Source organism: Mytilus californianus, unplaced genomic scaffold, assembly GCF_021869535.1.
Source record: "Mytilus californianus isolate M0D057914Y unplaced genomic scaffold, xbMytCali1.0.p SCAF_5, whole genome shotgun sequence".
NCBI classification, from domain to species: domain Eukaryota; kingdom Metazoa; phylum Mollusca; class Bivalvia; order Mytilida; family Mytilidae; genus Mytilus; species Mytilus californianus.
Window position 1 is genome coordinate 101,432,063 of NW_026262701.1, and position 119,331 is coordinate 101,551,393.

Sequence of the window (119,331 nt, forward strand, 5' to 3'; positions counted from 1 at the left end):
GTTAAGTTTGTTTCTTTGATACTATAAGCAATAGGTCAACTATATTTAATGCATAAATTGATTGTAAGGTGTACATGTCTGTCTGGCAAGGTTCATCTGACCTTGACCTCATTTTCATGGTTCATTGGTCAATGTTAAGTTTTCTTGGTTAAGACTGTTTCTTGGAAACTATAAGCAATAGGTCAACTATGTTTGGTTTATTGAATGATTGTAAGGTGTACATGTATTTCTTGTTTGGTTTATCTGACCATGTCCTCATTTTCTTGGATCATGTTAAGTTTATGTGTTACTTGTAGTAAAGCTTTATATTTAGGACTATCAACATAAAATCAATGGTTAGTAAAGAAGGCGAGACATTTCAGCGTGTGCGCTCTTGTATTATAATGACTGGTTAAAGTAGAGTATTCATGATTTTACACATATATAAATATGAGATAAAATGGTGTTTTTTCTCTACTGTAGAATGCCAACGGAACCTCATGCCAGACAAGAGTATGCTGTGTGGGGGAGATCGATTGTAAAGAATTATGGAAGTGGAAAGAAAAAATTTCAAGTCCTCCAGAACTTAGATATAACAGTTCAGCGTGGATGCATGTATGACTATTAATATTTTATTTAAGATCCAGTATTCCTCAGCTTCCTGTGCGAAATATTAGGGATAATTAAGAGAGTCCTCAGTACCATTGAAGTGTACAATGGTGGAGGGAGGTCATCTCATCGTAGGGTAGGGAGGTCAGTTGTAGTGAAGTGAGGTCATTCATTATCTTAATGAAATTATGTGGGTTTGTGAATATAAAAATAAGGAGATGTGGTATGATTACCAATGAGACAACTATCCATTAAAGTTTAAATGAAGTGGATGTAAGCAATATTAGGCAACCATACGGCCTTCAACAATGAGAAAAAGTCATCACTCTTTTATCATTGCCTTCGTTGTTTTGATCAGAACATTTTGAAATGTAACAAAGTAAACTTTGTGAATTACCTGTTTAAATCATGTTATAGAAATAGAAACACAAAAGAATACTGTTGCACAGAAGTACATGATAATATATCATGAAGTTGTTTTATACTATTCCCTTTTTGCATATCTGAAATATGTATTTAGAATTTGAATTATAAAGATAAAGCTATCTTCAAGCTTTGTGAGAAATATAGTTGCCTGATTCAAGATATGATCCTTTTCTCATTATCTTGGGGCATTATGTGCAATTGTTTCTCCATATGCGGTAATGGTAACGTTTTCTTCTGTAGCTCAGTCCATATCGTAAACTTGGATATGTATGATGGTTGGTTTCGAAGCTGAGACATTTTCACATATGTGGTTAAATTTTCGGGGTACGAAGTGTGATTCATTTTTCCGTAAATTAGCATACCCCGAAAATCTTTTCGTGATGCGGTTCTTCATGGTAAAAAGTCCCTTTTTTCACACAATAATTTCTTTGAAAATTTAATACTTTGAATACATATAATAACTCCATAGTTTTTACACATTTATTCTATGGTCCTATACTTTCCAGATCAACACAAATGGTTAAGCTCAGTCACTTGTTAAAAATAGAAACATGTCCAATATCACTACACAGAGATTTTTTGTTTACACACAACTTTTGTGTTCCTCAATTGGAGGCACATAAGGGATATTGACCCAGATGACAAAGACATCATACCATTATACGATCCAAATTTTTTTTTGCGGTATTATAAAAACTATTAAAAGACAAAAAGTTAGGCAAAATATTAATAAACTGTTATCACAGTGATATGTCTCGCCTTTTTGTAATTTTCATAATGCAAATGTTGAAATTAAAATAGCAATACTTTAACATGGTTATGCAAATATTCAAAGTCGATGAACCATGACTGAAGGTATAATGGCTAAACAATCTCCATGGAAATGAGATGTGCCAATGTTAATACAACTGCATACCAAATACCATTGACTTATTATAAGTCGTTCCCTTTTAACAAACCTCAACACAAACATTAATTTGTAAACTATGTAAAAGTTTCAAAGTCAATGAACCATGATGAGGGGGTGGGGCTATATAATCTCCATGGAAACGATACTTGCAAATGCCAATAAATTTGCATACCAATTATCATTTACTTAACATAAGCTGTTCATCTTAAACTTATCTAATCACAATCTAATACATGTAAACTAAGCAAAAGTTTCAAAGTCAATAGACCATGACTGAGGAGGGGGACAAATATTCTCCATGGAAATGAGATGTGCTAATGCTTAAACAACTGAATACCAATTAACATTGGCCTACCACTAATGGTTCCCCTTGAACTGACCTAATCACAAACTAATACATGTAAACTAAGCAAAATTTTCAAAGTCAATAGACCATGACTAAGGGAGCGGAGCAAAAATAATCTCCATGGAAATGAGATATGCCAATGCTAATACAACTGCATATCAAATATCATTTACCTACCACTTGTGGTTCACCATAAACTAGACTTAATCACAAACTAATACATTGTTGATGCCTGCGCCAGAAACAGCATACCTATGTCTCGCTTTTTGACTCCGTCAAGACGAGACAAAAATTAGAGAATGAGCAACAGAAATCCAGCCAAAAAACAGGGGTGATCCCAGGTGCTCCCAAAGGGTAAGTAGATTATGCTTCACTTGTGGCATTTGTCCTGTTGCTCATGTTAGAAACAAATTTGGTAATAAATATCACATAAGAGGACAGGATTGTTGTTAAAATTATGAAATTAAATCATAACCAATTTAATTAGAACTTTGCTTTCTTGAAGTGTATAAATGCAGATGGGTCAATATCCCTAATGCGCCTCCAATTGAGGAACACAAAAGTTGTGTGTTAACAAAAAATCTCTGTGTAGTGATATTGGACATGTTTCTATTTTTAACAAGTGACTGAGCTTAACCATTTGTGTTGATCTGGAAAGTATAGGACCATAGAATAAATGTGTAAAAACTATGGAGTTATTATATGTATTCAAAGTTTTAAATTTTCAAAGAAATTATTGTGTGAAAAAAGGGACTTTTTACCATGAAGAGCCACATCGCGAAAAGATTTTCGGGGTATGCTAATTTACGGAAAAATGAATCACACTTCGTACCCCGAAAATTTAACCACATATGTGAAAATGTCTCAGCTTCGAAACGAGCCATCACACATATCCAAGTTTACGATATGGACTGAGCTACAGAAGAAAACGTTACCATTACCGCCTATAGAGAAACAATTGTGCATATTGCCCCATCTGCGTCGTCTACGTCGTCCAAAGACACATTGGTTTCCGGACAATAACTTTAGTTTAAGTGAATGGATCTCTATGAAATTTTTTAAGAAGGTTCAATACCAGAAAAGAAAAGTTGGGATTGATTTTGGGGATGATGGTTCCAACCGTTTAGGAATTAGGGGCCCAAAAGGGGCCCAAAACAAACATTTTTCTAGTTACAGGATAATAACTTGTGAATAAGTATTTCTATTGCTCTGAAATTGTACAACAATGTTTAATACCACAAGTAGAAGGTTGGGATTCATATTAGGGGTTATGGGGCAAACAGTTTAGGAAATAAGGGCCTAAAAGGGGCCAAAAACAACAATTTTTGTAGTTTCCTGACAATAACTTGTGTGTAAGTTTATGGATCTCTCTGATATTGTACCATAAGGTTCCTTATCACCGTCTAAGTATATTTCTAGGATTTTGATTGGATAACGCACGTTGTTACAAAACCCATAGCCGCTGGGTGTTGCTAACCCATATACCCGGACGTTGCTATCCATTACCCCGGGGGACGTCACGCACTTTTTCCTTAGTTCCATGGTTGTTCTTTGTGAAATATAGAATTCTGTAGATTATTCATGATGTCTGTAACTAACGATGTTGTCTTATTTTGTTGATCATTTGCACCCATTTTAGTAAATGCATCACTTGGCTGCCACATTGTCTATGAATGGGACTACTGACCTAGCTATGCAAATGTCCCACGTTGGCGTCACACCGTCTTTGATGTAACTCTCACAACATTGAGCGCCAAATTCGACCCACTCCAGTTTCTCTGTACTACCTTTCTACCAAAGGTAGTACCCTACACCCCGTAAAAGATATGTCAAATTCCAAAATTTCAATAAAAGATTTTTAGAAAATGAAAAAAACGTTGCTTTCACGTTACACTTTATGGTCGAATTTCTCTAAAAATCGACAGATTTGGACTAAGAACGGGGGATAAATTCGTTATCTACGTTCATATCCGTAGATATGGATATTTTAACACCCTTCAGTACCCTGTACACCCTTCGGCTTCGCCTCAGGGTGTACTGGGATAATCAGGGTGTTAAAATATCCATATCTACGGATATGAACGTAGATAACTTATAATATCACAAAGGGAAGGCTGGGATTGAGTTTGGGGGTAATTGCCTCAAACATGTAGGAATAAGGGGCCAAAAACATGCATTATTCTAGTTTCAAAACAATAACTTGTGTTAGATGTGTATGGATCTCTCTGAAATTGTACTACAAGGTTCCATTCCATACTACAAAGGAAAGAATTGGATCGAGTCTTGGGGTAATGCTCCAAGGGGGGATCCATACTACAAAGGAAAGAATTGGAATCGAGTCTTGGGGTAATGCTCCAAGGGGGGATTCCAAAAGTCGAGGGGGAGGAGGGGGTTTCCAATTTTTTTAAGGAATTCATATTTTTTTCAAAAATTTTCAAATTTCAAATTTTGTAAAAGTTTCAAAAAGTAATCTTCAATTGCACAGTATTGCGCAATAGATCTTTTACCACATTTATTTTGTGTCAGAAACCTATATTATGTGAAAAATTTGATCACAATCAAAATTCAGACAATATCAAGCTTGAATATTATATTCAAATTTGCCCCAACTGTTCAGGGTTTGACCTCTGCGGTCGTATCAGGCTACACTCAGGGAAGCATTTTATTGTTTTATGCCATGATGTTGTCAGTTTCTCTTCGACTTATGATATTTGAAAGAAAAAAAAACAATTGCAGTTTTTGTATATAAGAGCTAGTAGTTGGAGGAACATCTTTAAAGGGGAAACAATTAGTAATTCTGATTTGGCTTTTCTAATCCTACATTCAGTCAGTGTACAAAGGTTTAAGTGTATCTAGCTCTGTAAAAGTCATATTTCCATCAGTAATAACATTTGTAAAGTAAATTGATAAAAAATCATAGTTTTATGGTAAATAAATAGATAATGATTCATAAATGAATACTTTTTTCAAGTTTTAAAACTTTTGAAATGTAAAATGCATCTTCTTTTTAGATATGGCTTGCTAGGTCCAAGTGGTTGTGGTAAAACTACATTGCTTCGATGCATTCTAGGTAAATTGCATTTGGATGGAGGTCATATGGTTGTCCTCGGCAACAGACCTGGTGCACCAGGACATGGAGTTCCAGGAAGTCTTGTTGGCTATATGCCACAGGTAAATCTGTTTATAAACAATCAGTTTTCTTTTTATTTAAAAGTTTTGATATAGAGGCTTAATTTTTGCCAATTGGAACAATACAGGCTTATTAGAACCTCTAGATTTTTATGAATCAAAAACTGAGTTCTATTAATAGAATTGTGTATTTAGAGCATGATAACATATACATGTGTAGGAAAAATATAAGAGACTGATGTCAGTTCTCATTGATTCATCAATCATTTTTTTATCATATTTCAGGAGACAGCACTGTTTAATGACTTGACTATCGGTGAAACGTTGAAGTACTTTGGGTATATCCATGGTATGTGTAAAGTACATATACAGAAAAGAACAGAATTTCTACTGAATTTTTTATCACTGCCAAAACAGAACAGACTAATCAATACTCTCAGGTATGAATAATGTATTGTAGTCTGTATTCTTCCTCCTAAGTTCCAAATTATCAACTACATTTTTCCACTTTGTGCTATTTTGTGATATTTTATATTAAAAATCATGCTTCTCACAGAATCCCGAAGATTATTTCAATGTATTGTTGTATAGGTTGTGCAGCCCTTTTGTAAATGTGTATGGTTTCTTTTTACTCCCTTTGGAGGGGGCATGGGCTTTTTTCTAAAGTAGTACATCAAATCTTAAAGTATTTGACAGGGTTAAATACTTGGAATCAGTATACAACATCATAATCCTGTACTGTTAATTCAGAAATTTGTGTGTAGATTTATTATAACAATTGTTGAACAATGAACAAAATAGCAAGTTTGTTATTGTGATTTCAGGAAATATTACATACAAATAATGTTATCAACATTTAAAGTGTGAGTTTTTATTTTTGCAAAGCCTGTCTGATCCCAATCTTTGCAATAGTATTAAAAAGCTTGCAATAATTTCTGAGTTTACAGTATAAATGCTTTGTTATTTACAGTGGTGGCCAGATGAGAAGAGTATCATTTGCAGTTGCTTTATTACAAGAACCAGAACTCCTGATTTTAGATGAACCCACTGTGGGTGTTGACCCACTTCTTAGAGAAAGGTTTGAATTGTTTTATATATATACTTTTAAAACCATATGTTGACCTCTAAAACTTTATATATCATTGCTTTTTTTTTAAGTTCATGCGTCATTTGCAATGGTTTTTATACGACCGCAAAAAAATTTTGTGGTCGTATATTGGTATGACGTTGGCGTCGTCGTCGTCGTCGTCCGGCGTCGTCGTCCGAATACATATTGGTTTTCGCACTCTAACTTTAGTTTAAGTGAATGGATCTTTTTGAAATTTGACCATAAGGTTAAATACCACAAAAGGAAGGTTGGGATTGATTTTGGGGGTTATGGTACCAACAGTTAAGGAATTAGGGGCCAAAAAGGGGCCAAAAGTGAGCATTTTCTAGTTTCCAGACAATAACTGTGGAACGGTGTATGGATCTCTCTGAAATTATACTACAAGTTTCCATACCACAAAGGGATGGTTAGGATTTGCTTTGGGGGGTTATGGCTCAAACCGTTTAGGAATTAGGGGCAAAAAAGGGGGAAAAACAAGGTTGTCCTGGTTAATGGACAAATACTTTAGTACAAAACATAATTTAAAGCAGTGTAAGGGAGATAAATCAAATACATCATTGAAATTATCTCCCTTACACTGCTTTTAAATTATGTATAAAGTAATGGTTAATGAACAATAAAGATTATCTAAAACAGTGTAAGGGAGGTAATCCAAATACAACGTTTTGGTTACTTCCCTTAGTCTGCTTTTAAATTATGTTTAAAGAAATGCATATTTATAAAGGAAGACCAGTAAAAATATCTGCAAATGTTTTCATCTTTTTTTTTTACAAAAAAATCCATATGAAAGATTTGACACTATATTTTTATTAATTCTATTATAAAATAGATTAAGTTAGCACTATGGTAAATTTAAATGGGTAATTATGGTTGCCAACTCCATTGGAAATTTGAATTGAGATTATGACCATATCTTGAGGGAAAGAATTTTTTTGGGGGAAAAAGGGGGGGGGGGGGGATAAAAAGAAATTGTGGGGGGCCAATTTTTTCTCATTTCAGATTTCAGAAATTTAAAAGAATTATTCTTCAAATATTATTTTTTGTTCAAATTTCAAATATTGAAAAATTTCAAGAAGTAATCTTTAATTGCACAGTATGGCGCATTAGATTTGTAAAATCTTTGATCACATTTATTTATTTGTTATGCCGAATCTAACAGTGTATTTAGATTTTTAATTTTGGGTCCAGTTTTCAAATTGGTCTACATTAATGTCCAAAGGGTCCAAAATTAAACTTTGTTTGATTTTAGCAAAAATTGAATATATGAGGTTCTTTGATATGCTGAATCTAAACATGTATTTAGATTTTTGATTTTTGGCCCAGTTTTCAAGTTGGTCCAAATTGGGGTCCAAAATTAAACTTTGTTTGATTTCAACAAAAATTGAATATATGGGGTTCTTTGATATGCTGAATCTAACCATGTATTTAGATTTTTTATTTGTGGACCCCGTTATCTAATTGGTTCATATTGAGGTCAAAAGGGTCCAAAATTAAACTTTGTTTGATTTCATCAAAAATTGAATTATTGGGGTTCTTTGATATTCCAAATCTAACCGTGTATTTAGGTTCTTAATTTTGGGTCCTGTTTTTTAAATTGGTCTACATTGAGGTCCAAAGGGTCCAAAATTAAACTTAGTTTGATTTTAACAAAAATTGAATTCTTGGGGTTCTTTGATTTGCTGAATCTAAACATGTGTTTAGATTTTTGATTATGGGCCCAGTTTTCAAGTTGGTCCAAGATAGGGGCCAGTATTTAAACTTTGTTTGATTTCAACAAAAATTGAATATATGGGGTTCTTTGATATGCTGAATCTAAACATGTATTTAGATTTTTGATTATGGGCCCAGTTTTCAAGTTGGTCCAAATTGGGGTCCAAAATTAAACTTTGTATGATTTCAACAAAAATTGAATATATGATGTTCTTTGATATGCTGAATCTAACCATGTATTTAGATTTTTTATTTGTAGGCCCCGCTATCAAATTGGTTCATATTGAGGTCAAAAGGGTCCAAAATTAAACTTTGTTTGATTTCATCGAAAATTGAATTATTGGGGTTCTTTGATATGCCAAATCTAACCGTGTTTTTAGATTTTTAATTTGGGTCCCGTTTTTTAAATTGGTCTTCATTGAGGTCCAAAGGGTCCAAAATTAAACTTAGTTTGATTTTAACAAAAATTGAATTCTTGGGGTTCTTTGATATGCTGAATCTAAACATGTATTTAGATTTTTGATTATGGGCCCAGTTTTCAAGTTGGTCCAAGTTGGGGTCCAAAATTAAACTTTTTTTGATTTCAACAAAAATTGAATATATGGGGTTCTTTGATATGCTGAATCTAACCATGAATTTAGAATTTTTATTTGTGGGCCCCGCTATCAAATTGGTTCATATTGAGGTCAAAAGGGTCCAAAATTAAACTTTGTTTGATTTCATCAAAAATTGAATTATTGGGGTTCTTTGATATTCCAAATCTAACCGTGTATTTAGATTTTTAATTTTAAGTCCCGTTTTTTAAATTGGTCTACATTAAGGTCCAAAGGGTCCAAAATTAAACTTAGTTTGATTTTAGCAAAAATTGAATTCTTGGGGTTCTTTGATATGCTGAATCTAAACATGTGTTTAGATTTTTGATTATGGGCCCAGTTTTCAAGTTTGTCCAAGTTGGGGTCCAAAATTAAACTTTGTTTGATTTTAACAAAAATTGAATATATGGTGTTCTTTGATATGCTGAATCTAACCATGTATTTTGATTTTGGACATTGGACCATAATAGGTAAATTAAAAAAATTCAAGTTCTTAGACCACATTCTTTCTGTGTCAGAAACCTATGCTGTGTCAAATATTTAATAACAATCCAAATTCAGAGCTGTATCAAGCTTGAATGTTGTGTCCATACTTGCCCCAACTGGTCAGGGTTCGACCTCTGTGGTCGTATCAAGCTGCGCCCCAGCGAAGCATTTTATTTGACATGCATGCGTGAGTATTATTTTGATTGTTTATAAAATCTAATTAATAAAACGTCCTTTTGAGATACATTGGATAGGAAATTGTATTTACATGAATAATTTTCTCGATGTATAAAAGGCACAAATGATGTCATTAGCATCAATCCAAAAAGATACAAAGTGTTGAATTCTTTCTTTTCCATGAAATAGAAACAAAATTCATGCTTAGTTTGAAAGTTGGCTTTCTAGGAGATTCTGCATGATTAGGTGTGTAATATGGTAGCCTGTTTGAAATAAGTAAAACTTCAGATAAAAATATAAATATTTATCATATACTTAGCATTAATATGATAGCTTTTGCATATGTGTAATGAACGGAAGTACACAAGCCATAATTTCCCACCCGGGCTGATAACCCATATCAGAGGCGTCTCGTGCAAAAAACCCATAACAGTGGCTCTCATGCAAGTTACTTCCGGTATTTCCGGTATCGTATGTTTACTTTTACATTGTGGCGTCAGATATTTTCTATTATGACGTCAAAATTTTACGGGAACTTTTGTGATGTCCAGTAATGGCGGACAAATAGCGATAAGGTTTATTGGATCCAGTGGTAAATCTGTTTGTACAGAACCAGCTGTTATTGAAAAACAGATGTTAACATGGCTAAATTCAATGATATAGATTTTCAAAATGATGCTAGTTTACAATTAGTACTTGCTAACAAATGCCATTGACAATTATGAATCATTTCATATAGTACAACATGTAGTAATAATGATCATAAAACTGTAAATACTTCCTCCATGCTTCCAAATTTTTAATGTTTCAAAATGCCTCTATAGGAAATGGTACCATAATATATATGGAGGTAGTGATGCTATTGTTGGACAATTGTAGTGTATTTGTTGGATTCATGATTTAACTTCTTTAAAAAGTTTTTGACTGTTTTAGTTATTTCATTTGTTTATTTGCCTTACATAAAACTATTGTCGGAAGTATATGATAAAGAGATTAATACATGGCCTTTTCCATATCGGCCCGGGTATCATCCCTCAACCCATATCAGCACCTCGACTACGTCTCGGGCTGATATGGGGGTCTCGGGATGATACCCGGGCCGATATGGAAAAGACCATGTATTAATCTCTATATAATACTGACCTCAATGCTCATAACACATGTTTCTAGTATAACCATCAAGTATGTTCCAGACCAAAAAGTTCAGGAAGTTATATTTTGGAACATCCATGTCGAACTATTTTCAGCAAAACCTGAGGGAGTATGGTAGTTAATCTATAGTAATTACCAGGTCATAAAGACCTAAGTTTACTTACATATTGTGAAACCAGAATCAAAGCACTTTATACTAAGCTATTTAAGACCATTTGTTGAAAATGTGAATTTGTAAACCAGATTTAAGTTTGATGTTTGTATATTTATTAATCCCATGAATGTGACTATAAATATAATATAAATGTGAACTTAGTGTAAAGGTTTACTTACATGCAGTTAGAACAACTACAAATTAGAAATTGCAGTTTTTTCAAAGTATATTTGGGCATTTTTCAATCATAATTGATTAAGAGAAATTAAAGATTGCTTATTAACAATAACAAAATATCTGTTCTGTTTTAGAATATGGGAACATTTAATCAATATTTCCAAAGACAGTGAACATGAAACAACAATAATTATAACAACACATTACATTGAGGAGGCACGACAAGCAAATATGGTATGTTTATATTAATGCTGTTGCTAAAATCTAATTCCTCCATAATGGTCATTTTCAGTTTGATATAACACTCCTTAGATAAATTTTGCATACACCTATATCACACCCACAACTCTTTTGTTTTAGAATGAAATCACTGCATTTTAGCAATACACACAAATATAAATGTAATTCAGGCTATTTTTTTCGTGGCAACATAAGATAAGATAGCCTACGAGTCTAGAAAAATGTGAAATTCATTAAAACCCATTTTCTGCTAATTTTACAAAAGTGTTGTGTTTTCATTAGTATTTACCCTGTTTTGTGTATTTGTGTATTTCATAGTATGTGCCTTGTGTATTCCTGATTATCAAGCACAGCTATTGTAGTTTTATTTCTATTTCTAGGTAGGCTTAATGAGAAATGGTAAATTATTGGCTGAGGACAATCCACAGAAACTGGTGGATGCATTTAAAATCAATGTAAGATTAACCTGTTACTATACCTGAAAGATCCTGGTACATATGTTTTTACATATATTGAAAAATCATTGAAATAATTTCTATACATATTTTTGTAATTGTCATGCAAAAGGTGATATAAATTAATTTTCAGTGTAAATTCACAGAAAATTGAATGTTTAGTCTAAGACAAAATTTTTTACACAATGAAATAATTTTTATCAATATTTTTTGTTTGATTGTTATTGAGTATAATTTTCACTGAATTGTTGAATAAACAGGTAGTTTCAATTAATTATTTGTTTGAATAATAAAAATGGAAACATCTAAATACACAGGTTGGATATGAATCATATAGAGTAATATAGAAATAGTAATTTTTGTCTCGCCTTGACGGAGTCAAAAAGCGAGACATAGATATGCTGTTTCCGGCGGGGATGGCAGAGGCGATGGCAGCAGCGGTGTCAACAATGTATTAGTTTGTGATTAGGTCTAGTTCATGGTGAACCACTAATGGTAGGTCAATGATATTTGGTATGCAGTTGTATTAGCATTGGCACATCTCATTACCATGGAGATTATTTGGCCCCGCCCCCTCAGTCAAGGTCTATTGACTTTGAAACTTTTCATAGTTTACATGTATTAGTTTGTGATTAGGTCAATTTATGGGGAACCACTAGTGGTAGGTCAATGATATTTGGTATGCAGTTGTATAAGCATTGGCATATCTCATTTCCATGGAGATTATTTGGCTCCGCCCCCTTAGTCATGGTCTGTAGACTTTGAAAATTTTGCTAAGTTAACATGTATTAGTTTGTAATTAGGTCAGTTCAAGGGGAACCATTAGTGGTAGGCCAATGTTAATTGGTGTTCAGTTGTATAAGCATTAGCACATCTCATTTCCATGGAGAATATTTGGCCCCGCCCCCTCAGTCATGATCTATTGACTTTGAAACTTTTGCTTAGTTTACATGTATTAGTTAGTGATTAGATAAGTTTAAGATGAACTGCTAATGTTAAGTCAATGATATTTGGTATGCAAATGTATTGGCATTTGCAAGGATCGTTTCCATGGAGTTTATATAGCCCCAGCCCTGATCATGGTTCATTGACTTTGAAACTTTTACATAGTTTACAAGTTAATGTTTGTGTTTAGGTTTGTTTAAAGGGAACGACTTATAATAAGTCAATGGCATTTAGTATGCAGTTGTTTTAGCATTGGCACATCTCATTCCATGGAGATTGTTTAGCCATGTACCTTCAGTCATGGTTCATCGACTTTGAATATTTGCATAACTTACATGTTAAAGTATTGCTATTTTAATTTCAACATTTGCATTATCAAAATTACAATAAGGCGAGACATATCTCTGTGATAACAGCTTATTTCTATTTGCTGTCATGTAAAGAGCAAAAATTAGTTTACAAATGAAAATGGATAAATAGGGACATGTCGTGTAAACAAAACTGTGGTACTGTTGACCATATGTACTTATTTTCCTGGGTACATTTTTTTATAGAGGGAGGGAGAAGGTTGTCCTTTCAAGCCTATTTCATGCAATTAGTTTTCAAAATTTTCTACTTTGTTGATTTAGTCCTTGTTTTCTCATGTTTTTAACAGTTTTAATTTGCATTATTTTTGTTCTAGTTGTGCAAGTATTAGTAAAGCACTTGTTACTTTGCAAGAATTAGATTTCACAAAAATTAATATATTAAGGTTATTGTCATGGTTATAGTTAGATAGCATAGATTTGACATGTTTATTTGTATGTGAGGTATCTATACAGTGAGAGTTGTTGTTATCTATGTAAGTTATTATTATCCCTCACTCTATGAATGGGGTCTTTATTGCAATCACCTTGTCTGTTTGTATGTCCATTCTTTCAACTAGTGTTTTATTATATTTGTCTCTCCATTTTTCCAACAAGTGTTTTATTATGTTTATCTCTCCATTCTTCCAACAAGTGTTTAATTATATTTTTCTCAAAACTATGAAACAATGACTTCCTATTGGGTCAACAACTTGACAGCTTGAATTTTTCAATATTTTGAATGAACTTCCAATTTTTCATCAAACATTTCTCCAATACTATTGAATATAATGACTTCATAATTGTTCAGTAGCTCAACAGTGATGAGTTGTAACATGTATGTTCTTTTCAGATCTGCCAGTGCAACTTCTTTTTTTTAGAGAGACTTTGAATTACAAGTGTGGTATGCCTAGCACAATAAGTCTTTTTTCCTTATTTAATTTTGTTTTTATTTTGCAGAGTCTAGAGACTGTATTCTTAAAATTGTGTCATGATGATCAACCTGATGAAGAGATATTAAACTGTAATTTTTCAAGGAATGTGAGTACTATTTTACTAAAGTAATCTTGACTGACTTGTAATGTGGGATTTTGCCTAGCTTCCTAGAGGCGAGATCAGGTCTAGTAAGTTCTTTTTTTTGTCCGTCTGTTCATCATTCCTCCTGTTTGTCTTTAAAAACATAAAGGGGGTAAATAAATTGTATCAAGCATAGCTCCAACAGTTTTCCAACAACATTATTCCAACCTAGACTATTGATTGCACACAGATTGAAGATGTGCACCTCCTATTTTGGACAGATTTAATACTTTTTCTGAGGTTTCCCATGTGTGGAACTTAGACATTGTCATTAAATGCTATAAAAATTACTAATAGACTTTGTATTAAGACCTGTTTTAATTTCAGGCAATATTGAATAGTCAGAAGAAAAGAATATCAGCTGATAAGCGTACTGTTGTGAATGAGACAACTCCATTAATTGGTGTCAGTGGAAATTCAAATGATTGTAAGTTTTTTTAATCGCATATGGGGGTTACAGTCAACCAATAGCACTGCTAGCAGACAATTTTAACTCTCAAAAGAATCTTTGGGAAATATTAAGAAAAAATAGTCTTATGTTGTGTAGTAACACCACTGTCCCAGGTTAGGAGATGGTTGAGAACATACAAAAATGCTTAACCCGACTACATTCTTTATGTGCCTCTCCCAAGTCAGGAGCCTGTAGTTCATTTATTGTCGTTGGTTCATGTCTGTCATATTTGTTTTTCGTAAATTGTTTTGTTATAAATTAAACTGTTTTCTCTATTGAATTGTTTCATAATGTTCATATCGGGGCCTTTTATAGCCCACTATACGGTGTGGGATTTTTTCATTGTTGAAGGCTGTATGGTTGCCTATAATTGCTTACATCCACTTCATTTGAACTTTGGTGGATAGTTGTCTCATTGGCAATCATACCACATCTCTTTATTTTAGGCTAATTTAAACCAAATCTTTTAAAGGAATTAATATTTTTGGCATCTAAATTTTATGGTTATCCCCCCCCCCCCCCCCCCCTCCATAGCGGTGGGGGCATTAAGTTTTACCCTTGTCCGTCTGTACATACGTACGTCCCAAAATTGGTTTCCGTTCTCTAACTAGAGTTTGCCTCAACCAAATGTTATGAAACTTATACAGTGATCCAGCCATATTCAAAGCTAGTCAAATATACTTTCTGACCATACTTTTTATGCCCCCGCCATAGCGGAGGGGGCATTAAGTTTTACCCTTGTCCGTCTGTACATACGTACGTATGTCCGTCCGTACATCCGTCCGTACATACGTCCCAAAGTTGGTTTCCTTTCTCTAACTTTAGTTTGCCTCAACCAAATGTTATGAAACTTATACACAATGCTTATTACCAAAAAACACAGATCAAGTTTGAATTTTGGTGGCGTCACTTTAACCGTTCTAGAGTTATACCCTTTTTAACTTTGTCGGTATACGGCACAAGGACAGTCTCAATGTAACGCACCATACTCTGTTCGTTACTCCAGTGGCTCTCTGTGTGGAAAACGTCCCAGTCGGAGGGAAACGGATATTTTGCGTGACACTGGTCTGTTTTACCTTGGTATAAAATCTGAGGTGGTAAGAGACAACCATCTGATGTGCTACCTAGTAAACCTGTAATCTCGCGTTTATCTTCTAAACCAATAATGTCAACTTGCTTTGAGCCCTCCATCTCTAATGTCCAGTTAGATACAGGGACGATCTTTAACCCAGTCTGGTCAAAGTTGAAGATCAGTTGTGGAGGCACGTTGTACTTGGTAACGGTCTCGGTGATAATGCGATGAAATTCACTTTTTTGGTGCTCAAAGTCATCTGGCAGTTTTCTGGCTGCTTTGGTACCTTTTCGCTTGACGTACCCAAGTCTTTTTAGGAAGGATACGGCCCATGTCTTGGTGATATGTATCGATCCACCAGCTTCACTGAGTAGTGTGGGGTTTTTGTGTCTGACAAGTCCACGGGCTGTTGCAATAACGATAGCTTGGTTTACGATGCCACCGGCTTCTCTGATGCTGCGTATGTGGGCTCCTACATCGCATATCTTTGTCTAAATCACCAAGAAGTAGTGGCCTACCACGTTTTTCTGGTGTCAACGCATTGACAGGTTGGTGTTTAGATTCTTTTGAGTTTACAAGATATTTCTTTTTCATGGCTCGTACTGCACTTTCTTTAATGTCAAGTTGGAGGTCTTTGCTAAATTTGCGGGCAGCGGCAACATTGCCATGTTCAGTGGCGTATTTTGCTATTTTAGCACGGGTCTCTGGTGTGTAGTGGTTGTTGCTGGCTTTTCTCTTGACCCCCCGTTTTGTGCTGGTAGTTGACTCATCAGTAGCAAGAGAGTTGACAATTTCAGTGTTAGCGGCTTTTATCTTATCAGCTGCATCTTTGTTGATAGCGTTATCAGGATCGGGCAACCTCAAGACGATGTCGTCAGGGGAGCGTTTCTTTGTGACGTACTTCCACATGGACATTTTTTTAACCTTAATGGTGTTTAAAAAAAATCATTCCTATTTATGTCTAAATGAGTCTTTGCTAATCAACGCTGATTTATTAGATGTGTAATTAAATTTATTTGTAACAATGTGCCACAAGCCTAACACTTTATGATGAATCTTATTTTTCTCAACTTCGCTTGTATGCATAAAAGGACTCGGAAGCCAAACCTAATTTACTCCAGGTGATTGTGATTATTGACTTTTAATATTTTAATTTATTTTCCTTTGAAGCTAAAAATATCCTATAATTACCCAAGCCGGGCCTCGCTCTACACTAATCTTCAGCACATGGTCAATGTTCGATTAAGTTTCTAGATCCCCAAAGTAGGCATGTACAACAAATACAGTACTAGTAATTGAACTTAGTTTCTAGATCCCCTTTACAAGTTACATCAGATAAGAATTGTGTATTCAATCACAGAAAACATACGGAAGGTAACTTGATCCATAGATTAAAATAAACATTTTGCGAATAAAAAATGTAAATATCTGTGACTTACAATAATATTTAGCTTAAAAAAAAATTTTTTGAGGTCGGCAAATCGCAAAAATAAAACCTCGCATTTTTGCCGGTGGTCGGCGAATCGCAATAATAAATGCACGCAATAATTTCTGAATTTACAGTAAATGGAAAAATTGCACATTTTTAGTTTCTTTTAAATATCAAGTAATTTTTAAAATTGGAGTTATCTTCCTTTGTCCATGATTATAGTTGAATCAACTACAATCAATGCTTTATACAATGCAATGTTTAATTTTGACTTCTACTGATAAAACACAGATCAAGTTGAATTTGGGTAGTGTCACTTTAACCATTATTGAATTATGCCCCTTTATAAATCGAAAGATTGAAAAATTTTTAGTTCCCCATTCTGTAACTTAAGTTTGCCCCAACCAAACATTATGAAACCTATACACAATATTCATTACCACAAAACTAAGATCAAGTACAATTTTTTTGTTTCCGTTTTCTAACTTTAGTTTGCTTCAACCAAATGTTATAAAACTTATACACAATGCTTATTACTACATAATACAGATTAAGTACGAAATTTAGTGGCGACACTTTTACCATTCTTGAGTTATGTCCCTTTATAAACATAAAAATTGTTGAATTTTTCGTTTCTGTTCTCTAACTTTAGTTTGTCTCAACCAAATGTTATAAAACTTATACCCAACCGTTCTAGAGTTATGCGTGTTTACAAATAAAAAATTGCTGAATTTTTAGTTTCTGTTCTCTACTTAAGTTAGCCTCAATCAAATGTTATGAATCTTACACACAAGGCTTATTACCACAAAACTCAGATCAAGTTCAAATTTGGGTAGCGTCACTTTTACCATTCTTCAATTATGTCCCTTTATAACTAAATGATATGCAAGCGGGGGCATCATCTGCTTACTGCTCCTCATAGGTAACTAAAAAAAGGTGAAATTTAAAACACCATATAAATTGATTCTTATGCAAGCATTAATTTACAATTATGAAACTATTGAGAATTACTTACTATCAGTAACTGTACATGGACATAATTAGAAAAGGAACATATTTTTTGACACGTATTCAAAATAGAATGACTTTTTGTTTCAGATGATATGATGCCTCCTAATACTCAGCTGTTTGATTGTCGTTGTGGTTGTCCATCATTTAAAAATATATTTGCTCAAACAGTGAAAAATCTTACATTAATGAAGAGAAATATAGGGTAAGAATTACTCATAGGCAATATATAACTTCAGTTTCTAAAGTATTCAAATTGAAGTCAAGTACAAGCGTTTCAAAATTGTAAAAGTTTTAGAATTTTTGGTAAATCTAGGCCACAGAAGTTTGAATTTCTATACCATGGATTTTTTTAAACATGGGGAAAAAATGAGTTGGTTCGCATTTTTTAACATTTTGTGACAATATGGCTTGGGGTTATAGATATGCCATTCACTTACTGGTATTTTTTTTTCTCAAAAAATTTATTATGATATGTATATTAGTTTATGTTTCATCATGATATATTTTGAAAACTCCAGAATCTTGTCATTTTTTTAGATCTTAATCTTGAGTAACCTATTGGACATTTATAACTTTCTACATTACAGATTTCTGTTGTTCCAGTTTATTTTGCCATCAATACAGATAATTCTGTTTTGTATATGTATTGGAAGAAAGCCATATGACCTTACTATGTCAGTTGTCAATGCTGAAACAGGAGTCATCAAGTTCAGCAATATGTTTTTAGACTGTTTAGATACTTCAGCAATACACAATGTTAGTAGAAACTTTTCAAAATATAAATTATTAAATGTCTAATATTAATAATGTTTTAATGATAGTTGAATTAGAATTTATGACTCATGAAATCCCAACTTGCGTAATGCCAAGGCAGAATTTTGAATTAATTCATTGTTTGTTCTGTGACATGGAATAATGAAGAATGTTTTCATTGGTCACATTGAATCTATAAAGAAAACTTCAAAATTGTGAAACTGGTTAATGAACAGTGATCTGAGTTGACCTTTTTTTTTTACAAGAAAAAAGAAAATTAGTTGTCTCTTAATATCAATTTTATTTGTACTTACTAACGTATCTGAAATAATAAATATTCTCCTGTACATACATAACTGCATAAGAGATACTAAGAGAGAATCCTTAACATTGAATTGCAGGTATCCTATAAAGATCTGCCGTCAGCATTAGAGTCAGTCAGAGAAGGAAAGAGTTGGGGAGTCATCAGTATTGGTCAAAATTTCTCACAGGACTTACTTCAAAGGTATGTTCATAACACAATTACTGATTGATTGATTGATTGAAACTTGCTTAATATTCAGCAACTAACTTAACAATTTGTAAGTTCAGACAATTGGGTGAATTGTAAATAATGATTTTGACTGCCATATAGAAATAAGAGATATAGGGTAAGGAAGAAAAGGTCAATTAATGCCTTAATAAGACTAAAAACAAAATAGTGCATTGCAATAAACAAATCATGCATTTAAAGATATTCTTATTTAGTGTTTTTGAAGTTTTTGTGGTTATTAGGAGTGCAATTTATACTGATAATTTTGCCACTTAAACTGGATAATATTCATGATTTTATGAAAAATCCTTTTTTAACATACAAGTTTGCTATATTCTTTTGAAATTATGTTTTTTTTTAATCTATAAGTTGACAATGACGGATATTTTTGTTTATAGACAACAACTCTAAGAAGTCTTCACCAAATTATTTGAATTTTGGAAATGTTAGACCACTGAAAACAGCTTGATATAAAGTTTGACAAATTTCTCTTTATTTACTCCCTTGAAAATGTGAAAAAAAATACAGCAAGTGGTGGTTTTTAGGTGACAAAGTTGCAATATTATCCAATGTAGCTGACAGTTTATTTGATGCATTAACTGCCCAAAACTAAGCTTTTGATTTTTGTGTCAAAACGAAGAAAACTTATGTTGTATCCCTTTCCTTCAGAAAAAGAACTGATGTTACTCCTGTCTACATTACAAACAGACATCTTGAAATCTATTTTTATCCTGTTGGACTACAAATCTAATGGTCCAAGAAAAAAATTTAGTGGTCCTGTATTTGCAGAAAATATTTTGCTATCAATTATTTCCACAGGTTTAAATTAGATAAGGCCGATTTGCACAACAATTATATATTTCCATATAAAATATTGATATACATTGCAATTATGAGCTATAATAAATACCAGAAAGCCTAAAATAGAATAAAAGGATGACAAACTTCAGTCAGACATCAAGACCACCACTACAATCTCAATTGTAGACTTTCTGGTGGTCAGGACCCACAGGACTGCCAGTTATCAAGAACACTGTACAAAAGTATGGGTGTCCACATTCTATTTTATTTAATAAGTTATGATATATTTTTTCTTAAACCATTGTCGTGACGTCAGCCTATTCATTTACCGTGGATTCTTTTTCTAGAATCAACGCTTCCCAAATCTGTCACGGAAATGGACTCACCAAATTATATTTAATTGTTTCCTTTGTGTGCCTAATTTCATTAAGTTTGAATTGGCTAATTTACTGATTTCTGTTCACTAATTGAATCAATTTAAAAACTTACTTTTAATTTTTGTAATTTCTATATGCCTTCACTAGGAATCGAACCCGTCCTTGAAATCTGTTATGAGTGACTGACATCAACATATCGACGAAACCACTCGGCTACCAATGGGTTACAATTTAAATGTCTATTATATATATATAAATGAACATATGATATACATCGGTACAACGGACACACAGGTCTTGTACCTTTATATATACATAATAGGCAATCGTATAGTATAAGTTGGTAGCCGCGAGGTAGGCATGGTTAAGATCAATGAGTTAAAGGTAGGGACTTGTCGGTTTAGGTTCGAATCCCTGTATTCTCTTTGTTGTCCCTATTCTTTAGTTTCCTGGTTTTCTTTCTTGTTTTGTATGTTATTGTGGATATTTTTGTATTAATAGCGAGTTTTCCCGTTTATTTTAAAATTATCATTGGCTATTTCACATATTTGAAACGAAAATGATTACGTTCTATTTGTCCATTTATGTTTTATAAATATAGTATGATTTCCTCTGTTTTACTACATAATTTTACAAATGTTTATACGCAAATTCCTATGCGAGAAAATCGTGATGTGCCTAGAATTAGGCTTTTTGCTAGAAATTTCGGTAACATACTTAGTATATATACTTTATATGTGCTCTTTGGTCGGGTTGTTGTCTCTTTGACACATTCCTCATTTCCATTCTTAATTTTATTAGAAATAAGTTAGAATATGTCTTATTTTGTAAAAACAGATAATATTCAGATGCCTGATAATATAAAGATCTTTAAAGGCAGACGTGTTGTGTTATATTTGTATATTATTAACCAATTAATTGTGATCTTAGATTTATTAATGCATCGTTGGACACAATAACATGGTTATTTAAACTCACTTACAATACCTTCTATTTAAGAAAAGACTTTAATGTTGAAAAGACATTAACACAATAGTTTAAGTTATAGATACAATGGATAAGCATTGGTTCATGAAAAACAAACCATTCGCCCTCCGGGCTCATGGTTTCTTTTTCAAGAATCAACGCTTATCCATTGTGTCTATATAACAGAGTTATAGAACATTATTATAAGGTGTCACTATATTACTTGACATACTTGTCTTTTGTTGAAAGCCATATAATGACCTCTGCATATATCTTTTCTGTTTTTTTTTGTGTTGAAGGTTTGTCGTCTTGTTGGTGCTTTTTTATCCTTTTAATTCATGTATTGATATGTATAAATTTTTGTAAACAGATGGACTGAAACAAAATTAAACCAGACTTTTTATCTTTGTAGATTTACAAATACTAAAAATATATCTAACGCAACTATAAAAGGAAGTGAAATCAAGTTGCATTTAGATATGACGAGTGAGTAATGTCTTCTGGTTTTCTGTGTTGTCTCATTTACATTATTTCCCAAATCTCTTTTTATTCAGAATTTGTGTTGTAAGTTTATAAAATCTGAAATAATAAATTTACTCTCACAAAACTGGCACACAAATAACAGACATTCATTATGTATTTAAAACTCAAGCTGGCTTTGGTCAGGATTAAAAGTAGTCTGTGTCATTTTCTTTTCTCTTCATGTCTAAAGATAGAACACATAATGTATGAAAACTGAAAAGAGATGATCAAAGATACTTCTTTCTTCCTTCCTCAGAGGCACAATTATTTTAAATAGGAAAGAAATACATTTTCTGGTCTGGGTCTCTCCATCCATCTGTCTGTTAACTTGAAACTTAGTGTACATGTTCATTATGATTGGATATTTTTAAAATATATGCCTAAGTAGGCTTTTGACCCCATTTTCATGGTTCACTGAACATAGAAATGTGATAGTGCAAGTGGGTATGTTGTCATATATTTCTGTTTTATGAATTAAAAGATGTTTTTCTTTTTAGATCAACAGATAGCATTAACAATACAGCAGTCAGTCATGTTAAGCTATGAGAAGTTTACTACTATATTACTGAAAAGGTTCAATATGAATCCATCACTTGGACAGTTACCTGTAGTTGTAAGTACAGGATACATACACATTGTTTATATGATCAAAAGGATAAATCACTACAGTAAGCTTCTAATCTATTGATCAGTATAAATATATGAAGTAAAGGGCTTGATGGTCATGCCTAGGACCAGGGCTTCCAAAAATATTTGAGCCAGCTGGACATTTATTGTCTTATTCCGATTTCAGTCCCTTAAGACTTAGTAACAAAATACAAGTATTTTAATCAGTTGGGCTTCATATAAACAATGATTGACACAAAAACGATTTTAAACTTGGCTTTTGATATAAATTCGATGTTCTGATGTAAACTGTTCAATTGACAGTGCATCATTGGAAGTGTGCAATATCAGCATACTAATATCTGCCTTATACTCTTTTTTTGTGGAAAATTACGCTGTCAAAAACTTCGCTTTCGATTTAAAAAAAACATTTTTCTAGGATTGTAATACCGGATGTTGACTTGGCAATGGTAAACCATGGACCAGAGACGGAAACGTAAAATCAGTGTACCTTTACAAAGCACAATTGAGTTTAAGTAGCTCTTTCCACATTATTTCTTCAGGAAAATACTCGAAATGAACATTAGATAAAGGTATCAATGATAATTTAAGCAGTTTTGAAAATTTTGGATGCATAATTAAACCTCACACCTGTGCACATGCGCACACCTGTACTAGTTCAAGCAAAGTGGTTCTGACGATTTTTCGCTTACAACCTCTATTACTACCTTTTTTTAATTTTTTCATCATATCATGTTCATATACGTATTTCTGATAATCAAGATCTTTTTGACTAAATTGATTAGATGCAAAGCGCTGAAATTTAAATATAACTTTTAAATGAATAGACCAATCAATGTCCGGTACAAACTATTTTGTGTAAATTATGATCTTATCGTTTTAAATACGTTTTTCTGATAGTCTCAATCTGTTTTGCTAAAAAGTTGTTAGATTTAGACCAGAAATGTTTTTAATTTAAATAAAAAAATAACTTACAAAAAGATCGATTGATGTCCCGCACAAATACTTTATTTGACACAGATGGTCACAGATAAATCTCAGCTGTTAGACACTTAATTAATCTTGATTGTAATGAGAGGGGATTATAGTAGGGCTTGTTTATAGAGCACTGTCACTTTAATGACGGGAAAAGTGTGTCTGTTTAAGGCACAAGGTCAAGTCAAAATGGTTGATTTTTCGGAATCACATGAACGTTGAAATGGCAAACCTATGAAGGATGTCCGTTTCATGCTTGGCCCAGTTGGACAATGTCCGATAAATTTACATTTGTCCGGCAAATATGAAATATGACAGTTGTTATCCATCCGTTTGATATGTTTGAGCTTTTGATTTTGCCATTTGATTAGGGACTTTCCTTTTTGAATTTTCCTCAGAGTTCTGTATTTTTGTGATTTTACTTTTTGGAAGCCTTGCCTAGGACTTAAGTACAAAAGTTTAACAACATGTTAAACTTAGAGTTAGTTAATACAATTTTTTATTTAGCATATACAAAAATAATAGTTTTTCTATACTTGCTTTACACGCTGGAACCCTTCCAAACAATGATGATGGTTTTTACATCGGGTGATTGTGAGGGCTTTCCGGTGTATTGTTGCCACAGACATTTCTACCCACGTGACTTTCGTTTTTGACTGATAACCGAACGCAAAATAGCATTCCTTATCACTTGTTATAATATATCAATTTCATCAATAAATATTCATGAAAATAATTTTTAAGAACATAGATAAATGATATGAAAATGTTTTGTCGTGAGAATAATTAATAACAAATCAAGAATACCGAAAATTTGAGTTAACGCATGCGGAAGAATATCTCAAGAACGTTTTGCGGGAAAATATGAATGCCTACTCAAATCCACTCTATTAGAAAAATCGAATTATTACAGAAGAGTGTCCACCATGCACTTGCACTGCACTATTATTAAAATAGTAGAATAGAATGATATACAAATGGATGAAAAGTATATATACATGTAACTGTTATACACAAATATTAATATAATATATAACAACAAACCAGAGTATACTGATTTAAATCACTACAATATAATAGTTATTACGGTGAGGTTGAATTCCCTGTCATTTATTCATCATCCACGCACTAACTTGTCTCTGAAAAAAATATATCTATGTACCTTAACCTCACTTTCAGGTATAGAGATGTGATTTTTTTTTCTGAGACAAGTGCTTGTGACCATCCACAAAAACTTGCGGTCATCCGATGTTCAGTACTTCAGTACTTTGATTATTCTTTGCTATTTAAATCTTTTATTGAGTTTCAGTTTGTTTTGAACACTACAACTTGTTACCTTGAATTTAATTGGCCTTCAACAATGAGAAAAACCAATTCAGCATAGCAAGATATAAAGGTATTGGCATAACAAACTGAAAGACAATTCAAATGAGAAAATAAAACAATTCAAACAAGAAAACCAACAGCCTGATTTATGTTTTGAAACTGATAGGAGCTACTGCTGCAAAAAATATGCCTGATATGTATTCAGAAGTAAAAAATGATAATTAATCATCTTGATTGAAAGTGGAATTGTGCTATACATTTTTTTTTTCATTTGTAGCTTGCAGAACCAGTGTTTGGTACAAATGATCCAAGCTTCACTAATTTTATGGCTCCTGGAATCATACTCAGGTAATGAGATAAAGGTTTACTAGAAATAGTTTTAGAAAATATGTTGTTGTTATGCAGTGAAATGAATAAATTTGATTGCATGTATGAATAAAAGGAGATGTTGGGAATACACCAATGCAATGAGACAGCAACCCAACAACAAAAGTAAACAAAAGACAGCTGGAGGGCAACATACAGTCTTAAACAATTGACAGGGGTTTATAAAAATGTCAAGCTTCAAATCGTTCTGCGACTATAAAATTGTGAAATAATTGAACATAAACAATCAAAAACACAAATCTCCATTCTTACTTTTTTTTATAATAGTAAGAAAAAGGCACACAGTGGTATGGTATTCCAATATATTTTAAAAATATCAATTACATTTTACATATTTATTGCAGCATTACATTTTTCATGGCTACAGGTCTGACTACATTAGTATTTGTAACAGAGAAAAAGGAAGGATTACTTGACAGATGTATGGTGGCAGGTAAGTTACAAAGTAATTGTTTTGTAAATGTACACACATATATAATCTGTGTTTCTGTGGTCATGTCTCAAATGTCAAGGTGATTCATCTATATTTAGATGTAAAGATAACCAAAGAATTTTACTTCTGCACAAATATACCCTGCTAAGGTAGTTTTATTTGTGATGGAAACGAAGTGAACCCCAAACGTTCAATGATTAACTGACAAATTTTATCACAAATCACAGATCTAATGAATGCACTTTGCCACTTTTATAAATGACTTGTTTAACTTAACCGCCATAAGAAGTGGCAAAAGTATTTAAAATAAGGAGATGTATCATGATTTTCGGGTATATCAGCTTTTGAGATTATGTTAGCCCATATGTTTACACAGTTAATTGTTATGATTTTCGGTAGTGTTGGATAATCGGTTGAAATTACCAAACAATTATCTATTACTATCGGTTGACAGCAACCAACCTTCTCTTTTATTTAAATGAAATCATGAATTCAGTGCGTATATTCTTACCCTTCTGATCTGCTTACCCTTCCAGAGCACATGAGATAACCCCCAGTTTTTGGTGGGGTTCGTGTTGCTCAGTCTTTAGTTTCCTATGTTGTGTTTTGTGTGCTGTTGTTTGTCTGTTGGTCTTTTTCTTTTTTGGCCATGGTGTTGTCAGTTTGTTTTCGACTTATGGGTTTGAATGTCCCTTTGGTATCTTTCGCCTCTCTTCCATATCATTTCAAAGTTTTATATGTTCATATTTGATCTTATGTTTCCTTTTCATATTTTATTTAGCAATTAAAACAGTGTATCAATTAGAATCCAGATTCAGATTGAACTTATTTTATCTTATGATTACATTTATTACCAACAATGACACTAAAATTTCTAAAATTTAATGGTATCACTCACATTATAATTTTAAATACATAGCTGTATCAAAATTTGAATGCTTCTCATTAAAAAAAGATATACTGGTAATACAAAGTTTTTAACTTTAAGCAATTTAAAATTAATCAATAAATAAAACAATGTATTTGCATTGAAATAAATACATTTAACTAAGGGGATCCAACCAATGTCTTAATTCGTGTGGTATGCATATTTTTTACTTTTGTGATCATTATTCTTCGGTAAGCTGTGTTGTTCGTGCGTCTGTACTTATAATCGTAAGAATGCAGAATTCTTTTATAGTTGGTCCGTCTACGATCCATAATTCCTATATATTTCAATAGCGGACAAACTGGGAAAATTTACAAAATCAAGCAATTTGGAAAGAAATATGATGTTTTTAATGCAACAAATGGATGAAACTTAAATAAAAGGCAATTTTATTTAATGTAGCAACAAATTCATTTTGTTGAAAAATCAGGATGATTTGATGTATGTTCTCGAGTAACAAGTACCAAGAATTGGAAGAAAGTATTTCATAAAAAGTTATTTATTTTAAATAACATATGATCAATCTGTAAAGTCAATGCTTTGACCACGTTTATAAAAAAAGAAATTGCTTATGTCTTAGATTATAGGATGTTTGACATTGTTATTGTCATCTACTGATATTTTACGTTACAGTTTGTTTGAATGCGTATGTAAAATGCAAACCGGAAACGGACCGGAAGTTGATATGCTAAAAGTCCGGAAACTATAACGACAATCGATAGAACAAAATCCCAATTGATTATTGACATCGCCAAGCCCAACCAACTGATTTCCAACTTATTCTGATCATCGGAACAACACTAATTTTCGGGTATATCAGCTTTTGAGATTATGTAAGCCCATATGCTTACACAGTTAATTATTATGATTTTTAGGTGTATCAGCATTTGAGATTATGTTAGCCCATGTGTTTACACAGTTAATTGTTATGGTAGTACAAGTTGGTTTGTTACTGGTATTTGCTCTTATAGTTTTTAAGGTAGGTAAAAAAATAAAACTTGAGTTTTCTGTTTCCACTCAGATAGACTATATGTTGTATACTGATGTCTTTTAACCTAGCTTGTTTCATGTAATGACATATGCAATTAAAATATATGAATTCAGTTTATTATACAATCATTGATTGTTGGTTGCTTTATGTTCAGTGACAAATATTTCATGCATGTTCAGGACAATATTTTTACAAATAAGCTAAGTCATAGTTCAGTCAGCTGATCTTATTTTAGTTTTTGATTTTTTTCTGAAGGGAAATGAGAATATTTTTCTGTGCTTGCACTCCACAGTTTTATTTGTTTCATAATTTTCTAGAGGATTTAAAAAGCGATTAAATTAAATTTTGGTTGTCATAACCATAATACAAGAATTTATATGTTTTCTCTGATAGATAGATGTAAAAATTTGGATGTACTGTTTCAATATTCAATGTGGAATGAGACAGGATATAGATGCAGTTTATTTTACAATGCACGCTCTTGTAAATGTTTGTAACAAATTTGAAATTGAATTAATATTTAAACAATAATTCCCACTTTGTGAGGTTTTTATACGACCGCAAACAAATTTTTGTGGTCGTATATTGGTATGACGTTGGCGCCGTCGTTGTCGTCGTCGTCCTGCGTCGACTGAAGACACATTGGTTTTCGCACTCTAACTTTAGTTTAAGTGAATGGATCTTTATGAAATTTTACCACAAGGTTCAATACCACAAAAGGAAGGTTGGGATTGATTTTTTGGGTTATGGTACCAACAGTAAAGGAATTAGGGGCCAAAAATAAGCATTTTTGTAACTTCCAGACATAACTTGTGTGTTAGTGTATGGATCTCTCTGACATTGTACCACAAGGTTCCATATCACAAAAGGAATGCTGGGATTGATTTGGGGGTAATTGCCTCAAAATTTTAGGAATTAGGGGCCAAAAAAGGGGCAAAAAACAAGCATTTTTCTAGTTTCATGACAATAACTTGTGTGTAAGTGTATGGATCTTTCTGAAATTGTACTACAAGGTTCCATATCACAAAGGGAAAGCTGGGTTTGAGTTTGGGGGTAATTGCCCTAAACGTTTAGGAATTTGGGGCCAAAAAGGGGCCAAAAAACACATTTTTCTAGTTTCCAGACAATAACTTGTGTTCAAGTGTATGGATCTCTCTGAAATTGTACTGCAAGGTACCATACCACAAAGGGAAGGCTGGGATTGAGTTTGGGGGTGATGAATCATAATGGGGGTTCAAAAAATTTGGGGGGGGGGATTTATTTTTTTTTCCTTTTTTTTATTTTTTTCCTTTTTTGTTTATTTTAAAATTTTCCATTTTAAGTTGGTTATTTCTGATTTATATTTAAAATCAAATAATAATGATATGGTAGGAGATACACACCAAACAGGATGTGTAAATTATTATATAATAAGTATTGTGCAATAGCAAGAAATTTTCAATTGCACAGTATTGCACAATAGCAAGAAATCTTCAATTGCACAGTATTGAGCAATAGCAAGAAATCTTCAGTTGCACAGTATTGCGCAATAGCAAGAAATATCCAATAGCACAATATTGCGCAATAGCAAGAAATTGTCAATTGTACAGTATTGCGCAATAGCAAGAAATATTTAATAGCACAGGATTGTGCAAAAGAAGATACTTCCTATAAATTGCTTATTTCTTGACCAATTTCAATGGGGTTTTATTCTTGATTTCATGGGGTTCTTTAATATGCTGAATCTAACCGTGTATTTAGTTTTTGGATTTTGGGCCCCGTTTTTAATTGGTCCACATTGAGGTCCAAAGGGTCCAAAATTAAACTTTGTTTGATTTCATCAAAAATTGAATTATTGGGGTTCTTTGATATGCCGAATCTAACCGTGTATTTAGATTCTTAACTTTTGGTTACGTTTTCAAATTGGTCTACATTAAGGTCCAAAGGGTCCAAAATTAAACTTAGTTTGATTTTAACAAAAATTGAATTCTTAGGGTTCTTTGATATGCTGAATCTAAACATGTATTTAGATTTTTGATTATGGGCCCAGTTTTCAAGTTGGTCCAAATCGGGGTCCAAAATTAAACTTTGTTTGATTTCAACAAAAATTGAATATATGGGGTTCTTTGATATGCTGAATCTAACCATGTATTTAGATTTTTGATTTTTGGGCCCCTTTATCAACTTTGTCCACATTGAGGTCAAAAGGGTCCAAAATTAAACTTTGTTTGATTTCATCAAAAATTGAATTCTTGGGGTTCTTTGATATGCTGAATCTAACCATGTATTTAGATTTTGGATATTGGACCATAATAGGTGAATGTCCAATTTAAAATTTTTAAGTTCTTAGACCACATTCATTCTGTGTTAGAAACCTATGCTGTGTCAAATATTTAATCATAATCCAAATGCAAAGCTGTATCAAGCTTGAATGTTGTGTCCATACTTCCCCCAACTGTTCAGGGTTCGACCTCTGCGGTCGTATCAAGCTGCGCCCTGCGGAGCATTTTATTTTTCAAGTCTAGGGTTTATTTTTAAGCCGAATAGTTAAAAAATGTTCTTACACCTGGAAGGAAATTGTGTTTTTTTTTATGGTTAATGGATAATGTTAAGGGAATTTTAGGGTTTATTTTTTTATTTTAATTGCCAGGGCTACCAGATTGATAACAGTTGAAAGTTTTAATTCAAAGATATTTCATCTATGAAGCCAGAATAATTTAGGTGTTTTTGATATATAACTATTGACAATTTTTTAAAAGCCATTTAGTTCTGAGCTATGTAAAAAAACTAAGTGCACATGACAAAAACAGATATGTTGAAAAAAATAAACTCTACATGTGCCATTTGTGGTGGTTTCAATGCTAAAGGGAGATTACTCTCTTAGCAATATTTTCAAATATTGTGTATTCCGCTTGAAAAAGAGTATGCAGGAAACCAATTCAGACACATGTCAAGTGTTAAACATGAGTATTTCATTGGACATTGATAAAATGAACATTTCATTTACAGGTTCCTTATGAAGGACCATTAATATGGGTGATACTACTTGTGTTAGGTACAGGGTTTTGTGGAATGACATTAGGTTAGTAGATGTTATGCCTAACATGATAGAACCTAAAGTGTACACAATTTGGAAAGTTCTATGTTCATTGTCTACTGAAATATCCTGATGACTTCTCACAACTTCATTTTTGAAGAGTAGTTTTAGAAACCTGAATTTTAAGATATTTTAAGATGATTGATAGATAGGTGTATTCAAACCATTCTCAGCAAGAGAACATGTTAATGTGATATAAAATAGAACCATGCTTGGTATAAGACTGGCACCCTGATTATTTTTGACATTGCTCTGACACAAGTTCACTGAATGACATTTAATATACCCTCACACTTAACTTTATATCCAGCACCAACTAGGCCTTGCTTTTACTATTAAATTATATGTTATCGAAGTAGCAAATGTCATTTATTCAAGCCTTGTTTTGTCTATTTTTGTTAAGGCAGATTTTTATTTGCACAGAGAGATTTTGGTTAAAATAAAAAAGTGAATGTATACTTACATAAATTGAAATGAAAATGAGCAATTATTGTCTATGATCTTTTACGAACTTAGTTCAGAATTGTAAAGAAAAAGATCCTCTCAGAAAAACTAGAAAAGTTGTTTCAAGTTCTAATGCAAAATTTCCCCATGGTTTTATCTGATTGTATACACTGAAATATGTTATGTCATTTAATTCCATTAAATAAATATCAAAATAAGAAGATGAGGTGTGATTGCCAATGAGACCACTAGCCTTCAGAGCTCAGATGACATGGATTTAAGCAATTATAATCAAATCCATTTTCAATGATAAAAAAGATAATTTAGTTTATTGTTTCAAAAGCTGCTTAAGAATTGCCAGGCATATATATATTGACTTGATTGTTGTAAAGAACCTTTTGGTAGCTCTAACATTTTTACACATGTATAAACTGTTATTTTCATGGACTTACTCTAGGCCCATGAGATAAGTTATGATTGGCTGGTTTTATGGAGAGATTTCCTTATTTTAGATCTCCAGTAAACCTAATTAGCAACCATAAATTCTACTTGAAATGAAACATACTTTTTTACACAGATATATCTTAATAATTGTTTTATTTTTTCAGGTGCCATTTTTTCAGCAGTATGTGACAATGAAACATCAGCCATACAGTTAGCTTTAGGTTCTGTTTATCCAATGTTGTTACTGAGTGGTGAGTTCATTTTGAAGAATATCTGTTTATTTTAGACATATGATTGTTTGCAGTTAAAAAATGTATTTTCACATTAGCAAATCTTCCTTTAGTGTGTAATCAGCAATTCAATATAATCATACTATAGTTTTTTCATTACTCCGCCATTGAAAAGTATTATTGTCCCCCACGCATCGCGTTACGAGGGACACAGAAATACTTGGCGTCAGTCCGTCTGTCTGTCCGGTCTTGTAAGCGCTCTCACGTGTACAATTCTTGCCAGATTTTTATAAAACTTATATTATAGGTTGATATCTGCAATATCTCAGACAAGTTTGAAAATCAGTGCCGATAATTATTTTTAAAAGAGTTATGCCCCTTTGGAATCTTAATTATATGGAAAATTACCTTGTTAGCGCTCTCATGTGTACAATTCTTGCCAGATTTTTATGAAACTTATATCATCGAGTTATGCCCCATGAAAAATATTACTTGTATTGGAAATTGCATTGTATTTGCTCTCAAGCCCCATTTCTCTAAGATATTTGTAAACAGTTTTAAAGAACAAAACAAAACAAAACAAATTTGCGTTTGTATACTGCTATCATGTCGCCGGCGTCGTCCGAAGACACATTTGGTTTCCAGACAACTTAAGTTTAAGTGAATGGATCTCTATGAAATTTTACCAGAAGGTTCAAAACCACAAAAGGAAGGTTGGAATTGATTTTGGGGGTTATGGTACCAACAATTTAGGAATTAGGGGCTAAAACAAGCATTTTTGTAGTTTCTCGACAATAACTTGTGTGTAAGTGTATATATCTCTCTGAAATTGTACCACAAGGTTCCATATCACAAAGGGAAGGCTGGGATTGAGTTTGGGGGTAGTTGCCCCAAACATTCAGGAATTAGGGGCAAAAAAGGGGCCAAAGACAAGCATTTTTCTAGTTTCCAGACTATAACTAGTGATTAAGTGTATGGATCTCTCTGAAATTGTACTACAAGGTTCCATACCACAAAGGGAAGGCTGGGATTGAGTTTGGGGGTAATTTTTGCCCAAAGGTTTAGAAATTAGGGCCAAAAAAGGGGCTAAAAACAAGCATTTTTCTAGCTTCCAGACAATAACTTGTGTTAAAGTTTATGGAACTCTCTGAAATTGTACATTTTCTTGAAAAGAAAATAATCTTCAAAATTTTTAAAAAAATTGGGGGGGGGGGGGGGGGGGGGGGGTCATCAACAGGGTGTGTAAATTATTATATATAACAGAGTATTGTGCAACAGCACAGTATTGGGCAATAGCACAGTATTGCACAATAGCAAGAAATCTTCAAATGAAAAGAAATACATTTCTTTTAACCAGTTTCAATGGGACTAAGTTAAAGTCTTTAATTTTTGGGGGTTCTAACCTTGTATTACTATTTTGGATATTGGGCCCCATTTTTAAATTGGTCTACATTGAGGTCCAAAGGGTCCAAAATTAAACTTTGTTTGATTTCATCAAAAACTGAATTATTGCGGCTCTATGATATGCTGAATCTTATTGTGCATTTAGATTTTTTATTTTGGGCCCTGTTTTCAAATAAGTCCATATTAAGATTTGAAGGGTCCAAAATTAAACTTTGTTGGATTTCAACTAAAATTCAATTTTTGGAGTTTTTTATATATGCTGAATCTAACCATGTTGTTTGATTCTGGATATCAGACCATATTAGGTAAATTAAATGTCCCATTTCAAATTTTTAAGATTTTTGACCACATTTATTTTGTGTCAGAAACCTATATTATGTCAAAAATTTGATCACAATCCAAATTCAGACAGTATAAAGCTTGAATATTGTGTCCAAACTTGCCCCAACTGTTCAGGGTTTGACCTCTGCGGTCATATCAGGCTGCGCTTGGCAAAGCATTTTAATTTTTTCTGTTATTGCCCTTGGATAGATAAAATATGTGCAACGTGGGGGACATTGGAACTCTGTTCTTTTATTAAATGCTGTACAAGCATTGTAATTTAGAATAGAAAAAAAAATAGAATTCACACTGTATTATATTTCACTAGAAGTAATGGGATCTCTTTGGAAATTAAAAGTGAATAGTTTAAAATTCTGGCTAACAATCAGAAATATGTTATTTACTTACAAGGAAACGGTTAAGCATATATAAAAGCCCATTCTTGGAAAAAAAGCATCTGTGGTCTGGTGTAGGGTGCTCACCTCAAGTGTTGGAGTTTGAAGATTTGATATAAGGGGGGTCAAACCAAAGATTTGAAAATTTTATTTGCTGCTTCTCTGCTAAGCACACAACAATTATTGAGACTGGTCAGCTCAAATATCAACAATAATGTGTTTGAGAAGATTAAACTGTCTTCCTACCATGTTAAAATTTTGTCCTTGCAAGTGGGTCTTGTACAAAGCATATTCACATCACATTTAAAAGTTTTCATCCTGAAAAAACATGTAATATTTGGCACTGAACTTTTAACATCAATCTACACATTAAATTCTAGTTAGTATTCTTAAAAAAAAATTATATTGTAACATATTGCTATTTGTAGGTATAATATGGCCATTAGAAGCTATACCAGAATGGATGAGATACATATCTATGTGTTTACCTATGACCTATGGCTCACAGGCAATGAGGTCTATTCTCAGTAGAGGTACGTATAATATGGCCATTAGAGGCTATACCAGAATGGATGAGATACATATCAATGTGTTTATCTATGACCTATGGATCACAGACAATGAGGTCTATTCTCAGTAGAGGTAGGTATAATATGGCCATTAGAGGCTATACCAGAATGGATGAGATACATATCTATGTGTTTACCTATGACCTATGGATCACAGGCAATGAGGTCTATTCTCAGTAGAGGTAGGTATAATATGGCCATTAGAGGCTATACCAGAATGGATGAGATACATATCTATGTGTTTACCTATGACCTATGGATCACAGACAATGAGGTCTATTCTCAGTAGAGGTAGGTATAATATGGCCATTAGAGGCTATACCGGAATGGATGAGATACATATCTATGTGTTTACCTATGACCTATGGATCACAGACAATGAGGTCTATTCTCAGTAGAGGTAGGTATAATATGGCCATTAGAAGCTACTGTGGATTCATTTATTTTCGTGGGTACCAATTTTCGTGGATAGAGGAAAACTTGCATATTCGTGGATATTTAAATTTGTGGTTTTGACAAAGTTCACATGCATTCCTTTAAACAATTTGCATTTCGTTGAACATTTAAATTCGTTGTTTCCTTGTACCCAATAAAATCAACGAAAATTGGTATCCAACGAATATTAATGAATCCACAGTATACTAGAATGGATGAGATACATATCTATGTGTTTGCCTATGACCTATGGATCTCAGGCATGGGGTCTATTCTCAGTAGAGGTAGGTATAATATTGCCATTAGAGGCTATACCAGAATAGATGAGATACATATCTATGTGTTTGCCCATGACCTATGGATCTCAGGCATAGACTAGTAGAGGGGACCAACATATGTTCAACATATACTGTTTCAAGAAAATTACTGTTGCCCTTTTGAATTTATCAATCACTTGTTAAACTTTTGCTTCTGGTTATGCTTCAGGGAAATTGTATTGTGTGTAGAGTGAGAAGGTGATGATATCAAAAGCCAAACACCAGTGACATTGCTTAGGAAAATAGCAGTAAAAATATTATATCTATGTTCTTTCGAACTGGAAAAATTTGCTCAGCTGTATCTCATTTAAGGGGGGTCGCTAGATGTGTTAATATCTGAGAAACACTCTGATTTTCAGAACCATATATAATCTGTTATAGATATAAAGAATAGCAGGGGTCACTAAAAGTATACTGATTTGTACAGATCACATCAATAACCAACGCACAACTCCTCCAGGGGAAAAAAACATACAGCTTGGTCTAGAGAGCCTGACTTGGTACAGGCATAAAATGATGTGGGGTTTAACAAGTTTTGCACAAACACTTTACTTATCTAAACCATTAAGGGTATAACTGACACATGCAATAACAAACCATGGCAGAGCAGTTACCAACAGGATTACCACTAATTTGCTTTCCAAGTGGGACACATAGAAGTTTTCTTCTTGTTTGGTAATTTTCATGTTTCAAACTAGAAGCATAAAGGGTTAAAAAATTTGCTCTTAATCTGGAAAAAAATGTTGTTTCATTAATACTTTGTTATTACAGGCTGGGATATAACATTCATGGAAGTATGGAGAGGTTATCTAGTAACTTTTGGATGGAGTTGTGGATTACTGGCCATTGCTGGATTTATACTTCGTATACGGCAGTGATAACTTAGGACCATTTAGTGGTTAATGTCTATGATCTCTTGGAGCAATATTGATATTTGTTTCCATTTATGTCTTTCAAGAATATTTTTGTAGGGAAGATTTTTAATTTGTAAATTGCCATCAGTATTGTATCCCCTATTTAGCTCACTAAATTGTTCAGTATCAGCTATTTATGTCACCACTTGGCATCCATAACCTTTCTTTTAATATCTTTAAAGCATTTTCTCTGAAACAATAGTGCTAGTTGAAAGCAGAATTCCATTAATTAGTTGGATGCTTAGATTCAAAATGTTTTTCTTTTTTCTCCATACCTGTTGCTTTAAAAATACAAAAAAATTAAAGAAACCTGTAAAACAACCATTGGCACTAGCCTTCTAACTTAGGGAATATGATACACTGATTATTTACTTTAATTATAATAGTTGACAATCCTAACTACTTCCAAATAGAACTACCATAGGTACTAGAAAAAGACAATTTAGAATTAGACCAGACTTCAAAAACTGGATGCAAACATTGGAGTTAATTATATATATGACCAAAAGGAAATCATGTATTAACACTTTGAAACCATTGTATTATGCCTAAATGATAAAATATATATAATTTTTGTACAAGACTGCTATTATTATAGAACAAAGCTTCTTCTGGATACAATTGGATGAACAATTTAACTGTTTCATAGATTAAACTAGTGTTAGTATGTTCCCTAGAAGTTGTGTTTGTTTGTACATAGAAGGATCCAGAAGTTTGAAATTAAGGGTACAAGTTTAGAACATGATGATAGCTATACTGATAGCATCTCTGGTCACATGTCTTATTGTGCACTATTTCCACAGAATATTGAGCTGCCACTTAATGTTATATGGATTCTATTTTGAATTTTTTATACTTTGTTATTTTGAAAACTTTACTTGCATAATCACTGTACAATTTACACTGCTAGTTTGTTTTGTTGTTATTGAATTTGAGAATTTATATTAAAACTTTATCATTATCTGTAATTACCAAACATGAATTTTTTATCAGTATTAATGATGTAATTTTTTTTTTTTATTAATATGCAATGTGTGTGTAACTTATGTTTTTTTTGCAAATATCAATGAAAAACATAAAAATTATTTTCTATATGCTCTTCATACCAAATAGATTTCCAGATTTCAACACTTACGTATTGATTGCCTGGCAACTCATAAAATTTCTCAATTTGGCTAAATCGTTTCTAAACAATAAGGACATGATAAGTGACACATTGTGGATTATTTATTATTTGTGTGATACCATTGTTCATGGGTTTTGTGGGTATAGGTTAAATACGACTATAAATACTTCAACAAAGCGCACTTTTTCTATAGGCTTGCATGCAAACTTTGGCAAAACCACGAAATCAAATTTTCACAAAAATACGAGCTTTCCTCAATCCACCAAAATGAAATCCACAGTAACTGATATTGAAAATTTCAGCAATCACTTAAGGAATGGTTGAATCAAAGCAAGTTCATCTACTTTGGATGTTTTATAAATCACAGGATACTAAATATTGTTCTATTTTTAGAAGTGGTGTTTTCCTAGTCAATTGCTACAAATATAGCACCTCACACAATGCATTCCCTTTTGGTGAATACCGCATAAAGAAAGAAATGAAATCCAATGGAAATGCAGCCATTATTATAAAAAAAAAAGTCAGAATCAATTCTTTACAAAATTTTTTAAAATAAACAAGATGTCCTACACATCAGTGATGTATTGAGGTAGGGCTTGTAAAGTGTATGTCCCCCCCTATTTTGTTAAGAAAAAAATTTTCTTACTAAGCTCTGCTGTATTTTATCATTACAGACAATGACACGCTCATTTCCTTTATGTTGATAAAGTCCCAAAATATTGAAATTTTTATGATGCCATTTCAAGATAACTTAGAAATTCGAGGTGTAGGATTGTACACTGATATATATTCAATGAAAAATGTTATGTGATCTAAAACTTTCCATATACAACAGATATATATATAATCCTCATTTGATATAAACAGTTATATTGTATGCCAAACACCTAGTCAAGACTATGATATTATCTATTAGTTTGATGTTAATACCACAACTATCTGTAATGAATAATTGACAAACAATCTATCAATACAAAGAAACAGAATATATAGAAAATTTGTTCTTGAAAACCACTTTATTGTTCATGTAAAACAAGCTTTAAGTTTTATTGAGACCTATTCTAAATAACTGACAATTCCTTTTGGAAATGGTAACAGGATAGACAAAATCTTGCATAAACTATCAAAAAATGTTTCAATGTATTATTGTATTACATTATTAAGACTGCATTGTTTGATGTTGTTCAATGAGTATTGGTTTATGATTTGATTATAAGATGATGGTTTAAACTAGTAACTTTTATTCAATTTTTTCTTTAAATGACCCATGTATGTTTTTATTAATGCAAAAACTAAAGGATGATTAAACAATTCAATTCAATATTTATTTACATCTCACCTGTTGCATACAAATAAATATGCATAGTCATTAAAGATACATTTTGGTTTATACATTAGCCACTCTGTACAGTTTATGAGAGACTATAACAGCGAAAACAATATGTTTATACATTAAAAATTAAACATGAATAATAAAAATGTAAAAATTGTGGTATTATTTACAATATAAAACTTTTCAGAATAAAGTTACAGGTTTTGGCACATAATCTAATAATATCTTGATTCATGAATAAAAATACCATTTTCTGACAGTCTGTTAAACTATTAAAATTTTCATCAATTTATAGATTAAGTGAAAAGAATTTGGCTAAGACCATTATAAACAGGACAATGTAAAATAACATGTCAGTATTCTATCTTTCTCTTCTAAGTTTTCAAGTTTTGATAGTATTTCATGAGGACCTGGATGGGGTCTAAAGAACAGAGGATAATGGGCCAATACGTACTGCAGAAAAATGGTCCAAACAAATAAAGAATAGAGAAAATAAGGCAAAAGAAAATAATAAAAAAAAAATTAAATGCTGAAATATATAGATAAGAGAATAATGAGAAAAAAATATGAAGAATAAAGAAAAATGACCGAAAAAAATAAAGAATACAGAGATAAAGGACCCCCCCCCATAATCCAGACCCTGAGTGACAGTTATTAGGGTAAAATCTGTATTTATATGGGTTAGATGGAGGAACAGTTTTTGGTTTTCTTGTTAATACTGCACAGAAAAACAGGTTAAAACGGTAGGAAAGCTAGTAGCTAGGTGATTCAAATTTTTGCTCACTATTATAATGTGATTTATGAATAAATTGCCACTAAATGTAGTGTCTGATCTTGAATTTTGACAAATTTGCTGACAAGTATTTGTTGTTTCATAAATCTTGCACTTTTTTGTTGTTGACAGAACACATATATACCAAGAGAGTTGAAAGAGAATTTAGATCTTTTGTTTTTGTTTATTTATTACAAATATCATTATTTGACAATAAACAAATAGATGTTTTTGTATTTGTATTCTGTTTAAAACTTTAGATATATAATTTGTTAACAAAATGTATATAAATAAAAAAAAAACTAACATGATTCAAAGTTTCTACTTCTTTCATTTTGAGAAAAAAAATAAAAGACAAGAATGTCACTTCTGATTGTTATTTTCTGATTTAACTTTATAGCAGGTCTAATGGAATATTAGTCCGTTTGCTCCGACTCTGATTTAAGGATACTGTTACTTTACTGTAACATATCAGAGTATTTATGATGATTCACCTATGAATATAAAATTTTCTGTATTTGTGGGATTTATGTTAGACTTATTCTCCGTATAAAAGAAAGCGACCTATAGCTTGTATAACATGTGTTCTTAATACAAATCACTGTAAGGGCTTCATTGATGAGTCAATAGTAACAGTACAGCAAATATGAGGAACAGTACTAGTGAACGGACTGTGTCACACATTTTTGTAAGATTTTGCATACATCTTGGACATGTGAGACTCTTAACTGAAAATCAAAAATCGTTTAACAGTTATACTCTCTGAAATTTTATTGGAAGGAAATCTTTAAAAAAGGTAAACATTCGCATAAAAGTTTTCTTCAAAAACTCAATATCATCCAGTACATAGATTTTTCTTAAAATTGATATGTTGTTGCAAGATAAATTTCTGTTTCAATTCAAATTTGCTTTTCTTATGTTTTACACTACCAACAAGGCAATAGGTTAGTTAATTGATAAAACGAAGTCATAACCATATGAATATTAAATATCAATCAAACATAATTTATGTAGCAACAACATAAAAAATAATAAGAATAATCATAGTTTTGATGACTTTAAGACATTTTCAAGAATTGTTTTAACCGATTGTATGTGCATTCTATATGCATGTACAACTATTTTAAAAGAATTCATTCAATTATATTTTAGAACATAAAAGAGATAAATGCATTATTTAAGCTTTCATAGCTTATTTGTGTAAAATGAATACATATGAAATAAGGAGATGTGGTATGATTGCCAACGAGACAACTATTCAACAGATAGATGTTGGATAGAAAAAACCCTGTCATGACAATATTTCAAAATTTTTGATGCCCGCTGATCATACAAGATGATCATAGTAATACAAGTATCTTGAGAATACAGTGTATTGAAAATTTGTTGAAAAGATATGAGCTGACCAAATTGGCCTTCTTAAAAACTTGTGGATATATTGAATAATTATTCGTCTGAGGACCATGGGTGAGGGAAAAGGTAACAATACAATTTATATAATAATATATGTAAAGAAGAACGGGATCCCAGTTTCATGTCGGTTGGTTTTTATAACTCTTAAGGTGAGGTCAATCTTGACTATATTTAGTTCAAGTTGTCCTGCCTATGATAAAGTTCTTTCTAAATATACTTTTTCACACCCGAAATTTAAATGCAACATCACATCATCCCCTAAGATTCTTCTGTGGTACATCATTAGATTGACAAAAAATCTGTCCGCAGTGAAAGAGGGTTTTTAGAAATACTGTGAAACTGTTTACTCGCGTTTTTGGTATTAACCATAATAATGTGGATTCTAAAAAAACTCTAAAGAACGACTGGATAATTTTAAATCTCGATCTTTTTCTGAAATTAATTCTATCAAAACTTTTGATTTTTCAACCCTGTATACCACCATTCCCCATGTGAAATTGAAAAATCGTCTTAAAGAAATAATCCACAATGCTTTTCAATATGAAAACGGTAGCATACGCTATACATTTATTACTTTGGGATACCATACGGCATATTTTGTTAATAGTGAACAAAAAGGTAAAAAATGCTACACAGAGGAACAAGTGATCAGTATGCTGGAGTTTTTAATTGACAACATATTTGTTGAATTTGGAGGTAGACTTTTCAACAAATTGTCGGCATTCCTATGGGAAGGAACTGCACCCGTTCTTCACGACCTCTTCTTATTTTCATATGAGTCTGATTTCCTTCAGACACTTGTCAAAAACAAGAAGATCAAAGAAGCCAGATCATTTAATTTCACATTCAGATATATTGATCATGTTCTTTCCGTTAACAATCCAACTTTTTCTGATTGGGTTCCATTAATATATCTAGCCTGGCATCCTGACCCAATCTAATACTTCGTCGATAGGCTACTGTCAAGCAGTTGACCAGGATCCCAGGCTAATTATATATCCTCCAGAACTAGAAATTTAAGAAACAACAGAGACGACTTCCTCCGCCTCACTTTTAGACTTGTACCTCGAATTTGATATAAGTGGTCATCGCAGTACCATAATCTATGACAAACGAGATGATTTCAATTTTGAAGTTATCAATTTCCATCACCTTAGTAGCAATATACCAACTTCACCTGCATATGGGATATACATTTCCCAACTCTTTCGATATTCAAGAGCTTGCAGCTGCTACTCCGACTTTATAAAACGTCACCAGTGTCTGAGCAGAAAGTTGATGAACCAGGGTTATGTCAAAGAACGTCTCGTCCTTTTTTTAAAAAAGGTCATCGGAAGATACCAAGGCATTGTTGATAAATATTCCGCATCAACTTCACAAATAATACATGATGGTTTTGAAGTATAGATTCTAGGTACTGACGTTTTTTATCATCTTAATTACGTGTTATAGTTTTCTTATATTTGTCTTTGTAAATTATTAACCTTTACTGTTTAGTCCATTTTTGGTAATATCCTTTTGGCGTGGCTCGGTACCTTTACATCCCGCCATTGTGTTATTGTGCTATGGTCAGTTTTTGTATTCCCGTCTTTCATTTTTGTTTATGTGCTTTTTCTATATGCCAGTTTGTTTTTCTTTGTTGACATATTTGTTTGCTTTTATAGTGATTAAGATTATAACACAATGTTGACTGCTGTACCCCTATTTTTGGCATTTTGCCTATTTTATGTCTGTTTGTTTTGTTCACATATTGTTGTAAATATAATGGAATTTTATGCGACTGTCATACAAGTAAGAGGTTTAGCTAGCTATAAAACCAAGTTCAATCCACCATTTTCTACATAAGGAAATGCCTGTTCCAAGTCAGGAATATGACAGTTGTTTTCCATTCGTTTGATGTGTTTGAGCTTTTGATTTTCCCATTTGATAAGGGACTTTCCGTTTTGAATTTTCCTTGGAGTTCGGTGTTTTTGTTGTTTTCCTTTTTTATTTCCGGGGTTTGAGCTATAATATCACGAGAAAGATCTATGGTACTATATGGTAAAGGTATTGACAGTAGAATACATATACATGTACTATCTTGAAAACATAAACGAACCATTTTTAACAGGAAAGAATCTGACACTACTAGAGTTCGATCTGATATGTATTTTATCTTCCAAGACTGAATGGCATATTTATCTTTGAGCAAACTACATCGACAAAATCTAGTTCTTTGAATACCATTTTTATGCGCCCGTTTACATTAACTCAAAAATTCTTTAACCAAATTGCATAAAACTTTTGTGAATTGTTTCTATCTTTTGACGTGAGCTCCCTTTCGTTTTATATAAATTTTAGATTTTACGTTTCTAAGTTACAGGGTTTTATCCATAAAAAAAGGGGGGATTTTCCAGTTTTCGGACAAAAACTCAAAAATGCTTTCAGCAATTCTTATGAAACTTTGGTGAATTGTTTGTATGTATTGATGTAAGCTCCCTTTAGAATTTTATAAATTTTAGATTTTACATTTCTGAGTTATGTGGTTTTATTCATTAAAAAAGGGGTGATTTTCCAGTTTTTGGACAATAACTCAAAAATGCTGACACCAATTCTCATGAAACTTTGGTGAATTGTTTATATCTATTGATGTAAGCTCCCTTTTTATTTTCATAAATTTCTAATATGACATTGAGAATTAATTGAATTTTATTTGTTTGTAGTCTGACAACAGATTTACTAAGTATTGCACAACAGCAAGAAATCTTTAATTGAATATAAATTCAATTCATATAACCAATTTCAAGTTCTTTGAATACATTTATTCAGAAACCTATAATATGTCAAATATTTAATTACAATCCAAATTCAGACCTGAATCAAGCTTGAATATTGTGTCCATTTTTGCCCAAACTGTTCAGGGTTGGACCTCTGCGGGCGTATCTAGCTGCGCTCAGCGAAACAGTTTATTTCTGAATAGCATGCATATGGTGTGTAATTCTCAAAAGGTTTTTGATGTTTTTGCAGTATGTTGTCTTTCTATTTCAACAGTTGCACGAGACATACTCCTTAGCAACAGTTCTGAACCTTCAATTAATTTACCCAATGTTCTATTGTAGTCAGTCTCCAGTTGGTTTAATTCGCCTATGTGAACAGATTTTGAAAACAAGCTTTCATTCAACTTTGATAGTTTAGACGTAACTCCAGCTAAATCCACGTGCAAATTTTTCTTTTCCTCGTTTAATTCATATATTTCCTTGTTTATATCATCTCGTCTGTACTTTAGTTCCTGTAACTCTTTAAATGCTTCTTCGACATACTTCTGAATGTTGAGTCGTGGTTTGTACTGATCTTTGTTTTGTTCTCCAGGATCAGTCTTCTGAAAATTAAGTCGTGATCTGTTCTGATCTGTTCTTTGTTGTCCAGTATCAGACCTTGATGAAATTGCAGATTGCATTTTAACGGAAATTTTAAAGAATAAAATATGTAATCCACTGAATTTAGATTAATCCTTAATCTTCATATTTCATCAAACTTGAAATAAAAATATTTTACACTGAAATAATTCATCCAAATAACGCAAAAGGTTAAGTTACAATATCATATTCAGTTTTGTTTTTAAACGCTAAAATTAATAACCCAACATAGATTTTTCAAACAAAACATGGGTTTAATTTTTCAAGCTTAAATACAGAACAATAAAAAAAAAAAATTTCTTTTTCAATTAAATCACAAAAGACGACATGATATGAAGCTAAATACTATATAATATTACAGTTTGTTTACTAGTATTTATAGCCGTATACCAAAAAGGACAGAATATTTGCGTTATGAACAACCTAATATAATATATTGCTTCAAAATCAATGTGCTTAATCAATACAAAATTTTGATAAGAAAATGTAATCCTTCACGAAAGCTATGATTTGTATGACATGGAAGATTGCATTTTAATGAAATTTTAAAGAATTAAATATGTAATCATAGACACGAATTCAAATTACTCCTTAATTATCACATGTTCTTTACAAATTTTGATATAAAAACGCAATCAATATAATTTAAACCTTCACAAAAAAAATCTTCTAGTCGACAAATGATTTGTATGACAAACATAAGTAAATCCAGCAACTGATTACCCTTGTTGCTGAGTTACTCTTGTTGAGAGACGTCCTTTTGGAACACCTGAGATCACCCCAGCATTTCGTGGGGTTCGTGTTGCTCAGTCTTTAGTTTTCTATGTGGTGTTGTGTTATATGAACCTGTTTGTCTTTTGGTCTTTTTCTTTTTCTTTTTTTTTGCCATGGCGTTGTCAGTTTATTTTCGACTTATGAGTTTGAATGTCCTTTGAACTCTTTTGCCGCTCTTTGTGTATAATTAAACTCATCATAGATACCAGGATTGAAATTTTGTATTTGCGACAGACGCGCGTTTCGTCTACAAAAGACTCATCAGTGACGCTCGAATAAAAAAAAGCTAAAAAGGCCAAAAAAAGTACGACGTTGAAGAGCATTGAGGACCAAAAATTCCTAAAAGTTTTGCCAAATACGACTAAGGCAATCTATTCCTGAGGTAGAAAAGCCTTAGTATTTCAAAAATGTGTCGTACCGGATTATCAATACTGTCACATCAATATCTTAGGCGATACGAGGTGGAACGGTACTATTTCCTTGGCCATAGGGATAATGATATCTTTTTAGAATTTTCACCACTTTCTTACACTGACCGGAACCTACACACACAGATAACTGAAGTACTTTCAATATAATATTCAGAAATAAATCTGAATATGTATGATTGCTGTCTTCTTTTTTTGTTATCTATATAAACCTAAGGCTACTAGTGCTTTGCAGCCTTTTAACAGGCAGAATACAAACTTCTCAAAATTTCATTTTCACCTGTTTGTAAAATTATTTTATAGTTTTCTACACCTGATTTATCCTTCGGCTTTAAAAAAAACTGATTTGAAAAGCATTACCATAAATACTGAACACCAAGGTAAATTCTAACAGGGAAATTGAACCTCTGGACCCTGACGGCACCAGAAACCCCCTAAGCCAAAACCTCGGAAGCTGATTGTTCAAATACCGAGCCCCTCAATAGCCATACGAACAAAAGGAACACTATAGTACCTACAACTCAAGAAAATCTTGTTTAACTTGTGAAGTAGACACTGAATATCTATCTATACGGTCTAGGTACTTTCCGAATACCTTTTTGAGAAAAATGACGAGACGTTCTTTGACAAATGCCTTGCTCATTATTTTGCACCGGTGACGTTTTAAAAAGTCCCAGTAGCAGCGGACAATTCTTGATTACTAGTATCGTATGAGTTGAGAAATATATACTCCATAAGAGGGTGAAAGTTTAACATACAATAAAGAGCTACTTAAAATTGTCCTTTTTTCGTATCTTTAACATATGATCAACTAAAGTTTAAGCAAATTAAAATGTCTATTTTCTTTTCTTTAACTTATGATCAACTATATTATCGGTCTATTTACATAGAAAACTAGAGTTATGCCCCTTTACAATTGGACAAATTGCTAAATTTTTTGTTTCCGTTCTCTAACTTTAGTTTGCTTCAACTAAATGGTATGAAACTTTTAAGCAATGCTTATTACCGATCAAGTTTAAATTTTGGGGGCGTCACTTTAACCGTTCTAGAGTTCTGCCCCTTTAAAATTGGAAAAATTTCTAAATTTTTCGTTTCTGTTCTTTTTCTTTAGTTTGCCTCAACCAAATGCTATGAAACTTATACACAATGCTTATTACCACAAAATACAGATCAAGTTTGAATTTTTGGAGTGTCACTTCTATTGTTCTAGAGTTATGCCCCTTTATGAATGGAAAAATTGCTTAATATTTCGTTTCCGTTCTCTTGAGTTGCCTCAACCAAATGTTATGAGACTGATAGACAATTGTTATTACCACTCAGATCAAGTACAAATTTGGATAGATTCACTTTTACCGTTCTTCAGTTGTGTCCCTTTATAACTTTATATGATGTGCAAGAGGGGGCATCATCTGTGTCCCATGGACACATTCCCCATTTTTTAGTACACATATTATTAGCTATAGGTTCAACCTAGCATTTTATGAAACTTTGATTTCATTGTGGCTAGTCTGTAAAAAAAAGACATCAATTAGAGAAGCCAATACTATTGGGACATTAATTTGAGAACAACAAAAAGATGTCTATTTCAGGGATATATAATTGGTCACACATGTAATTTCAAATCTTATTTTATTATGACGTCAGATTTGTATGTCGACTTCAGGAATGGGGGTTGGTTAGAGACTGGACGTCAATCTGAGTCTTATATATGTTATATATATATTGATTCAGTTGTGATGGTAAATAGACACTGATAGATAAATCTGATAACATTTTATAGTTGTAATGTTTGTTCACATAGATGGAAGTATGTTCTTATTTCAAAAAGAGGGCACTCAGCAAATATTATTGATTAGTGCATGAACTACTTGCTAGAAACTGAATGATTTTACCACAACTTTGTGTGTTGTAACTGGGATACATATACGTACACATAATATAAAGGAAATACATGTCTTTTTCAGGACTTCTGATCCATGTTTGGCATGTTTGTTAGGTCATAGAGGTGGTTAGGAAGGTTGGATGTTCATGACAGTCCTTTATTACAAAGTATATCACTGGATTGAGCTTTTTGTCCAAGTGTATTATTTTAAAAAGTGCTTTGCTTTGAGCTCAGTTCATTGTTATGCAAATGCATTCAATTCTTTGTGAAATAAAGATTTGACAGACAACTCACATCTGCACATGATCTGCTGCAAGGTAAGATGATTAAAACTGTCAGAACAAGGAGTTGTACCATCTATTTCAATGTAAGTATTTAAAGGGAGATAAAAGCATAATACTCTTGAACCAAACTTTTTTGTCCAGAAGCCAAATAAAAAATGCACAAATTTACCAAACAATGCTACTCGTGCTACTAACAATATGAGCTAGGTGGTTTTGTAACACTTTTTAAACATCTATGCTGCCTGCTGGTGAGTCATGAGTGTAAATGATCATTCACTTAGGGACCTACCATTTGATTTTTTTTTGGGGGGGGGCTAGGATGAAAAATTTTGTCCTGCCTTTTTTTTAAGTTGTATTCTCTGTCCTGCATTTTTATTTTTCACTCTATTTGTTTCTGCATTTTTTTTTATTAGTTTATCCTGACTTTTTTATGAGGAGGGGGCATTAAGTTTTACCCTTGTCCGTCTGTACTTACGTCCGTATGAAACTTAAAACACAATGCATATAACCACAAAATACAGATCAAGTTTTGGTGGCGTCACTTTACCGTTCTAGAGTTATGCCCCTTTACAAATTTTTCGTTTCCGTTCTCTAACTTAAGTTTGCCTCAACCAAATGTTATGAAACTTATACACAATGCTTATTACCACAATATACAGATCAAGTTTGAATTTTGGTGTGGTCACTTTTACTGTTCTAGAGTTATGCCCTTTACAAATATTTTTTTCTAAATATCAAGTAATTTTCAAAATTGGGAGTTATCTTCCTTTGTACATGATTATAGTTGAATCATCTACAATCAATGCTTTATACAATGCAATGTTTAATTTTGCCTTCCACTGATAAATTAAAGCAATTTTTACCCTTCATTCCTTAAAATATTTCAAAGTCTTCTTTGAAAATTGGAGTTATCTTTCTTTGTGCATATTGGTAGTTGAATCAACTACAACCAATGCTTTATACAATGCAATATTCAATTTACTTCCTACTGATAAATTAAAGCAATTTTTATCCTTCAGTGTTTACAAGCTGTGTGCTTACCGCTCTAGGGTATGCCCCTTTACAAATAAAAAAACTGCTGAAATTTTCGTTTCCATTCTCTAACTTTAGTTTGCCTCAACCAAGTTATGAAACTTATGCACAATGCTTATTACTACATAATACAGATTAAGTATGAAAATTTGGTGTGACATTTTTACCATTCTTGAGTTATGTCCCTTTATAAACATAAAAGTTGCTGATTTTTTCGTTTCTGTTCTCTAACTTTAGTTTGTCTCAACCAAATGTTATAAAACTTATACACAACAGTTCTAGAGTTGTGCATGTTTACAATAGAAAAAAATGCTGAATTTTTAGTTTCTGTTCTCTAACTTAATTTAGCCTGAACCAAATGTTATGAAACTTACACACAATGCGTATTACCACAAAACTCAGATCAAGTTCAAATTTGGGTAGCATCACTTTTACCGTTCTTCAGTTATGTCCCTTTATAACTATATGAAATGCAAGCGGGGGCATCATCTGTGGACACTATCCACATTTATTTACATAAATTGTCATCCTGCCTTTTTATTTACTGAAAACTCCTGTCCTGTCTTTTTTTGCAAATTTCATCCTAGCCCCCCCCCCCCAAAAAAAAATCAAATGGTAGCTCCCTTATACATATATACATGTAATCAGTGTTAGTAAGTATAAATTAGTTATTTTAATCCTATTGTCCGTCAATCCTGGTCATATCTAAAAGAATTTAAATCAGTTTGTAGGAGTTATGAGCATCTGTATTGGAATATGCCTGATCTGGTATATCATCGTTACTTAAAACCATAATATATCTTCATAGAAACAATTTCCACATTTAAACAAAATCTTTTACTAATGATACTGGAAAGATCCTGAACAAATTTTCAGTTTTATGTGGACATACCCAAGTAAGAAATGACCACCTCAAAGGAACATAAATAAAACCATACAAATATTACATGCATGCAGGTTCTCGGACACCATCTTGCATACTAAAATCACACCATGCAGAAATGCACCTAATGTGGTCCTCTTATTTTGAGTTTTTGCTGCTATTCAAAATCAAGTTTTGGAACTTATTTTATCGGAATCATTTGGCAATCCTTCCAATCTTCCACTTCTTTACGTAAATCTCTCCAGCGTTGGAGCACACTCAACTAGCTGTGTTCCTTTATTGGATCATTTTTAAAAATGTTAATGTATTCATATGCATATAAAAGTTATTTCAAAGTTAAAATGTTGAAAGGAAATCCTCCAATGAAACGTTGCACATGCACAATTTTTTTTACAGGAATGTGAATATTATATACACGAAGCACTGATAGTACATTGGCCAGTATGTAGATTTGATATTAAATGTCTGGCTAAATAAAATCTATGAACGGTCTGCACTATTTAAAGTAGTGTCTCCTCCATGACAGTCGAACATTAAAACTCAATATTAAATAAGACACTATTTAATAAGTCTATTTTCAGTGTTTGATATAGGTTGACTGTCACTGTGCACAACAGTTCAACATAGAACCCTATGTGGAAAAACCAGAGAACTCGTTTTTGTCAGAAAACACTGTCAAACATCCAAACATACTTAACTTACTATCCACACTGATCTGTGTCCACACTTGTTACATAGAAAAATATCATATGAAAACGGCAGAAAAAATTTATATATATTTAAACATTATTTGCTTTCAAAGATTTGGATGTGAGCGTTCTTGTGATGTCAGTTGTTGATGAAGGTACATTTAGATAAGCACTTCGGACGCATATAATTTATATTTGTCATCTCATTGTTTTTCTTTTTGGCCATGATTTTGTTTGTTTTTCTTCGACTTATGTTATTTTATTGTCCTATTTGTATCTTGTATCTCTTTTATAAGCTACCTTATAGCTGTAATTGCAAATATTTATCATATTAACCGTCTCGTTCTGTTTATCGGTTTGTAAGCATACATTTCTAGTAAAGGTATTTTAGGCCATGTCAATTAAAAAATACTGAATTGTTCCCCTTGAATAATGCCTAATTCCATGGGGGAAAAATAGTACATTGAAAGTTTTATTTTATACTTTCACCCATTATTTAGTAAATTAAGTACTATAATTGAGGTACTGTTACATGTAAACAAGAATTATTCGGCTTTTTGTTATTGCGTAAAGTACGACAGGATTAGTGATTTACATTTATTAGAATTTAAAATCGCAGTTTTTAACATTTTTGTCTATGGTAAACAGTCGCATAAAAGCATCATGCAGTTTTTGGGATCTTACCATATATAACTCAACTCAACATGAAAATTAAGAAGAACATTTCGGGTGTACGAGATGTGTGCGGGATATTCCAACAATATAGCCTGGGATCCCGGCTAACTATTTGTTTTGTGTCAATCATTTGTCAATCTAATTAAAATATAGAACTCGGATTTCGTTATACTGCATACGAGTATGCAGTATAACGAAATCAGTTCTCTATTTTAATTAGATTGATCATTTGTCTAAGATCCAATACTATCGGCTTTCGTGTTTTACGATCTTTTATTCTTTTGGTTTGCCGAAATCGTTGATAAAAACAGAAGAACGGCCCAAGCATATTAATGGTAAAAAAAATTACTGCAGTATTTGTGCATTTCGACAATTAATGCCTCTCCAGTGACGCTAGATACCATTTATTTACACAACATAAAACAAACGTTGCAGAGCCAAAAAAAAAAAACTAAAATTAAAGCAAACCCTGAATAAGGAATCAGAGTTATGCATTACGGAGATAATTCCTTACTTTCAAAATGATTTCCAAAATTTTGAAAACAATGGATTTCAATGCTATAATATCCGAATTTTCATGCCCGAACCGATGTACTTGCAACTGTGCGACAGTAATACCCTCGAGGATTTACAGTCCATCAGCAGATGTATCGATCTAGTGGTAGTAGTAACACTCATGGTACCAAATACACATGTCGACAAATCATATCTCTCCAGCCAACATATTTAAAAATTCCAAAATTTTCAAGTGGTTTGAGTAGACTACTCGGGAACAGACTAACTTCATTGGAAAACTGCGGACCTGATTATAAGCGTCATGTTAGTGAGATGTAAGAAAAGCATATACACATTAAGAAAAAAAAGTGATTCAAGGTTAGACGAGAGCAAAAGTTGTCAAGGTATGTTGTATGTATACACAATTTTTGGATGCATATTAAACTTTAACATGTGAAATATAAATTGCAAAGAGGGAGAAAAAAACCAGAAAAAATATGTAACTATGTAAGAAAGCCTGTGTAAAAGAACACAATTTGGAGATCCTGGGGAACGATATAGTGTGCAATGTTCATAAAATATCCCGGTGCTCAAAATAGTAATTTTAGATCTTGGTCTTCAAGATGGGTCACATTAATATGTTACAAATAAACTCATCATAGATAGCAAGCTTACAATTTTGTACGCGAGACGTGCATTTCGTCTTCAAAAGACTAATCAGTGACATTAGAATAAAAAAAGTTAGAGAGGCCAAAAAAGATACGAAGTTGAAGAGCATTTGATAATTCTGTATTGGAGCTCGATATTAGTGGCTGTAACCCTAGTACTAGAAAGGGTGGCACTGTTACAATTGATCCTGATGCTCAAGATTGGTGGCATTGTTTCACACTTGATCTTAGTGATTGAAAATAATGGAATTACACAACAAATCCTGGTGCTCGAGATTGGTGGAATAAATACAGGATAGATCTTAGTGGAGGTTCAATTGATTTTTTTTTCTAAATGTTTAGTGATTAGTAAAAATTTTCGTTCGTACAGGAAACAATATCCTATCAAATCATTAGATATTGAGACATGATAATATGTACAAAGACTAAATTTTCTTGCATCAAATTTTTCAGAATGTGTATATTGTAATTTCTGTTTCGGAGAGGAATTGTGAGACCCTTATTTAGTGGTCTTTCCTAACCTTTGTGTTCACATATGATTAGTGATTGAACAAACTAACAGACAGGTGTTAAATATGTTTGACGATATAGCGGTTTATTATGTGTTTGATTTGGACTTATTTCAAACAATTGATACTTAGAACCTTATAATTGAGTGTTTCCAGGCGTATTTTATGTAATGTGCTAATCGAATCACACACCAACATGTTAATAAATCTAAACACCAGTGTAATTGATTTTTACATCGCGATGACCTTGAGGTCACTCCGATGTATTGCTATCGCCTAGATTTCCATTATGTAAATTAGTTTTGGGTTTGTAACCGATCTATAAACATGATAAATATGCGCACATAAACGAGTGCAAAATAACATTCCTTGTCATTTGATATAAATACATCTCTTCAATGAATACTGATAAAAATATTTTTGTTTACAACATAAATTAATAATGTGAAAATGTTTTGTAGTTAGATATATATATATAAGTAAAAAATCATTGATAATATCAATGCACACGTACCGAAAAATTGTGTTAAAGCATGCGGAAGAATATCTCAAAGAACGTTTTGCGACAGGACCGGTAACACTGTAATTGTTTTTGCGGGAAAATATGAATGCCTACTCGTATCCAATCTTAGAAAAATCGAATTTTTACAGAAAAGTGTCCACCATGCACTTGCATTGCACTATTATTAGAACAGTAGAATAGAATGATATACAAACGGATGCAAATCATATATATATGTAACTGTTATTTTAATATAATATATAACAACAAATCAGTGTATACTGATTTGTATCACTACAATATAATAGTTATTACGGTGAAGTTGAATTTCCTGTCATTTATTCATCATTCTCGCACGCACTTGTCTAGAAAAAAATATATCTCTGTACATTAACCTCAGTTTCAGGTAAAGAGATATGTTGTTTTTTTTCTGAGACAAGTGCTTTTGACCATCCTCAAGAACTTGTGGTCATCCGATGTTCAGTACTTCAGTACTTTGATTACATTTTAACATGCTAATTAAGTGTTTCTAGGAAGGCAGGAAAGATGGTTTTGTATATAAAATTGAGAATGGAAACGGGGAATGCGTCAAAGAGGCAACAACCCGACCAAAGAGCAGAAAACAGCACAAGGCCGCCATCAATGGGTCTTCAACACAGAGAAGAAAATCCCACACCCGGAGGCTGGCTTCAGCTGGCCTCAAAACAATAATGTATACTAGTTCAGCGAAAATGGACGTCACACTAAACACCGAAACATATAAATGAACCAAATTTAAAAAAAAAAATTACAAGACTAACAAAGGCCAGAGGTTCCTGACTTGGGACAGGCGCAAAAATACGGCGGGGTTAAACATGTTTTGTGAGATCTCAACCCTCCCTCTATACCTCTAGCCAATGTGGAATAAACAAACACACAGCAATACGAGCAGTAAAATTCAGTTTAAAAGAAGTCTGAGTCCGATGTTAGAATAGGTAACATAAGAAACTAAGCAAAATGACAATAATCAACATAAATTAACAAAGGACTACTAGCAATTACTGACATGCCAGCTCCAGACCTCAATTAAACTGATTGAAAGACTATGTCTTCATCATATGAAAATCAAGCACAATCCATCCCGTTAGGGGTTTAGTATCATACCATCATAAAATATAGTCCGTATCATGCCAACAACTGGTTTTAGAATAAATTTGTTTATTTCCGATGCAAAGACTCTGAGTAAATCAATATTAATTCCCAAAAATGCCATCTTTAATGACCTGACAACAGTATTGTAACTATATCTCTTCTGAATAAGTCTGTTTAAAGGTTTGGTTAGCTTTTTAGGTGAATGACAACATTTCTGTGCTTTGTATATATATTACCATAAAAGATAGGATGTGAAATACCTGAATATTTATAGTTTGTTCTTATGTTGTATTGTTACACCACTGTCCCAGGTTAGGGGAGGGTTTGGCACCAGTAAACTAGTTTAACCCAGCCACATTCTGCCTGTCCCAAGTCAGGAGCCTGTAATTAAGGGGTTTTCGTTTGTTGCTGTGTATCATATTTGTTTTTCGTTCATTGTTTTGTAAATCAGGCCGTTAGTTTGTATTAGAATCGTTAGAGTTGTTTTACATTTGTCATTTCGGGGCCTTTTATAGCTGTCTATGCGGTATGGTGTTTGTTCATTGTTGAAGGCCGTACGGTGACCTAAAGTTGTTAACTTCTATGTTATTTGGTCTCTAGTGGAGAGTTGTCTCATTGGCAATCATACAACATTTTTATTTTTATTTTTATCTAATAAAACAGCACTGAGATAGTGAAATAATACAGCACTGAGATAGTGTAATAAAAAAGCATTGAGATAGTGTAATAAAATTTCACTGAGATAGTGTAATTAAACGTCACTTAAATAGTGCAATAAAACAGCACTGAGATAGTACAATAAAACAGCACTGAGACAGTGCGACAACACAGCGCTGAGATATATTTTACAAAATAGATGTATGTGCCTGCTAAGGTAAGACTGCATACTTTTATTTCTCCAATTCCTGCACTTAAAAAAGCAAATTGAATGAACATTCAGCTTTTTCTTGATAATTTCCATCTTATTCAATAAATATATATTTGAATAATGAGTCGTTCCAACAAACGAGACGTTTATCTATTTATTACTATTTTTTTATATTTTTAAAATGCCCTTTCCTATATGTATATATGCAAAGTCATTATTCCTTCAATTTTATTTTTCTTTATAGATAAGGTCTGGTGTAGTATTGAAAAAACACAATTTTCTAACATACCACTACTCCCCCTTTTCCCACAATAAACAATAAAGTTTGGGAAATTTTTTTTTTAAATTACCATATTGAAATGTTTGCTTTATTCAAACATTCAAATTTAAATTGTTTTATATTTTACATTTATTTCCATTTTATTAGCTAGACAAACAACAGTGCTAATAATTTGTTTTTTCCTTCTGGATGTTTTCCTAAATTGCTTCAGGGGATTGTACACTTCGTCAGTACATTTATTTAACATCACTTTAAAGAGGCAGTAACTACGGTTTTCACCAAAAAAAATTGGTTGACACTTTTTTTCAAGAATATAGTATATTTTGTATATAATATACGAATGAAAGATGTTTTGGTGCAGATCTGAACGTTCTTTCGCGATAATTCACTTAGGAAGACGTATTTACCAAAACACCATATAATCGTGGTAGAACTTAGACGAATTCGGCTTAAAAAAAGACGATAAGCATAGGGAAACAGCACTGCAAGACGAGTTTGAAGGTCTTAAAGGGGAAGACCGGGATAATGGGAGAAATTGGGTATGTTTAAAAGCCTAGTAACGTCCCGATTCAGACCAGCCGACGTTGCGTATTTATACATCCCGAAGCGCCAAACATCAGCTTAAACATGAGTTTTGCTGTTGGAATGTTAAAAAACAGTGAATATATATATATATATATATAAAAAAAAAGGTATGGTATGATTATAAATAAGACAACAATGAACCACAGACCAAATGGTGTTAGTGTTAGTAACTATAGGTCATCGTACGACCCAAGTATATTCAAATACTGTGGTTCGTGTTAATCGGAAGAACCGAGACTGGATTAGTTATCCTTTAACTTAGATTCACAAAATGATGTGTGACTAGAAATTAATTCCCCGCATGCCGAGTAACAAAAACCAAGATGAATCTATTATTGAACCTGAAATGTCAACATAACAATTTTAAACCATCGATTTATTTTTTATTTATAATAGAAAACCAAAGGATATGGGGTATCCATCCATGACACAAAATCAGAACATGCACAGCAAAAAAAAACACACAAAAAGCAAAGGAAATATCTCAAAGTCACTGGTCATTTTGATCTCAAATTCGAAGTACTAGCGTATTCACGACTACCTTTCAAAAGAATCCTGATACTTCAAATTATCGAGGTTTATTGTTAGCACTTATAACTGTTTTGACAAAATCGTGTTCTTCCACGAAATCCGCACAACAAATATTGAAAGGAACATCTGAATGGGATTTAATCCATTTCACAATAACCTCTGTTGTTGGTGTGACAAATTCGTGGAGATTTTTAAAACGTTCCATTCTATCTGAAAAGTTATCATCACTGTGCGGAGTCAATATTCCATGCCATACGACCAAAACATCATTTTTGTAAAGACCTTTGTATTGATACAGCAGATTTTTCACAACTAATTCTTTATTAGGAGTATATGGCCATAATATATCTATTTCGTTTCGAGACCAGATATACTCGTGGTTTCGACATTTCTTAACATTACCATACAGTACTACAACTCGTCCATTTAATTCCCACAATTTTGACAGTGTCATTTTACTAAGAAGCATATCATTATCCAAACATTTCTTCCTATTTAACATCATGCCATTGAAGGTGCTTTCTATTTCCGTACAAAGTGATACGTGATCATTTTTATCCATATTGTAAATATGGTTGAAATCTAAGAGGACTACTTCTTTCTTATTTTCATCGAGAAATTTCCGAATATCTTTCAGGTACTCTTTGACAGTTTTACGGCTAAACAGTCCATGGACAAAACGAATATCCTCTGTCACAGGGTGTTTGATAATCCGCAGATCAAAGTATCGAACTCCAATCTTCAATTGTTCAGTAAAATCAAGGTTTTGTGTTTTAAACCATCTTTCGATCTTTTCATCCGGCATTTCTATGTATGAAGAGAAGTCGTCTGCTTTTCCACCTACTGGGTCAAGGTCGAAAGTTGCAGAATCGTGTGAACCTACCAATGAAATGTAAACCAATAGAAATAAATCGAAACCAAATAAAAAAAACTTTGACTATTCTGGATTACTGTTATTATTTATTTGTTTCAATAACAAAAATTGCGTCATGTAATTTTCAATAAACACTTTTAAATATACTTTACGGAACCACATGCATTTCAACTTAACACTTCTTAAAGTAAAAATATTCTACACGTATATGCCGAGAGTTAAAAAAGGTCAAATAAATATATCAAGTGATTGGAAACATGAATCCCAAAAATATGGAGACCTTTGCATGTTTACTTCTCTGCCTTTAGTCTTTACTACGTGTGTGCGATAAACACGCGCAAGTTGGGTCATTTAAAAAGTCTCTGTTGCCGGTAATGAGTGAAAAGCTGTGGAGCAAAGCGATTGTTGGTAATTTTTAAGGTCAAGGAACAGTAAATGGGCTATGTCACAGATTTTGCTAAAATTTTGCATACAACCTTGGCTCGTTGAACTATAACTGAAAATCGAATAAATAATGCATTTATCTCTTTTATTATCTGAAATATTACTGATTGAATTCTTTCAAAATAGGTGAACTTTGTATAGAAATCACATAAAATCTGCGAAAAACCTTCTTAAATTTGTCTTAAAATTATCAAATCTCTAATTTCTTATACATAGATTTTTCTTAAAAACTATATGTTGTTGAGACACAAATTTCCGTTTTAATGATATAAAATAATCATATGGTCACCGACTTCGTTTTTTGTCTAATAATCAATCTGTTACCAAGTTGGTAGTGAAAAACGTCAAAAAATAACGTTTTTAAAATAAATACGGCATGCAACGCGATGACTTACGATTATTTCGACGTTTTTTAAAGATAGTATGAATGTATACAGAAAAAGAGTAATATAAGTTTTTCATTATTGCAGATATGCAGTTTATATAGTGAGATTTCCGAAATAATAGTAATCACAATAGTTCACCGAAGAAGCTACATGCAGGTTATGAGAAATTGACACATTTTGCAAAGATTATACTTGAGAAGAGCATAATTAAGTGAACGAAAAAAAAACACAAATGACAAAAGAATTTGAAAACACAAATTTGCGAGAAAATGTGTTTTATGAAAATTTTTATGAACATTAAAAGAAAAGTCGGGGGCATCGTACTTTTCATGCCCCTGCGACAAAATGTCGAGTGGCATATTAATTTACCCCTGTCCGTCCGTCTGTTTGTTCATCTGTCCGTCCGTCCGGATATAGATACATGGTTTGTCTGGCTAAATTCTCCTAGTTTTTGAGCTATAGCATTAATATTTTGTAGAATGTTTCTACACATAATAGAGGATCGATCGATAATAGAAGACAAATCTGTGTGCCCTGTGCAGAGTGTCGTCCCTCCTCTACTCATGCACATGACAGAACAGAGGGGACATCGTTCATATCTAGTGTCTTGCTATAATAGAAAAAAATACTGGACATTTCTTTATAAAATTCAATTATTTGAGTAAGATTCAGAATTGAAAAAAATCAGTACGTTCCTCATTTAAATGAAAAGTCTAAAAATGAATTGCAATCCTTGCTTAAAATTTGCTTATTTCATCATGAAAAATCTAGACTGATCGCTTTCTGCTCCTTTGCAATCCAAGATGACGGAAGACCCACAACTACGTCAAGTTGAACTCACTTTAGTACGATCTTGTCAGATAATAACTATGTAATGTACAGATAGATGTTTTAGAGTTAGAGCTAATGCTAATGCTTGTAGAATAAGACTTTGGTTTGCTTACTTTGTTTGTATAAACGTTTGCTCGAGCATTGTAATTTAGATTGACATCTGCAAACAATATAAACAGGCGGAGTTTTACCTGTATACATTATATTTAATAAATTTGATTGGAGGTTAGGAAATCCGCCAACTGTACATGTAAACATTACAGGACAAATATGTTTCACACATATTTGATAAGCTGGATTTTATAACATTACATAGATCATCATTCTAATTATTTGTAATAAATTCTCCAGCAAGTTCTGAACCATGTATTAAGTTAATAGAAAGTCAAAACTGAATGATTATTTGCTTGCTTGTATATTCTTACCAATAATAGAAATGATTTTAGATAAATAATTGTTTGTGAACCAATTTTGAGAAGGAGATAATTTTGATCTTTTGAATATAAAAATCCTACACAAATTTGTATTTAGTATCGTATTGCAGTTTCGTACACTAATAACGTTCTCAGGCGTATTTATGCTGAAATTTGCATTTAATAGCTATTTTACATCATTTATTAAACAAGAGGCTCTCAAGAGCCTGAATCGCTCACCTGTAATTTTTTGCTTAAATCTTTCATCAATGATTATGAGTGGCTTAAAAATTCCATTGAAATGTTCTTTGTATCTGTCATATTTTCTTCAAAAGCAAAGAAATACGTTTTACCCCTATGTTCCATTTTAGCCATAGTGGCTATGTTTCTTGACGTACAAGAAAATAAAATAAAAAATTTATACTAGATACTCTGAAACTCAAGTTTGGCTGAAACTGATTCAGCAGTTTCAAAGGAGAAGATTTTTTAAAGTAAGCAAACTAGATGAACAAATTGTGAAAAATTGTCTTTAAAGGGCAATAACTCGTTAAGGACACATTTGACAATTTGGGTCATATTAACTTATTTGTAGATCTTACTTTGCTGACCATTTTTGCTGTTCACAGTTTATCTTTATCATTAATAATATTCAAGATAACCAAAAACTGCAAAATTCCTTAAAATTACCAATTTAGTGGCAGCAACCCAACAATGGACTGTTAGATTCATCTGAAAATTTCATGGCTGATAGAACTTGGCCTAATAAACATTTTAACCTTCATCAGATTTGCTCTAATTGCTTAAGTGTTTGAGATATAAGCCAAAAACTGCATTTTACCCCTATGTTCTAATTTTAGCCATGGCGGCCATGTTTTTTGACGAAACAGAAAATAAAACACAGTCTTTATTCTAGATACCCTAAGGATCATTCAGCTTAAGTTTGGTTGGAATTGGTTTAGTAGTTTCAGAGGAGAAGATTTTTTAAAGTTAGAAAACATGATAAACAAATTGTGTAAAATTGTCCTCAAAGGGCAATACTCCTTAAGGGGTCAATTGACAATTTTGGTCATTAAACTTATTTGTAGATCTTACTTTGCTGAACATATTGGCTGTTTACAGTTTATCTTTATTATTAATACTATTCAAGATAATAACCAAAAACTGCAAAATTTCCTTAAAATTACCAATTTAGTGGCAGCAACCCAACAATGGACTGTTAGACTCATCTGAAAATTTCAGGGCTGATAAAACTTTACCTAATGAACACTTTTAACCCCATGTCAGATTTGCTCTAACTGCTTTGGTTTTTAGATATAAGCCAAAAACTGCATTTTATCCCAATGTTCTATTTTAAGCCATGGTGGCCATGTTTTTTGACGAAACAGAAAATAAAACACAAACTTTATTCTAGATACCTAAGGATCATTCAGCTTAAGTTTGGTTGGAATTGGTTCAGTGGTTTCAGAGGAGATGATTATTTAAAGTTAGAAAACATGATAAACAAATTGTGTAAAATTGTCCTTAAAGGGCAATAACTCTTTAAGGGGTCAATTGACAATTTTGGTCATATTAAACTTATTTGTAGATCTTACTTTGCTGAACATATTTGCTGTTTACAGTTTATCTTTATCATTAATACTATTCAAGATAATAACCAAAAACTGCCAAATTTCCTTAAAATTACCAATTTAGTGGCAGTAACCCAACAATGGACTGTTAGATTAATCTGAAATTTCAGGGCTGATAAAACTTTACCTAATGAACACTTTTAACCCCATGTCAGATTTGCTCTAACTGCTTTAGTTTTTGAGATATAAGCCAAAAACTGCATTTTACCCCTATGTTCTATTTTTAGCCATGGCGGCCATGTTTTTTGTCGAAACAGAAAATAAAACACAATCATTATTCTAGATACCCTAAGGATCATTGAGCTTATTGGTTGGAATTGGTTCAGTAGTTTCAGAGGAGAAGATGTTTGAAATAGTTTACACCAGACGGACGACGCCGACGGACGACGACGACGGACGCCAAGTGATGGCCAAAGCTCAAAGTTCCTTCGGAACGGTGAGCGAAAAACATTGAAATTATCTTTAAATCATCTATAAGTTTTTGGTAATGTATAGATACTCCATGAAACCACCAAAAGTAAGATGCCTAAAATATAGCTTCGCAAGTTTTAAGAAATAACGGTTACAATCTTGGCCCAATGAAATAATACTTCCATGAACTGAACAACTTAATCATGCCGTGGACATGGCCAAAACCCAAGTCACATTTATCAATAGGAGGCAACAAAGGAGTGCCTGTGTAAACCCTTTTAAATAAGTATTCAAACAGGTTGTATCAATTTCCCATTTAAATGATTATTTTTGTAATGTTATAAAATCCAGCTTATTAAATATATATCTATATATAAGTGTTAATAATATTTGTCATGTAATGTTTACATGTACAATTGGGTGTTCCTCACCTCCAGGATAATGTCCAATTAAATTTAAATATAATGTATACAGGTTTAACTCCGCCTATTTATATTGTTTGCAGATGTCAGTCTTAATAACAATGCTTGAGCAAACGTTTATACAAACAAAGCAAGCAAGCACTCTACAAGCATTAGGAAATTAGCTCTAATTACCTACAGTAACATGAATTCATTGAAAATTTCACAACGAAGAGATATTTCATTGCATCACCTTGTCCGTTTGCATAATGTTTTCATACATAATTTATCCTCAGGATTTAACGTAAACGGAATAAAGATTGCGAGTTACTGCCAATTAGAAATACGTAGGATGATAGATTAACTGTCTCGCGCCCCGATAATTTTCTCCCCTGGTCGACCACCGACGGCCGTCCAACAGCCTGTTTTTCCCATTTGATAATGACTTGCCGCTTGGAAATTTTCACACCTCGGTCGACCGCGGATGGCGTTTTTTCGGCCTACCTTTCCGCGTTGATGACTCGCGGCCTAAAAATTTTCTTCATCCGGAATGAATACACGCTTATAGATAGTTGTTTCGGTGGCAACCATACCAAATCTCCTTATTTGAAAATACGAGACAAACTATGTTTTTTATAGTCAAAGTTGTGTTTTTCATTGTTCTGCGTCCATTTGCTGGTTAAATTTTGATAGTCTGAGGTCAAAATCGAAAACAAAAAATATTTCAGAAAATCTTTTGAACATAGGGTTTATGAGGGGACACTTTGCCTTTATTCATATAAATATACAAAAACATTATTTAGTTGAAGTAAAAACATCAATCTCTGATAGTGTAGTTTGGAAGATAAAAAATCTTTGAGCAAGAATAGCTTTGATATTAAACATTGATTTTGAACTGTATGCATTTGTGTTTTTTATTGTGCGTGTTACTCATACGGATCGGCTGGTACTGTGATTTGAAAATTTGACTTGACACACAAACAAATTAAGAAACAGATAGGGCTTAACCTCTGATGTGGGACTGACATGACATATAGTTCCAGATATTATTATTGATTCACTGACCCAGCAGTTATTGCTCAGTTAACTTTTGTAATTCTAATTAAAACTAAATTTTATATCTTATGGAAACCGAACCTTCAAGATTGAACTTATCAGTGCCTTCGATAATGATTTCTTAGTCCCTTGGGGACTTATAGTTTTGAAGAAATGGTTTGCACGCTGTGTTTAGATATAAGAAGATGTGGTATGAGTGCCAATGAGACAACTCTCCATCCATGTCAAAATTTATAAAAGTAAACCATTATAGGACAAAGTACGGTCCTCAACACGGAGCCTTGGCTCACACCGAACAGCAAGCTATAAAGGGCCCCAAAAATGACTAGTGTAAAATCATTCAAACGGGAGAACCAACGGTCTAATCTATATAAAAAACGAGAAACGAGAAACACTTATGAATCATATCAACAAACGACAACTACTGAACATCAGATTCCTGACTTAGGACAGGTGCAAACAATTGCAGCGGGTTTAAAAGTTTTAATGGTATACCAAACCTTAAACCTTATCTGAAACAATAGTTTTGTATATCTTAATTCAAACAATAGTGTATGTATAGTAACTTCGACGACATGCCGCTTGTTTAACAACTTCCGTAATAAAAAGGTTACATCGAACAAAATGAGAATACAGAAATAATAAATGCCCCCAAAATGGCGTACGCTTAAAAGGTATGGTAGATATGAGAACACTTAATAATTAAAAATAACACTTTACACGTTCAAATGTATTCGAAGCGCTTATCTGCATGGATAAACCTTCACCAGGAATGTTAAAAAACCAAACTTTAAAAAAAAAGTCAAGGATGTAAATACTTGAGGAGCAGTGTGACCAAAAGGTGCCTACATGTCTGAAACGAGAGTAGAAAACATAAGAATTTATGAACATCATGAGCATTTATAAACATAAAGATGACATAGCATACTATAACTTTATACTTTTTACACACTCTTCTAATGTATTTACCAGGAATAAGAAGATCTTTAAGTTGAGTTTGACTAATAACATCAGATGGGAGGTATTCCATCCATCTTTCAAGCTGATCCTCCATAGCCTGCTCCGTAACGTCACTGGTCATTTTGTCATTGCTGGATACCTGTATATTTTATATAGAATATCATAAACAAACGCAATTATATTTTATTTCAAAATGCGCAACAAATATCCGATTGGGTAATGAGCGTTTTGGGAAAGAATAATGTTCTTTGCCTTTGCATGAACATTTGCATCAACTCTTTATGTAAGATCAATACGATGTCTATTGTATATTTTATTTGTTTTTGTTAATTGTAAATATTTGAATAAAACGAAATGGATATTCTTGTAATATTGGCTGCTGGATATTAAACATATTGCAATCGGGCAATCATTATTCCTTATACTGTCATTTTATTGTTTAAAGATCTATTTGTTACCTACTTCGAAGGCTATTGAGGTATTTTTTGATAAAAACAATACTTTGAATTATACTGAAACAAATAGATGTTGGCTGCCTCCAAAGTTCATATGTTGACAGGAAATGCCTTTACCAAGTCAGGAATATGACAGTTGTATTCCATTCGTTTGATGTGTTTGAGCTTTTAATTTTGCCATTTGATAAGGGACTTTCCATTTTGAATTTTCCTTGGAGTTAGGTATTTTTGTTATTTTACTTTTTTTATCATTGGTATTTAAGGCAGTGTATTGTCTTTTTGAAATAGTGGCAGTGGAAATCTCTCGACTTTCATCCTTGTCGACCATATTTTCAGAACCCATCTCTTTCATTTATTTTCTACTGTTTATGTAAGAAATACTTGACATAATGTAATTGAGGTTGCTAAAAACACTAAAGAGATTATGTTGTCTTGCTACGTATGTCACCGACTTTGAATATTATTGTTATGCTTTATTGTGACTATGGGATTCGATGACAATATCTTGGGATTGTATTATGGCGTACGGAAAGGGTCAAAAGTAAAAAGAGGTGCATAAGCTATAAAATATAGCTTATGCTGCTTTGTAGCATAAGCTATATTTGACGTCCCAAAAGGGTCAATATATATTTGTCTGGTTATGCTGCATTTTTATCGCATATGCTATATCACAAACATTGACTATGCTATATTTTTAAATTGTAGCATATGCTGTACTATTTCAAACACATCATTAAAGGGTCAAAACTCGAAAGTAGCATAGGCTGTATAATTTATTTTGAATAGACTGTATATCTTACTGTTGGAAGGCGTGTTTAACGAATCTAGTCAATTATCATCACTAAAGTCTCCGCCCTTTTTTTCAGTACTTATAGAAATGAAATGTATAATGCGATCATTTGAAAACAAAATAAACTTTTTTAATGATTAAGTCCGAGTTTATTGAAAAACAAATCATTTTTTAATATTATTACATTTTATATATTCATATGTTTTGCCTGGTATATTAGTGGATTTTATCACACTGGCATCGGGTAATTTTAAAACAAGTGGAATTGGAAACGCGGCATACATGAACAATAATTTTCTTTGTCTCGGGTGATGTATTAATTATGTACCCAGCAGAGCCTTTTCGCTAACAAATATTCACATGTACGTCCCTGCCGTGGCAATTAAGGGCATATCCAACAGTTTATTTCTGACGGTGAGAATTTTTCCCTTTAAGATATATAGGCTATTTTTTACCTGCTTAAATCAAATATGTAATGAAAAATATACCTTTATGTGCTACTTTTTGAGTAAAATGAGGTCAAAATTTCAGATATTTGCTCAAAATTCGGATTTGTGGACGTATTCTTCCTCCCAACAGATGTGCATAACTTTTTTGTTTTAAAAGATAAACAGATAAACACAAGATGTTTTTTGTTAAATTATTTATAAGTTCTCTTTTATATAAGTATCCTATAAATTTATGAAATATTTTGTTTAGAAATAACTAAAAGGACAAGGAACGATAAGCATCAGAGAACGGCCCCCGATTTCGATTCAAATTAAAAGTGATATGCCATAAATTATAGTACTATATTTTTAAAGTTTAAAACCTATATTTTTGTAAACATCAATAGATTTGTCAACTTTCAGCTGATATTATTCATGCTTTGTTGCTGTAAACACCTCAAGATTCGCGAAAACGGCAGATAAATGGCAGTTTCTAAATCTTTTTCTGCATTTTAAACTATGAGCGTATCTACGGCCCACGATAATATTTAAACCTAACATTCCTTGAATATAAATGTTGATGCAGTTCAAATATCTTAGTGGGCCGTAGGTACGCTCATAGTTAAAAATTAAAAAAAGGTGAAAAAAAATCGTCAGTTTTCATTGAATCATCGAAATATTTAAACGAACTGCGGACCGGAGATGATTTCCGGTATTCACTGGATTCGACAAAAAGACTTTTTTTCGTGCTAAAATGGCTAGTTTTTTATGACAAATTTTACATCTACGAGAAAGGAACACAGAATATTCTCGATTTATTATTGTATGAATTTAAAGTGAGATTATAGCAGATTGTCGGGGTTTGACACAAATCAGAAGGAACTGTGACAAACTGCAGAGAAATTTTGGGAATGTAAATCACTAACTGAAACCAAAGTTATTAAATAACTGGTTCATGCTCAAACATGACTAAATTTCAATATTTGGAACACTGTGACACAGACGTTGATTGGCATGTCGAAGCATACATATGTCTTTGTAGCGTAAAAACTGCACACATTTGTTAAACATGTTATCCATGGAATGGTGTATTCTAAACAAAAACAAGTTTTGACTATAAATTCTATACTCAACAGATTGATAATGGCAATGAATGGTGTCAACATTAAATGTTAGTACAACTTTACCCTTCAGAAACACGTATTTTGTTTTATAAATGACGAAATCGTGGCCCTGGAATCTATTAATCTCCGTTGACGCTTTTGTGAAAAGTCCTTTCTTTCACGTCCGCATTTCTTTCATGTATGGCATGCCAAGTTAACATTTTAGGCAATCATTACGGATGGCGAAAATAAATTACAGAACTACAGAACAGTAAATAATAACATACATTGTATCATACGACATAAGACGACACCATGTGATAATTTTAATTATTTTTAAAATTGTGAAACTGTAACAGTAATAAAGATGCAACAAAACTATCCAACACTATTGCGAATTCATATTGTGTAATTTTTTTACCATGATGTTTATAAAAAAGAAGATGTGGTATGATTGCTAATGAGACAACTCTTGACAAGTGACCAAATGACACATAAATAAATTAACAACTATAAGTCACCGTACGGCCTTCAACTATGAGTAAAGCCCATACCGCATAGTCAGCTATAAAAGTCCCCAAAATGACAAATGTAAAACAATTCAAACGAGAAAACTAACGGCATAGTTGATGTACAAAAAATGAACGAAAAACAAATATGTAACACAGTAACAAACGACAACCACTGGATAACAGGCTCCTGACTTGGGACAGGCACATACATACAGAATGTGGCGGTGTTGAACATGTTAGCGGGATCCCAACACCCCCCTAACCTGGAACAGTGGAGTAACAGTACAACATAAGAACGAACTATAAAAATCAGTTTAAAAAGGCTTAACTCATCAGATGGATACAAATAGAAATACATCTAACAAAAACACAGAGTGCATGGATTTGTTTGTATTTATTGGACTTATGATTTGTAATTGTCCCCCGCCTTCCCGCTGCTCTTTTTCAACGACAACGCGTGCAACTTCGTATTTCTTGTCTGAAAATTGTTCTCTACATTACTTTCCGTCATAAACATTCATGAAGTATTTGTCACTGGACAGTCAGAAAACAACATTCAATCAATCATATCTCCTCTTTATTTGCAGTACTATAATGACTTTAAACATACTTAAATAAATAAAAATGGTTATTTTTTTAATCAGATATTCATACGTCAAAGAAAAGAAAAAAAACGAATATTGAATATCAAAGGAAAAAAATGCATCATAGTCAAAGATATCATGCTTGTAATTTAGTATGTGTGTTTCGTGTACAAACGGTCGATTAAAAAAGTCATTAGATTATAAAAGGCCCAAGATTCCGGAACGTTTTGCCAAATACAGATCAGGTTATCTATTCCTGAATATAAAATTCGTAGTTTGTCAAACAATTCAAAGTTTTACTCAACAGTTTATTTATTAATTTGACCATATCAATGATAATTCATGTTTACACAGAAGTGCTGACTACTGGACATCGTGTTAATGCATGGGTTGTTTGTGTCACTATTTTCAATGTGCTGACATATCACCCTAACTGGACACTATATATTCTGATTCCGACCCAACTAGTCTTTGATCTTGACCCTTAATGTCACGTGATACGGAAAATCAGCAAATACCAATTTTAAAGTCTTTGGTTTGACCCGGCCGGGGTCAGAACCCACGACATCTGACACTCGAGGTGAAGACGCCTCCACAAGACAACCGAGGCAACGTTTGTCTCACGAGTTTAACGCTGGGTGAGAAAATGACTAACCCAGCGAAAATGTGCACCTAAATGTGCATGTTGTTTTAAAAGATGAATATTTAATATTCTCAAATTAACTACAATAGAAAAATGTGATTATAAGTATTTAATATTTCAAACTTGGAAAATAAGGTTTATGACCCCTTCTGAAGCCATGTGAATTACGAAATTTTCAAACTGCAATACTATTAAAACAACAAAAATAATGAATAACAGAAACGGGCCATTTTGTACATATACCAAAGGTTCATGAATGTAGAAAAAAACGTCATTTTTTGCTGTATATTTATCAAATTTAAAAAAATGGCATCATTGACTTTTTCATGAAATTTGGTACAAATAATCTTAATACGTAATCCAACCGAATGTCCTTTTAAAAAAGAGGGGTCCATGAACTCGTTTAAAAGTTAAATCCGTTTGAATGATAAAAATCAGTCGAAAAATGCATCTTTTCCCGATATGTCACAGTTTGACGTCGCGAAAATAACATTTTACGGTAGCAACGTCATTACCTCCCCTGTAACTGTAACGTATGCCCTTAACCCTTTCACTGCCACACTGATTCAACATAGCCAGAAATTAGTAGTACTTTTGCTAATTAATATTCATAATATGTAAATGAGAATTGTACCATGTGATAATAGTTTGAACTGGACTGGCTTGATATCATTAAAATCTTTAAAACACGGATATTATAAGTTGCCCGTCATAGAGTCCTTGTTTATAATCACTCTGATATTTCCGTGAAGTTGTCAGGCGGTCAAAATCAAAACAATGAACGCGAATTTAGTGAATTTTTCGTGTTTTCGTGAGTTTATTCTTCTTGAAATAGAGGCATTTTAACTTTACGTGGGAACCTAGAGTTCAACGACTACACATACAAGGTTTGGACTTGCTTATTCTTTGGACATTCAAGTTTCAAGTTTCACCCCGGCAACCTGTATTTCTAATGACCTTGTTAGCCAATTTTCAACACGAAGTTTGCAAATTTGACGTTTCAGCCATTTTAGCCTGTATTTTATACTGCAATGTTAAAAGCCTCTCGCTTCGATTTTTAAAATAGCTCAGGAACCTTGATTTTTGCAACGCCAGTCATTATATTTCGTTTAAATGGTGTATATAGTTGTGTATATTTATTTTCTGCCCAGGCAACCTGTCTATCACTTTAATCAAAGTTAAAACAGACATTTTTTCTAAATTCCCTATCATTTCAATATAATTTCCGTGACCCGTATCCGATTTCTTTAGTATAATATTCAAATAAGCAAAGTGGCGTTGATTTCTGGATATGATACTTTGCCACGGCATATTTTGGGTATACAAAAAACAACTGTACCGCCTATGACGTCCACAATGAAGGAACGTCACGGAGAGGGGCAAAGATGGAGGTGTGCACAGAACATCAAGTATTTTGGGGTTTTTAAGATTTTGATCCGAAGCGCAGCAGATGAAATGCGAGTCCTACGTATTTGAGGGGTTCCGTAGTAATTTTAAGCGATACATTTATGATATTTATGATTTGAAATGTTTTCAAATTTAACCTAGTAAAAGTATACCATTTAAACTTAAATATTGAAAATCGAACATTTATTGAGTATGTCAATTCAACCTATTAATGAATTAGCTTTCTGTACCGGCGTGCGAGTACTCTCATGTCTATACCTTTTGTGTTTTTGATAGTCGTTTTTGTGCTTGGTATCGATCTCTTTTCAAGTGACACGGGAGACAGATTTATAAAATCCCGCTAACATGTTTAACCCCGCCACACTCTGTATGTATGTGCCTGTCCCAAGTCAGGAGCCTGTAATTCAGTGGTTGTCGTTTGTTGCTGTTTAACATATTTGTTTTTTGTTAATTTTTTTGTACATAAATTAGACCGTAAGTTTTCTTGTTTGAATTGTTTGCATTTGTCATTTCACGGTATGGGTTATACTCATTATTGAAGGCCAAACGGTGACCTTTAGTTGCTTACTTCTACGTCATTTGGTTTCTTGTGGGGAGTTGTTGCATTTATTGGTAATTGATAGTCATACCACATCTTCTAATTTTTATCTCTTGTGTACATTCAGAAAGAACGATTATTTTATGCAAATCTGTGATCTCTTAAAAGTTAGTTAGAGTTTCAACAGTTGGTCATCGGATTCACAGTATGAACATTTTGAAAGTAAGATTGACCCGGCAGAAATTGAAGTAAATTATTTCGAATACACGACATGTACAACATTTAATTTAAACCGTGGTAGAATAATTCTATTGAACATATATCATACAGTTAACATGAATCACCATGATAAAACAGTTTGATGGACTGCGATTGCGGACTTTCAGGATTTCTCTCATCCTGTCAATAAATAACTCGCCAAATATTTAGAGACCCATTTTAAAAATTCTTTGATTGAAAAATACGTGTATCAATGTGTTTGGAGGGTGTTAAATTTGAAGATATAAAATTCAAAAGTAGATATCTGGTATCTTCCGCCATCTCGGATTGTAAAATATTAGAAAACAATCGGTCTAGATCTTTAATGAAATAATGTATTTTAAATGAGGAATGCAATTCATTTAAAAGACTTTTCATCTAACTGAAGATAATTGTAGTTATTTGTTTTATTGTATTATTCCGATTATTTAAAAAAAAAATTGCAAAACCTGCAGCTTGATAAATATCTCCGTGACCTCACTTTTTATTAGGCTATAGTTTTGAAAACCACACGAGTCTTCATTTAATCAAAGTAAGAATACATTGTATCTTTTTTTATTATTAAACCCCTCCTCTACATTACTTGAATAGTTATGAATAGTTGTCCTGTTTGCTTCTGTCACATTTTTCATGAGACGGCCATTATTTTACGATGTTGTCTACAGTTTACGATGCTGTCTACAGTTATGACGTCATATTTTAGCATTACGTCAAAAACATATGACGACAGCAATGGCAAGTCTGTCCCTTGCAATAAACAGAAATCTTCCTGCATTGAAACCCCGTGTCGAGCCTCAATGTATTGTCCTTACCCATCTGTGACGTAACGTGTATTGTTACAAAACAGACGACATAGGCAACCGTTGCTAAGCCTAAATAAAGACCGTTGGCATTTGAAAGGAGTACAGAAAGCCTAAATATAGGCTTTACGGCATAGTAAGGGTTAAGTACCTGCAGTATCATTTAGTAAATGTTCAGATCAATAGGTCTAAGTATAGTATTGAATGCTTCTTTAAGTAATTTCATAGGGTTGTACATGTATTAGCGTTGACCGCGCTTCATACAAAATGTAATTCGGTCAACCCTTTGAATTTACACAAAGAAGCATTCAATTCTTAAATAAAATTTTCAAAACCTGATAATAAAATTATCAAGACTGTTGAAGACATTGTCCAAATAATCCTTGAACTTTTGGCTAAGGCCGAAACACGAACAGATATGCCAGTGACAAAAAAGTACGTACATGCAGCAGGAGAATTTGATTTCAGCTTTAAAGTGGGACTAAGTTCATAATTTGATAAAACATTTTTTTAAAGTTTTTAAAAATATTCACTGGCTATAGTACTGCTCTTAATAAGACATTTACAGGAACATTTTGGGGACTACTCTTCAGCTGCCGACGCCAAGTTCTTAATTTGAACAAGAAATATAGAAAAGAGTCTTAACGGGCTATTCCTTAAATTAATTCTAGAAAAATTGCACCCAGGAAACTTACTTTCTATTTTGAAGTGATACCAAAATCTACGTTTTATCATACATAATTCTATAGTTTTTGGAAATATTCAGAGCTCTCTGTAACATCCATAGACAAATAAAGAACACAAAAAAAACCAGAACAGAATGAATTAACTATTTCCTTGAAAATCGGCACAAGCAATAAAACAGAATTTCAGCTTTAGAGCGAGAGCAAGAGGTCATAATTCTATATTACACAATTTTGAAGTTTTTAGCCGGACAGAATCCAGAAACATGGGGAAAAATTAATATATCACATAAGTGAAAAAGTTTGTGTATGTTTTGTTATAATAAAACACCCATGCAACCACGCATCCCATATTGCATGATAGGACCCGACACTACTTTTATTTAGTGTTTCGCCAGTTAAGCTTGGGATGGTCATTTTAAGATGCATTATTTGAATATAATCAAATATGAAAGTCATTCATGTATATATTGATATATTTATATTTTAATTCTTCTTCATAGATCTAGTTATTATGACAGATCTGCCATCATCAGGGGTCAAACTGTCAATTTTATGTTAAAGTCTTTAACTTTGATCTACTAAGCAACTAACTCTTGTGTTTGCTATACGCAACAATTGGTGCTGTATTGAATATTTGTACACAATCTTCGTCTAACTGTAATAAATGCCCGTGTTTCATAATACGTTTCTTTATTTTACGTATATATGGATTATATTTAGTTATTAAAACTAATGGAATATTTTGTTTTTCTTTTGATTTGTTTTGTTGTAGTAATTCAGTACTGTCAATTGATAAAGCATCAGTAATACCATAGATGTATAAACCCACATCTATGGTAATACTATCATCTACTTTACACGTTATCATAACCCCTATCTAATAATTTCACTTTGAAATTAGTTAGATTGTTTATTAATTTGTTATGGTCACTTGTGTTTCTTATTTGCCGTATTGCTTCACCTTTAATAAATCCTCTGAATACATGCTGTGAGTGACAGCTATATCTGTGCAGAAACAGATAAGAATTGGTTTCTTTAAAATGTAGTCAAGGTCAAGCATGCCATGTGTTGTAAATCTTTGACCTTTGATTACATCAACATCTAAGAACGACATTTTATCGTTTGAGATTTCATATGTGAACTTTAATAAGGGGTTATAATTATTTGCTAGACGAAACGAATCTATAATTTAATCTAGATATGCAGATCTGATTAACTTTCATAACTTTGCTACTGCAAAAATATTTTGTCATTGTTCATTAATTTTAACTAAACAAATGATTAACTACGCAAAAATTACTCCAAGTACAGTACTTGTCTGTACTTCTACAAGGAGGGTTTATATTTAAAAAGAGAGGCAAACGATACCAAAGGAACAATCAAATTCAAAGGTCGAAAACAAACCGACACAGCCATGGCGAAAAACGAAAACCGACGAGAAGACATACAGCAGCCAACATATCACAGCATAGAAAACAAAAAACTTAGCAACACGAAACCCATTTAAAAACTGGGATGATCTCAGATGCACCGGAAGGAAATTAGATCCTGCATTTAGGCCACGGAGGATTTTTTTCAAATATGAAAGTAATTGTGCAAAAACAATCTTTTTTAGAAAGCCTTCAAAGTTTGTTTATATGAACATCAAGATTATTTTTCACTCGTTTTATGGGTTATTTTCTTTTTGACAGTCCGTATTTTCCTTAGATCCAGAATTTTTTGTAGTACAAAATGTATATGTTTCAACACAGGGAGAAAATTTCGAACCCGGTGGCGGGCTACATCTGGCCCCTAAAAGAAAATGTGTACTAATTCATTGAAGAGGCCCCTGATTTGGGAGAGGCACAAACATGAAGCGGGGCCAAATGTTTACAAAATTTTTTTTTCACACGATCTTTTTGACGCAACTTTACAAAAAAATGAGACGAAAGTCAAATGATTTTTATTTGATCTCTTGAAGGATATATGTCAACAGTTTGAGAAAAGGTATCACTCCAAGGGATTGAAATTTCAACTTTTGACCAAGTTTTGAGGAAATGTGTGACACCTTTACACCACTTTTAGCAAAAACATGTAGGCTTATACGTCAAAAATACATTCTAGCTTTAACCTTTCAACTTTTGGATATCAAATCTATACAAAATACTGATAACATACATATACACATATATGACACAAACAGTAGGCTTAATTTGTAAGAAAGGAAAGAAAAGGGGCTGGTAAAATTTATGTATACTGTTATCTAACATAAGTACCAATCTGAGGACAAATCTCATTTCATGATGTCATTTTCAAGAAAAGAGCAACGAAAGCTACCATAACATATCAGCTTCCTACTCTACTTTGAGGACTATTTTATAAACATTTGGGGTCTTCTTTGTTGAACTCCTGCAAGTCTTTCATTTTGCCCATACAGCTGTCGTCGTGTCAACCTCTGTCTCACCTAGATTCTTTGGCGCACGTTGCTGTCTACGACTTTTTGTTCGTCTTCTACGCCCTTTTCAAGGTACTTCACATCTATTAACCTTACATTCTGGAGGACTAACCACATTGCCTACAAATCCAACTGTTTTATTTCGACGTAGATATCTTAAATGTCTGATTTTACTCAGACCTTCTGTAAACTACTGAATCTAACCAAATGAATTAAATAGAGAATGTGTCCATGGGACACAAATAATGGCCCGCTTGCATATATATATAGAGCATTTTAAAGGGTCATTACTCAAAGTCGATAAAAGAAACGCCATCCAAAGTAGCACATGATCTGTGTATTATGGTAATAAGCATTGTGTATACGTGTCATAACATTTGGTTGGGGCAAAATTTAGAGAGAAGGGAAACTAACTGATTGGACGTACACGTGTACGGACGGACAAGGTTAACACTTAATGCCCCCATTTTCTGATTGCCATTTCTTCCAGCGGAGGAAGTTGAGGACGGTTTTGCTGACGATATAATGTCAGATGTTCCTGATAATAAAAAATGAAATAAATTTGGCGACTACATAAAAGAAATTTACGTAACTAGTGAGTTGAAATTTCAGTGTGGACGATTGTGTCTAATGAAGTAACAAATCGTACCAACAATGGTCCAGTCTTTTTACAGCTATTACCACATGTATTATACCCATCGCTATCGCTCGGAAATAATCCAATATAAATGCCCAAACCATTGTAAAATGAAAACAAATCTATACGGCTGCCACAAATTATTTCTTAAATATAAGAATTGAAAATGTGGTATGCAAACTATGTTCTTAACAAATAGGATAGACAACCACCAACATGTTATCTCATTTTCCTAAAAAAAAAAAAAATCATAAAAATCCATAAAATTCAGGTTATTCTCACAATAAAAACTCAGGTGAAAACTCAGGTGAATTACAGGTAGATTCGCGCAAGCGTATTAATACAATTTCTTCGCGCAAACGAAATGCTTGTCATTTTGAATTTCGCGCAAATGTAGTTCGCTCGTATAATACGTTTACGGTCGCGCAATCAAAATCCCAAACAAGTTATTTCATACATATAAAGTGCCAACGGGATTATATGTTTATGTACGTTACAATGTATTCGGCGTAAGATGCTTAACAAATATAAGAAAAACTGCAGTCGCACTATATATCATGACACCAAATATCGAAACGTAGCATCACACAAAATAACTCTTTTGATAATAGCAAAAAAAAAACCTTAAAAAAAACCCAAATGGTATTGTCATATAAACTATTTGCATATATATGTAAGACTCATCGGTCTCTAATCGACGGCCGTTCCTCAAATCGACGTCCAAATCCGACGACATTAAAATAACATGCCAAATCGACGGCCAATTTTATACCCCACTAATCGACGTCTTTTTTGTTGTTCTCAAATCGACGTCCACTTTTTAGCTTCTCTAATCGACGTACGCTTTATTGATTTGTGCAATGACGTCATAACTTTATCAAATGACCGATGTTTATACAGGTTGTGATATCAATTTTAAATTTAACAGATTATATAAAACTAAGGAGATTTGGTATGATTGCCAATGGGACAATTATGCAATAGAGTACAAATGAAGTGGATGTAAGCAATTATAGACAACCGTACGGCCTTCAACAATAAGAAAAACCCATTCCGTAAAGTCGGCTATGAAAGGCAACGACACGTAAAATGTAAACAATTCAAACTAGCAAACAAACGGTCTTATTTATAACACAACAATTCAGAAAAACAAATATGAAAGGCATAAACCAACGACAACCACTGAACTACCGGTGACCGGTGTTATATAGACATTCTTCCCCATGCCAGTTCCCCCCCCCCCCCCCCCCCCCCCCGGGGAAAACTATCATGATCCAATTTTACCCCCGGGGAAATGTTGTATCATTGCCATTCTTCCCCCAGCGAAAAATTGGCAATACGTATACATATAGTCACTTTTCCCCCATGCAAATCTTTCCCCCACAGTATAGATTTCACTATATACAGTCAAACCTGTTTTAAGAGACCACTTATGGGATAGCAAAAAAGTGGTCTCTTAATAAAGGTTCGATATTTATGAAATGTACTATACAGAGGGATCTAAAATCGGTGGTCTTTTAACACAGTTGTTTGCTTAATACAGGTGGTCTCTTAAGCAGGTTTGACTGTATGTCTAAAAATTAAAATCAGTGTTAGACATAGATTTTTATGTTGACAAATTTTTTGCCCATTTACATTTACACAAGTCTGTCTACATTCTCATCGGTCCGTCTATGTGTCAACAAGTCTGTCTTCATGTTCACCTGTCTATCTACATGTTTACAAGTCTGACTATGTCCACTAGTCCGTCTACATTTTCACCATTCTGTCTATGTGTCCACTCGACTAGTCTGTGTCTACATATTCAAAAGTGTGACTACATATTAACCAGTTCTTCTTTGTGTCTTCTATTCTGTCTAAATGTCCACCAGTCTGTCTCTGTGTTAACTATAGTCTATTAACATGTTTACCATTCTGTGTATGTGTCCACCAGTCTGCCTTCATGTCCAACAGTCTGTCGACATGGATATCAATCGGTCTATATGTCTACCAAGCTGTGTCTACATGTCCAACAGTCTGTCGACATGGCTATCAGTCGTGCTATATGTCTAACAATCTGTGTGTACATGTCCAACAGTCTGTCGACACGGCTATCAGTCGGTCTATATGTCTACCAAGCTGTGTCTACATGTCCAACAGTCTGTCGACATGGCTATCAGTCGGTCTATATGTCTACCAAGCTGTGTCTACATGTCCTACAGTCTGTCAACATGGCCATCAATCGGTCTATATGTCTACCAAGCTGTGTCTACATGTCCAACAGTCTGTCGACATGGCTATCAGTCGGTCTATATGTCTACCAAGCTGTGTCTACATGTGCATCAGTCTGCTACATGTCCACCAGTCTGTGTATGTATAGAAAAGAAGATTTGGTATGACTGCTAATGAGAAACTCTCCAGAAGAGATCAAATGATCGACACAGAAATTAATAGCCATAGGTCACCGTACGTCCTTCAACAATGAGCAAATCCCATACCGCATAATCAGCTATAAAAGGTCCCAAAGTCACAAATGTAAAACAATTCAAACGAGAAAACTAAAAGCCTAATTAATGTACAAAAACGATCGAAAAACAAATATGTAACACAGCAGTCTGCCAATAGACACAGCTTGGTAGACATAATGACCGACTGGTAGACATGTAACCTTGTGCTGTGTTCTGCTCTTTGTTGGATGGTTGTCTCTTTGACACATTCCCCATTTCCGTTCTCAATTTTGTTGTTTTCAAGATGGAAAAAGGCATAACTTTATATAAATACAAACAAAAAACAATATCCCAACTTCTAATTACGTAGGGTTTCTGTCTCTGCACGGGTTTCTCATCGTTGTTTTTTTTAATTTTTTATTTAACTATTTCTTACTGGCAATTCTTGTTTGCGTTCAAATGCCAAACAGTTTTCGTTGGGGTTCATTATAAGCCAAGGAAAATTTTAATATGTATCGCCAAAACAATTCACGTTGCAATTTTAGTTTTTTTCTGACAACAGGCTAGTATAAGTAGTAAACCTGTATTTCAATGATGCAATTAAAGCATCAAAATTAAAAAGCCTACTTATATCCGGTTGACAAACTGTCGTTTCACAACCATAATAAATATACATGTTTTCGCATTTAATGTCTGTCTCTGCATGATTGGTGTCCTTTTTTATATGAAATGTAGCATTGTTTCATAGATATATATATCTCGTTAGTAGTTATTTCGTTATTAAAGAACAACCCGTCTGGAAGAATATAGTCATATTAGTTGAAATTGGCTTTGACATAGCTTTCGGTAAATGAGTGTGCTCCTATTTCGGTGCTTTTTTTGTAAGTTAATTGTTTATTAAAAAAACACTTATACTCCCATAATATGGACCTATGGCTTACAAACATTACACATGATATACATATAATACAGTAACGCAATGAAAATGAACAATATTGTAACCCGTACCTCTACAGTTTTAGTGAAGCAAATTGTAATTGATATTTTACAGTTTTTTCCTATTGTGTGCTGTCCTAGGTTGGAGCTTTTTTGTAATTCTTTTGGGGGGATGGGGTGTCGAGCGCCCACGAATATGTTTAATCCCGCCACATTCTGTATTCGCCATTCCCATGTTAGGTGCTTGTAGTACAGTGGTTGTTGTTGGTTCGTTTTGTTTTCGTAAACTATTTTGTTTTAATAATTAGGCCATTAGTTTTCTCGTTTGAATTGTTTCACATTTTTATTGCCTGGGCATTTTATAGCCGACTATATGGTATGGGCTTTTCTCATTGTTGAAAGCCGTACGGTGGCCTCTAGTTACTTATTGCCACGTCAGTTTAATACGTTGGATATTTGTCTCATTTATGCTGGATAGAGTCGACCCTGTGCACGTTTAGGGCATGCGGGATCTTTTTGTAGATCTTGTACAGCTACAACTGATGGGGTAGATATCTGCATTCGATTGATGTAGTTTCTGGTAATTCCTGTACCTCCACGTCTCCCATGCTGTTTGGAGCGGGTATACCGATAACCACTGGGTTTGATGATGTTTCATCCGTATCGGACTTCTTCTGAAAGAAAGCTTTCAGGCGGCGAGTATTTTTCTCTGTCCAGCTTTCGATGTGTTCTTTTTCTTTGTCATCTCTCTTTTAGTTGTTATCTTTCCTAATGGCGGCCATCTAACTGGTAGAGTGTACTGGCCATTCCTCCTGGTTAAAGACCAGTCGGCAGTTGTACTTCCTTGTACAGCTAGTACATGTACCGATATGACATAATTGGGTAGAGATAGAGTAGGTTCTTTGCATGATTCATATGAAGTCATTTTACCATACTAGTATTACGAGACATCATAAACATGTCTGTCCAGGGGAATGTCTTCTTACTGACCTGAAGTGGTTTAACTAATTGTATTCGTCTAGTCATATGATACTAAGGGTTCACGAATGAAAATGAATGTAATCACCACATAAGAATGTGCTTCATGTATATATATATATAAGTATTCTGATATCAAATGTATATTAATACGCCAAGGGTTCGGTACCGCTAAACTAATCAAAAGAAGTTATTATTATTTTTTTGGATTTCTAACTGACATCGCCGATGTTAATAATTTACAAGGGGGAAAAATTAGCTTCTCGTGCTATTAGGGGGGAAAATTGGCCTGTCCCCCCTTTCCCATCACGCTGAGGGGGAAAAGTAGGATCATGCCAATTTTTCCGGGGGGAACTAGATCGATCCAGTTCTACCGCCCGGAAAAAAGTATGGGGGAAGAATAGCAATAGGACACCGGCACATAAAGAATTTGGCGAAATTCAACATGTGTGTGAGGGGGTACGCCCGACAGTCCGACGCCTCTTTAGTCCGACTATTCAATAGTCCGACGGTTCGATAGTCCGACAGTTAAATATTCCGACAGTTAAATATTCCGACAGTTCGATAGTCCGACAGTTCGATAATCCGACAGGGTGACACATAATTATACAAGTCAAGGGCTTAAATATTCTTATTTTTGTCCCGCTATCACACTTAGAGTGTTTGTTCAGGCCTTTCAACCCTTCTTAACTTGTCTAAGCAATTTCTCTTCTCAGTTTATCCCGAGTATGATTTAACGTAACATATTGTAACAATACGCACGTGTCAATGTGCAAAACCAAACATAAAGTGTACATTTTTTTTTGAACTTCTGCCATTAAATGATTAAAACTATTTGAACCTTCAAAGAAAAGGACTTGGGCCAATTTTCCCGCTATTTGTTCATATACGTACTGGTGCAGTTCGATAATTGAGATAGACAATCTCAAATCAATCAAACATGTAATGAGGTTTTTTTCTTTTTTTTTTAATTATTAAACAGTGCTTTTTAAATAAAAGATAAAACCAAAATGCTGATACTTGGATTAATCATAAATCACATACTTTTTTCAGGAACTTTAAGATTTAAACAATAATACTTCTTCATGGTTGTAAAAATTCTTCATGTTGAGGAATCTGTCATTTAAGCGACTTTTGAAATTGTCATTTAAATTAATTTTAATTCTGAATACCAGGGAAAATGGTCTTTATGTATTTTCACAAAAAAAAACAAAAAAGTTGTAAAATTCCTTCAGTATTATAAAATACTAGTATAATATGAGACATTCAGATTTGAAACCTCATAGCTGACAAAATTGATGACGTCAGTATAGCGATTAGACGGTATAAAAGGACGGACAGAACCAAATTAAAATGCATGAACTTCAAACTTTTTATGTGAAAAAAAACGGTGATGTGTGTTCCCCGGTTGATGATGCAAGCACATGAAGTGTCAAACATGGCTCTGTACTATGTTTGTAGAAATGTCAGTTTATTTTTTTGTAAATTGACATCTTTGGTATGTTGAAAGTTCACATGTACAATACAATATCTATGTAACGAAAGCTGAAACTATAAAATTTTCTTATCATTTTCTGTAATAGTCCCCGAATTTTTTCACTATTGGAATAACCAAACCCTTCCGGGCTTGGCTGAAGTGTGCTTCACGCGAATACAAGAACAAATCGACTGATAGCGGTGTACAAATTGTACCAATGTTTGTTCAAACACAGACCCCAAAATCAACAATATGCTGTCAATTATGAAATCAAGTATCTTCCATGTACATTTTGTTGGAATTTATAGTTTATAATTGTTTTATTTGCTCAAAGAGTCAAAACGGTTTAGACGCACGTTTTTCGAACTTCGGAAGTCTTCTCCTGGAAACAATACTACAATTTAGTTTACATGTAAAATATATATGCACTAATGTTGTACAAAAAATAATTTCGAGGAGATAGATTTAAAGCATAACTAGAAAAAGAAGCACACAGGATGAAGAAAATGCTACAAAAATAGACGAAAAAACGTAAGTGAAGTATATGGATACCGTCACGGAGTATGATGATGTATACAGAATAGTATAGTAATGTTCAAAGTTAGACAATAAGGTATCTTTTAGACCCTCTGATAAATATAATTATAGACATTTTTTTAAATGTTGCAGTTTTCTTCATAACTAAGGTCTGGCGGTACTTCCTTGAGTCATATAAGCAAGATTATAACTTACTATTTCAAGATTTTGTATATTCATTTTAAACTTTAACTTTCACAATAAATCTGGCCAAGTGTTTCGTTATATATTTGTATATATTTTCAACATGTTCGTTCCTTTTTGCATCAGAAGAAAGAGTTACTTCTAAGTGTTTAGGAATATCGTTGAGAATAGTGTACACAATTTCATCATGAATCAAAATGGTCATAATCGCCTTAAGTTTCAATTAAAATGCTTACAACTTCCAACTTTCTTTCATTGTCTGATTTTTTATTCAAAGTTTTTTGAAGATGTCAATATTGCAACCAACTAGTGTTTGAATTACACCAAAAATAATGGCACAGTCAGGAACCTAATGTTCAGTGGTTGTCGCTTGTTGATGAGGTTCATAAGTGTTTCTAGTTTCTTTTTGATATGGATTAGACCTTTGGTTTTCCTGTTTGAATGAGTTTACGCTAGTCCTTATTGGGACCCTTTATAGCTTGATGTTTGGTGTGAGCCAAGGCTACGTGTTGAAGGCCGTACTTTGACATATAATGGTTTAAATTTACAAATTGTGACTTGGATGGAGAGTTATCTCATTGGCACTCATACCACTTCTTAAGATTACCAGTTGCCTTAGTTACAGGGTCATGAGACGAAAATAAAGGGAAAAACAGGTATAATAGACAAACGGAAAAGTAGGGACATACATTTAATAGAGTAGTCCGATGTCGGTAATCTGCATCTTTTCTGCCTGCTTGGCCCTGATGCATGTATACATTTTCTGTTGATAATCAATTTGACATTATAATTATAAAAAAAGAAGATGTGGTATGATTGCCAATGAGACAACTCTCCAAAAGAGACCAAAATGACACAGAAATTAACAACTAACTATAGGTCACCGTAAGCATGTCTTACCATGGCATAACATTTTTATGGCAGTGACAATATACAGCTACATCCAGTTTGATGAATCGATGTTACCACTGTGCTACCATCTTGTTGTTCTATTTCACATTTCTTTCCTGCTTTACAACAGTCAAGAGAGAACTGAGGAATGTTGAAAATCAGTTTACCAATTATCATGGTCAATTTGTAACGATTTAAAACTGTCTGAACATCGGAAGATAATGTTTATTCTTTACAGGTGAATCTGGTCACCATAAATCCTTCGAAAATGCTGACAAATACAAACTTTGAATATCGAACACGAATTCTTTGGCAATTACAAAAATATATGTCTCCTTTACGTTACATACTATTAAAAATACCAAATTTGTATATATTTTTATAAAACGTATTGTTCATTTGTAATGCCATATTTTTCGATACAATTTGACATTCAATCTAGCTGGGTATTTGCATAATATTGAAGTGGCAAAACTATTATGCAAACTTGTTGTCTGCCCATAAAGTGAGAACTGTAAATAATTCTTGTCCATCGGATTTCTTATGAGTAAGAAATCCAGGCTTTAGAAAAATTCAAAAAAGTGCCTAGAATATCAACCAATGTTAGAGTTAGATTTGATTATTTACTTCCTCCCCGGCAGGGGCTGTATATATATTGACTGTGAAATAAAGACTGGCTAAACTTTTTGGGACATATTAGCAAATCGGTAACCTAATTTTGCGAAAAAAATGGACAGTATACATCTCATTTTAGCGAAATAAGAAAACACGTATGTCACTTTACGGAAATTGCTACGTGTTCCTTCTATTATTTGTATTTAGATTGTAAGGATACAAAGTGGATGTGTTCATAAAACTTGTTTTTCTTTTTTGTTTCAATTGTTTTTATTTATATTTAGTAATTAATACATGACTTTGAACAGTTTAATATTTCATCGTTTCTTGAAAATTTTTATATACATGTAGTCGAATAGACTACGTGCGTACTATAGTAAAACTTATAACGAACACACATTTCGCTAATCTGTGCTATAAAACAGACATGTAAACATATAAATTCTGATGATTGAATTCAGCATAAAATGAATAGTACATCAATCTCATTCTTGTATTTTTCATCATACAATAGACAATTTATATAACTAGTGCTTGCTGTATGTATGGTGTGATATTTACTAATTTTGTAAAGTCTCACAGCGACTTTAAGACGTTCAAAGGCATTGTTTTTCGTACCCGTACCTTTATCTTGGTTGTTTGCCTGAAATGTTGAGGGATTCGGTATCATTGTCTACACTATTCTTTCTCTCGGTAGCACAATACAAAGGTTATTTTACCCCTAATCAGACAACTTTAAACGGATGTAATCTCTTTCATCCAGCTTTAAAATTTTATAGGGTACCAAAAGAAAGAAGAAAGATTAAAGTGCCATATCAGTCTAAATGTCGAACTATTTTTTTATGGTTTTACTTCTTTCAAATAAATTTAGGAATCGATTGCAAAAAATCAGATTTCAAAATTCTGTGTATTTAAAATGATGAGAATTTCATTATGACATAATTATTACATAATTAGTTGCTATATTGTGATGTCCACACTTGAATGAAATAAGCTTCTTTGTTTTTCATTCCATCCCAAAATATTTTAAAGATTCTTGTACAACACAGTTTGAACTCCGAAACCATGTCTCAGATTTTCCCTATTGCATTTCATTCTCTCATAAACCTTCAATGAAGATTTCAACCTCAGTTTATAAGAGATCACTAAATTTAATTGGGTATAACATTTGTTCTATTGATGCTTTTTGGATCTGAGACTATATGTTGAAGATAACTGTTCAAGGAACAACATGTGTGAAAATCAGGCATATAGGGGCACACTTCTAGTACTGTAGCTAATTTCATATAAAACTACATTTTAATGTCAAAAATGAATGTGTCAAAATTGAATAAATAAGAATTTTCCTACTTGTACCCCATTTACTTCAATATAATTCACACATGTACCATTTGGATACTTCAGGATTCAATTTGGCCTTTCATCATAAATCAGTTAGGTTTTGACCAGTAAGAAAGCATTTCATATCAGCAATTCTAAATATACAAAGAAAATGCACACACCTACGCATCAATATACATCTGGCGGGAGATGTTATATCATCACTGACCTTGCTGTAAGTCACGGTTGCTACTGATATGGTCAAAACTCCGCTTGTTATGATAAACAGTTACAATAAATAATATTAGAAGTTTAATTACACATTGCATTTTCAATATTGATTTTATTCCTCTTAGTACATAAAATAATATATTTTGTTTTTTTGCATTCATTTTTGTTACAAAAAGTAAGTTATGCATGTTTACACAAAATGATCAGTTGGTCAGTTTAGATGATCTTTATGGGGGATTTCTAGAAATATATATTGTATACAATGACAATATGGTGTTTTACTCCAAGTATATTTTTTTTTTATTTTTGCAGTTTGAAAATGAAATATTTAATTCTTTTAATAAGAATTCATATTTATTACATTATCCTCAAGAAATTCTAGTATAAACATCAGCAACATTAATTGTTAAAAGAAGTAACAAAAACAGATGAAAATTAAATTTTGATAAAATTTAGTTGCTTTTGTATTGTGCTTTCTTAAATATAATTCTAAGATAAGCATGATATAATTTCATGTAAATATTCCGAATATTTCATTAACTCTCTGAACTCGACTATCAATTATTTAAATCAAAATGCTCTTTAATTTTCACCCATCCTAAACAAAATGTGGTTCTGATGGGCGTTATCCTAATTTGTGAATAGCCTTCAAAGTTGAAGAGTGATTGACAGTAAATATATAATAGAATCATTTGTGATTGACAGTAACCCCACCTTATAACCATATGGCACAATACAGCTTATGCTACGTTTACTTTTGACCCTTTCGGGACTGTTATAACTTAAATGTAAATAATGTACATGTTTCAACAATTATAGCGTAATCTGTATTTTCTTTTGACCCTTATGGTACGTCAACTGGGCGCTTAAGCTGCATATGCTATTTATTACAGCATAGACTGCATTTAATATAGCATAGGCTGTATTAATTATAGCATATGCTGTATAAATTATAGCATATGCCATATATTATAGCCTAAGCGACATTAATTACAGCATAGGGTACATAAATTATAGCTTAAGCTGTAGTTTATATAGCATATGCTGTATTAAATGTAGCATAGGCAAAATAAATTACTTTTGACCCTTTCCGTACGCCATATTGTATATTAATTTTCTTATGTATGCGTTTGTACATAGTTTAATAAGGAAACAATAATATTTTAAGTAAACAATAACAAATATAATATATATATGGTAGCAGCTGTGTCATTGAAAATATGTTGTCAATATATGATCAGGTATAGTACATGTCTACTCACTGAACGAATGATTTATATGTTGTATTTAAGAAAAACAAGTTGTTGTTTTCTTACCTTTCTTACACCAAAATATGACCAGGATGTTAAATTACCAATAATGGCTACCAAAACAAACACAAATATTGTAGATAGAAAATATGGGCACCTGAAGTCGCAACAGCATTGTTTAGTTCGCATATGGCACATATCACTGGAAACCCCGGTATAAACATGCCCAGTTATTCACTTCCGTCAGTACAATAGACGCCAAGGGACCCATAGGGATCATAGGGCTATTATAGGTGGAGATAGTAAACGGGCAAACTGTGCAGTGGGGAATTATTTGTTTAATAAAGATGGTTAAAATGATATTTTCTTGGTTAAAGCTTTCTACTGGTCTTCATATTAACATTTAAAGATGTGTTCTTAAATATATTTACCTCAAACGTATGTACCTAAACATAAAACCATCATGTAAACTAATTAGAGTTAGTTCCCTTAGCATGCAGATGAAAATAATGTAAAAAAATATAAATTGGATATTTATTCCAATTAAAGGGTTCATGTTAAGGAAATTTCATTTAATTTATTTTACTGCTTTTTTTTTTTTGTGATTGAGAAACACAAATAATGATGACAATCATTTATAGATATGGATATAATCACATTATTTTATGATCTTCAGCCACAGTCAGAACCATAACTATATGGATTGTGTAAAAAAACATAAATACAAACAGATATCATAAAATATTTACAGGCACATATTCTAAATGGGTTACATTTAAAACATGTCTGTTCTACTTTGAAAGTTTTCTGAGTTTATTAATTTATTGGATTTCTTAATGTAAGTTCCAATGATTTTCAATGTCTCTAGGTTTTCTAACGACTTTTGTAATGTGAAATATAAGATGGGTTATTTAAAATTGAAAGTTTATATTAAATCTTACCTAGATCAAATCGCAACTGCACTCTTGTACAGCAAAGTGGGGTCGCAAGTTATAAGATGGGAACACTTAGGGGAAGGGGCGGGTACACATATGGGGAGCTGTCCAGATCAATTACAACATTTTGAAAATGCCATTCACAGACTTATCACTACCCTGAAAAACAGAAATAATATTTCAAATCGTCGACCATTATCCTTCTTCTGTTAAGAATTTCCTTACTTACTATATGTGTATGTTTCACAATACCTACCTTTCAGTTTTTTGTTGTTGTCGTTTTTGGTAGTGAAACTTTATACATTTACCGGTTGTCCCCATATACACGTACACAATGTGTTAAAACAAACGAGCAAAATATAAAAAAAGTTCACAACGACCAACGTACCTTCCCTTAACCACCGTTTTTTTTTTAACCTAGGTTTAATGAAGTTGATGTAAAGTAGATTTATAGCAACACGAAAATAAGATTTACACATTCCAAACGTCGAATCAGTGTATTCGTTCGACACGCTGTTTTGAAAAGAAAAATCTAAAAGAATACGGAAAGTTAAAAAATTAGCAACAGAACATAAAATACTTCCTGCGAATCAACGTCCTTCGACAGAAGTATCCTGCAGCTTTTCTAATCATAATTTTGTGATCGTTTTATTCGATCGTTCTGACCGATGGTAATATCCACAAAAAAGGTTCCCGTGAACTAGATTTGTCATAGATGATTTCTAATCTAAATCGTATATGTTTATCACACACACATTTACATATATATATATATATATATAATATGGAGAACTCGAATGTGAGATGGGGACGAAGTGCGATGGTGACGCTGATGTGCGATGGTCTTCTCAATAGTGTGGTAATCCTTTCGCTGATGCGCGATGGTCTATGTATGACGCGTTATGTCTAGTTTAAAATCTATACAGATGTGCCATTATTTTGAGAAGTAGAATTTTTATTAGTTAGTATATTAATTTACATTCATTGTTGTCCATAAAGCATTTATGGCATTTTGGTATGGATTATATGTATATATGTGTATGGCTGGAATAAAAGAATCGTTCCTGTAATAAGCCTATTTAACATGCAAATTAGTATTACTAGTATGTGATAATCTTATACTGTTTGAAAATCATTGGAGAACCTTGCTAATAAAATGATTTCATCGATACCTCTAAATATATATCTTTTTAAACGGAGTTTGCAATATTTGAATTATTTGAATATATTTCATATCATATGTGGCCTCAATTTCATACTAGATGAGAGATTGTCTTATTTAATTTTGCTGCATACTCTCAACGTAAGAAAAACAAACCACGATTTGACCAAAGGAAAACAACGGTAAGCCGAGAAAAAGTGCAAAAACACTACACAGAAAGTTAAAGATTGAGCAACACGAACACAACCCTAAAACCAGTGATCAACTCATGTGTCAAAATAGCAACACCCAATTCCTATTCCACGAGTAACTCCTATGATAATACGTTCATGAATAATATCCAATAATAAGACATCATACAAAATGGTTTGTTAATATTCTCATAAATTCCCCATGACACCATCATATCCATACCCATCGGTATATGTAAATTCCCCATGACACCATCAAATCCATACCCATCGGTATATGTAAATTCCCCATGACACCATCAAATCCATACCCATCGGTATATATAAATTTTCCTACACAAAAACTTAACCGATTAGAAAACTTGCAATTAAGACACAGTTTTAAAGACAAAGAATAGACAACACTGTTACTGATAGGAACAATGAATGCATTTAAAAATAACATAACAAAAAAAAAAAAACAACACATAACACAGAAAACTGAAGTAAATGACATTTTTAAAACCAAAAACATGTTTAAATTCAGGTGGTCCGGAAGTGCAAGCAGTTCCTGCTCCACAAGTCATCATGCTCATGTCCATTCTTTCGAAGGGCTTACTTCAGCTTTTTTATTTGGGACCCTTAGTTAAAAATCTTCCTTGTAAGCACCAAACCTCTATCAAGAAAATCATGATAGAATATATACTCCATATGAAGGTGATGTTTGAATGAAGTCGTGTAGAAATCTGTTTCAAAAATAAATGACATGTAGCACAGTTGGTTCCCATAGGAGTGTGGTCTGTCTGTTGAAAAATGTTCCCCCAAACGTCAAAGATATATTGTCAATTAAAATGTCAAGCATCCTAATGATGTCAGTTTCAAAGAATTTTTTTGTTTCATTCTATGAGGTTTTTTTTGCATCAAAGTATGATTTGTCAACTTTAAAAACAAGATATTGCTATTGTTTCTGTAAAACAATATTATATTCGAAATGAATTTACGATATGTGAACACCGGTTAACTACTGTTGCCTATTAATTAGTATCTACGTCGAACTTACACTGCCCCTAGATTAGATAATTTCACGGTCACTATGAAGTTAAGTTTTTAATTGCTAATATAAAACAGAAGTTTAATTTGGATAGCTGTTTCGTTGACATTTCCCAGTAATCTATCGTAAGGAATATTATATAGTTAGGTAATCCAATAAAGTAAAGAGGGACCAGGTCTTCATCTTGGTTGAAATTTCAAACGAACATTTTACAGATAAAATTGTTCAGGATTGTAAATGTAGTATACTGACACAGTTTAAAAACGCAACACACATTTTGATGATTAGTTTCTACCAAATCATGAATCTTCATATAAGTTAACTACTATTCCTACTTACCATACCTCTTTCTGTTTCCTGAGGTAATTGAACATACCGGATTATTGACGTCGCACGAAATAATCCATGAATGATTTTGAAGGGTTTTGTTTCCTTCGTGAAACATTTCTGTCATCATTAATTGAATATGATTGTTAAATTTCCCACCGAAGGTTCGTGGTTCTCTACGGGCACTCCGGCTTTCTCCCACCAATAAAAACTGACCACCACAAAAAAAAGCACAATAGTGTTTAAAGTGGCAGTAAACATCAATCAACCAATCAATTAATCTTTCAATCCATACCCAAACTTACATCAGTAAAATAGAGGCTATAAAGAGTCTGTGTCGCTCTTCTCCATTTCAACAATGGCCAATTTTTAGTAAAAATCCTCATTAAAGGGGAATGACTGTTTTAAGAAGAGTTAACTGACAGTTTCAGCCATGGTAATGTATTTGTAGATCTTATCCGGCTGATCATGTTTCCTTTTAAAGTTTCTATTTATCTCTTATAGTTTTCAAAAAAATATCAATAAAGGGCAATAACTCCAATAACGAATTCGGCCATTATGTCATATTTATGGATCTTGTCTTGCTGATTACTTGATTTTTTTTAAAGTTTCTATCTATCTATTACAGTTTATATATAATAGGCAAATATGGGAAAAATCGTCTTTAAAGGGCAATAACTTCAATAAGGAGTCGACTGACCATTTCGGTCAAGTTGATTTATTTGTAGATCTTGTTTAGCTGATCATTTTTGGTATTTAAAAGTTTCTATCTATCTAATATAATTTTAAGATATTAGGCAAAAACGCAAAAAAATGGTAAAAATTGTCATTATAGGATGATAACTCTAATAAGGAGTCGACTGAAGATTTCGGCCATGTTTGACTTATTTGTAGATCTTGTCTTGGTGATCATTTTTGCTGTTTAAAGTTTCAGTCTATTCTTTTATAATTTTTGAGATAATAGGCAAAAAAATCATCATTTAAGAGCAATATGTCCTTTAAGAAGTCATACGACAGTTTTGACTTGAATAAACAATAGATAGAGCTTAACATTGTGGACATTTCTGTCCCTGTCAGAGTTTTCTATTTATAGCGGTTTTCAAAATAATAGGCAAAACTTGCATTTTACCCCTATGCTCTATTTTTAGCCATGTCGGCCATCGTGGTTGGCAGGCGGGGTCATCATTAAACTAGATACCCCAACAATGACTGTGGCCAAGTTTGCTTATATTTGGCCCAGTACTTTCAGAGGAGAAGATTTTTGTAAAAGTTAACATACGACGGCGGACGACGACGATGGACGACGGACGACGTACGCCAACTAATGAGAAAAGCCTTTTAGGCTAGGTGTGCGAAAACTGTTGCATTTCCATATTGAAGGGACTGAGCAAGGAAAATATGAAGCAGGACCATAAGAATATATCAGACATGAAAACGTGAACGTGCTGTTGCTAGAAAATTTCACATCAGAAACTCCTCTTACTGTCCTTACAACAACGGTACAGGCAGACGGGATTTGTTGATAACCTGATTTATATGTATTAAAAACGCGAGGTCAATAAAGTTTGATTACACGAGACAAGTTAACGACTGAAACGTCAACTGCTAATCAAGTCGTCGAATGCCATGGCAGATAGATTCACGCTATAAAAGTTTCTCATATACTGAAATGCCAAAGAATCAACAACAGAATTTTTTTAAAAAAGGTAAAATTCATCATTTAAAGACATTACTCCTACAAGAAGTCGTTTGACAGGTTTTACTTTAATATACAATAGGTAAAGCTCAACATTCTTCACATTTTTCCCCTATCAGATTTTCTCTATTTAAAGTAAACAAAATAATAGGCAAAACTTGCATTTTACCCCGATCTTCTATTTTAAGCCATGTCGGCCATCTTGGTTGGCAGGCGGGGTCATCGGACACATTTTGTTAAACTAGATACCCCAATGATGATTGTGGCCAAGTTTGGTTATAGTTTCAGAGGAGAAGATATTTGGACGACGACGGATGACGGACGCTACCTGATGAGAAAAGCTCACTTGGCCTTTAAGGCTAGGTGAGTTAAAATTGTTCCATTTCCATATTGACATGACTGAGCAAGGAAAATATGAATCAGGCCATAAGAATATAACAGTCATGAATACGTGAACTGCTGTTGCTGGACAATTTTACGTCAGAAACTCCTCTTACTGGCCTTACAACAACTGTACAGGCAGACGGGATTTCCAGATCAATATGTAGTAAAAACGCGAGGTCAATAAAATTTTATTACACGAGACATGTGAACGGCCGCAACGTCAACTGCTTATCAAGTCGTCGAATGCAATGGCAGACATATGCACGCTATAAATGTTTCCCATATACTGAAATGCCAAAGAATCAACTATTTAGCCCTAAAGTTAAACCGAATTGCCAAAACACATTGTAATGGGTGGGACAGAGGCCAAATCAGAAGGTACAAAACAGAACTCAAAACATGCCCAAAAGAACTGGTTGACCTTTTTATCAATCGTGTAGGCGTTGATTACAGGAAGTAATTGCCTTCGAAGGTGACACATCCATTGACATGGGGAAAACCAGGTTTTCAGTTCATACCACATAATTTGAACATTAAATATGACGTATTCAATTCAACTTTCGAACTGCAAACTATTTTTAGACAATGAAGTAATGAATGAAATTTACTTTATTTTACAAGAAATGCATATTTGAAAATGAGACTTAAAAAGAATAATTTAGTGTTGCGTTTTTAACGTCCCTCAGTATATAGAGTTATTTATAGATATAAGAGATGTCCGTCAGTATATAGAGTTATTTACAGATATAAGAGATCTTAGATGCCTTTCGCAGCAGATGTTTTGATATGTTCAACCATCATTTACCATATTTTGGGACTCTATATATACTTGATACATACTCAGGAGTCGTTGGACCAAGTAACAATCTGTTATTTGATAACAAATAGCTGCAATACCTTCACTAAATCTTCTATAGTAACTACATAAGCTCAAAGTTATCCAACCTTGGCCAACATTTTATAACATCTATCTTCTTTGAATTTGAAGCTATCCCATCTTGAAAACAATGTGACTTATTTAACACATGACATAGGCAAAATCTCTGTGTTCTTACTGTGCTATAATCTGAATAATGCACGGCTAAGGTGTGCATTAACCACCTCAGATATACTACACAATTCAAATGTACTCTTATGTTTAGGAGCGGATCCAGGATTTTTCAAAGGCATAGAGACGTAATTCCATAAAAAAGTTTGACGGTTTTAGGATGAAACATTATATATTTTCCAATCAAAGGGGGCATACGCCCTCTTCACCCCCTCCCCCCAAATGACTATTTGTGGATCGAATTTAATGAGGTTTATATTCAAGTATGTGCCAAAACAGAAAAAATAAATACTAGTAAGTTGGAGATCAATCAGAAGTACATCAAACGGAACTAAAATTGTAAGAGATGTGGGTTATACGTCAATAAGACAGCAATCAAACGACAAAAACCACCTAAGCACATATAAAGTGCAACGTATAGTGTTCAATAATAGACAGGTATCTAAATAATATGTCAAGTTCTAAATCGTTAATGTCGGTATCAAAAGCTCACACAGAGCTTATGTTGTATTGTTATTCAACTTGTCGACTTAAAAGAAAACTTTTTTGTTTTGATTTGATCGTCATGAATTTATATAAAAATTGTGAATAAATTTAACAGAAACAATCAAAGATCTGCCGTTAAAACGCAATTCTCAAGATACTGTAACTATTTAGGAGAAAGCCTGAATATCAAAAAAGTTATAATTTAAAAGTTACCAACCTTTTACTACTTAAATGCGTATTCCCCCTTTTTTTACAACTGTTTCCAAATTTTGAAACGTGTTTGGCGTGTTTAATATATGGTTCATATCCTTTTTTTACAGAATCAGAGATTCCAGAGCATATATATCTTTATTTCTCAATAAACCATTTACATTGGAATGGTACAGAGAACACATAATATTAATAACAAATCAACATGTATGAGAGAGATGTCAGCCCGGATCACACAACCCTTTATTAACAATTTTAATAAATTTGCAGTTTCGAAAGTATCGATTTTCTTTTGCAGGTCATAAGATTTGGACGTTTTGAAAATTTTTCTTGAATAAATAAATTTCGGATGTTAGCAAATTTCCTGCATGACATAATGTAATGAAATTCGTCACCAATTTCATTCGAGTCGCATAATGTACAGATTCGTTTTTCACGTTGGATATTTTGCCATCTTCCTTGTTCAATAGGTAGCTTTTGATTTGTTGTCCTGAACTTGCAGAGTTCTACTATTTCGTTGGTTTCTAAAATATCAAAATAACTTTCGAATTCGAGTTTTTGTTTAAATAGCCGGTAACAAAGTGATTTTGACGAGTTTTCCATTTCACTATGCCAATTTTGTTCATATTGATCTTTCATACTTTGAACAACTGTGTTTACCAACCATCCCTTGTTAATAAAAGTGTGTGTGTTCCATACATATGCCAATCCACAATCATTGAGTATACTCATTATACTCGATAACCATGGATACCCTACATTATTTACAATATTCAATTGATAAATCAGTTTGTATGTTATAGAGGACAGTCTCGAACTTTTACCCTCAATTAATTTTGTCCAAAATGACACAATTCTTGCTTTTATATGTATTTCGAGAGGAAACCTTCCAAGTTCGCCATATACCATAAAAGATGGTGTTGACGATTTAAGTTGTAAAAGCATCTTACAAAACTTTAAGTGAACCCTTTCAATGATATCGTTGTTACCTGTTCCCCATATTTCGCAACCGTACAAAAGTGCGGGCACGACCATTTTATCAAATAGGTCTAACTGTATTTTAATAGACAAATTGTGTAATCTTCCTAGCTTTAAAACCTCATACATGGCTTTTAGGCCTTTACGAGAGGCTTCTTCTTTTGCTTTTTTAAAGTTTCCATTACGGTTAAGTAAAACTCCCAGATAGTAAAAATCTGTAACCGTCTCTATAATATTTCCCCTATATCGAAATTCTATTCCTCTTGGAAATTTTCCTCTCGAAAATATTACTATTTTTGTTTTGTTTACATTTACCTTTAGTTTCAATTTTTTACAATAGCTTGAGAACACATTTAACTGAAATTGCAAGTCAGAGGGGGTTTCAGCTATAAAAACAGTATCGTCCGCGTATAGAATAGCAAATAATTGAATATAAATTTCTAATTTTTCATTAAACTCTGCACTTATTGAGGTTAGGCCGTTAACGTTACAGCTTTTTATAAAATTATCAAGATCATTTAGGTAAATATCAAAAAGAAAAGGCGATAGATTTTCCCCTTGTCGTACTCCATTTAAACAGGGAAAATATTCTGATACTTCGTTGTTATAAACGATTCTGGATGTTGTATCTTTTTACATGTTTACTATGACGTTGTACATGTTCCCATTCATGTTATTTACTAAAAGTTTGTACCATAACCCGTCTCGCCAGACAGTGTCAAAAGCCTTTTCGAAGTCTACGAATGCACAGTACATCTTTTTCTTTTTTGATTGCAAGATATGAAAAAAAGATTGCAATACAAACAAATTATCTAATGTGGAATAATGTTTTCTGAACCCACACTGATTTTCACATAAAATTGAAAAATCATCAGATAACTCTGTAAGTCTATTACTGAGGACTGCGGTAAACAATTTTCCTAAGCAACTTAAAATGGTTATTGGCCTATAATTTTTGGGATCTTGTCTATTACCTTTGCTTTTATAGAATGGTTTAATATCACCAATTATCATCAAATCTTAAAACAGAAGAATATCTATCGGTAACTATATACCAATGATTAAGCAAAACTTTTTTTCCTTATTCAAAAATACAAAGCATGATAAATCGACCACAGGTGGAACTTTAATTTGTACAGCATTACTAAAATTGTTTTTGAAACTTTGTGGCTAGGTCGTGGTTAACTTTGTAAATAAACACCTCATGGATACCAGGATTAAAATTTTGTACGCCTTTTAGTCTACAAAACGTTAGTGACGATCTAATCAAAAAAGTTTAAAAGGCCAAGTAAAGTACTAAGTTGATTGATTGATTGTTGGTTGCTTAAGTTGAAGAGCATTGAGGACACAAAGGTTTTGCCAAATAAAGCTAAGGTATAAGTTTACATTTGTTCTGGAGTGTGCAATGTCTTTTCGTAGGTCTTCATCACACTAATGAACACGAAGAGAAAAAATCTTCTGGAACTTTTAAACTTGTGAATTTGATTCAAATGGAAAGAATACAATGCCGAAAGAAATTTACTACTACCACTGGAATAGAAAGTAACGCATACGATGTAAACTAACATTATCAACTGTAGCCTCGCATCCCGGTCCAACTCGGATCCCAGGATATATCACCTGATCTAAACGAACAATCTTAACATATACGAAATGTAACATACAGATAAAAATACACGCGGAAGTTCAATACTGGATGTTTTAATCTAAAAGATTTGACCGACATTATCTAATCAAATGTAATCAAGGAAGTTATAAAACAATGGCTTTTTGTTCTTTTGGACTCAGATAACATTAATTAAGGTAGGTATAGTGTACAGTTTTTATAGTGCGTTTTGCACGAATCTTCACATTTTATTCGAATCCACACCACGTTATTTCGTGTGAAATCGATTTATTCTTATTTCGCAGGTATATTAGTTTAATTCTGGATTGACTGACTTATTTTTAATGATATACACATTTTAGAAAATGATGAAAAAAACGTCGGTGACGCCATGGTCACATTACAAAATTATCTCTATGAGCTGATAGACACAAAACAGCCAATCAGAAGACGTGTTACATCCAAAATTAAATTATTTAATCATAAAATGAAATGTACTTCGAGTTTTTGATAAAGTGTATTCAAAACAGAAATTCTAATTCAATTATTTTGTATCAATGGTTCTGATTGGATGGCAATACGTGTAAAATTCTCTATCTCCATGTCTGTAACTAAGGAAGCCGGCATTTTGAATTCCGAAATGTATTGATATGTAATTTCTCCAATAATAAGCAAAAAACCTCACATTTTGCACCTAGAAATCTTCTTTTTATCAAATTTTATTACATTCTGAAGCGGACAAGAAGCCAGAAAACGCCCGGTGTTTTCCAACTTCCAAGCAAGGACCGAAGCTCATCAACTCGGCACTAAAATACTGACTAAAATTGAATGATTTGTTTATTTTGCATTAGAATAGAGATAACTGTATTGTATTTGAAGCTTTACGGACGTCCATCGGTAGTTTTACTGTTTTATAGGTCTGGATTGCTTCGTTTTTTCATATTGTCTTTGAAAAGCTCGGTTCAGTTTTGATTTGAAAAAACGGACGTTTAAACTTTGTACGTAATACGCGAATAAAATCTAGACGATAAAAATGGAAAAAATATCCGTAGTTTCAGCTAATTAAATTTGGAATTAAATTACAAGGAAAGATTGTAAAAAAAATTCTGCCTATTCGAAATAACCTAAAATATGTGATTCACACTTTAAAATAACCCGCTACGCGTGTTATTCAGTGTGCACCACATTTTTTGATGTTATTTCTTCATAGACAGAAAAAATATTACAGTCATTCCTTAAATAAGGGTCATAAGAACTAAAAGGTCAAGGTACAAAAATATGCGAACACTTTTTTCGTAAGGTTGATATCTATCGGCGAGCTCTGTAAATGCTTTAAAAATGAAACATCTGTTTGATCGATGACAAAATTAACAAAACATCTATCATGGATCAACATCAAATGTAGGTATTTAATCCATGAAAATTATAAAAAAAGAGAGAGAGAAAAGACACAAAGAGGGCACTCAAAAAACATTATTCCAATAAAAAAAAGCAACAACACCATGGCCCAAAAAAAAAAAAAAAAAGCAACAATACCATGGCAAAAAAAAATAAAAAAAAGCGACAACACCATGGCCAAAACAAACAAAAAAAAAGCGACAACACCATGGCAAAAAAAAACAAAAAAAACAACAACACCATGGCCAAAACAAACAAAAAAAGCAACATCACCATGGCAAAAACAAACAAAAAAAGCGACAACACGATGGCCAAAAAAAAAAAAAAAAAGCGAAACAAAATCAACAAAACATTACGCAAAAACCTGTGAAGATTTAGCAAAACGAACTCCACCAAAAGTGGGTGGTGAATACAAGTGCTGCGGTTCCTGTTCCACTAGTGACACCCATCGTGTTACTATTGTCGTATATCGGAGTGGTTGGTGCATACAAGTGCTGCGGTTCCTGTTCCACTAGTGACACCCATCGTGTTACTTTTGTCATATATCAGAGTGTGTGGTGAATTCAAGTGCTGCGGTTCCTGCACCACTAGTGACACCCATCGTGTTACTATTGTCGTATATCGGAGTGGTTGGTGAATACAAGTGCTGCGGTTCCTGCTCCACTAGTGACACCCATCGTGTTACTTTTATCATATATCAGATTCCTCTTCACAGTAGTAACACTTGTACATTTTACTTTTTCCATTCCTAGACAGATAAAAAAATAATTTACCATCTAGAAAATAGTAAAGGAAAAAAATATTGTTTTCTTTCAAAAAGATGACACATACACGCTTAATGACTGTGAATCAAAATAACCTACACAAAAGTACGACTCATATTTCTTTTAGATGTGTAAATACAGCAATTAAAATCGAGTAAAGCAATTGTTGTATATGTTCTTTTTTATTGTGTTTTGAAAAGTACTTTATTTGAACCATTGCATTTTTTTTTTCAAATTGAAATATTGTTTATTTACTCGATAAATCCTGGACGCTACCTGCAAAAAAAACCCGTACAAATAGAAATTTATTAGGTCACAACGTGTACTTTTTCATCCAATTACAAGTAATTTGAAAAGCGTCCGTAAATGAAAGGAAACATAGATGATTCTATGAATGAATTTTCTCTGAATCTTGCATTCGTGTATGTATAAAAGGGCTTTGTTTTATATTTAAGAATAAATGCAGTTAATGGATTAATTCAACTTTTATATGATTAAAAATTAAGAATGAATGATAATAACGTTCTATCACAAATACTAACGTACTACAAGTACCAGTAGTTATTTCAAGCTTCGATTGATTCCATGTCTTACTTAAAAATTGTGTTTTTTTTTTATTTTACACTTTGTATCATATCCACGAGAAAAAAGACGTTACCACACTCGAAAATAAAACACGAATCCAAACGAACACTTTACCTACTGTGTTGTGTCAATTGAGACACTAAATGTAAAGTGGAAATATTTTGAAAAATGTATTTTTAAACTACTGTGGTAAACTATCCTGTATTTTAGAAAAGAGGCGAATTACTGTTGAATTAGTGTCATTTGTAGAAACGAGGATACTGATGGAAATGAAAAATATGAAAAATGTAGCACCACAGTTTCATGAAAATTGGAGAAAGCGTTTTTGAGTTATTGTCCGAAGTGTTGACAAATGACACTTTTCATGTATGCATTGACACTTTAAATTTTCTTTTTGATGATTCTTCTGAAACAAAGAACATGAATTAATGCAAAAAAAAACATAAAGAGCTGCGCCATGAGCGCATGATACGCCCGTTGTCCTTTTAGCTCGTCTCTATGCTTTAAATGAATTTTCATTTGTATGATCAGCTAGAAATACATGAGATATGCTTAAATAACCCCCCCTTCCCCCCCCCCCCAAAAAAAAAATAGAAATAAAAAGAAGAGATGCACACTCAGTAGTACACATTGACACAAAACATGAATAATTTGGCAATATTACGTATTACGGCTACCTCAAGTTTAGCTAAGTTTGTGTCCTCGATTATTGAACGAATAGAATAACCGCCCAAGGTGTGAAAAATAGACAGTTTTTGACGATTTTTCAACGATTAAAGTTCCACAACTCCGCAATATCATATCGGAAATTTGTAAAAAAAAAAAAACAAAAGGGAGCTTATTTCAATAGATATAAACAAGTCACCAAAGTTTCATGAAAATTGCTCAAAGCGTTTTTGAGTTATTGTCCGAAAACTGGAAAATCCCCCCCCCCCCCCCCCCATTTTATGAATAAAGTCCCAATACTCCAAAACATAAAATCAGAAATTTTTAAATATGGAAAGGCAACTTTTGTCAATGTATGTCAACAATTCAACAATTCACCAAAGTTTCATGAAAATGAAAAAATGCTCAAAGCATTTGTGAGTTATAGTCAGAAAGCTGGAAAATCCTCCAGTTTTTTATGAATAAAATCCCATAACTCGGAAAAGTAAAATCGAAAATTCATACAAATCGAAAGGGAGCTTACGTCAATGGACATAAAAAAAAATCCCCAGTTATATGAAAATTGGTGAAAGCGTTTTTGATTTATTGTCCGAAGTGTTGACAGATAGACAGACAGACAGACAGACAGACAGACGGACAAGGGTATACAGGCGTATAAAATTAAGGGAAACTGTTCAAGTTTGCTTAGAGAAAGTTTCTTGAACTATAACTATCGAAAGAATAGAGATGGAAATATTGCATGATTTGACAATCTCTGCCGGAGTTATAAAACATATATTGACTATCCTCGCTAGAATACTCAAACGTTTTCCACAGTTACACAGCCGTAGGAGTCATTTGACATGTGTAGCAATCATGTTCGAAAATCTAATAATGCAGATTTTTAAAAATTATATAGGATGTTGGGTACACAAAAATCTTTTCTTAGACAATTTATCTACCTGACAATTTAGAAATTTTCTTGTTTTGAGAAAAGCTTGAACATTGATACAGATAAGAGATCTACAATGCTGCATAGAAATCAAATTCATGCAAGTTGTCAGCGCAAAAAAAAAAATGTTTTTGAGTATTTGAGTAATACGCAACTTCAATAGGATTTTATCATTGAGAAAAGAAAAAAAACAAAACAAAACAAGATCCAGCATTAATCGTGATCGAACACAATTAATAAATCTTTCAGTGTAAATCCATCGAAGAGAAATATTTTTTTTAAAGGAAATCTCTATCTCTGAAGTTTAATTTGAAAGCTTTGTTGCCAACATTTCAATAAAATTCTAAATGTAAAATACCATTTAAAAATAGATCCATGAAGATTAAATGACAGATACAAAAAAAAAGAATATTTGGACGTGCCTTTTAACTGATAGCAACATAACAAAAAATGAGATATCTAGAGCTCAAAGCAGTCATAAACAATAGAAAAATATCATTACCACATGTCCTACTCTAAATTACCAACCTTGGGAATGCGTTCAAAAAGTTCCAAAGACGTCCCAGATACACCAACTTCCTCATGCAATAACAATAACACAAACATATAAACGATTTCAACCTGGCTAGTTTTGAGGATAGATTTTGAGACGTCCCGTTTGGCTTGATTTAAAACAGAGTTACTGTTGGTATGCGTTAGTTCAAACCTTTATGGAACCATTGCATTGAAATTTAGGAAATAAAATCATCACGACTGGCGTATAGTGAATGGAAATGTATTTCTTCTCTTTGGGTTGTAATCAGAAGTTGTCTGCTCACATAAGATAAAATACTTGATCCAATAAACAATAAACAAAAATAAAATTATGCCTTTCCATACATAGGATGTCATCTTATTTCAAAGATCAATTTGTTTGGGAATGAAATAAAGAGCTTAATTTGCTGTCGTGCTCTTGACACGATACTGATCTGATTCAAAAGAAATTTGGGGAAGACCGACTGAATTCGACACTTCATAAGTTCTACGGTCACCATTACAAATACGTTGTCTGATGCGGTGCGTCTCTGTCTCAACTCAATAGCGACATGTTATCACGTTCTAAGATCTTAGCTACAAAAATAGTGGTCTGATCTGTTTTACCGATTGTGCCATTTTGACTGAGTGTTGATTCGCATTGCGGGTGATGTACACATAACATAAGACGCATACTCTGTCAACTCATCCAGTTTTGCTTCTTTTTGATTTCATGCAATTCCCTTAGTTTTTTTTTTTTTTTTTTTTTACCTTGAATTGTATATTCGTAATGGACTTACTAGATTAGAATATCGGTAATCAATTCTAAATGATGACCATAAAACTTAAGTAGTGTCGATTTCAGTCGTTTTTCCTAATAAATCTGTTGGAGCGATTTTTATGAAAGGAGTGCATCCCTATAATTGAAGTCTACGTGTGAAAAAATTCGAATTAACCATGTCTGTAAAAAATGACATTCAACTATTGAAATAAATATATAACATTTTGTCGGATTTCCTTAACGTCGATGTTAATGCTTACAACATTGCAGGGAAATGCAAGAATCGGGGCAAAAGCGGAATTTCTGATACTTTCTGAAATTACAATGTCAGTGTGAATGAGTAAAATGAAATTTTCTTTGGCAGTTTCAGAATAAAACCGAAAGATGCTTAGTGTGACTAAAAAAGACAGAACAGCCGGGTTTGGCAGACTTCTGAGAGAAAGAAAGTACAAACGCCAGAAAATAACAAATGGACGAGAGCCTGTAGGAAATCTGGTAAAAGAAATTGATGAACATGTAGATAGCGAAGAAAGTGATGAAAGTATAAAACCGTCACAAAATATGAGACGCAAGCGTAGAGCTGTTGTCACTAGTGATAGTGAAAGTGAAAACGATATAGTAAAAAAGAAACGAAACAAACATCAAAATACTGAATATTATGGTGATAAATATAATTTCACAAGAGTTAGTGATAATTCAGAAGATTCTTCTAGTGTGGATGTGAAAGCATCGGATAATGATGATGATGACGATAATAATAAAGATGACGATTACAATGCGGACGATGATAATTATGAAGACGATGATGATGAAGACTTCATCGACGACAACAAAAATGATGACGACTACGACCACGATGACGATGACGATTACAACCCCGATGATGATAATGATATTTATGACGACGATGATGATGATGACGAAGACGACGATGATGATGATAATGATGATGAATTTGACGTCGAGGCGATGGATGACGAGGAGGAAGATGAGAAAGACAAAGAGGAGACGGAAGAGGGAGATAAAACAAATACTTTACAAATAGATAATGTAAATAATGAAGTACCCAAAGGGGAGATGTCAATTTTTAGATTAGATGTGCATAAGGTATACGGGCTTGCTAATGTAAAGTCAGAAGAACAGTTACTGAAGATACTTGTCAAAGCAGTAACTGAAATGAAATGTGTCAAACACGAAGCATTAAAAAATAGAAAATGCGAACCTTTTTTACTTGCTTATTTCTACTACAAAACTGAGAGGGACATAAATTCAACAGCAGATTCAATAAACAGACATCGGAAGTTGGAAGATCGTCAAGCTTTTATACCTGGTTCCCGCAAAACAGGCAATATTCTAACTTACTACAGGTTCAAGACCTCCATTGAACATCAAAAAATTCCAGAAGTGTATTTCCTATGTAATGGCGAAGGATATCATGCCATTCTTCATTTATGTGACACTACATTTAGGTCTAAAATAGCAAAAGAATTTATAGATGGCAACAAAATTAAAGAAATCGAGACTATTAACATCGCTGGACCTGATGTTACTACAAAAATTACATATAAAAGTAATTTCAACATCGAATGTCATTCCGAATCATTTCTGGAAAAAGTTGTGAATTATCTGGCAGGCTATATAAAGACAGATTCACAACTTTTTACAGTCATTCAAGGTAAAAAAGGGCAAGATGTATTAATGAAAATAGGCTTAAATTTCGTCAGAGTGTGTAAACAAATGACATACGGTACTTATGCATGCATCTTCGATTTGTTTTCTTTGCATACGGAGAAATGTTCTGATGAAACCCATGCATACTTTTTGGAAGCTTTAGACTATGTGCAACGTGTAACCAATCGAACAGAAACTGGTAAATTAAACAAACGCTTCGATAAGGAAATTGTAAATATGATATTAGAAAAAAAATTGTCTGACCGATATTATTTAAGTCATCGATTTGCAAGAGACTGGGAAATAGCCTCTGAGGTTACTTTAAATGAACAATTTATTGATAAATCTGTTAAGAATAATCCTGACAAATGCCAATACATGCGTTCAATAAAGTCATGGAGCAGTGCTCCAACTCTTCAGATGGTAACTCAAGCTCTTTACCGACACTTTCCAGATATTAGTAAGTTAAAGACAGCTTTGCGTCTTAAAAGAATAAAGCTGAAATTCTCAAGTCAAAATTGGCAGAAACAGGAACATAGTTTGCAGGATTTTGTACATGGTTATATTGCTGATAAAAATGAAAAATGTTATAAAATTGCTCAAAAATGGTTTAACCTATCAGGCAAGTTTAGTCAAATAATAAACAAGAACTTTCAAAGGTTCTTAAAATTTCATCCGTTAATGGAATTTGAATTCAACAATCACTACAAAGGATCAGAAATTCTAGTATTTCCATGGTGTTTCTCCAATGAAATTGCCAAATTTGAACTAACTGATATAGCAACTGTATTGGCCATAAATGAAGAAAGTGCTGAAACAATAACAGACATTCTTTGTTGTTCTTTGACAGCTTATGACAAAAATTGTTTTCAACTAACTAAAGACAGTTGTCTGTTACCCTATTCATCACCTTTTCATAAAAAACTTACCAGAAAGTTAAAATATTTCTCAGAAAAAAGAAAAGATGCTGAATCTACTGCAACTAACACTTTTCTTTTTCAGCAGTATGAACAAAAACCTGAAAAAATTGAGAAAACTGCAATCGTTCAAAATATTCTTGCACAAGAAACTATATGTTGTGAACGTGTGGATGAACTGGAAGAATCTTTCAATGTCATTAATCCGGTCATCACAAAGAAAATGTTACGGAAGATTAAAACATTGGGTTTGAACTTAAAAGAAGGAAAAGTAGTGAATTTCTTACGAAGTAGATGTCCTTTGAGAGAGGATGAATACAATGAACTATACCTTTATGGCGAACAGTTTTCTAAACATGACTTAACGTATATACCTGGAGATAAAATACTGTGTAATGACATAGTTTTATTTGATGTTTTAGCTTTTGATGAAAAGAATTCACAGACTTTTCTGTTTCATGTTAAAAAAGATCTTGACCACCAAACTAGGGAAGCATGTTCACAGATACGAAATGCAGCTGAACTGTTATGGCATGATTTAATTAGGGACCAGGATAATTACGTGCAGTTATTCTGGGAAAATGCATCCACTCTACCAAAGGGTGGCAATCCATCTTTGATATTTTTAAAAGAAAAAATGGACAAAATCGGCAAAGATAAATACATCCGAATGTTTTCCAAAGATGTGAAAATTACTTTTGTGTTTGCATTCATGACAATTAGAGGAAAAACAAAGAAAGAGATGAATGTAAAAAAAGCGGTGACAAAAAAAGATTTTAAAGATAATGACTTCCCTGTTGGTGTTTTTCGGTATCTAAAGCAACATAATATATTGAAAGATAATGGTTGTATTTCTGAAAGTTTTATTAGAATGACATCGAAACAGTTTGAGCATTTTGCCATTAACATACCAAATGTTAACAAAGAAACAGCCGACCAGCTTTACAGTTTCTTGTTAGAACAAACTACATACAACTTATCAACTACTACGAAACTAGAGCTGCTAACACTTGATTGTAACTTTTCACGATATCAGATGGGAGGAACGAGACATTTTGATCTTAAGATAATGCAAATACCATCAAAATAGTAAAAAAAACAGACAGGGACTACATTTGACATTAATATATCAAAGTGTACTTACCTTTCTTTAATTTTTTCTCCTCACGTGAAATTCTTTTGGTATTTCTTTATGTTTGTTTCCATCGTCTTTTATCTTAAAAAAGCAAAAAAATCATATGAACTACTCCATTTTTATTTTTAGATTTTATTAGTAGACATGCTTTGCCTTCAAACTAGTTTAACCTCGCCACATTCTGTATGTGCCTGTCCCAAGTCAGGAGCCTGTAATTCAGTTGTTGCCGTTTGTTGCTGTTTATCATATTTGTTTTTCGTTCATTATTTTGTATATAAATCAGGCCGTTAGTTTTCTCGTTTGAATTGTTTTACATTTGTCATTTGGTATCTTGTGGAGAGTTGTTTCATTGGCAATCATACCACATCTAATATTTTGTTTTTATATATATTAAAAACAGGCAGATTTCTACTTCCATCAAAATTGTTGTCTCCCATCAAAAATTTTATTCCACTGCATATTAATATAGATAGCGAAATCAACATTTGATTGGATGAGACTATCCCACGTGACGTCGAACAAAACTTCATATTCTCCTCTGAACGTCGGGACCTCCATGTGCGTCGTTACGCGCGGTTAATGTTTAAATAACGTTTTGAACGTTTTTTTTAGAGATAGTTAAGTAATTTCGTTTTCAAAATTATTTCAGATCTAAAAAAAAACCAAAAAGAATAAATGATTAAATTTTGATCGGTACTTTTTATCATTGTTAATGTGTTTAGTTGCAAAAACAAAAACAAACGGAGAAGAAAAAGAAATATGTAATCTAATATCTTATGTTCAGGAAGTAAAACAAAATATATATAATGGAATAAAACATTAATTTCCCTTGGCTTAGGGAGATATGAAGATTTTTTCACCCTCGAAAAGTCATATTTCCCTGGGGCGATGCCCTCGTGAAATATTAATTTTCTTGGGTGAACAAATCTTCATATCTCCCTCAGGCACGGGAAATAAATGTTTAGTGTCCAATGTCACATACGGGTTCTTGAATCGGCATCATACTGGAACAACAAATTTTGTCGCTTGTGCTTAGGCCAGTCAACAAATGTCAAATATTTTGCAATATCTCTGAAGGAAAAAGAAGAACAATCTTACAATATATCGGCATTATCTTCTTATTTGAAATGTGCACTCAGTTTTGCTTGATTGATTTATTTCAGGTCATATTGAGAAAAAAAATCCTGGTTATTCCACTGTTTACTATCAACCTGCCTATGGTAAGAAAAGTTTTTTGTCACCCTAAAATTGATAGATATGCAGTTTCTAAAAATGTTGACATTGTCGCATGGGGGAAAAGTACAACAAAATACCGAACTCCAAAGCAAATTCAAAAGGGGAAGTCCATAAAACTGACAAAATCAAACGCTATGTAACACACAAACAGCATGTAAATCCTGCGTAACACGGCGACAGTGATTGTTTTATTCATTTGCTCCAAACTGATAAAAAAATGTTTTACAGTAAATTTTAATCACTGAAGTTATTAAACTTCGACTATATATATTTTTTTACTGTATTTTTGTTAAAGCATACAATTCACAATTTACTCAGATTAAACGGTTCAAACAAAATCTTATCAAAACTTATTTCGAATTGAATAAATTCATTTTAAATGCAGTTCATAAATTAGACTACTTTATAACGATCAATTTAGATTTATCAAAAAACTATTTATTTATACATCTTACAAGTGTGGACACAGATCAGTGTGGATAGTATGATTGGATGTTTGACAGTGTTTTATATGACAAAAGGAGTTCTATGTTTTATGTTTTCTATGTATTAACTGTGTTGCACAATGACAACCAACATGAGCATTAGGGGTGTTGTTTATGTAATATTTAGTTTTTTATGTTCAACACGGGCATGGAAGAGATACTAATTGCATTAATTACCAAATGATTATGATAGAATATATATGTTCCACATCTTTGATTTTGGATACATTTTGTAGCTAGGAGAGGAACACATAATAGGTTCATTTTTTTCTTAATGTGATTTTTTTATATGGGAGATGGTATCTGAGAACACGTATTTGCTTACTATTTGTATGGTTCTATTTATATTACTTTGTGGGGGATTGTCAGTATCATAAGTAAAAGATTTCGGTTAAATGTGGAAATTGTTTCTCAGTTTAGAAGACATTTAATGTTTTTTAGTAATGACAATGCCTGACATGATGATTCGGGCTAGATGAGCTAGAAAGTGAATTTCTGTGTTATTTTTTATTAATTCTTTAAAAATATCTCCTCCAAAGCTGGTCAAAGCAAAAAAAAGTTTTGACCAGTATGAAAATGATATCAACAAAAGAACCTTTGTGAGCATGCTTCAAAGACTCATAACTAACTACAGAAGTCATATGATAAAATGTCAAGTGGATATTATGAACATCTACTTAATATGTCTAAATATCTAAAAAGTTTTAGTATTCAATATGAAAAAGCTATTGCAAAAGTATTCTCTTTTCAGTTTTTTTTTGTTATATGGATACAAATATAAGTGATACCAATACAGTAAGGCAGTTTTGTTATGGTATGAAAGTGCAGTAATTAACATTTACTGTTAATTCACACAAATTAAGGAATAAACAAATGAATGATAAATGTTGAACATGTACAATGAAATATATTTTAGAAATCAATTAGGCCAGATAGGCCTTATAAGTTTTGGTCTTTTTCTTAACATACTGAATGACCATTTACACTCAGGACTGAGTCGCCAGTAGGCAGTACAGATGTAAATAAAAAATAAAGTGTAACAAAAGAACCTAGCATCATATTGCTAGTAGCGCCAGTAGCATTGTTTGGTGAATTTGTGCTTTTTTTTTTTAGTTTGGCTAATGGACAAAAAATGTTTGGTTCAAATCTAAATAAAATGCTTTTATCTCCCTATTACTTACATTGTACATAGAATGGATACTACTTTGACAATTCCTTGTACATGAGAGTTGTCTGTCAAATCTTTATTTCACAAAGAATTAATTGCATAACAATGAACTGAGCTCAAAGCAAAGCACTTTAATAATACACTTAGACAATGAGCTCAATCCAGTGATATACTTTGTACTACAGGTCCTTCATGAACATCCTACTGGCCAAAACCATATCTCAAAAACATGCCATACTACATGGTTGGATCAGAAGTCCTGAAAAAGACATGAACTTTATTAACATATTTTATGTATATACACCGGTTAAAACTTTAACAAATTTGTGGTAAAATCATTCAGTATCTAGCAACTATCAATCGCTTCATGCACAAATTGATGTAGGTTGAGTACCACTCTGTCAGAAATAAGAACATACCTCCACCTAATTTTAGTTAACTGATGAAGAAACATTCAAAACTATAAAATGTTATCTAATAGACTAGCTGCAATGAAATCCCAGTTTTCTAAAATGGTAGGTGGAACCTAAGACTCAAAAGATTTTAAACTATGCATTTTAAATATTGCAAATATACATGCAATAATATAATTCTCAAAAATTCGCTATATTTTTCCTTATTTTGTCTTTTGTTCGAGACTGTATATTGACCTCTAGATGTCTTTCAATTACATCCAGTTTGGCGTGGGTTGATGTTTGATTGTTGTACATGTTATATATCGACGTGGGATTTGTTTATATAAAGTAGGCGTGAAATAATTTTGGTTAACGGAAATCCTTTAACTTACTTCCAAATTAATGCTAATACTGAGGGAAAAAATTACATTGCTAAATAACCACTTTAAAACACATGCAAACTTTTTGAGAGAAAGTCATAATGCATGTAACATCTATTAGATCTTTTTTTAAACCATTCTAAACTACTGATAAGTGATAAAGTTTGTTAACTGTTACTTACCTTCAAAAAGGGGGTTGCATTCACTTTAATACATATACATATAAATATAATCAACAATACTGAGTGGAACACCTAGGATAAATAGAGGATTGTTTTGTAAGAATAGTTGCTGAAATAAGCAGGCAATATTCAAAGTAGAATAAAAAATATTACAGGACTGTGTTTTAAAGTAATAAGCATTGTGCAGGGCTCACGTTACCATGCTACTGGGGCATCAAATTCGCTTTCCCGGTCGCCACTTCGCTTTGACCGACCTTCAAAAGTGAAATCTAGCCGCCCTGTTGTTTACGATACTCAAATTCAGTCGCTTTTGTCATCGGCAATATTCAACATTTACCAAGTCGATGAAACAGCAATTTTTCATTTGAAAGTAAAGAAATTCAAAGACATAAACGATTTATTTTCTTTAGGTTAAAGCATTGATTTTAAAGTTGGTTCCATGTTATTTTCATAAAGACAATTTTTTTATCACTTCTGGTACTTGATACTCAAGCTTAGATCAAATCATTCTTTCGGCATAATAAGCTTGTTACTTCATTAGAACGTGATGAAATTAAAGATTTCTTGCTGTTGTGCAATACACTGTGCTGTTGCGCAATACTTAGTAAATCTGTCGTCAGACTATAAACAAATAAAGTTCAATTAATTCCCAGTCATATTAGAAATTTATAAAAATGTAAAGGGAGCTTGCATCAATAGATATAAACAATTCACTTAAGTTTCATGAGAATTGCTGACAGCATTTTTGAGCTATTGTCCGAAAACTGGAAAATCACCCCTTTTTTAATGAATAAAACCCCATCACTCAGAAATGTAAAATGTAAAATTTATAAAATTCTAAACGGAGCTTACATCAATATAGATATAAACAATTCACCAAAGTTTCATACAAACTGCTGAAAGCATTTTGAATTTTTGTCCGAAACTGGAAAATCCCCCTTTTTTCATGAATAAAACCCTGTAACTCAGAAATGTAAAATCTAAAATATATAAAAATCAAAAGGGGACTCATGTCAATAGATATAAACAATTCACCACAATTTCTTGCAAGTTGGTGAAAGCTTTTATTGTCCGAAAACTGGAAAATCCCCCTTTTTTTAATGAATAAAACCCCATAACTCAGAAACGTAAAATCTAAAATTTATAAAAAAACGAAAGGGAGCTCATTTCAATAGATATAAACAATTCACCAAAGTTTTATGCAAATTGGTTAAAGCGGATTTGAGTTAATGTCCGACATGTTGACGACGGACAGACAGACGGAAAACGGTATACCATAGTACGTCCTGTAAACGGGCATATAAAAATGACAGGGTGTCATACCACACCAAAACCTTCTGAAAGAAACACCAAGATGGCAAACAAATTTTTTTTTCATTGACAACCCTGTATAACCTTGCAGCAGCATCGAGTCTACATGCATTACCTTGTATATTTCATGTACATTGAACTTAAAAATTTGTGGTCATTGTCAAAGTTAGTTATGTCAGTTATAATTTACACATTTACTAAAACATGCCAGAGAAGTGCATGTACAAACTTTTGAATTTGATCTGCAAACTGGGAAAGCTATCCTTTTTTATGAATAAAATTCCACAATTTATTAAATTGAAAGGGAGCTTGCATCAATCGATATATATAAACAATTAACCAAAGTTTCATGACAAATGACAACTGCTTAAAGCATTTTCAAGTTAATGTCCGAAAACATGGAAATCCCCTTTTTTGAATGAATAAAACCCCTTACATTGTAACTGGATAATATAAATTCTAAAAATTCCAAAACAATCTAAAGGGAGCTCACATCAATACATGAATACAATCCCATATAACTCTGAAACGGGAAACCTAAAATTTATAAAATAATCAATTCACAACAGTTTCATGCAAATTGGTGAAAGCGTTGAAGAGTTAGTGAACAAAGCATTTTTAGAGTTAATGGGCCAACACCCTCTGAAGGAACACTATAATGGAGCTTCCTTTCCATTTTTATGGGGGGAAAAGGGTGGGGGGGTTGGGGGGGGGGGGGGGGGGGGGGGGCTAGGATGAAAAATTTTGTCCTGCATTTTTTTTTTCAGTTCGAGATGTAATCTGTCCTGCCTTTTTTTCTATTAGTTTATCCCGACTTGTTTTTACATAAATTGTCATCCTGCCTTTTTTTTTCATATTGTCTCATCCTGCCTTTTTTTCAAATTTCATCCTAGACCCCCACCCCCTAAAAATCAAATGGTAGCTCCCTAAGTTAGCAAACAAATTATTTTATTTTTACATTGACAAACCTGTATAACCTTGAAGCAGTATTAAGTTCATGTATTATCCCGCATATTATTACATGTACATTGAACTAAAACAAATTGTGGTCATTGTCAAAATTATAATTTACAGATTACTTTTCCATTGCTTTCAATTTAAGATTAGGGCATTTTTGTCATTGGAATTGAGTTTTGTAGTCGGAGATTACTCTAACCTCCAAGGGCTGTTTTGCGACACCAGCTAGGGCAGTGGGAATTCAGCTGGTCCCATATCAGATAGATGATATTTGCCCGTCCAAAGTGGATGTGCTGCTTCGTTGCTTCTGGAGGCGACTGGATCCATATAAATCAAGCCTCAATTTATTCATTTTTTTCTCTTCATTTAAGTAAGTTTGATCAACCTGCCACCCGTTATCTTCTCATATTTGGACAGTTTCCACATTGACCCATCAATACTGGCATTTTAGAGAGTACATGAATGCCCTTTACCGTCAGGCGTCAAACAGTCAATACGGCTACCGTTAGCGTCAAATATGTTAACATTTTACCGTGATTCGTCAACATATCCTTATCGTGATTCGTCAGAGGTCTCAAATAATTATCGTTACCGTTATTTTTGGGAAAAAATTAACGTGATTCATCAAAATCTGTCGATTTTTTTATCGTCATGCACCAAAAATTACCGTTAACGTCATTTGGCAAATTTCATTACCGTTATTCGTCATGAAGGTACCCCCATTACCACCCTCATTTTAACTTTATAAGAATGTCACATGACCAACATTATGGGAACTCATTTATGCAAATGACCCTTATCGAGCCTCAATTAGTTCATTTTTCTCTTCATTTAAGTAAGTTTAATCTGCCTGCCACCCGCTATTTTCTCCTATTTGGACAGTTGACACATCAATTCTGGCATTTTTACTTTTAACTTTTAAAGATTGTGACATGACCAACAGAAAAAGTATTTTACAATGCATTATGAGAGCTGATTTATGAAAATGACCCTTATTCAATAGGAAAACATAATCTAACACCTCATTCATTTATGATGCAAATAAGCTGAATGGCCGAATGTGTTTAATTTGAAAATAAAGAGTTAAAATGCCGGAATCGCAAAAACAGATGTTGGACATCAGAGCAATCTCGGACTATGAGTATGAGTTTTGGGCAATTTGTAGGGGGGAGGGTTCAAGGGAAGCAAATGCTCTTTAAATTATGCATGTTTCAAAAATTGGGGAAAATTACACAGAGAATTGAGTCATTTTTATATTCATTAAATAATGACTAATGTAGAATTACCTTCTAATTCTATAAAAAAAATTCACAACTACTGAACAGGAACAATCATGGTACTATTTTGTCTATGAAACTACACTATGACATCTGATCTGCAAAACCTACAAACAGACACAGAAATATCATCAAATAGTGAAATATACGATTGATTGCACCTTGTATGGATAGTTCCGACACGTGTTACATGGGGAGCCCGTTTGTTTACAAATAATAATGTCACGTGATCACGCACTGACCGTCACAAATTTTTATCCTCCGCCATTATTCATTACACAATATTACTGTACTTACACAATTCACAAATGCATAACTCATTCATCTTGCGGACATGCAATGGGAATGTGCACGGTTATCAAAAACTACAAAAAAAATTGCATGTACAGTTAATGAAGAAGTTATTTCATCAAATAGATAAGATTTTCGCTCATGACACAAATCGACTGGGTGTCATCGCCGTCGGGGATAATTGATAAATGGGATTAAATTGACCGCCAAGAAGGTGTAGAGAACCACCTCTGGAGAACCTTAACATTAATAAGTAATACTCACCAAAGTTTCTCTATAATTAACGCTATTTTCTGTTGGAAAATTTCAGAAAGATGCTGATAAACTTATTTTGTGACACAGATTATTTTCTTGTTTTGGCGCGAAATATATTCTTACTCTTAATGCTTGACGTAACAAAATTTGGATAGAATTATATTTAACTAAAGCCCAGCGTAAATATGCAGAAGCATGACAATACATTAATGATAAAATGTGTAAATATTTCTGTAAAAGAATATAATTTTACTTTACCAGTATACTTCACTTAGAATTACATTTGAGCGCAAGAAAATCTCTATGTGAATCGGCTGAAGGTTACCTCGGCTGAATCCCGGGGTCGAAGTTCAACATATCAACGGAAATTTTTGCGTGTGCTTGCGTTGCTTTAGATCGAGGCCACAGTTATTCAACCAATCGGGGAATGTTTACTTGGGACATACATCTATTTTTACTGCAGGTTTCGACATGTTTAAATCGGGATTATAGAAAAATGGAATGTTGTTGGTAGATACAAAACAGAAAATGATGAACACTTTTGGCAAAAGATAAATTGGATCGGGGGTCTGTGAATTCACATTATTTGTACAACTCTCCTTACTCTTGGGAAGCGTGTGCTTTGCACCGAGGCTTGCGTTGCTTTACATCGAGGCTTGCATTGCTTTACATCGACGCCATAGTAGTTCAACCAATCGGGGAATGTTTATTTGGGGCATACATCTATTTTTACTGCAGGTTTTGGCATATTTTAATCGAAATTAGAGAAAAATGGAATGATGTTAGGAGATATAAAACAGAAAATGATAAATATTTTTAGCAAAAGATGAATTGGATCGGGGTTCTGTGTATTCACATTATTTGTACAACTCTCCGTACTGATGGCAAAAAATGGAATTTCCGTGACCTAAATGGTTCGCGAAAATTAATATTTTTATATATATATAGTAACTATATAAATCCTTGGAATAATAATAACATGGAAGTATTACATAGTCAATATAATACTTCCATGATCATAACAAATATCAATAACCTTGATAGCCCTCACAAATGTAAATATTTTAAAGGTCCGTTATGCAATATTTGTTAGGTCATTTCATTTACAGATGAGTTGATTGATGGATTTTTAAGAAATAAAACTAATTACCAGATGATATCAAACAAAACAAGCGTTTACCTGTTGGGTCACGTAGTGGTCATATAGTCTCTAACAACAAAACATGGGGAGAAAAGTAGGCAATTAGGGTAGAAATAGGATAGAGAGGAAAATCTACAGGTAAAGTAAATACCATATTGAAGATTCATTATTAATTGTGGGATACCCATTTTCGTTGATATTTGGGTAAAGTTGATCGACGATTTTTTTTAGTCTAAATTATATCCAGTAGACTGACTGGCCTGAAATAATTTCTAACGAAATCATTATATAAAGTCTGTGTCGACCAATGTCCAGCACTTCGGTTTGTAAAAGGTTAGTAAAATTATTTTATTTTAATTTTTCGAACATAAACTTTGTTACTTTGCAATGATATCTTATGGTTACTTCAAAAAGTAGAATGATCATTTAGAGCATGTGAATATTTAAAATTTGTACTTGACATTTCTGAAATATACTTTATCTATCATGAATACTTCATATTTCAATAAAGCCATATTTTAAAGATATCAAATTGATATATTTCTGTTTTGATGCATAATATTCAGCTACTTGACAAAATTTGTCTTCAGGCTTTCATCATCTGATCTTAAAAGTACACGTATTGTTATTTTAAATCAGAGACTTATAATACTTGTCTCTGTTTTTATTATTTAAGGTATTATTACTTGATTTATTTTAAATGGCTGGGCGGGTCTTAACCGGAGCGCTAATCATAGATCAGTCCATCTATAAACAGGTGTTTTGGTATAAACTCTTCAGTGAAGTTATGGTAATTGATCTAGTTAAAATGTGTCAACACTATGCGCAAAGTAAATAGTGAAACACAAACGTTGATTTTCTTGTATAACAGAGCCTACAAAAATGTAAAAAAATTGTCACATTTTGGAAATATGAAAGTATAACGCTAGTTGCAAAATAAGCATATGCATATGTCGTTATTCTAAAACAAAAACAAAAACAAAAAAAAAAGATATATATTTAATATAGAATAATTTGTTAAGTTAAAGATATTTTTGAATAATTGTCTCAGTATGGGAAAGATTCTGAGGTAATTTTCATACATGTAAATTGTTTAACTTTAATTTCATAAAGTCCTAAACAATTAATTAAATAACATAATAGTAAAATAAAAGAATCAAAAGTGAATATTCTGATACTTTTTGAAATTTTAAATTCAGTGTAACTCTATTTCTGCATGAGTCAACTGACATAGTTTAACACTCTCTTTGACAGTTTTCCATCAACTAATGATGTTTGGTGTTACTAAAGAAGATAGAGCAGTCGGGATGAGCAACCTTCAGAGAGAAAGAAAGTACAAACTACAGAGAATAACTAATAGACAAGAACCTGGAGTAAATATAGAAAGAGAAATTGATGAACGTTTTGGGAATCAAGATATAGATGTTAGAACATCTTCTTCCTTGTCAAATGATGATGAGGAGGAGTTGGAGGATGATGAGGCTGAGGAGAAGGAAACAACTTTACGAACTGATGATGAAAATTTAGAAGCAAGAGAAATGGATGAATGTATTGATGGCGAAGACAGGGATGTCGAAATAAAATCTACACAAAAAATGAGACGTAAGCGTACTAGGGTTGTCGACAGTAGTGATAGTGAAAGTGAAAATAATATTTCAAATAACAAAAGAAACAAAGATCGAAATATTGAATATTCTTGTGGTAAATATAATACAAGAGATAGTGAAAAATCAGAAGATTCTTCGTTTGGCAATCATGAAATGGATGTGAAAACATCTTTCTCTTTGTCATCATCATCATCATCATCATCATCAGAAGAAGAAGAAGAAGAAGAAGAAGAAGAAGAAGAAGAAGAAGAAGAAGAAGAAGAAGAAGAAGAAGAAGAAGAAGAAGAAGAAGAAGAAGAAAAGGGAGAAGAAGAAGAAGAAAACGGAGAATCTAATTTACAAACTGATGATGAAAATTCTGACGATGAAAAGGAAAATGAAAAAGAACTCAAAGGGGAGATGTCAATTTTTAGATTAAATGTACATAAGGTCAACGGGCTTGCTAATGTAAAGTCAAAAGAACAGTTACTGAAGAAACTTGTCAAAGCAGTAACTGAAAGGAAATGTGTCACCCATGAAGCAATAGAAAAAAATAAGTGTAAACCTTTTTTAATTACTTATTTCTACTACAAAACTGAGAGGGATAAAAATTATACAGCAGATTCAATCAATAGAGATCGCAAATTGAAAGACCGTCGAGCGTTTATGCCTGGTTCCCGGAAACCTGGAAATATTCTAACTTATTATAGGTTTAAGACTTGCCTGGAAAATAAAACATTTCCAGAAGTGTATTTTCTGTGTAATGGCGATGGATATCATGCCATTCTTCATTTATGTGACACTACATTTAGGGCCAAAATAGCGAAGAAATTTATAGATGGCAACAAAATTAAAGAAATCGAGACTATTAACATCGCTGGACCTGATGTTACTACACAAGTTACATATAAAAGCAATTTCAACATCGAATGTCATTCCGAATCATTTCTGGAAAAAGTTGTGAATTCTCTGGCAGGCTATATAAAGACAGAAACAGATCTTCATAAACTAACCCAGTCAAAAGATGGACAAGACGTATTAATGAAAATAGGCTTGAATTTTGTCAGAGTGTGTAAACAAATGACATACGGTACTTATGCAAACATCCTTGATATATTTTCTAGGCAAATAGAGTTAGATTCAAATGAGAACCATGCATATTTTTTGGAAGCTTTAGACTATGTACAACGTGTATCCAATCAAACAGAAGCCGGGAAATTAAACAAACGCTTCGATAAGGAAATTGTAAATATGATAGCAGAAGAAACGTTGTCTGACCGATATTATTTAAGTCATCGATTTGCAAGAGATTGGGAAATAGCCTCTAAGGTTACTTTAAATGAACAATTTTATGATAGTTCTGTTAAGGATGATCCCGAGGATTGTGAAGGAATGTTTGAAATAGAGTCATGGAACAGTGCGCCGACTCTTCAGATGGTAACGCAAGCTCTTTACCGACACTTTCCATATATCAGTAAATTTACAGAAGCTTTGCGTCTAAAAAGAATAAAGCTGAAATTCTTTAGTCAAAATTGGCGGAAACAGGAACATAATTTGCAGGATTTTGTACATGGTTATATTGCTGATAAAAATGAAAAATACTATAAAATTGCTCAAAAATGGTTTTTCCTATCAGGGAAGTATAGTCAAATTATAGACAAGAATTTTCAAAGATTCTTAAAATTTCATCCCCTAATGGAATTTAATATCAACAATCAGTACAAAGGATCAGAAATTCTGGTATTTCCATGGTGTTTGTCTAATGAAATAGCCCACTTTGAACTAACTGATATGGCAACTTTATTGGCCATAGATAAAGAAAGTGCCAAAAAAATTGCCGACATTCTTTGTTGTTCTTTGACAGCTGTTGACAGTAATTGTTTTCAACTGACTCAAGGCAGTTGTCTCTTGCCCTATTCATCACCTTTTCATGAAAAACTTAGCAGAGAGATGAAAAATCTCCTAGGAAAAAGAAAAAGAAAAACTATGTCTACACCGGAAGATGCTGAATCTACTGCAATTTCCAGTATTCTTTTTCAGCTGTATAACCAAGAAGAGATACCTGGAAATTTAAAAAATATTCTAACAGAAAAAATCATATGTTGTGAACGTGTGAATGGACTGGAAGAATCTTTCAATATCATAAATCCAGTCATCACAAAGGAAATGTTACTGATGATTAAAAATTTGGACTCGAACTTGAGAGTAGGAAAGTTACTGAACTTCTTACGAAGTAGATGTCATTTGAGAGAGGAGGAATACAATGAACTATACCTTTATTGCGAACAGTTTTCTAAACTTGGATTGACGTATATACCTGGAGATAGAATACTATGTAATGATATAAAACTATTTGATGTTTTAGCTTTTGATGAAATCAATTCACAGACTTTTCTGTTTCATGTTAAAAAAGATCTTGAACACCAAACTAGGGAGGCATGTACACAGATACGAAATGCAGCTGAATTGTTATGGCATGATTTTATTAGGAACCAGGATAATTACGTGCAGTTATTCTGGGAAAAGGCTTCCAATTCATCAACTAGCGGCAACCCATCTTTGATATTTTTAAAAGAAAAAATGAACAAAATTGGCAAAGATAAATATATGCGAATGTTTTCCGAAGATGTAAAAATTATTTTTGTGTTTGCGTTCATGACACTTAGTGGACAAAATAAGAAAGAGATGACTGTCAGAAAGGCAATGACAGAAAAAGATTTCATCGATAATGACTTTCCAGTCGGTGTTTTCCAATATTTAAAAGAAAAAACTATATTGGAAGATAATGGTTGTATATCTGAAAGTTTTATTAGAATGACATCGCAACAATTTGAACATTTTGACATGAACATACTAAATGTTGATAAAGAAACAGCTCAAAAGCTTTACAGTTTCTTGTTAGAACAAACAACATACAACTTATCAACTACTACAAAACTAGAGCTGCTAACACTTGATTGTAATTTTTCACGATATCAGATGGGAGGAACGAGACATTTTGATCTTAAGATAATGCAAATACCATCAAAATAGAAAAGAAACAGTCAGGGACTGCATGTGACATTAATATATCAAAGTGTACTTACCTTTCCTTACAATATCCTCTCGTGTGAAATGTGTAAGGCATTTGTTGTTAACTGACAAAATTAAACGCTATGTTAAACTCGAACAGGATGTAAATCCTGCGTAACACATCGTCAGTGATTGTTTTATTTATTTGCTCCAAACTGATAAAAAAAAAAATCTTTTACAGTAGATTTTAATTACTCAAGATAATAATAAAAAATCGACTATATCAACACAATTGCAATTTTTAGTTCCACACACA

General features: G+C 32.8%; 4 protein-coding genes across 6 annotated transcripts; 3 read left to right on the forward strand and 1 right to left on the reverse strand.

The window, feature by feature from the left end:
- Positions 1–452: 452 nt before the first annotated feature.
- LOC127702128 (ABC transporter G family member 20-like) lies at positions 453–39,689 on the forward strand. Of its 2 annotated transcripts, none has more exons than XM_052206213.1 (20): positions 453–594; positions 5,282–5,441; positions 5,685–5,839; positions 6,370–6,477; positions 11,091–11,190; positions 11,577–11,651; positions 13,901–13,981; positions 14,345–14,444; positions 18,068–18,182; positions 18,568–18,736; positions 19,135–19,238; positions 21,822–21,895; positions 22,429–22,544; positions 25,137–25,207; positions 25,591–25,679; positions 27,483–27,586; positions 30,587–30,659; positions 31,727–31,813; positions 34,341–34,445; positions 36,005–39,689. In XM_052206213.1, the coding sequence occupies exons 1-20, from the start codon at positions 464–466 to the stop codon at positions 36,109–36,111; spliced, it is 2,124 nt and encodes a 707-aa protein (XP_052062173.1). In that variant the 5' UTR covers positions 453–463; the 3' UTR covers positions 36,112–39,689. The 2 variants fall into 2 exon arrangements, with proteins under 2 accessions (XP_052062173.1, XP_052062174.1); XM_052206214.1 differs by lacking the exon at positions 34,341–34,445 and adding an exon at positions 34,559–34,663.
- A 16,543-nt stretch (positions 39,690–56,232) lies between these two features.
- LOC127702156 (PI-PLC X domain-containing protein 3-like) lies at positions 56,233–86,420 on the reverse strand. Of its 2 annotated transcripts, none has more exons than XM_052206262.1 (3): positions 86,357–86,420; positions 63,816–63,945; positions 56,233–57,281 (listed from the first exon to the last, which is right to left on the reverse strand). In XM_052206262.1, exons 2-3 carry the CDS (start codon positions 63,925–63,927, stop codon positions 56,440–56,442), a joined length of 954 nt encoding a protein of 317 aa, XP_052062222.1. In that variant the 5' UTR covers positions 63,928–63,945; positions 86,357–86,420; the 3' UTR covers positions 56,233–56,439. The 2 variants fall into 2 exon arrangements, with proteins under 2 accessions (XP_052062222.1, XP_052062221.1); XM_052206261.1 differs by lacking the exon at positions 86,357–86,420 and adding an exon at positions 85,992–86,196.
- A 9,173-nt stretch (positions 86,421–95,593) lies between these two features.
- LOC127702116 (uncharacterized) lies at positions 95,594–105,451 on the forward strand. The gene is made up of 2 exons (XM_052206189.1): positions 95,594–96,175; positions 101,981–105,451. Exon 2 carries the CDS (start codon positions 102,001–102,003, stop codon positions 105,292–105,294), a length of 3,294 nt encoding a protein of 1,097 aa, XP_052062149.1. The 5' UTR covers positions 95,594–96,175; positions 101,981–102,000; the 3' UTR covers positions 105,295–105,451.
- Positions 105,452–114,291: 8,840 nt separating this feature from the next.
- LOC127702115 (uncharacterized) lies at positions 114,292–119,044 on the forward strand. The gene is made up of 2 exons (XM_052206188.1): positions 114,292–114,555; positions 115,672–119,044. Exon 2 carries the CDS (start codon positions 115,686–115,688, stop codon positions 119,034–119,036), a length of 3,351 nt encoding a protein of 1,116 aa, XP_052062148.1. The 5' UTR covers positions 114,292–114,555; positions 115,672–115,685; the 3' UTR covers positions 119,037–119,044.
- Positions 119,045–119,331: the final 287 nt, after the last annotated feature.

What these genes read in the sequence shown, in the direction of transcription:
- LOC127702128 (XM_052206213.1), top strand. Translation starts at nt 464, where the DNA reads ATGCCAACGGAACCTCATGCCAGACAAGAGTATGCTGTGTGGGGGAGA. An exon ending in AGGCACGACAAGCAAATATG is followed by an intron (nt 11,191 to 11,576) that starts GTATGTTTATAT and finishes TTCTATTTCTAG; the next exon opens with GTAGGCTTAATGAGAAATGG. An exon ending in TCACAGGACTTACTTCAAAG is followed by an intron (nt 19,239 to 21,821) that starts GTATGTTCATAA and finishes TTATCTTTGTAG; the next exon opens with ATTTACAAATACTAAAAATA.
- LOC127702156 (XM_052206261.1), bottom strand. Translation starts at nt 86,123, where the DNA reads ATGTGCCATATGCGAACTAAACAATGCTGTTGCGACTTCAGGTGCCCA. An exon ending in CATATTTTGGTGTAAGAAAG is followed by an intron (nt 63,946 to 85,991) that starts GTAAGAAAACAA and finishes TAAAATATACAG; the next exon opens with GTATCCAGCAATGACAAAAT. An exon ending in TAAAGATCTTCTTATTCCTG is followed by an intron (nt 57,282 to 63,815) that starts GTAAATACATTA and finishes TTTCATTGGTAG; the next exon opens with GTTCACACGATTCTGCAACT.
- LOC127702116 (XM_052206189.1), top strand. Translation starts at nt 102,001, where the DNA reads ATGCTTAGTGTGACTAAAAAAGACAGAACAGCCGGGTTTGGCAGACTT.
- LOC127702115 (XM_052206188.1), top strand. Translation starts at nt 115,686, where the DNA reads ATGATGTTTGGTGTTACTAAAGAAGATAGAGCAGTCGGGATGAGCAAC.